General features: G+C 58.2%; 3 protein-coding genes and 5 long non-coding RNA genes across 39 annotated transcripts; 4 read left to right on the top strand and 4 right to left on the bottom strand.

Annotated features, from left to right (window-relative positions):
- Positions 1–33,646: 33,646 nt before the first annotated feature.
- On the bottom strand, positions 33,647–39,749 carry LOC147348868 (uncharacterized). Of its 2 annotated transcripts, none has more exons than XR_015150240.1 (3): positions 39,627–39,749; positions 36,524–36,649; positions 33,647–36,186 (listed from the first exon to the last, which is right to left on the bottom strand). It is a non-coding gene; the product is annotated as an uncharacterized LOC147348868 (long non-coding RNA). The 2 variants fall into 2 exon arrangements; XR_015150239.1 differs by lacking the exon at positions 39,627–39,749 and adding an exon at positions 37,212–37,539.
- Positions 37,242–40,148, top strand: LOC147348867 (uncharacterized). The gene is made up of 3 exons (XR_015150241.1): positions 37,242–37,373; positions 37,508–38,145; positions 39,642–40,148. It is a non-coding gene; the product is annotated as an uncharacterized LOC147348867 (long non-coding RNA).
- An 8,134-nt stretch (positions 40,149–48,282) lies between these two features.
- On the bottom strand, positions 48,283–58,363 carry LOC147348866 (uncharacterized). Of its 3 annotated transcripts, none has more exons than XR_015150237.1 (3): positions 57,582–58,363; positions 55,722–55,948; positions 48,283–52,990 (listed from the first exon to the last, which is right to left on the bottom strand). It is a non-coding gene; the product is annotated as an uncharacterized LOC147348866 (long non-coding RNA). The 3 variants fall into 3 exon arrangements; XR_015150238.1 differs by having other exon boundaries at positions 55,722–55,945; positions 57,582–58,352; XR_015150236.1 differs by lacking the exons at positions 55,722–55,948; positions 57,582–58,363 and adding an exon at positions 54,008–54,917.
- An 8,581-nt stretch (positions 58,364–66,944) lies between these two features.
- Positions 66,945–96,066, top strand: INF2 (inverted formin 2). Of its 24 annotated transcripts, none has more exons than XR_015150225.1 (24): positions 76,944–77,200; positions 79,945–80,344; positions 81,499–81,614; positions 81,690–81,849; positions 82,296–82,329; positions 83,108–83,249; positions 84,041–84,182; positions 84,344–85,060; positions 85,482–85,627; positions 85,704–85,765; positions 86,365–86,467; positions 86,563–86,648; positions 87,117–87,267; positions 88,328–88,360; positions 88,457–88,564; positions 88,884–88,954; positions 89,610–89,730; positions 90,226–90,390; positions 90,498–90,600; positions 90,728–90,885; positions 91,535–92,170; positions 92,612–92,668; positions 93,897–93,981; positions 95,174–96,066. XR_015150225.1 is itself a non-coding variant. In XM_086365067.1 (23 exons), the coding sequence occupies exons 2-23, from the start codon at positions 79,954–79,956 to the stop codon at positions 95,502–95,504; spliced, it is 4,065 nt and encodes a 1,354-aa protein (XP_086221193.1). In that variant the 5' UTR covers positions 66,945–67,072; positions 79,945–79,953; the 3' UTR covers positions 95,505–96,066. The 24 variants fall into 24 exon arrangements, 13 of the variants coding, with proteins under 13 accessions (XP_086221193.1, XP_086221194.1, XP_086221195.1 ...); XR_015150222.1 differs by having other exon boundaries at positions 76,946–77,200; positions 90,724–90,885; XM_086365067.1 differs by lacking the exons at positions 76,944–77,200; positions 92,612–92,668 and adding an exon at positions 66,945–67,072 and having other exon boundaries at positions 90,724–90,885.
- LOC147348865 (uncharacterized) lies at positions 75,756–79,914 on the bottom strand. The gene is made up of 2 exons (XR_015150235.1): positions 79,677–79,914; positions 75,756–76,381 (listed from the first exon to the last, which is right to left on the bottom strand). It is a non-coding gene; the product is annotated as an uncharacterized LOC147348865 (long non-coding RNA).
- Positions 96,067–96,474: 408 nt separating the features above from the next.
- Positions 96,475–100,963, bottom strand: LOC147348863 (uncharacterized). 2 transcript variants are annotated; one of them, XR_015150233.1, is made up of 3 exons: positions 100,745–100,963; positions 97,700–97,833; positions 96,475–96,934 (listed from the first exon to the last, which is right to left on the bottom strand). It is a non-coding gene; the product is annotated as an uncharacterized LOC147348863 (long non-coding RNA). The 2 variants fall into 2 exon arrangements; XR_015150234.1 differs by lacking the exon at positions 100,745–100,963 and adding an exon at positions 100,430–100,585.
- ADSS1 (adenylosuccinate synthase 1) lies at positions 99,078–117,407 on the top strand. 2 transcript variants are annotated; one of them, XM_086365074.1, is made up of 13 exons: positions 99,078–99,311; positions 105,158–105,260; positions 108,232–108,294; positions 109,003–109,053; positions 109,259–109,325; positions 110,492–110,599; positions 110,701–110,782; positions 111,406–111,532; positions 112,015–112,169; positions 112,966–113,090; positions 113,612–113,709; positions 114,736–114,885; positions 116,892–117,407. In XM_086365074.1, the coding sequence occupies exons 1-13, from the start codon at positions 99,120–99,122 to the stop codon at positions 116,903–116,905; spliced, it is 1,335 nt and encodes a 444-aa protein (XP_086221200.1). In that variant the 5' UTR covers positions 99,078–99,119; the 3' UTR covers positions 116,906–117,407. The 2 variants fall into 2 exon arrangements, with proteins under 2 accessions (XP_086221200.1, XP_086221199.1); XM_086365073.1 differs by lacking the exon at positions 116,892–117,407 and adding an exon at positions 114,957–115,322.
- Positions 117,408–123,003: 5,596 nt separating this feature from the next.
- On the top strand, positions 123,004–127,368 carry SIVA1 (SIVA1 apoptosis inducing factor). Of its 4 annotated transcripts, none has more exons than XM_086365056.1 (4): positions 123,004–123,190; positions 125,304–125,463; positions 126,113–126,269; positions 127,178–127,368. In XM_086365056.1, exons 2-4 carry the CDS (start codon positions 125,310–125,312, stop codon positions 127,236–127,238), a joined length of 372 nt encoding a protein of 123 aa, XP_086221182.1. In that variant the 5' UTR covers positions 123,004–123,190; positions 125,304–125,309; the 3' UTR covers positions 127,239–127,368. The 4 variants fall into 4 exon arrangements, with proteins under 4 accessions (XP_086221182.1, XP_086221183.1, XP_086221180.1 ...); XM_086365057.1 differs by having other exon boundaries at positions 126,113–126,308; XM_086365054.1 differs by having other exon boundaries at positions 125,269–125,463.
- The last annotated feature ends 1,427 nt before the right edge of the window (positions 127,369–128,795 follow it).

The following is a 128,795-nucleotide window of genomic DNA, read 5'->3' as shown; positions in this document are numbered from 1 at the left end:
TAAAGTAGAGGTATTGCAATAAAAAATCAGCTCATAATATGAAACTGGAATTTAACAACAACGTGAGGGGGGGAAAGGCCCTTCCTCTGGGACATTTTCTCTTTGGAACCAAACAATTCTTAAATGAAAGTAGAAACACACATTGAGATTGTGTACTTTATTTTAAAAATAACAATAGGGAAAATGCCACATATAGGGTTCCCAGGGGTATATTTAAAGTGGTGATCAAGGGGAAAATTCATAGCTCTAAACACTTTTATCAATAAACATGAAAGAAAGAAGGAACAAAATTCCCAGCTCAAATATCTAGAAAAAAGAGCCACAGACTAAACCAAAAAAAGCTCAAGGAATGAAATAATGAAGATAAAAGTTCAAATTAATGAGTTAGAGAACAGAAAAACACTGGCAGATTAATAAATCAAAATCCTGATTTTTTAAAATTAACAAAATAGGCAACTACTAACTAATTTGAACATGAAAAAGGGAAAAGATCAAATACAAAATAAAAAATGACAAGAAGAAATTAACCATTGGAGCAAAAGAAACTAACCACTGGAGCATAAGAAATGTTTAAAATCATGGGACCACTTTGTAGACATCCATGCAAATAAAATTTAAAACCCCGATGTTTCAGGTTAAATTGTGTCCCCATCTAAAAAAGCACACAGCACGCATGCATTCACCTAAAGAATTGCCTGTTACCAAAATTGACCTAACCAGAGATAGAAAAATAAACAGGATAATTTCCAGAGAAGAAACTGAGAAAGTTGTCAAGGAACTTCCCCATTAAAAAAACCATCAGGGCCAGACTGCTGGGGTCCAGCCCCTGCTGATCCAGGGTATTTGAAGCGGGGACGGCGTCGGCGAGGATCAGGATACAATAGCTTCAATTAGATATTAATTAAAGATGTAAAGAGTAATAGAATGAGGATAGCTCAGTAGGAAAATTCAGTGGAGAAAAGAGGCTGAGTAGCTTGGTTTACGCGGGAGACCAATAAAACTTCAAGACAAGAAGCTTGCACCACTTACGTAGGCCGCAGGCGTCCTTCCGTTCTCCCGAAGGAGAGGAGACACTGAGGCCTCCCCGGTCGGATCTTAGAAGCCCAGGCATAATTAGTAAGCATGGCGGGCTCCGAGCTCCAGATGGAGACTCAGCCAGAATTTGAGAGAGAGAGAGACATGGGGAGACCAGTCTTTCGAGGAACTGATCCCAATTCTTTATTTTCCATGGTCTACTTTTATACACTGAGATGTTATGCAAAAGTCACACGGAGTCAGCAGTCCTGACTTTTATCAAAGTCAGGTGCTTCATACAAATGTATACAGAGGTCTTAGGGGTATTACATCATCTTCTGGCCAGGGGGCCTGCTGACAATTTATGACCCTCTCCTTGTGACAGCGGTCAGTCAACCAGGACACTTATTTCTCCAGGGGTGATTACTCTTAAAACAGACGCCACCCAAATAAAGTTACATTCCTATAGGGTGAGGGTGTAGTGGGTTTTAATTAAGGAAAGAATTTACTTAGCCTAAGGTCTAATGTGATTTATATCAAAGGTTAATGCTTATTTCTTCTATATATTCATTAATGTGTGTAAGGGCAGGGGATGTGGAGACTTAGCAACAAACATTGGCTCAACAAATGAAAAACCCTTCACCAATACAATTTCTAATCAGCCCACTATACTTATACTAATAGTTTTCTAACTTTTCTAAGGAACCTGTTTTTAGAAGGTTTAAAGCATCTCGTGCCTCTCACGGTTGGGAGGCTGTGAGCAATCACATGTGGCCGGACAAGCCTGTCAGGCAGGCCAGAGAACCTTCAGAGGAGTTTGTAGGTTAAAACACTCTTGTCGTGCCCAGGAGTTTTTATTAACTGGAGCTCTAAGTTAACTCCTTCTCCGAAAGAGGTGGTGGGGGACAGCCCCCCGTAAAGTCAGAGGTGTAGGTGAGAGCACAAAGTAGTAAAGCAGGCAGGCTCTGGTTATGGGGGTAGATGCTCGAGGATTTCCAGGGGGACTCCTGAGGCTCGATCCCACCTTTGCGTATGTCGAGCCTCCTTCCTCATGACCTTTGCCATGGGCGGAGTGCCTCCCGCCGGCTCCCCGCACTCAGACGGTTTCACAGGGAATTTGTACCAAATTTCCAAAGACCAAATAGTTCTAATGTTTCATAAATTTTTCACATCATTGAAAAAGAAGGCAGACGTATAAATCCCTTTAGTGATGCACTGAAATCTTACAAATACAGTATAAAAAAGAAAATGACAAACCAGTATCACCTATAATAGTGATGCAAAAGCACTAGGTGAAGCTGCAGCAAACAGAATCCAACATACAGAAAACAACGCTCCACAACTGAGTGAGATTTATTTCAGGAATACAGACTTGGTTCAATATTAAGAAGACTTTCCTCTAAGATTAGGAATAAAGCAAGGATGTCTAGTGTCTCTGCCACTATTAAATGTTGTTCTAGCGGTATTAGCCAATGCAATTAAACAAGAGAAATTAAACAGAAGCATGTGAAAGTGAAAGTGTCAGTCACTCAGTCGTGTCCGACTCTTTGCAGCCCCAGGGACTGCAGCTTGCCAGGCTCCCCTATCCATGGGATTCTCCAGGCAAGAATACTGGAGTCAGTAGCATTCTCTTCTCTATGGGAATCTTCCTAATCCAAGGATTGAATCCAGGTCTCCTGCATTGCAGGCAGATTCTTTAACATCTAAGAGAAAAGAATTTAAACTATATTTATAAATGATAGGCTCATATTTCTAGAACACTCATAAGGAACCAGTGATAAAACTAACTCAAATAATTAAATATTTCAGCAAGGTAGCAGAATGTAGAATTAACATATGGAAACCAATAGCCTTCATAGCCTTTGATTGTGTGGATCACAACCAACTGCAGAAAATTCTTAAAGAGATGGGAATACCAGATCACCTTACCTGCCTCCTGAGAAATCTATATGCAGGTCAAGAAGCAACAGTTAGAACAAAACATGGAACAACAGACTGGTTCCAAATTGGGAAAGGAGTACATCAAGACTGTGTATTGGCACCCTGCTTATTTAACTTCTATGCAGAGTACATCTTGCAAAATGCCAGTCTGGATGAAGCACAAGCTGGAATCAAGATTGCTTGGAAAAATATCAATGACCTCAGACATGCAGATGACATCACCCTTATGGCAGAAAGCAAAAAGGAACTAAAGAGCCTCTTGATGAAGCAAAAGAGGAGAGTGAAAAAGCTGGCTTAAAACTCAACATTCAAAAACTAAGATAATGGCATCCAGTCCCATCACTTCATGGCAAATAGATGGGGAAACAATGGAAACAGTGACAGACTTTATTTTCTTGGGCTCCAAAATCACTGCAGATGGTGACTGCAGACATGAAATTAAAAGATGCTTGCTCTTTGAAAGAAAAGCTATGACAAACCTAGACAGCATATTAAAAAGCAGAGACATTACTTTGCCAGCAAAGGTCTGTGTAGTCAAAGCTATAGTTTTCCAGTAGTCATGTATAGATGTGAGAGTTTGACCATAAAGAAAGCTGAGCGCCAAAGAACTGGTGTTTTTGAGCTGTGGTGTTGGAGAAGACTCTTAAGAGTTCCTTGGACTGCAAAGAGATCAAACTAGTCAATCCTAGAAGAAATCAGTCCTGAATATTCATTGGAAGAACTGATGCTGAAGCTGAGACTCCAATACTTTGGCCACCTGATGCTAAAACTGACTCATTGGAAAAGACCCTGATGCTGGGAAAGATTGAAGGCAGAAGAAGGGGATGACAGAGGATGAGATGGTTGGATGGCATCACCAACTCGCTGGACGCGAGTTTGAGCAAGCTCCAGGAATTGGTGGTGGACAAGGAAGCCTGGCATGCTGCAGTCCATTAGGTCACAAAGAGTCGGACACGACTGAGCGACTGAACTGAACTGAAACCTGAAACACTAACAGATGAAACCCACGTCTCCCACGTTGCAGGCAGATTCTTCATCCTCTGAGCCACCAGGGGAGCCTAGTTAGAGGATGTAATGGTACAGAAAACACCAGTTACAGTAGCAACAAAGATTAAGTATTAATTCTTGGGGAAAAAACCAACAAAAAGTGCAAAACCTTTATGAAGAAAACTTTAAAATGTTTTCTTTAAAGCTGAAGGACTTAAGCTAGTAGAAAGGCTTCCCTGTTTTTTGTTTTCTGTTTTAGTTTTTGGCCACACTGTACAGCTTGCATGATCTGAGTTCCCCAACCAGGGATCTGATCCGCACTCCCCATTAGAAGGACCACAGTCACAGCCACTGCTCCACCGGAAGTCCCAGACATCCCCTGTTCTTGAATAAAATGAGTCAACATAAAGATTTAAGTTCCCTCTCAGTGAATTTATAATGTAAATTTAATGGTATCTCAATAAAATGCCAACAAGGCTTTTTACGGAGCTAGACAAGTTGAAGTTTGTATGGGAAAAAAGGGACATATACAAATAGATCCAGGAAAACATTTGAGAGGGATAAAGAAAGCGATAAGGCAGCACTCTCTACCAGATCTTAAAACATACCGTAAAGCTGCTATAACCGGGCACTGGAGCAACAGCAGATGAACAGACTTGGGGAATGGAGTAGAAGTCCAGAAACAAGCATATGCATACAGGAGAACTTAGTATATGGTAAAGACAGCATCTCAAATCATAGGAGCAAAGATGGGCTCTGACTATATGTTATGTGTGTTTTTAAATATGTTATTTTAAAATAATTATAGACACAAGAATTTGCAAAGAAATGCCCAGGGAGGCCCCAAGTAGCCACACCCCATCTCTGCCAAGGTTGGCATCTTACATGACTGCAGTGTGTCCACACTATGAAACTGGCATTGGTACAATCCGCGAGGCCCATCTAGATTGCTCCAGTTACACGTGTGATGTGTGTGTGAGAGAGGGAGGTCTATGCACCTCCTAACATGTTCCACGCACTTCCTAATGCATCCCATGCCCTTGTCCACCCACCACCACAATCACACTGCAGAGGGCTCCACAGGGCGGCCTCGACTACCTTTCTACAGCCCCCCAGCCTCCCCGCCCCAAACCCGAACTCCTGACGACCACTCATCTGCCCTCCACCTCTGACGGCATCACTCTGTGAGAGCGCTATGTAAGTGGAGCCGCACCGCAGGCAGCCTCAGACACTGGCACTTTGGCAGGGCCCCGCCCAGCTGCCGCGGGCCCCGCCCAGCGCGTCGGTAGTCTGCCCCTTTCTCTTGCCGCTGTGTGCTTGCCAGGTTATTTCAACACTTGCCCACTGAAGGAGCCTGGAGCTATTCCTAATTTGGGGACATTATCAATAGCGTTGTTGTGAGTATTCACAGGCAGGTTTTTGCATGAACTTAAGTGTATATTTCTCTGATATAAATGCCAAAGAGTAGCAATTGTTGGGTCATGAGTACATTTCTAGTTTGAAAAGAAACTGTCCCCAAAGTGGATAAAATGGACCTCATTTTATCCACTTTAGACCTCATTAAAATTTAAATCTTTATCTCTGCAAAACCCTGTTAAGAGAATAAGAAAAATTACAGACCAGAAGTAAATATTGGCAATCCACATATTTGACTAAGGGCTTGTATCTAGAATATATAAAGAACTCTCCAACTAAACAGGAAGAAAATAATAATCCAATTAGAAAACAGGCAGGACATCCCTGGTGGTCCAGTGGCTAGGACTCTGACTTCCAATACAGGGGACACGGGTTCCATCCCTGGTCCAGGGAAATCCCACATGCTGCAGATTCCACATGCCTTGGGTCACCTAAGCCCCCAGGCCACAGCTACTGAGCCAAGCGCCTAGAGCCTGTGCTCTGCAACAAGCAAAGCCACCTCGATGAGAAGCCTGCACACCACAGCCTAGAGAGCGGCGCCTGCTCGCCGCAACTAGAGAAAGCCTGCATGCAGTAACGAAGACCCAGTGCAGCCAAATAAATACGTTTGAGAAAAAAGGAAAAGAGAAAAAGACGTAAGTGGACATCTCACCAAAGAAGATACACAGATGGCAAACAAGCACACAAAAAGATGTTTAATATAATGAATAATTAGGAAAATAAAAATTAAAACCACACGTATCAAAATGGCCAAAAATAAATTCATAACACCAAATGCTGCTGATGCCACAGCAGCACTGGGTCGCTCATCCAGATATTGCTGGTGGGAATGCAAAACAGCACAGCCACGCCGGAAGCTTAGTGGCTTCTTTTAAAAGACGCACCTTTTACAAATGGTGCTGGGACAAGTCAGAAGCCATTTGGAAAAACGTGAGTTAGATCCACGCCTCACACCATACCAACAGTAAACTCCAACCAGACGAGTGCCGAAGGAAGTAGGAGTGAATGCCATTCACTTTGACACAGGGAAAGAATTTCTAACTATGATTCAATATCCAGAGGCAATAAGAGAAAAGGATTATAGACCTGACTAAACAAAACTAAAATTTTGCCGAGAAAAAGGCACTGTAAGCAAAGTCAAAAGATAACTAACTGGGAAACTAAGAAAAAGTATGTATAGCACGTATCATCTCATGGACTGTACAGTCCATGGATTTCTCCAGGCCAGAACACTGGAGTGGGTAGCCTTTCCCTTCTCCAGGGGCTTTTCCCAACCCAGGGATCGAACCCAGGTCTCCCGCATTGCAGGCGGATTCTTTACCAGCTGAGCCACCAAGGAAGTCGAGATAAAAGGGAAATAGTCCTAATTCAGGCTTCCCTGGTGGCTCAGTGTTAGAGAATCCACCTGCCGATGCAGGAGACGTGGGTTTGACCCCTGGGTTGGGAAGGTCCACTGGGCGAGGAACGGCAACCCACTCCGGTGTTCTGGCCTGGAGAATCCCGTGGATGGAGGAGACTGATGGGCTACAGTCCACAGGGTCGCAAAAGAGTCAGACACGACTTAGTGACTAAACAACAACATCAAAAGTTCTTAAATATTGAAGACGGGAGAACAAAAACCCACTGGGAACAAATGGAGGAAAAACATGAACAGAAAATCCCCCCGAAGATGCAAAAGTGGCCCTTAAACACACGGAATAGTGTTCAACCTCACACACGACGGAAGAATGCAAGTTAAAACCACAGTAAGGTATTCAGCCTCAAAAATGAATAAAATCCTGACACAGGCTTCGACTCGCACAAACCCTGAGGGTATCATACTCGCTGAACTAAGCCAGTCACCAGAGGAGAGAGCTGTCTCACAGGAGGCCCTAGAGCGTCAGATTCAGGGGCCGAGAGCAGATGGCGGGGCCGGGCTGGGGAGGAGGGCTGAGAGGCCAGTGTTTGGCGGGGACAGGGCGCCTATTCAGGGAGATGGAGAGTCCAGGAGGCGAGGGCAGGGCTGGCTCCACAACGATGCCAGCGTGCTCAGCACCACAGAGCTAAAGGGGGCAAGGTGCTTCCCCGGTGGCCCAGTGGAGAAGAGTCCGCCTGCCAACGCAGGGGACACAGGTTCGATCCCTGGTCCGGGAAGACCCCACGTGCTGAGGGGCAACTAAGCCCGTGTGCCACAAGTACTGAACGGGCACGCCCTAGAGCCTGTGCCCCCAGACGAGAAGCCGCTGCAACTAGAAGCCCGGAGTGCAACTAGGGGAGAGCCCACGCAGCAACCAAGATCCAGCGCAGCCAAAACACAGAAACAAAAACTCACGAGCTTTCTTGTTAATGGTACAAGTGCAGGTGTTATTCTACCACATGCCCCAAAAAACAAAACCCTACACTCAGATGCAACTTCGTATTGATGAGACCAGGAGCGACAACTCATGCTGCCCCTGAGGCTGTGGGGGAAGAGGCGCCCGACACAGCCGGGAGAAGGCAAACGAACAAACGCTTGGGACAGGAGCTGCGCCGTGTCTTACGACGCTACACACGTTCTTCCCTTACGACCCAGGCGGTCTAGGACGCACCCTGGAAATACCACGGCACGAGGCTGCTCGCCGCAGCCTCTATCGTAGTTGCAAAATGTCAGAACTAACCCAGATACCACATCCTTTCCTCTCTCCCCCACCCTCGGAATCCCAGCTTAGCATTTGCATGCTTAGTTCCACTCTGTGCTCCACTGCTGGGGGACGGGGATGCTCGAAGGGTGCAGGGCAGGGCTCAGAGTGTGTGGGACGCAGATTCGCCTAGCGCAGAATCACAGTAGTGAGTTCCAGCATTTTAAAATCAGACCCGATATTCTGGAGTGTTAAAATGACTTTCTGCCTCAAAGTATGGTTCCTCTTTGGTTGTTAGCGGGGAGAGAACTCGATCAGAAGCACAGAGTAAAAGCAGCCTTTTTAGTTGCTGTGGTTCAGCACCCGGACCCCAGGGCCCAGGGATTTTATCAGGAGCAGCTCATGCCAGCAGGCTCTATCTATCAGAGGTTCAATAAACCACGCTGTCTGCACAAGCACTTTAGCCACAGCAACTTCCAGAGGTGGCGGGAACTCCAGAAGCCCACGTCCCCAGAGGTCAGCCACAGGTCACCCTTGCAAGCGGAACTTGCTAAGGACAGCAGTCTCAGCCCCTCTCTGCGAGCTCTCTTCTGCAAGACAGGGGCTGAGAAGTTTCCAGAATTGATGAAAGGTAGATTCTCAGATCCATGACTCATAAGTTCCAGGCAGAATTTTAAAATCAATCACATACCTAATTATACCACAGTGTAACTGCAGAACTTCATGATAAAGAAAATATATTAAAAGCAAAGAGAGAAAAGCATATGTCTTAGTTTGCTAGGGCTGCCATAAAGAAATATCTCAAAGTAGGAGGCTCAAAAAATTGTTTTTAAGAAATTTATTTTTCTCATAGTCCTGGAGGCTGGAAGTCCCAGACCAAAGTGTCTCAGGTATGCGGGCTTCCCTGGCAGTCCGGCGGCTGGCTGCGTTTCCACTGCACGGGCTGTGGGTTCTATCCTTGGTCAGGAAACCAAGATCCCAAAATACTGGATTTACACAAAAATGCATAAAACAGACGGGCTCCTCCCCGCTTCGCCCACTAGTTTTGGTAAGCAGTTACTGTCCAGATCTATCTTCTCATTTCCGTACGAGCACCTCTTTGAAGCCGGACTATTTAGAAGCATTTTTTTTCATTCTGAAACTGTGGGGTTTGCTAATATCATTTACTACTGATTTCTAAGTTGACTCCTCTTTCAGCAGAGAATGCATCTTGCAGGCCCCACAGGTTGGTATTTCTGAAACGTGGCCAGTTTTTGTAAATCTTCCATCCTTCAGAAGGATGACCCTAATTAGCGCTGATGTCCACGTGCGTTCACGCAGTCACGGAATCGTGTTTCTACACCTTTCCTACCTGTACTCATTTTTATAATTATCCACTCGTGTGACCACTGAGCATTTGAAACACCACCAACGGGGTCTGAGAAACCGAGTTTTAAATTTTGTTTCATGTCGGTTTGCTTACGTGTGAATGGCACGTGTGGCTCTGGGCTGCCACACCGAACAGCGTAGGTGTGAAAACAGCTTGTCTCACAAGTGGCGCAAGGACACCGCCTTTCCACGGGAGGAGGGTTCGGTTCCGTGCCGGCCTCCGCCACAGGTGCACGGAGCTGCAGGGCGATGAAAATCGCCTTATAGACTGTTACGTTTTGTGAAACGTGAAAAACCAAACCATTGGGTTGGCCCAAAAGTTCATTCAGGCTTTTCTGTGAGCCTTTTACAGGAAACAGAGCCTGCGTGTGATGCTGGTGACGCGAAGGGCTTCTCACATGAGGCACAGGACAGACAGTAAGGAGCGCACTGATAAGCCGTCCGGCTTGAACGTGAAGCTCCGAGCGCCAGAGGCTTCCCACAAACAGAGTGAAAAGCAAACAGAGACTCAGATAAAAGCATTGCCGTGCGCGTGACTAGTGAATTGTTAGAATCCAGAACATAAAAACAACTCTGACAAAAAATCGACCTGGAAAGGAAAAAGACACGTAGCTGAAGAGCGGGCTGAGGATGCGGTCCAGGGGCCACGAGGGTCTTGGGCGCCTTCTATCGCTGCACACGGCCTCCTGCTGGGTGCTGACACCGGCTTCACCAGGGCCCGGCCTTGGCCGTCACCGCATCGGCGTGGCCGGCCTGCACCTGCTGCCACTCACCAGACTCTGAAGTCCTCCGCCTGGTTTTGGACACTTTCAAGCCAATCCATTCTCGCTCCCAGCAGCATTGATTAAATGCTTGTATCAGAACATCCGTGTGCCATGGAAAATCACCAACGTGGGTTGACCCTCGGGCTCTGTGGGCAGTAGAGTGGCTGAAGACCCGGCTGCCCACCTGCTGTCCGAGACCCCAAACCCTAGGTCGCCCCTGGCCCCAGCCCGGGTTTCTGCAGCCCCACTGTGGGCCTCACCCGAGCTGCGGGCCTCAGCCCTGCAGAGAGTGGACCAAAGCAGCCTTCTCCTGACCTCACTTAATCTTAGTTACCTTCTCTCTCCAAACACAGCCACGTTGGAGGCTAAGCTTCAAACAGGAACTTGGCAGGGGAGGAAACGGGGTTCAGTCCAGCAGCCTGTCCCCCAGCACCTCTGGGTGGTGCCATCTGGCCCCGGAGGTGGCACATGGCGGGGAAGCAGGACAGGGCACACCCTGTCGAGTGAGGGGCAGCTCGCAACCCCAAGTGAGCCCAACGCACAGTCCGCAGCTGCCCGGACCCTCCCCGAGACCAGCCAGGAGGGCAGGCAGGAGCAGCACGGGACGGGGGGTGCCATGCAGGGGGCACGGGCGGCCGCAACAGTGGGCTCCTGTCCATGTGGGCTGGGGGGAGGACAGCTGCAGCCACACGCGAGTTTCGTGCCCTGGCTGGGCCCACCCACCCCACCCCCCTACCCCACCCCATCCCCCCACCCCCCCAGCCCTGAGCCCTGCCCACGCCCTCCCCACCCAAGCTGTAGACGCAGACATTTCACTCGGTGCTTTGAACTGCATGGCACTCTGAACCTGGGGGACACAGACAGTGTGTGTCCCTGAGCACCAGGCTGAGGCATCACCACTGCCTTCCCGTGAGAGCTGGCTCCACACGGCAGACACAGGTCCCGTCGCCCCTGCAGAGACACCCGCTCTGGAAAGGACAAGGGGGAGGCACAGGCTCTGCTGAAGCCCCTCAGACCTCCCACCACACCCCGTGCAGCATCCCTGGGTGCCCAACCTCGTGGGCGCAGCCTGACAGCCCAGCCACGCCGACCTGCACCCCCACCTCCCACCCGACTTCTCCGCCCTGCACGGGGCCACGTGTGTGAACCCACAGGCAGGCAGTGGGGCGACCCGGCCGAGGGGCAGGAAGCACTAACCAGGGCAGCGTCCTGCAGGGCAGCCTTCCCTGGGGGCCCTGGGCAGCACTCCTCTCCCCCGGGGCACCTCATCCTCACGGCTGCCCCAGGATCATGCCCCCAGTAACCAGTACCCAGTACCCAGTACCCCTGGAGACCAGGCTCTCCACACTCCCTGTGAGAGGCTGGGACAAGCCTGTCCGCAATCAAAGAACAGGAAAGACCACCGTTCACTCATGTGACTCTGAACAGAATAGGGGATGACGAACAGAAGTCTTCGGGATCCAGTGCCTCCTGCACCTTCCCTCCCCTCCTCCCTCCGCCCAAGCTGCAGGCTGTCACATGCCTCCCTGGGGCCAGGCTAGGGGGACGGGGAATCAAAGAGCTCCTTCCTGGAGCCCTGGGGGTGGTGGTCTGTACTGCTCAGACCCCAGACCCAGAGCCGCACCTGAGCTCATGCTGATGAGTGGCTTTGGAGGGGGTGGGGGGCTCGACACCAGACAGATCAAGCGTGGAGGGGAGGGAGGGGGCTGGAGCCTAATTCAGCTGCGTGGCCCAGATCTGGCCGTCAGGCCACGTGATAATCGCTCCGGTGGGCTTCCGGGCAGGATGCAGGGCTGGGCCAGGAGGGGGCCGTCCTGAGCCACGAGGGGCCAGCCTAGCAGCTCGGGGCTCACCCAGGCGTCTCCTCGTTCGGCTGGTCCTGGTCTGCGTCCTTTATGATAAAACCGTCACTGAGCAGAGAGCATTCCGGGCTCTGTGAGTCAGGCAAGTGACTCAGGGACCCTGAGGAGCCCCAGGAACGCGGGTGTGGCTGGAGGGTCAGAGGCCGCTCACAGGGCGGTGTTGGTGGGGACACCCCTTCACCACGAGGCTGTGCCACCTGCAGGGGTCCACGCAGAACCACCTCAGTGTGTGTCCAAGGAAGGGGGGCAGGGCGGGACACGGGACAGCTGGGGTCCCCGGGGAGTGTCCCATTCCATCAGGGAGGCAGCGTGGCGAAGCCTGGCCGTCGCGGGACTAAGCTCAGGACGGCCATCTGAGGAAGGAGCCCAAGTCCGGGCCGCCATCTGACCGCTGTCCCAGATGGTTTCTGGAAAGCGTCTGCCACCTTTCCAGAAGCACCAGCGTCAAGCTGGGCACAGCAGGGGTGAATCTTCTCCAGAGCGCGGCGTTGCCCACCCTCCCGGGGACCCGGGACCATTCCGTGCAGAAAACAGGGGCCTGAAGGCTCAGGGTGGGAAGTGGTCGGGAGCGCCCTTCCTGGCACGAGGACCCCAGGGCCTCCTGAGCCCGTCCGTCCGTCTCCTCTCTTTTTCCGCTTGCACAAGCACGCGCTGTGCAGACCCGCGTCAGAGAGGTCCGGAGAGCGCCTGGCGAATGTAAACTGGGGCTGTACCCGCAGGCACCGGCTGTGCCCGCAGGCACCGGCTCCTGGGTTCACAGGCAGCCCTTTTTCTTTCCGAGAGGTTCAAAAAGCAATGACATTCCTCGTGATCCATGCCAGTCCACAAGCCCTGCTTCAAAATAACACCACTCCCCGGTCCAGAGGGTCCGGACAGCTCGCCCTTAGAGGAGCGGAGTCTCCTGAAAAGAGCAAAGGAGGAAAAAAGCCACATGAGTGATCTCGGCAGACACAGCAAAGGTCTGCACAAAGTTCAACACCTATTAATCTCTAAGAACTCCTGGAAGGCTTCGAATGCGAGAGAACATTTTTACTTGATAAACTCAATCTTCAAACACCCCTCAGGAGACAGCAGACTTAAAGGACAAATCTAAGACTCCCCAAGATCAGAGGTAAATCAAGACTGTCCCCCGCCACCACTCTGCTGAACATAATGTTGAAAGACCCAGGAAATGTGTGGGACAGAAAAAATGAAGTCAGAGGAGGGAGAGATGGAGAAGACCCTCATGATGCATGGATAATGCGACCGTCTTCGTAGAAAATGTAAGCAATTCAACACGAGAGCCTCTGGCACTGACGGGCCACAAGATAAACCTCCAGAAATCATGGTAAGACTCCACACTGCTGGTAACACGCAGGAGGTAAGCCACAGCTTGCAGCCCAAACAGCAGCCAAGCCGGGAGTTAAGCCCTGCCGAGTGGACTGCGCGTGCGTGTCTTAGGACTCCAAGGAAGGATGCTGACGTTGACCGATGCGATAAAGAGACACAGTCAGCACGGCTGGGCCGACGGTGCCCAGGTGAGTGTCCAGACCAGTGTCCTGCAAATCCGAGCCTCAGCAGGCTTTTTTAGGAAACTCCTCCTAAATCTGCCCGCAGAGACTGAAGGCCCAGGAATGGGGACACAGACCGGAAAATAGCAGGAAGACAGCGCTGGCTCCCTGAAAACATAGATGACCCCACGGGGGTCCCCCCTGGGGACACGTGGGCTTCAGAGGGTACCAGTGACCCATGCCCGGCCAGGGAGATACGGCACTGGGAACGCAGCTCATCACTGGGGAGAGAAGGCTGGTCTTTATACAAAGCTGGCTTCAGGTGGACCGCAGGCGGGACCGTGAAGGCGAGTGTGAGAGAACTGTGGGCACGGGCCGCCGGGGGACAACTGCCCACGGGCACCCCAGGGGAGCCCCAGGGTGTGCCGGGCAACTGCACCACACGATTGGAGACCGCAGGGCTGTGGCTCCCGCCCACCAGGCTGGCACTCAGAAAGCTGGCGCTGCCCGGGGTGGGCCAGGACGCGGGGAGGCAGTCGTATGCATCACAACTGCAGAAAGCCTGCCACGCAGGGCAGACAGGAGGGTCCTCGCCTCGAGATTCCTCAAAGGCGGGCGCTGCAGGATGCCACCCTGGTAAGTGGTGTCTGGGGTCGGAGCCGCAGCCGAGGGCCACAGAGACGGCCCCCGACCGCCCCGGCATAGTGCAAGTGTCCCGACCTAGTCAGAGCCCACCCTGCTCTGTCACACACGCTCAGAGCGGGAGCTCTGGGCAGGGGCTGAGGACCACCGGTTACCAGCCCTCCACGTCAACACCCGCGGCCCACGGGGCAGGAGACCCCGCCACTGTGGCCTGGAGCCTGCAGGGGACGCCGGGGCCTCGCCAGCCTGTCTGAGGGGTAGCCCTTCCCCTCTGCCAGACCTTCACCACAGCCTTGCCCCCTAAACCTCACTGCCCTGTGCAGTTGACCTCACTGGTAACTCACTCGAGACCAGCTGAGCAGCGACACAGGAGCCCGGACCGCTGCAGGTGTGCTGACCGGCCAGCAGTGGAACCTCTGCGGGACTCGGCATGAGGTGTGAGGGGGGCGGGAGGAGCTGGTCAGGGCCCAGGCACAGAGGGGATCGCCCCACTGCCAGCCCCAGCCCCTGTGCCCCTCCCTGGAGACCCCATGTCCCCTGCGGCCACCAGCAGCCCCAGCTTCAAACAGGTTCTTCGAGGGGGAGGAGAAACAATCTCTTTCATATAAATGTTTAATTGGGAATTAATATTTATGAGGCTCTTGAATGACGGGCCGCGGGTTTAATAAATATTAATAAGGATGCGTCTCCCCCGCCCCAGGAGCCGCGTTAATACCTGTTTGTGCAGCGTCCATTATTCACCCAGAACCTCAGTTCCAGCCCCAGCAAGCGGGGTGGATCTGCCCCCCCAGCTCCGGGGCTCGTGGGGAGGGGAACTTCCTCGTGGAGGGGAAAGGGGCCGTGGCGCGACCTCCAGGGCTGCTGAGTCCATGAGATGGACACCGCTCCTCGGGCGGGACGCGCTCCGACAGCCCGAGCCCCTCTCTCCTCCCCACCGGGGCTGCGGCCAAAGGTGCCACCTCCGCCAGGAAGCCCCCGCCCCTGGGGCAGAGTCCGCCTCCTCCCTCTTCCCCGCCCTCTTCCGCGGGCTTGGGGCGCCAAGCCCAACGACCGCCTCGGCCGGGAGGGCTGCTCCCAGCCCCCGGTCGGGAGAGGGCCGCGTTTTCCTATTGGAAGCCGGGTGGTCCCGGAGGCCGCGCCCACCGCCCCCCTGTCTCGGGAGCCAGGGCCGTGGGTGGAGCTCGGGCCCCCTCGCGTGGCCAGTGCCGGCAAGACTCCAGCGGGGACGAGACGGGAACGGGGCCCTGTGCTGGGAGGCAACCGGACACCCACAAGCGGCCCGGCCGCCCACTCCCGCGACCCAGCGCTGACCGCCTGACCTGCGGCAGCCGCCCGGGCTGCGTCCCACACCCTGGTCCGGGGGCCCGGGGACTGTCCCCAGGGACCCGGGGAGGAGCCCAGAACCTCTGTCCCCCACCCCGCCCCACCTTGGGGGCCTGGCATTCGGGCCTTCCTCCTCCCCCCTCCCCCGGAAACACTCTGGGGTCACCTCTGTGCTGGGGGACCGGCTTCCATCCTTGGGGTGCCAGCCTCTCCTAAGTGGCTCTCACCAAGGCTGGGTCCCTGTGGCCTGGTCCTCGTGCCCCGCCCTCTCCACACCCTCAGGGCAGGTGGCCGGTGGATTTCAGCGGAAGGCAGGGCGAGCCCCAGCACCCCCTTGTCCATCTGCCCCACCTGCGAGGAGGAGGAGGGAAACGTCCTTCCTGAGGTTTGGGGGGTGGGGGCAGCAGACCCCGCAAGCCCCCTCTCCCTGCTCTCCCCAGGGTCAGCACCATCCCTGGGCCTCGCTCACCCTCCCCCCAGCCTGGCATCCACCATCCTGTCTCCCCTGGATGCCCGCCCCATGCCTGCCCCTCCTGCTCTCCTTAGATACCAGTGTGTCCCAGCACCACCCTGCTTAGAGACCATCTCTGGCTCTCTGGAAAGAGACCAGGGCCCACCATGCTATGCCCCGCCAGCCCCTGCCCACCCCCGCAGCTCCTCCAGGCAAGTGCTTCTCTCGCCTCAGAGCACCCCGTCTGGAACAGCTTCCCTCCCCCTGGCTTGTGTCTCAGCTGCTTGGGTTTAGGTCTGACTTGCTTCCTCCCCTGAGGTGCCAGGTGGGACTGGAGCCCCCTTTCCTCCCAACGTTTTCACTGGCTGAGCCCAGTGAGACCTGGAGACTTGGCTGAAGGAGGCTACGGGGAGGCAAGAGCCGCCCAGGTGAACAAGGTCATACCCCAGGCCCGCAGGCCCCCAGGCTGTACAAACGGGGATCCAGCGGCCAACATGGCAGGTGTCCACCAAGGTCACGGCTCTGGGGAGACAGAGAAGACCCCCTTAAAAACAGCCAGACTCCTGACGTGTCAGCTGTACCATTCACAACACATTGTAATCAGCCTGGTCTTTTATTCACAAATGCAAACAGAACTAAGAAAGCCCAGAGAACTGAGGGAAAGCAAGAAAGTGCAGGCCTCACTGGTGACTCAGTGATAAAGAACCCACCGGCCAGTGTAGGAGATGCAGGAGACATGGGTTCCATCCCTGGGTGGGAAGATCCCCTGGAATAGGAGACGGCACCCCTCTCCAGTATTCTTGCCTGGAGAATCCCGTGGACAGAGGAGCCTGGCGGGCTCCATGGCGTCGCAAAGGGTCAGACACGACTGAGCGACTGAGTGCAAACAAAGTGCAAGGGAAGCCCTAAAATCACAAACATCAACTCATGAGGAGATAGAGTTCTCACAGGAAACGGGAAAGTTCAGAGAGATCACGAGATTCCAGAGGACAAGACGGACCGCCAGGGAAGAGCATCAGAGCTCCTGCCATGAAGTCCGTGGGTGAAGTTCACGGAAAGGCCAGCAGCTCAGACTGGGCTGAGCACTGAGGGAGGAACCCAGGAAATGTAGTCACAAAAGTCTATCCGGACCTGAGACAGAAACAAGAACGGGCGTTAGCTGTTTGTTACAGCCACCAGCTTTTTCCCCCTTGCCCAACTCCTACCCTGTGGTCTGAAAAAAGTCAGCATTTCATTCTCCCAGTGTCCCTTGGAGCAAGTGTTGTCACACAACGTGCAGCTGGGAGTCTGCTGAGGGGTTTCTGGGCAAGAACCTTCTGTCGTACAAAAGAAGAAAGGCTCGTGGAAAGACATGCCAACCTGGCCTCCCCTCCTTCCTGCCTTTAAACACTTGTGAACCTGATGGCTGGAGCTCTGGCAGCCACATTGTCACAAAGAGGCAGCAAATCTACACGCTGAAGATGGCCGAACAGGAGAATGCAAAAGCCTCGGGCCTTGCAGACTTTAGAGCCACTGAACCCACCCTGGACCCCCATCCTTCAGCTTCTTGATGAATGAGTGGTAAATGTTCACAAGGCACTATAGCGTACGTCCCCGTGGTTTAAACCACTTACCCTCGGGGCTTGTCACTTGCAGCTGAGTAAACCTTTCTAGGAAAGGACGAGAGATGTGAGAGAAGATCTAGACGCATTGGATGGGATCCGGAAGATCCTAGGGTATAACAGATGCCCCAGGCGGATACAGTGGGGAAGACGAAAAGAAGAAGAAGCAGGGAGAAGTATTTTTAGAGAAAATATTCCTTGTAGGCTGACTAGCGTATACAGCCTGGTGATCCAGTTGGCTGTGCTGAGCCCTGGTCATGTGAGATTTCACGCACTGTCATCGTAACTAAGTGAGGAGATGGTGTCAGTCAGCTTGACCACAGTGACCATTTCACTGTGTGTATGTATATCAAACCATCATGCCTTACACCTTAAATGTTCAGGATATGAAATTCCTATTTTAAAAATAAAATAAAATTTTAAATAAAACATTTTTTAGACTTTTTTAAGTAAAGAAACTTTTCCTGATCTTGACAAAGACTTGGTCCATGACTGTCTGGTAGCAATGGTCAGCTACCTATCAGGCAGGAATAACTTATTTTAATTTAAAAGGTTTCTATTTTATATTGGAGTACAGTTGTTTAACAATGTTGTGTTTGCTGTTTGACGTGTACAGCAAAGTGATTCACTTATATACACACATATATTCACGCTTTTTCAAATTCATTTCCTGTTTAGGTTATTACAGAGTCTGAGCAGAGCTCCCTGTGCTATACAGCAGGTCCTCGTTGGATTTCTGTTTTAAATACAGCAGTGTGCATCGTCCCAACCCCCTGGTCTATCCTCCCCGCCCACTCTTCCTCCCGGTGACCTTACATTCATTCTCTGAGTCTGTGCCTCTGTTTCTATTGTGTAGATAAGTTCATTTGTATCTTATTTTTTTTAGATTCCACGTATAAGTGATATCATATGATAATTCTCTTTGTCTGACTTATGGAATAATTTTTTCTTTAAAGGACACACACCTAGTACACGCAGATGAATATTCTGAACATCAGGAATGAAAAAGAAAAGCTGTCTCTGTAAATAAACAGATTCCCCGTTGAGTGGTGAGCAGACGGCTCCTTCGCAACCTAAGAAGACCAGGAGACGATGCAGAACCGTCCTCCGAAGGAAAACATCTATGGAAGGAAAACATTTGTTTCCTCAATGCCCAGGCCAATTGTGATGCAAGTGTAGGGAAACCATATTGTCAGATATGGAAAGACTAATAAACGGCTCAGAGCCTCGATGGAGGAGCGAAAGCACTCATACACCGACAGTGGCAAAATGAAAAAGTAAATTCAAGAAACAGGGAAAAACTGAAACGAAGGAATGATGAGGAACAAAGAAACCGTAAAACACAGAATTATTCTTGATAATTATCAGCAATGCACTCATAACGTTTAACGTGATTATTAAGAAAAGATTCCTAAAATAGTAGATAATTAAAGTAAAAGGCATTAATAACAGCTGGAAACTAAAATTCTGGAAGACAGTCAGCCAAACGAAAGAGATGAGGATGAAAAAAGAAAGGACTAAGTGGGTGCCAAGTGTCATGTCCTGTTCAAGGGAGGAAATAGACGTGATTAAAATGCAGTGTGAGTGGAAAAACCACTTTGATGCTTTTGTTTTAAAACCTTAACGGACATCTCTGACCCAGTGGCCATGACTGTGCGTCCACTGCGGGGCCCAGGGTCAGTCGCTGGTGGAGGAACTAAGACTCCACATGCCACACAGGGTGGTCAAAAAATAAAAATTAAGGTTGCCCACTAATGAAATACAAATGAAATGTAAAACTTCTGAGAGGTCTGGTGTCTATTCCAACCCTACTGCTCACTGCTCTGTGACCTTGCGGAGTGACCTCATTCCTCTGAGCCTGGGAGTAACAAACTCCACCTAAAAGACAGCATTACCTCAAACAAAGCTAGTGGAGGTGATGGAATTCCAGTTGAGCTATTTAAAATCCTAAAAGATAATGCTGCGAAAGTGCTGCATTCAATATGCCAGCATATTTGGAAAACTCAGCAGTGGCCATGGGACTGGAAAAGATCAGTTTTCATTCCAGTCCCAACGAGAGGAAATGCCAAAGAATGACAAACTACCATACAATCGCACTCATCTCACGTGCTAGTAAGGCTGTGCTCAAAGTCCTTCAAGCTGGGCTTCCACAGCACATGAACCGAGAACTTCCAGGTATGCAAACTAGGTCTGGAAAAGGCAGAGGAACCACAAACCAAATTGCCAACATTCGTTGGATCATAGAGAAAAGCAAGGGAATTTCAGAAAAACATCTACTTACGCTTCATTGACTACGCTAAAGCCTTTGACTGTGTGGATCACAACAAACTGGAAATTCTTAAAGAGATGAGAATACCAGACCACCCACCTGTCTCCTGAGAAACCTATCTGGGGATCAAGAAGCAGTAGTTAGAACCAGACATGGAGAAACCAGCTGGTTCAAAATTTGGAAAGGAGTAAGGCAAGGCTGTGTTTGTCAACCTGCTTATTTAACTTATATGCAGAGTACATCATGTGAAATGCCAGGCTGGATGAACCATAAGCTGGCATCAAGATCGCCGAGAGAAATATCAACAACCTCAGATATGCAGACGGTGACTGCAGCCATGAAATTAAAAGACGCTTGCTCCTTGGAAGAAAAGCTATGACCAACCTAGTCAGCTTATTAAAAAGCAGAGACATTAATTTGCTGACAGAGGTCCACGTAGTCAAAGCTATGGTTTTTCCAGTAGTCAGGCATGGATGCGAGAATTCGACCATAAAGAAGAATTGATGCTTTTGAACGGTGATGTTGGAGAAGACTCTTGAGAGTCTCTTGGGTTGCAAGGAGATCAAACCAGTCAATCCTAAAGGAAAGCAAGCCTGAATGTTCATTGGAAGGACTAATGCTGAAGCTGAGGCTCCAGTACTCTGGCCACCTGATGTGAAGAGCCAACTCATTGGAAAAGATCCTGGTGCTGGGAAATACTGAAGGCAGGAGGAGAAGGAGGCGACAGAGGATGAGATGGTTGGATGGCATCACCGACTCAATGAACATGTGTTTGAGCAAACTCCAGGAGATGGTGAAGGACAGGAAGGGCTGGGCTGCTGCAGTCCATGGGGTCGCAAAGAGTCAGACACAACTGAGCAACTGAACGACAACAATCACTCTAATGTCAGAAAGCAAAGAGGAACTGAAGAGCCTCTTGATGAAGGTGAAAGAGGAGAGTGAAAAAGCTGACTTGAAACTCAACATTCAAAAAACTAAGATCACGGCATCCAGCCCCATCATGTCATGGCAAATCGAAGGGGGGAAAGTGGAAGCAGTGACCGATTTTATTTTCTCCGGCTCCAAAATCACTGCAGATGGTGACTACAGCCATGAAACTAAAAGATGCTTGATCCTTGGAAAATAACCCATTACAAATCTAGACAGTATATTGAAAAGCAGAGACATCACTTTGCAAGCAAAAGTCCATCTAGTCAAAGCTAATGGTTTTTCCAGTAGTCATGTATGGATGTGAGAGTTGGACCATAAAGAAGGCTGAGTGCTGAAGAATTGATGCTTTTGAACTGTGGTGTTGGAGAAGACGCTTTAGAGTCCCTTGGACTGCAAGGAGATCAAACCAGTTAATCCTAAAGGAAATCAGCCCCGAATATTCATTGGAAGGACTGATGCTGAAGCTGAAGCTCCAATACTTTGGGCACATGATACAAAGAGCCGACTCCTTAGAAAAGACCCTGATGCTGGGAAAGATTGAGGGCAGGAGGAGAAGTGGGTGACAGGCTGAGATGGTTGGATGGAATCACTGACTCAATGGACATGAATTTGAGCAAATTCTGGGAGATAGTGGAGGACAGAGGAGTCTGGCATGCTGAAGTGCATGGGGTCACAAGTGAACAACAACACCTGTATCCGTATATCTATATGGAGAGAGGGAGAGAGAGATTTATTATAAGGAGCTGGCTTGTGCAATTATGACATCTGACAAGGCCCCCGCTCTGCTGCCAGCAATCTGGAGACTCAGGAAAGCCAGTGGTGTATGCTTCAGCCGAGTCAGAAGGCAGGAGACCAATGTCCCAGCTGGGAGACAGTCAGGCTGGAGAAGTTCCCTCTTGACCATTTTCACTAATCAGGCTTCAACCAACTGCGTGAGGCCCACCCCCACTGGGGAGCTCAATCTGCTTTACTCAGTTCAGTGATTCTAATGTTAATCGCCTCCAGAAATGCCCTCAGAGACACACTCAGAGTGCTGTTAGACCCGATGGCTGTGCCCTCTGTGGCCCAGTCAAGCTACACTAAAGTGAACCATCCATCCCCAGACACAATTGGGGTCAGCACTTCACTTCTGAGTTCCTGGCATCTCGAGCCTGTGCTCATGGCCCCTGAATGATGGGGAGATGAGGCTGTCCACCATGGCCACAGCTGATTTCTTTCCCCGGTGTGATGTCAGAGCCACCAGTGGCAAACACGGCCCCGTCCGTGAGGCTCCCAAGCCCAGCCCACAGCAGGCCCTCCCAGGGACTCCCCAGGGCCACCCTGCCCTGGGGGACACACCGCCTGAGCTTGGCAGCAGCAAGCACCGAAGTCATCAAATCAGAAGCCCCAGCTCCCATGAGAGGAGTCCCAGCCAGTTCTTCATGAGCCCTCTGTCCACCAGCCGAGTAGCTCCTGAGAGGGCTGGAGGACAGTGGGTCTGGGAGCAAGAAAACCTGCCCCCAAACCCAGCGCAGGCAGCGCTCAGCGCCTCACTGCCTCCCTGTCCTCAGAGCTATTTTACTGGGAAAAGAAGCGGGGATGCTTGTTTTGTTTTCTAAAATCCTTAAGGAGCAAGAATCACACACAGTCTTGTAGGAAATTAAATTTAGAAATGAGATGCCAGGCTTGGCAGAGACCACAGCAGAGCCTCCAACTGGGCCAGACTGACACATCCAGGAGACCACATCACAGTTATTAACCTTTTGCTCCAAAATGTGTGGAGAAAAGCTGCTGGAAACCCAGGGAGAATTTGCCTAAATGACAGTCACAGTTGGAGACCAACACACCTCGAGCGGCAACTGGGAGATGGAAAACATGAGTAGAGGGAAGGAGCGTTAATAGAGCGGCTAACCACCATAAATTAACAGAGGCACGGGACTTCGCATTCCCGTGAAAGAAAGTGCATTCCTTTCGAATGCCAAACAGAGCATGTGTGAGAGCTCCCGGAAAATCTCCATCGGTTCCTAAGGTCAGAAATCACACATATGCAGTAAACACAGAATTAACAGCAGGTGATACTTTTAAAGTTCTGACTTCTTGACAGAGCAGCGTCCACTCCACCCGTCCTGCCACATGCAGGCCGGGCAAGCCCACGTCCTCACCTGCAGAAGGACGGCCATGTCGCCAGCTGCACACCTCTGTGTCCTGAAGACGGAGTGCAGTGCAGCGCTGAGTATGGTGCCCAGAGAGCACTCAGGTAACGTCAACCAGCGTCGCTGGTGTCAGGCGGGATGCACACAGAGTTAAAGAGAAAATGAAACTTCCCATTACCGACTCTTGATACATCTGATAACGAGGGCACTGCTGCTGCTAAGTCGCTTCAGTCGTGTCCGACTCTGCTCGACCTCATGGACTGCAGCCCACCAGGCTCCCCCGTCCCTGGGATTCTCCAAGCAAGAACACTGGAGTGGGTAACGAGGGCATTACCTACCAGAAAACATGAACGCAGCCAAAGCAGCTCCCTGAGGACAGTGGATAGCCCTCAGGAATTCTGACAGAAGACAAAAGAGAATGAGAGTGCGCTTTCCTGTGAGAAGCGCTCATGGGTAAAGCTTCGTTTATTCAGCGTGTTTCTGAAGTTTGTTCATGATGTTACACATATCAGTGCGTTGACATTTCAGAAATGTGCTGGCTCAGTCTTTTCGAAACTGAAAAGATTCCACAAAACCTTGTGACTTGAAACCCTCCATAATCAATGATAAAAGATGAATCTTTAATAGGCACAATTTCTTTCTGATTTACCTGTATTTTCATTCCTCTTTGCTCTTAGAATTTTATCTTAATGTAATGTATTTTGTGCACATCTTTGTGAAAAATAAGGAAGGGATGGACCCGACCCCAGCAAGTCCCACAGGGGCCACCCACTAAAATATATACATAAACTGAAATGTCATTTTCTATACTTCATAAGACTCTTAATTACCTTTATGTTTGAATTAGGCTATTTTTACAGTTATCAGCTCACAATCAAAAGCACAAATTTGGGTGTAAATAATTTACATTATACATTTCAATAGAAAGCTGACAGAGAAAGTAAATTTTTGTTGGAACTGCATCTTTTGATCCAATCGATGGGGCTTTTTCCCACTTAATTCTTGTTTCCACGACTGGTTATTACTTATTGTTAAAAAGGTACAGTGCGCAGCATCAAATTTACTCCCATTTTTTAGGTTTTTAGCATGTTCAGTTCAGTCGCTCAGTCATGTCCGACTCTTTGCGACCCCATGAATTGCAGCACGCCAGGCCTCCCTGTCCATCACCAACTCCCGGAGTTCACTCAGACTCACATCCATTGAGTCAGTGATGCCATCCAGCCATCTCATTCTCTGTCGTCCCCTTCTCCTCCTGCCCCCAATCCCTCCCAGCATCAGGGTCTTTTCCAACGAGTCAACTCTTCTCATGAGGTAGCCAAAGTATTGGAGTTTCAGCTTTAGCATCATTCCTTCCAAAGAACACCCAGGACTGATCTCCTTTAGAATGGATTGGTTGGATCTCCTTGCAGTCCAAGGGACTCTCAAGAGTCTTCTCCAACACCACAGTTCAAAAGCATCAATTCTTTTACACTCAGCTTTCTTCACAGTCCAACTCTCACATCCATACATGACCACTGGAAAAACCATAGCCTTGACTAGACGGACCTTTCTTGGCAAAGTAATGTCTCTGCTTTTGAATATGCTATCTAGGTTGGTCATAACTTTCCTTCCAAGGAGTAAGCGTCTTTTAATTTCATGGCTGCAATCACCATCTGCAGTGATTTTGGAGCCCAAAAAATAAAGTCTGACACTGTTTCCCCGTCTATTTTCTATGAAGTGATGGGCCCAAATGCCATGATCTTAGTTTTCTGAATGTTGAGCTTTAAGCCAGTTTTTTCACTCTCCTCTTTCACTTTAATCAAGAGGCTTTTTCGTTCCTCTTCACTTTCTGCCGTAAGGGTGATGTCATCTGCATATCTGAGGTTGTTGATATTTCTCCCAGCAATCTTGATTCCAGCTTGTGCTTCTTCCAGCCCAGCGTTTCTCATGATGTATTCTGCTGTATATTGTTACCCTGCTTATTTAACTTATATTTAGCATGTTAGCAATAAGCAACTTTTTTCCCCATATGTAGATATAAAGAATCTACCTGCAATGCAGGAGACCTGGGTTCAATCCCTGGGTTGGGAACATCCCCTGGAGAAGGGAAAGGCTACCCACTCCAGTATTCTGGCCTGGAGAATTCCATGGACTGTATAGTCCATGGGTTCTCAAAGAGTTGGACACGACTAAGCAACTTTCACTTTCATATATATATATATGTACGAGTTTTGTTACAGCAATTCCAAAAATCACATAAGATACAATATCAAAAATTCCTGGGAATTCCCTGGTGGTCCAGCGGTTAGGACTCTGAGGTCTCACTGCAGGGTGTATGGGTTCAATCCTTGGTCAGAGAACTAAGATCCTACAAGCGTCATGGCACGGCCAAAAAGAAAAAAATTACTGTTGTGGTCAGCTGATTAGCAGAGCCATGTGCCACCCAGGGCTGGTGTCGCTCATATAGACAAACTCAGATTCGGGGACCCCTGCCTCCCAGTCTGGAACCACCTGCCAAAGAAGACAGGGGAGGTGATGCCCCATCTCGCCACCAGAGGGCGCGCCGGGCCCCAAATGGACAGGAGGGCAGCCGCGCCCCTGCCTGGGGAGGGGCTTGCGGCAGGTTTGGCGGGTCCTTGCACCCGCCCGGGGTTGGGGAGGGCAGGGGCCAGCATCAGAGAGCTCAGTGCTCCTTCCTCCCGTGTATCTGCTCGGGGCTGCGGTGGTCCTGCCTCAGCCCGTGGTCTCCCCACCTCCTGGCTGGAGGCCTGGCCAGCACCCTGCTTTCAGTGGCCCTACTTCTGAAGCTCTGGCCGGGTGTAGGGGGTCCCCAGAGCTGGGTGGACCGCACCTCCACAAAGGCCCCGAGATCCCCTTCTGGAGCAGGGTCTATATAAGGTCCTGAACTGGGTCTTCTCTCTGCAGAGCTCCTGCCCCCGAGCTCCAGGGAGGGCTCCCGTGCCCTTTCAGGGAAGAGCAGGCTTCCCAGAGTGACGGACGGAGCCCTGGCATGGCCAGCTAGGCGCCCTGAGTGATCCCGCCGTGGTCCTGCCGAGCCTCTGACCTGTGGCCTCACGTCTGCCTGTGGTAACAGCAGCTCAGTGTGGGGCTAAGCATGGCCCCCAGGCCCTCCAGCCAGCATCACGCCATCCCAGTCTCCCCCAGGGTATGTTCTGAGTCCCTTCTGCCCACCCTCCAACCCTAGGCTGGCAGATGAACCTCAGCCACGATGCCCAGGAAGAGAGGGCCTGGTGGGGGTCTGGAGCCCCACGGACCCTCAGTTCAGGGCGCGGTGCCCCCGACCCAGAGGACCCGAGGACCGGCCTCCCCAAGGTGCAGCCAGTCCGGCCCAGAGCCCTGGCCCGCCACCACCTCCATCACAGCCCAGCCCCGCCTGGGCCCTCGTCGCCTCCTGGGCCACAGTCTCCCTTCTGCAGAGCGGGCTGTTTACGGCTTCTGCTCGGGAGGCTCACACGTCGGGGGCTGAAGTGACCTCTGCTGCCTGCAGGCGGCAGGAGTTCAGGACGCGGTGTTTCTCCTGCCCTCGGCTCCCCCAGCCTGGGCCCAGCCAGGAAGGCGCCCAGCGCTTGGGGCACCTCCCTCATCGACCCCGCCCCCAGGGGCTGTGGGCCACCCCGACCAAAGAGGCCCCACACCCGGCCCCTGCCTGAAGCTCCCGGCAGCATGAGCCCCAGCTCCGGGAGCAAGGGGCTGGGGGCTCATCCTAGGCCCCCCCGGGGCCCTGAGCTGGTTCTGTGCACAATGGGCCTGTGCCACGCTGCCCTGTGCCACGCTGTGCTGCCCGGCCCTGTGCTGACGTGTTGTGTTGCCCTGTGCTGAGTTGCCCTGTGTTGTATTGTGTTGTGCTGTGTTGTATTGTGTTGTGCTGTGTTGTGTTGTGTTGTGCTGTGTTGTGTTGCCCGGCCCTGTGCTGACGTGTTGTGTTTCCCTGTGCCGTGGTGCCCTGGGCTGTGCAGTGCACACAGCCGCCTGCACCACATCTGATCCGCCTGCACAGCCCAGCAGCCTTGGGGGCGCCATCTGCCCACACAGCCCGCGGCTCCATCGCCTGGATGGGCATCTTCCAGGATTTCCTTAGATATTTTAAGGCCTTGGAGCCCCAGATCCTCCACAGGGAAAGTACCACGTGGGCGGTTTGCAGACGCTTGGATCCTACAGACGGGAAACACTGACAGCTTAGGGGTGGGGGGCCTGTGACCTCAGACTGGGGCAACCCTGGCAGGACATTCCAGCCTTTGCCTGGGGGAGGGTGACCTGGAGGTGGACAGACAGTCGGACGGCCCAGTGCCTGGCCAGCTGAGACCACAGAGCTGTCGGAACAGCAGCTTGTGGACCAGAGAGCGGGGGATCCAGGACAAAGGATGCACCCCCAGAGGCTCATGGTGCCCCCACCATGGGCCCTGCTGACTGAGCCCAGTTACCTGGAAATAACTAAAAGCCACAGGAAAGCAGTGAACTGGGCACAGGGGCCCCTCCTGCTCGAGTGGCAGAAGCAGGGCGGTGACCACATGGCTCCTTGCAGCCTCTGATTCCCTCATTTTCAGAGCTGGAGTCCACCCCTCCTCCCGCTGAGAGGCCCTGGCTGCTCCAGAAGGAGGCGGTTTAAGGACCACAGGCTGGGCACAGGGAATGCCGACGGCCCCCGGTCCGCACCTCCCACCTGCGGGCGATCCACTCCCCGCCATGAGCAGAGGAGTCCCATCCCAGGGGCCGCCTGGCCGCCTCCGTGTCCCTGACCCGCTCACAGGCGCCTCTGTTCTGGGTCAGCCTCCTCTGGCGGCTCTGCCAGCTCCTTCACTAGCAGATGCCGGGTTGTTTGTGTCTGAAGCTTGTGGAAGTGCCCTCAACACCTGCACACGTGTGATGGAAACGACTGGGTGAGTTTGGAACGTTTCTCCGTCTTTGGGAAGTATCCCTGAACAGATTTAACACAGTCCCTACTCCAGGCTCCGCCCCCCCAGGAAACGTCTGTGTCTCCTGGCTGTTCCATCGTCTGACACGTCCCTCCGTGGGTTCTAACGAGGAGGCCTGGGGACAATATCTAAACGCTTGCATGTTGAAGGCGGTCTGTCAACAGCCACTGTGTGTGCAAGTTACTTGGACAGATGTGACAGCCCAGCTGTGCCCCTTTACTGTCCTAAACAGATCGCTGCAGTTTCTTCCTCCGCATACCATTGCTTTTGAAAAGTCTCAGACAATCTGATTTTTCTTCCCCTGATAGACCTCAGGCATTTTGCCTCACGGTCTGCAGGATTTTTTTCTTGATACACGATAATGTTACAAAAATACATCTCATGCTGGGTCAGTCTCCCTGCGGATGGAAATCCTTTCAATACTTAAGTTTCAGACCTTTTCATGCTAGCTGAGTCGTGTTGGATTTTAATTTTTAACACCTGCTCTCTTCCGATGTTTTGATTTTTTGTTTTTCCAGGAATTCCTTTATATGTATGTTAGCTCCTGTTCTTTCTTTCCTAAATACTTTGATTGAGATATAATTTACATACCATAAAATTCAGTCAATCAAAATGTACAATTCGGGGGAGAGGGGGGTGGTTAGTGCATTTGCCAAGTTGTGCGACCAAACCATCAACATAATCTAATCTTAGGACATTTTCATCAGCCCGGAAGAAACTGCACGCCTGTCCGCAGGTCCAGCCTCTGGACATACGCCCTCTGTCTCTACCGGTCTGCCTGTCCTGACCTTCCGCACAAGCGGAGCCCTACAGTCTGTGCCTCCTATGAGGGACCTCCTCCGCTCAGGGTGCTTTGCAAGGTTCGTCATGTTGTAGCACGTGTCAGGAGGTCACCCTTTTCTGTAGCTCAGTAATATTTCTGTTACTCCGTTCCATCGATACAGCGTATTTTATCAGGGTAAGATCAGGCAGACTCCTGTGATCAGAAACGTGGGGGGCCGTGAAGCGTTGACTCCGGGTCACAAGTCACAAAGCGACTGCAGCAGGCTGGGCTGCGCGTCTGCTCCGTCTGCCAAGAAAACCCCTTGGTTTCTCGGTGTGTTTACCCCGGGGAGGACAGCCGTCTTGCTGCCAGGACAATCGACCGAGCCGTGGCGAGGTCCCCACTGTGGACCCGACTTGCTTCCGAGGGAGTCGGCCACCTGGAAGGAGTTCCTGAGCCCCAGTCCGGCCTTTGAAAGTCAGTGACCCAAACAAGCATGGACCACGCGGGGTCCCGGAGCCCAAGCTTCCCCCCCAAGCGCCAGCCCACAGAGCGCGCGGCAGACGTGGCCGGGTGCTGTCGCGTCCACCGTCTGGGGGGCGGCAGGCTGCCCGTCCGTGTCCGCGGGGCTGCAACGCTCCAGCTGGCCCGCTGTTCCGCGGGGTCAGGATCTGACCACAAGCCCTTCCTTTCGCTCACTTCGGCATAAAACGGGTGCCGGGTGCTCGGAACCCGCAGCGGCGCAGACGCACCGCTTACGACCCCCGAGCTGCCCGGGCGCTGATGCCGGGACTGCTCCTCCGACGGACGGCCCTTCCTGCCCTCCTCCTCCGGACTTAACTTCCGGCTCCGGCTCCCCGCTTCCCAGTCTGGGGCGGTCCCAGCCCTCGCTCCGCGGAGAGCTCGCGCGCCGGCGGACTCCACTGTCTGCGCCCTAGCCCCGCGCACCGCCGGCTCAGGGCCTCTGGGCGGCGATCGCGGCTGGGCGTTTGCTGAGCGCGCTGCTCCTGAGCGTCTGCGGAAGTCCTCCCGGCGCTCGGTGTTCTCAGGCCCGCCGGACACCCCCTGCTTCCCGCCTTCCTCCCGCTCCGAGGGCGCCGGTCCCCGAGCTGCCGGCGCGGCCTCCCTGCCACCAGCAGAGGGCCGCCCTGACGCCTGGCTCCCTGCGGACGGTGTCCGTGCGCTCTGGTTCCGCTGCCCTGGTGGACGTGGCGGGTTACGACATTTGGGGAGAGCCCAGTCCTGTGCCACTTCTAACACATCCTTCCGCCAGACAGGGCATTAGAGAGTTTCAGGACCTTAGAACAAGGAGCATGGCATTGTACCCAGGACCTGGGAGCCAGGAGTCCAGGCTGCGGTGGTGATGGGACTGTTATTTGGGGAGGGGGGAATATTAAGGAGATAAAATGCTTATAAACCATGTCGACCTCTTATACTATGTGTATGGATAAAATTGGTAGAAGCTAAAACCTAAGAAAAACAGCTGTGTAGAACCCCACTGATTCTTGGATCTGTGTGTGCATGTTAAGTCGCTTCAGTCTCATGTCCGACTCTTTGCAGCCCCATGGATGCAGCCTATGGGGCTGCAAACCAGGCTCCCCCGTCCCTGGGATTCTCCAGGCAAGAGTGCTGGAGTGGGTTGCCATTGCTTTCTCCTCAAGGTACATGAGACTACCAAAAATTTTCAGACAGATTTTTAAATATATATATATATATATATATATATATATGGCCCGGAGAAGGCAATGGCACCCCACTCCAGTACTCTTGCCTGGAGAATCCCATGGACGGAGGAGCCTGGTGGGCTGCAGTCCATGGGGTTGCTGAGTTGCACATGACTGAGCGACTTCACTTTCACTTTTCACTTTCATGCATTGGAGAAGGAAATGGCAACCCACTCCAGTGTTCTTGCCTGGAGAATCCCAGGGACGGGGGAGCCTGGTGGGCTGCCGTCTATGGGGTCGCACAGAGTTGGACACGACTGAAGCGACTTAGCAGCAGCATACATATAGCCATTGAAATCTGAAACTTGGTTGATTGGCTTCACAACAAATCTAATGCAAATGAAGAGGGAACAGTGACCCGGAGGGTGGTCTGAGAAAGTCCCCCAGGATCCATCAGACAGGCCAGACAGCAACGTATGATTTCTGCCCCCGAAGGCACACACGCCCATGCTGGGGAGAGGTAACAGGCTGGGAATTTTCCAGAGCTGATAGACTGTTGAAACCTCGGTTTCAGCAAAAATCTCGAGTAACAGAAAGAAACCCTCTCGGTGAACCTGCAGGAGCCCAACTAGAGGGAGCACGCTGGACCACGGAGTGGGGTGGGGGGTGGGGGGCGGCAGGAAAGAGTCTGGGTGTAAGAGAGATTCAGGGAGCGGACAGGCCCCTCTGAGTGTGGGGGGCAACGGAGGGGCAGAGTCCAGAGTGCGGCCGAGGCTGGGGCTGCAGCAGAGTGTTGGGGTGATTTACTGGGATGGGAAAGCCGGCAGAGGTGGGGGACTGGGTGGAGAGGAGGGTGGCGGGCTCTCTTCTGGCCTCTGACTTGCATGGGGAGAGCAGATGGGAGGTTGGAGGCCTGGCTGAGCTCAGGAGAGGGATCCAAGACGGGGGGGTCAGCAGCAGGCAGTCTTCACGGACAGGCGGGATGGGGCCACCCAGGGAGGGTGTGTAGACGGACAGAGAAAAGAGAAGCCGCCAGGGACCATGCCCTGGGCCCTCGGAAGCTTAGGAGCCAGCAGAGGGACTGAAGTGAGGGAAGAAGGGGGCGTCCTGGATGGAACTGCGTCCCCAGAATCCACACATGGGAGCCCTCACCCCATGGGGACCTGACCTGGAGACGAGGTCTTCAGGAGGTCATCAAGGTTAAATGCAGTCATGGGGTTGGGCCCTAACCCAACAGGACAGGGACCTCACAGGAAGGGGAGGACAACAGGGGCACGTGCTCGGAGGGGAGGCCGTGTGAGGACTCGGAGGGGAGGCCACGTGAGGACGTGGAGGGACGGGTGGAGGAGAAACCCCCCTTGCCGGCACTTTGACCGTGGGCTTCCAGCCTCCGGGACTGTGAGAAGTTCGCTTCTGCTGTTTACACCCCGGTCTCAGGTATCTGTGGCAGGCCCAGCAGGCTGAGACCGAAGGGAACCACGACCACACAGGGCCAGCACCCAAAGTGGGGAGAGGGCCCCAGTGGACACCCCGCAGAAACCCCCGAATGGTTCCTCAAGGAACGGCCTCACAGGAGGCAGCCTCAAGCCCATCTTTAGGGAGGAAGCGTCTTCCCAGCTCTTGTGGACACAGCGGAGAGGCAGCCGCCCCGCAGGGACCCAGTGACTTCTGTGAGGCGCTGGGCCAGCCCCCACCATTCTGGGTGACTGCGTCTTTCAAAAGTGGCTGCACAGGGTGCCCCCTCCCCGCCCCGTCCTCCCAGCACCTTGTCCGGAGGGAGAGTATCTGTGCCCTCCCCTGACCTGGGCAGGCCTGGTGATGGCAGAAGTGATGCTCCAGGACTGGAAGCCCCTCCCCGCATCCCCCAGGCTCACCCACTCCTGGACCAGCCACCCTGCTGCCCGGAAGCCCAAGTGGAAGGCAGAAGAGAGGCCCTGGCTCACCAGCGAGTGAACCACCGGAAGCAGATCCTATAGCCGCCTGCCGAGCAGCCTAGGCCGAAGCCACGTGGACCGACGTGGAGTGACCCTCCCTGCCCAGCCCTGCCCACGAGGCAGACCTTGAGCCAGATACCCGATCACTGCCATGGAAGCTTCGGCCACACTCCGCCCGTGGCCAGTCAGCCCAGAGCTGTGCTAAGTCACTTCAGTTGTGTCCGACTCTTTGCAACCCCATGGACAGTAGATTCTCCAGGCAAGAACACCGGAGTGAGTTGTCATCTCCTCCTCCAGGGGATTTTCCCGACCCAGGACTCGAACCCCAGTCACTTGAGTCTCCTGCATTGGCAAGCGGGTTCTTTACCACTAGCCCAGAGCAGAACCCAGTTACTCTGCAGAGGGCAACCAGAGATCCCAGGTCATCGCTGTGTCCTGAGTCATCACTGGGGTACCCTGTTTCTCTCTCAAAAGTGTCCTGGCTTGGAGGGTGAGCTGTGAGGTCATCATGTCCATGCAAAATCAGAGAGCCCACCGAGGTGGCTCCTTCCTGAGAGGGGATCAGGACCTTGCGATCGGGCACGGCTGGGCAAGCTCCCATCCTGTTCTTTGAAGGGTGTATGAAGAACCAAATGTGAAAAATGTCCCATTACATCATAATTTGGTTTCTGGAATCTTCTTTTCTGGTTTGTGCTTAATCGAAGGTCCTTCAGGGAGGGGTGAGCTGAGTCCAGGAAAGGAGGGGGCTTCTTGGAGGGCTGGATGGGGGGCTCCATCCTCCCTGCATGTGGAGCAGTGTTGGGGCTCCCCCGAAGGGTCTCAGCAATGTGGCAAGGCAGCCCAGCACCTCCGGAACCCAGCACATGTGGGTCCCGGGTTCTGGTGGGAGCCCTGGGTGGTCCAGTCCTGGGTAGCACCCATGTCTCAACCAGATCACAGGCTGCAAAGTGAGACAGGCTGTCCAGGCCTGTGCAGGCATGGTCCTTCCCCTGCCCCGAGCCCCACCCCCTGCCCCGAGCCCGCCCTCTGCAGCTCCCGACTGGGGCCCCACCCACCCATAGGGCACCCAGAGGCCCACAGCTGCAGGGCACCCAGACCATCAGGCCTCCTCCTGGAGGCAGGGGCTTCCTCCCCAGGTACGCCACAGTAAGTCAGAAAACTGGGACCTCGTGAGCTGCCCTGAGGTTATAGATCCCCCTTCAAGGGACCCCAGCGAGCCTGTTGACACACACCCCACCCCACCGCTGCCACCCCAGGGAATTCTGCAGCCCCACCTGCCTCCCCACCCAAGACAGCACTTCAGGGGGCTCCGGGCTCCTCTCCAGGTGTCCCTCTCTTGACGACACTTTCCTCTCGGGTTCCAGAATCCTCTGTCCCCACCATGCTGGCCGACCTGTAGGAGCACTTGCCCTTGGGAGTCCCCACCCTGCCACACCTTTATAGACTGCCCCTCAACTATGCTCTCCTGCAGTGTACTTAATCTGAATGCAAACCTCTTTCCTCTGGGACCCTGAGAGATCTAAGGTCTCTGGGGATTTTGAGGAAGGTCCAATATCAGAAACAGATTAATGCAAATCCCGTAAGATTAGATTACAGGACAAAAAGCATATAATTCTCTCAGGTTATGCAGAGAGAGCACTGACTTAACACCTATTTATGACATTTAAGATTTAAATAAAGATTTAATACTTAGTTGTGACTTTTTTCAAAAATCTCTCAGCAAATTAGGAATAAAGCCAAAGGAAATATTCCTGACTTGATAAATTCACTGAAAGCCCACCACAAAGGTATATTTAGGTAAACAGAGTGGTGGCTTAGCAAGAGGGAGGTTGATCAGGCAAAGCACAGAGCATGTTTCACGGTCTATTCTGAGGGTGGGGACAGACAAAAGATAAAGATAGAAACTTTAAATTCACTGTGGACGGTGACTGCAGCCATGAAATTAAAAGACTCTTGCTCCTTGGAAGAAAAACTACAACAAACCTAGATAGCATATTAAAAAATAGAGACATTATTTTGTCAACAAAGGTCCATATAGCCAAAGCTACGGTTTTTCCAGTAGTCAGGCATGGATGTGAAAGCTGGAACATAAAGCAGGCAAGAACTGATGCTTTCAAATTGTGGTGTCAGAGAAAACTCTTGAGACTTCCTTGGACTGCAAGGAGATCAAACCAATTCTAAAGGAAATCAAGCCAGAATTGAAAGGACTGATGCTGAAGCTGAAGTTCCAATACTCTGGTCACCTGATGTGAAGAACTGACTCCTTGGAAAAGACCCTGACACTGGGAGAGATGGAAGGCAGGAGGAGAAGGGGACGACAGAGGATGAGACGGTTGGATGGCATCACTGACTCGATGGACATGAGTTGAGCAAGCTCCGGGAGTTGGTGATGGACAGGGAGGCCTGGTGTGCTGCAGTCCATGGGGTCACAAAAGGGTTGGACACGACTGCGCGACTGAACGACAACAAAAACTAAGACAAAGTAAAGACAAGACCGTGCCTGAGCACAGTTGTTTCCACAGGGTTCAGTCCTGAAGCCACTCTCCGCGTGCCGGCGTGTGATGAAGCGGTGAGTGTCCGCGTGCCGGCGTGTGATGAGGCGGTGAGTCTCCGAGTGTGCTGGAGTGAGTCTCTGTATGCTGGAGTGTGATGAGGAGGTGAGTCCCTGTGTGCTGGCGTGTGAGATGGAAGTGAGTCTCCGTGTGCTGGAGTGTGATGAGGCGGTGAGTCTCCGTGTGCTGGCGTGTGAGATGGAAGTGAGTCTCCATGTGCTGGAGTGTGATGAGGCGGTGAGTCTCCGTGTGTGCTGGAGTGAGTCTCCGTGTGCTGGAGTCTGATGAGGAAGTGAGTCTCCGTGTGCTGGAGTCTGATGAGGACATGAGTGGGAGGTGGGTGGGGGCCAGCGTCCACTGCTGGGTGGGGATTTTCAGATGAGCAGGAAGAGGAGTTCAGAACAACCGTGTGTTGATGGATCTGAGGTGGAGACGCCAGCAGGAGCAGGAACTTGAGTGTAGTCATCAGAGATGCAGGTGGGCATGTGTGGACACATGCACATATGTGTGCGTGTACACCGGTTAGCACACACGTGTTTTCCCTGCTGTGTCAGCCGAGAGGGCTGAGAAGCAGCAACATCCCAGCAGCAAGCAGCCCCTCACCAGGGCCCAGATCTCAGTTTCTAACAGGATTCTCCAGCAGGAGGAACCAGGGCTCCCTAGAGAAATGGCTGATTCTAGGGCTGGGGCAAAGAACATCCCAGAGAACCTGCAGCTCCCTGTCATGCCAGGAAAGTGTCAGCAAGCTCCAAGCATGTCCCAGACACAAGAGACAGCCAAAGGGCTCCCAGCGACCAAGACTGGAACAATTTGAGCAATAGAATAAATAGTGCAGGGTTCTGATCCGAAGCATAAAATAAACACCCAAAGTACACAGCCATATGAACCCATGATCAAATAAACAATAGAAGACAAGATACAGATCGCCCTGTGCAAGCAAGCGGCCTTCCCGGGACAGAAATTGCATCTCCCCCACATCCTCTGCGTGCTTCCTGTTGCCTCCTAGGCCTTCCCCGAGTTCCAAAGGCTAAATTTAATCAGAGACGTGAGAACATACAAAAAGAAAGGAAAACAAACAAGACAAAATAATAGTAATAGTTTAGTCGCTAAAGAAAGTCTAGGGCCTTGGTTCTTCAAGGACGATGCATGACTGCCTTAGCCGTGTCTTTTGAGCTGTTTGGCAGACGCTGAAACCCCCACCAGGTGGGAGCAGTTAACTGCATGCCGCCCACAAGCACGTGGACCTCAGGCCGGTGGGAACCAGAAGGACCAGCTGACCGGAGATGTAAGGCTCAGCCAACATCCCAGTCACAAGGCCAAGTGCCAGCTGTGTACAGCTGGGTGAGAGAGACGAGTATCTCCTCCCTCTTTTCCCCAGGTGATCTCCGAGCAAAGCTGGGAAAGGGGTCGCTGGTTCACTGGGCCGTGAGTCCACCTTCTCACCGGGTCAGCCGGCTTCCCCAGCACGGCTGTCTTTCCTCTTCCCCAGTTTGGAATTTGAGAGACAAGAATCCCTTGTCTCTCAGTTTGGAATTCTTGAGTGACAAGCAGCTGAACCTGAGCTGGGTCACACCTGCAGAAGAATTCCACATGGTTTATGTAGAAGCTCAAGGAGGCAGAAGGCGACCCCCCAGCCCTCGGGTGGCTGCAGCGTGGCCTCCTTCCAGAGGACAGTGTGCAAAGTGGGGAGAGAGGCACTCAACCAAGGAGACCTCTGAGAAGCACACCTCAGCCTGATAATCGGGACCAATGTCCCAGGTCACACGTCACAGTGACACTGAGTCCCCATGAAGAGAAGTGGTGGAAATGGCTCATTCCCTCTGTACGCTTGCTCCCCAAGCCGGTGACCACAGGGTAACCATGAGGAAGACATCAGACTAACCCCACTTGAGGGCCATTCTACAAAATACCTTCCAAGTCTTCCTCAAGGGCGTCCGGGTCAGGGCAAGTGTGAGAACGGTCTCCCCACAGAGTGGCCAGGGCAGTGTGGGGTCCGCATGGACGGCAGAGTGCTCTGCCGTATAAACCTCGGAAGCCTGAACAAAGCAGAGACTTCAGTTAACAGTGAGGTATCGATACTGGTTCCCTGGTCATGACAAACGTCTCTTTAAGGTGAGATGTTAACGTTAGGGGAACATTCGGCACAGGGTAGACAGGAATTCTGTGCTATTTTTGCACCTTTTCTGTAACTCTTAAAACTATTCTAAAATAAACAGGCCATTTTTTTTTTAATCGCATTTACTACGGCATCATTGAGACCCATCCCCTACAAGATCCGGAACAAGAAAGGAGTGGGGAGCCAGCCCCCTCCCTCCTGTTCCCCACCCCCAGCTCCAACCAGGGCCCACCCACCCCAGCTCAGCTCATGAGAAGTTGCAGAGCCTGAAGTCCACCGAGGGGCTTTCCGGCCAGGCTCCCAGGCCAAGACCAAGGCCAGAGGCTGCAGCGGGCAGGACGAGGCAGCCAGGAGCCCAGCCCTAATAGTGAGCCACTAGCAAGAGTCGGATACGACTGAAATGACTTAGCAGCAGCAGCAGTACCGGGGCTTTCAGCCTACGCTCACAGGGAGCTGCGCGGGGCATCGCTTCATACGTATACCTGGTTTTAGAGTCAGGGTTCATCCTGGCCTCGTGACGGGAGCTGGGCAACCTTGCTTGTGCTTCTTTCATCTTTCTCTTTTCTGAGACAATTTATCCAGAAAAGGAATCAACTGATCCTGTAAAGTTTGGTTGAGTCCCCTGTAGAGCCGGCTGGGCCTGGGTAGGTCTTGGGCGGGCTGGCAGTCTGCCCGCCATTTCCGCTTCCTTAGCGCTGATTTGTGCTCGAGCTCCCTCTTTCCTCTCGGGCTGGTCTTAGTCCTTCACGTGTCTCACGTATGCCCGCTCCCCCCTCAGGTCTTCAGATTCATCGTCTGCAATGGCAGCGCTGCGCACAGGCCTCCTCTAATCTGGAGCCTATTGTGTTTCATCAGCTTCTCTCTAAGGACCGCGCAGCTGGATCCTGCGGATCTTGGCACGTGCTGTGAACACCATTTACTCCTAAGAGCATCTGATTTCCTCTCCACCCGGCAGTCCCGAAGCGGCCAGGAGTGCTGTCGCGTGGGGAACTTGAGAAGTGCCGACTCACCTGCCCTCCGTTCCCCCCATTTTACAGATGGGGAAACTGAGGCACGGAGCCTCCCCACGACTTGCAGAGGCCCTGCAGGGCAGTTGACCAACCCCTGGGGTGTGGGGGGCGGGGTGAGCCTTCTCCTCCGCCCCTTTGGGGAAGCCTGCGGGGTCCCTTCCCAGCACACGATTTGTAAATGTGTAAAATAAAAGGCTTCGTGCCGCAGAGCAAACCACTTACACTGAAATGCAGCTGCCGAAACAGCAGCAGGTGTAGCTGCTTATGCAGTGATGGATGAGGCTTCTGGCTGGTGTATTAATGGAGACCCAAAGACGGGTCTCATGACCACCAGTATTGAAACCCCAACCAGTGCTTCTGAGACCCTGGACCCCAGGTGGGGAGGGGGCTCTTCCTGCCGGCACAGGTGAGCACTCAGCTTCGGCAAGGGAGGGGCTTCCCAGGTGGCGCTGCTGGGGAAGAACCCGCCTGCCCGCGTGGGAGACGTGAGAGACCCAGATGTGATCCCTGGGTCGGGAAGATCCCCGGAGAAGAAAATGGCAACCCACTCCAGTGTTCTTGCCTGGAGAATCCCTCGGACAGAGGAGCCTGGAGGGCTAAAGCCCATGGGGCCGCAAAGAGTCAGACATGGCTGAGCGACTGAGCACACACTGCGAAAATAAAAGGTGGGACGTTTCCCATCCAAGTTCACGGACGCCCTGAATTCCATCCTCAACGCGGCCCAGCTCAGCGAGTCGGTAACAGTTTGCACCTGAGGGCTGAGACCAGCCGGCTCCTCTTCCTCCAGCCCGAAGTGTTCTCAGACGATGGTCATCTGAGCCCGGGGCGGGGTCCCTCCTTCCCGGCGCCTTGAGGGGTGGGGGGGGACACCGTCCCTGATTCCTTTCCGTCCCCACTGACCGCTCCCTGCAAACAGGTTTCCCGGGGCAGGGGCGGGGGGTGGGGGGCGTGTCGTGGAGCAAGCTTCCTTCCGTTTTGTGGCTGAGTTCGCTGTCCTCCCCTCACGCGGCTCCTGGGTCCACAGCGCTTTCCTTCTGCAGACTCGGCTCCACTCCGCGCATCATAGTTGCTGTCAGGACGCCGGATATCAACCTGACTTGTGCTCTTTGGTTAGAAGCCTTCTTCTCTTTGGGGGAAACTGCTAGAATTTTCTTTTTGTCTCCAATATTTGGAAACAGAAGCATGCCTGGACTCCCTTACCTCCCCCATCAGCATCCAAGCCCTTGAATCCTTCCAGCTCGGATCCCGAAAACGTCTCCTGTGTTTTCAGATGCTCCCCACCCCACCTGGACTCCTGGGTCCCGGGGCCGGCATCTCCCCTCTGCCCTCCGTGTGTATTTCCCGATCTTGGCTCCCCACAGTTTCTGCCTCTCTGATGCTTTCCCAGCCCTGCAACCTGCCCGTGGGCTCGGCCGCATCCATCCTGCTCTCTGTCCTCTCTGTGGTCTGATTCACGTTGACAGTCATAGCCGTCACACCTAACATCTCCACTCCGGTCTTTCTCTCATGATTTTGTGCTCGCTTCTTATTGACACTCTCCTCCTAACCCCACTACTGCTGCTGCTGCTGCTAAGTCGCTTCAGTCGTGTCCGACTCTGTGCGACCCCATAGACGGCAGCCCACCAGGCTCCCCTGTCCCTGGGATTCTCCAGGCAAGAACACTGGAGTGGGTTGCCATTTCCTTCTCCAATGCATGCAAGTGAAAAGTGAAAGTGAAGTTGCTCAGTCGTGTCCGACTCTTAGTGACCCCGTGGACTGCAGCCTACCAGGCTCCTCCGTCCATGGGATTTTCCAGGCAAGAGTACTGGAGTCGGGTGCCATTGCCTTCTCCGCCTAACCCCACTAGATCCAGTTTAATCTTAGGCGCATTTCACACTCTTGGCCCACCTGTTCCAACCGTAGTGCCTGACTCCGGGGGCATTGTGGGAAGCTGGCACCGCTTCCTGAAGTCGTGTCCTGGCTCCGTAGGACTGCCCCCGCTGCTCGCCGGCCCCAGAGCCCAGGGAGGGCAGTGACGCGCCCACCTGCGATGTTGTGACTTCTGATAATCAGAGAAACACATACACGTTCAGGCTTTGTCCCATTTCTGGCGCAGAGCTTCCAAAACCCTCCACGTTTCCTAAGAGACTGATCAAGTCTGTCGTCTGAATGAGTTGACTTCGGAAGCGTGGTGTCAGGAGAACCAACCATGTGATAACAGCTCCCCGCCCCCGCAGCCTGGCCACGCGTGCCCTTGAAGGGCATGCCCGCAAAGGCCTTGCTCCCACTGCCCGCTGCCCCCGCCCCCATGGAGCTGACCTCTTTCTCAGGGGCTTCCCTGGGGTCTTGCTTGGTGTTTACTTTCCCCTACGTCCATCCTTCCTGCTTTCTGTGGTTTCCTGGAGTTGACGGAGGAGGAGCCCGCCTAAACCATGAATCCAGACAGGATGGGGAAGACAGGCTCTGGGGGTACCTGCATGGTCAAGGCTGTGGCCCCTCTTGTGCCGTCTGAAGCTTCGCCAGCTAACGATGTCTGTGCCTCCGCACAGCAGGCCCCTGCAGCTAGTTCCAGGCACTTGCCCAGACAGGACCGCAAGGGTGAAGTGCCCCCATCCTGCAGCAGGACCTGGGCATAGATAAGGGGGCCTGCTGAGGGGGCCTGATGCACCGGGAGCGTGGCTGAGACCACCCCCTCCCAACACACACACATGCACACACACGTTAACTTCACGCCCTCCTCCCACGCCTGCTGTGGGGCATTTTCCACAACCAGATTAACTGGGAGATCGGGAAGGGAATCCAGGGCAGGGCCCTCAATAAACAAATCAGAGCCCAGAGCTTAGCAGGTGCCATTCTCCTTCTCACTGTGACTGGAGTCCTGAGCTGCAATCCTGCTGCGGGTGTACGCAATCAGGGTCTCCAGCGGCAGGTGGAAACCCCCCTCCTGTCCCCCCTTCCTCCCCGAGGACCAGGCACCTCCAAGGCCAGCGCCGCTGCAACTGGGGGGCTGGGCTGGGCAGAGAGCAGCCCCGGGTGTGGGAGGACTGGGCTGGCAGAACCGGGGATGGCACCTGGCCAGGGAGGGGAGAAGGAGCCCAGGACCCCCCCACCAGGACTCCCCTCCAGGACAGAAGAGCATGGCTGCACACCCCGTAGGCCCCGGCCCAGTGCCCGAGTGTCGTGGGCTGAACCATGTCCCCCAGCTTCATCAGTGGAGTTCCAGCCCCCATGAGACTGTATTTGGAGATGGAGCTGTGAAGTCGGGAGGGCAGCCCCGACTCGGCAGGGCTGGTGTCCTTACAAGAAGAGGAACAGACACCAAGCTCAAGGTCCCTCCCCTGTGTGCACACTGAGAAGACGGGGGCCTGTCCCCTGAGGGGAGAGGTCTTCCTAGAGAAAAGCAGCTGGGATTTAAGCCACGCAGTTGTGGGATCTTGGCCGCAACATCCCTGAGGCCACTGCAGCCCCCAGGGCGGCTCCACACTTTGCCCCCAGACCGAACTCCTCTCCTAAGTCAGCCCGCCCTCGCCTGCCCTGAGGCCCCTGCAGCCCCAGCTGGGTCCTGGCAGGGCTGACTCTGGCTGACTCAGAGGATGTGCCGCCCCACCCCAGGAACGCAGCCTCCCGCCCCCTCCCACCCCCTCTACAGGGCAGAGGACGCCCGTGGTACAATAGGCCTTCTGTCCCTCGGCCAGGTGACCCCAGGCTGACATGGGAGCTGGAGGGAGGGCAGCCTCGGGCAGGCGGGGCAGGGGGTGCAGGGCGGGTCCCTCCTGCTGCAGGGCCCAGGCCGCAAGGTCCAGGAGACAAGGATAACGTGGACACGCCTCCCTGAGCTGCAAACACGGCTTCTCCAATCACTGTTCACCCACAGTCACGCGACGCCAGAAGGAGGCACAGGGGACTCTGGGGGTGGAAACTCGCCTTGATCTGGGTGAGGGTTATACAGGGCCATGTATTTGTCAAAAGTCATCAAACTGCACAATTGGGTCAACACATTTTACTGTATGTAAAGCATACTTCAGAAGCACAGAATCAAAAAAGAGTTGTTTAAAAAACCAGAAAATACAGGCGACCAGAAGACAGTGAATGTCTGTGCCTTGTGGAGGTAGTGAATGTCTGAGCCCATGGCTGGGAGAGCAGGCACACTGGCCTAGCCAGACTCCTCTCTCCAGCGGGGACGCGTACATGACGACCTCAGACCACACACGGGCCTTGAAGCCTGCAAACTTCTATCAAGAGTAAAGCCTGAGTGTGTTTCTACTATGTCTGCCACCATTTTTTTTTTTTAACAACTACACACTTCATACTGTGCATAAACCAAAATCTTTTTCAACAAGTTACTTACCGTTCTGGGGCTTTTCTTTCAACACTCTCAGTTGTTGCTGTTCAGTATCTCAGTCCTGTCCAACTCTTTGCAATTCCCTGGACTGCAGCACACCAGGCTTCCCTTCCTTCACCATCTCCCAGAGTTTGCTCAAACTCATGTCCATTGAGTCAGCGATGCCATCCAACCGTCTCATCCTCTGTTACCTCTTTTCCTCCTGCCTTCAATCTTTCCCAGCATCAGGGTCTTTTCCAGTGAGTTGGCTCTTCACATCAGGTTGCCAAAGAATTGGAGCTTCAGCTTTAGCATCAGTCCTTCCAATGAATATTCAGGACTGATTTCCTTTAGGATTGACTGGTTTGATCTCCTTGCAGTCCAAGGGACTCTAAAGCGTCTTCTCAAGCACCACAGTTCAAAAGCATCAATTCTTTGGTGTTCAGCCTTCTTTATGGCCCAACTCTCACATCCATACATGACCACTGGGAAAACCACAGCTTTGACTAGACGGACTTTTGTCGGCAAAGTGATCTCTCTCCTTTTCAATACACTGTCTGGGTTTGTCATAACATTTCTTTCAAGGAGCAAGTGTCTTTTAATTTCATGGCTGTAGTCATGGTCCACAGTGATACTGGAGCCCAAGAAAATAAAATCTGCCGCTGTTCCACTCTTTCTCTTCTATTTGCCATGAAGTGATGGGGTCAGATGCCATTTAATTTTTTCAGTGTTGAGGTTCAAGTCAGCTTTTTCATTCTCCTCTTTCACCTTCACCAAGAGGCTCTTTAGGTCCTCTTCACTTTCTGCCATAAGGGTGGTGCCATCTGCATATCTGAGGTTATTGATATTTCTCCCAGCAATCTTGATACCATCTTGTGCTTCATCCAGCCTGGCATTTCTCATGATGTACTCTGCATAGAAGTTAAATAAGCAGGGTGACAATATACAGCCTTGACATACTCCTTTCCCAATTTTGAACCAGTCAGTTGTCCCATGTAAACTTTTAACTGATGCTTCTTGACCTCCATATAAGTGTCTCAGGACATAGGTGAGGTGGTCTGGTATTCCTATCTCTTGAAGAATTTTCTACAACTTGTTGTGATCCACACAGTCAAAGGCTTTAGTGTAGTCAATGAAGCAGAAGTAAATGTTTTTCTAGTAACTCCATTGCTTTCTCCATGATCCAATGAATGTTGGCAACTTGATCCCTGGTTCCCCTGACTTTTCTAAATCCAGCTTATACACCTGGAAGTTCCAAGTTCACATACTGCTGAAGTCTGGCTTGAAGGATTTTGAGCATAACCCTCCTAGCGTGTGAGATGGGTGCAACTGTGCTGTAGTTTGAGCATTTTCTGGCATTGCCATTCTTTGGATTTGGAATGAAAACTGACCTTTTGCAGTCCTGTGGCCACTGTTGAGTTTTCCAAATTTGCTGGCATATTGAATGCAGCACTTTAATAGTCTTTTAGGATTTTCAAATCCTATTAGGATCCTAAAATCCTAAATCCTAAAATCTTTTAGGATTTGAAATAGCTCAGCTGCAATTCCATCACCTGCACCAGCTTTATTTGTAGTGATGCTTGCTAAGGCCCACTTGACTTCACACTCCAGAATGTCTGGCTGTGGGTGAGTGATCACACCATTGTGATTACCTGGGTCACTAAGACCGTTTTTGTATAGTCCTTCTGTGTATTTTTGCCACCTCTCCTTACTCTCTTCTGCCTCTATTAGGTCCTTACATAGTCTGTTCTTTATTGTGTCCATCTTTGCATGAAATATTCCCTTGGTATCTCTAATTTTCTTGAAGAGATCTCTGGTCTTTCCCATTCTGTTGTTTTCCTCTGCTTCTTTACAGTGTTCATTTAAGAAGACTTTCTTATCTCTCTTTGCTATTCTCTGGAACTCTGCATTCAGTTGGCTTTATCTTTCCCTTTTTCCCTCGCCTTTTCTTCTTTTCTCAGCTATTTGTAAGGCCTCCTCAGACACCACTTTGCCTTCTCGCATTTCTTTTTCTTTGGGGTGGTTTTGGTCACAACCTTCAGTGTTATGAATCTCCATCCATAGTTCTTCAGGCACTTCAACTACCAAATCTAATCCCTTGGATCTATTTGTCACTTCTACTGTTCCCCGGTGGCTCAGATGGTAAAGCATCTGCCTGCAATGCAGGAGACCTGAGTTCGATCCCTGGGTTGGGAAGATCCCCTGGAGAAGGAAATGGCAACCCACTCCAGTATTCTGGCCTGGAGAATTCCATGGACAGAGGAGCCTGGTGAGCTACAGACCATGGGGTCACAGCGAGTCAGACACAAGTGAGCAGCTAACACACACACACTTTCCCATTCGCATGTTGGGCCTCTTTCGACCTGGGCGGCGCTCATCTTCCAGGGTCATCTTCTTGCTTTTCGTACTATTCATGGGGTCCTTAGCTAAAAGTACTGGAGGGGTTTGCGATCAGTCTTGCAGAAGACCGCATTCTGTCAGAAGTCTTCACTCGGTCCCATCCGCCTCGGGTGGCCCTGCATGGACCACATGGTTCATGGCTCATGTTACGCAAGCCCCTTTGCCAGGACAAGGCTGTGACCCGTGAAAGGGAGCATTCTAAGTAGTACTGCCATAAACACCAGGGCAGCTTGATCTCTGAGCACATTCTAAACTCCTGCCTTGAGATATAGTCCCAGGATTGGGATTGCTAGGGCAAAAGTCACTCGCATTTTAAAACTTTCTTGCGCTTGTTCAAAGACCAGCTGGAAAGCAGAGATTTTGACAGGTTTTGCTTTATTTTTTTTTTTGTCTAATCTCTCATTTTATCTTTACAACCCAAAGGAGGCCGAGCCTAGAGGCAGCATCAGGAACATCATCCCACTTTGGATTTGAAGCTAAATGATCAGCTGCAGACCAGAAAGCAAATAACAAAAAGTAAAGATAATTACTGGATGTCTGCTTCTGAGGGGGAAAGGGTGGGTCCCATGCAGAAGGCCATCAGTCCTGAAGCCAGCCGCTGAGAGAGGCACACTCGTTACAGAAATCCTACAGCAGAGCCAGGGAGCTGTGGGCACCCTTAGGACTAAATGGGCTGCAATTCTGAAGACAGGAGAATGGTCCATGTGGGCAGATAGTTCACAACCGTCTCGTTCCCAGGGGACACCTGTCAGTCTGGGCGCCCAGCCAAGGCCTGGGTTTGCCCCAGCAGCTGAGGAGAAGAGGAATCAGCCACACTCTGCACAGTCGGGGAGCATAAGGGCCAAACGAGAGACTTCAGGGGCCTCAAACCCATCACCGGCCTCCCACCAGCCCCACTCCAAAGCATTTGCAGAATCGAGTCGCTGTATTTGGGAGGAGGCTGACCTGCAAGCTCTCAGAAGAATCTCTGAAGAGGCCAGTCCCCACCCAGGAAGGCCCCTTCTGCCCCAGGTCACGGCCACTCCAGCCGCAGGATCCGCCTTCCTCCAGCCCTATAACTGCCGGACGGTTTGCTCCCAGGCGGCTCTGATCGGACCAACTCTCACACAGGTAACAGCTGCAACTTCTGGACACAGAGACAACTGTCCAGCAGCACCAGAGAGCAGCCAGAACCAGGCGGACGCCGTAGGGGACCGACCCGGGGGAGAGGGAACAGCTGGGGGTCCGGGTTCAGAGGGCAGCCCCATCCGGGCGCAGCAAGGTGGCTGGAGCCACGCTGCACATGGGGGCTTACTGCCGGGAAGACCCAGAGGACAGAGTGCCCACAGCAGCTAGAAAGTGAGGACACGTCCCAGAAAAGAGACGGAGCCACAGACAGGGAGCCCGGGCCACTCCCTAATAAACTTGTCTCAAGCCTCCGGCTGGTCTGTGAGCTGAGCTGACCCGCTCCAAGGAGCTCAGCGACAGGACAGAGCTTCCCACCAACCCCCACAGAGGAGGCAGTGGGCCGTCTGAGTGCTCAACCCCAGGAGAAAACAAACCAAAAGTTAATAATCTTAAAGAGAACACAACAGAATCCAGAGTCCCTGCAATGCATCATTCACACCCTTCGCGGTGGGGAGGGGACATAAAACCAATACATGCACACAAGCACCAAAGTGCCTCTGAGACTCCAGAAGAAACACTGGTGGAAGCCAGATGACAAAGGAATATATCACTAAGGTACTGAAATCCAAGAAAATAGCCAATCTAAAATCCCGTACCCTGGGACTTCCCTGGCAGTCACCAGGTTGAGCCTCCATGCTGCCAATGCAGGGGGCATGGGTTCAATTGATCCCTGGTCGGGGAACTAAGATCTCACATGCCTCCCAGCCACAAAATAAATAAAATAAAATTATGTATCCTTCAAAAACATCCTTCCAAGATGAAGATGAAATCAGGACTTCAGAGAAACACAGACTAAAACAATCCATCTTTGTCAGATCTGCACTGAAATGAATATTAAAGGAAATTTATTTAGGCAAAAGGAAAATGATCTCAGATGCCAACACAAAAATGCAGAAAGAATGATACCAAAAAGGATGACATGTGTAGGCAGATTGAAATGAATATGGACTGCAAAACAACACTCACTTACGGAGTTTAAAAATAAAGTCGAGGACTCCCGGGTGGTCCAGTGGTTAAGACTCCATGCTTCCGCTACAGAGGGTGTGGGTTTGATCCCTGGTCAGGGAACTAGATCACATGTGCTGCACAGCATGGCCAGAAAAATAAGATAAAAATATAAATAAAGCTATATGCATAATGACCATACCTATAAAGGTGGGGGATATTTGCAGCAAATCACCAAAGACTTATGTCCAGAATATATAAATATATAAAGAACGTCTACAAATCAACAAGCGAAGAACAGACGACTCCATAGAAAAATGAGCAAAAAGACGAGAAGAGACACTTCACAGAAGAGAACAGGCAAGAGATCAGTAAACGCATCAGAAGTGACCCAATCGCATGAATCATCATGGAAATGCAATTTAAAATCACAGTGGAACATCCCAATCCCAAGGAACGGTCAACATGATAAAGATGAAAACATCCAGTTACGAGCAAGGATGTACAGTAAGGGGCTTCCCATGCGGCTCAGTGGTAGAGAATCTGCCTGCTAAGGCAGGAAGAGATGCGAGAGGTGCAGGTTTGATCCCTGGATGGGTGAGGTCCCCTGCAGGAGGGAATGGCAGCCCACGCCAGTATTCTTGCCTGGAGAATTCCATGGACAGAGGAGCCTGACAGGTTACAGTCCACGGGGTCTCGAAAGAGTCAGACACGACCGAGCACCTGTGCAGACTCTGTGCAGTAAGCGGCTCGGTCACCGGCGGGGTAAAAGCTGGGGCGGGGCGTGGGGGTGGGGGTGCCCTTAGGGAACGAGCACCTGCACAGAGCACGGCTGAGCTTTACCCGACAGAAGGGTGCGGCCAGAAACCACGCACTGGACTGTGGAGAGCAGGCAGCATCTGAGGCAAAAGCTGGAGCCCCGGGAGTGCCGAGCAGCAGGAAAACGGTGGGGGCGGGTGGTCAAGCCGGGGCGAATGACTGTCACACCTGGTGCTGGGTCCAGCGCAGCGTAAACAACCCAAGCCAGTAACGCCTGTTTCCCACAACCCAAGCCAGTAACGCCTGTTTCCCACAACCCAAGCCAGTAACGCCTGTTTCCCACAACCCAAGCCAGTAACGCCTGTTTCCCGAGCGGGGCGCTGACGGGAGGAGTGCGCGGGCGCCGCGAGCGGGACTGGGATGGTCCCCTCCTGTGCATGCAGTTATGGGGTGAGTCCGGGGTGTATGGAAAGTCGTGGAGCTCCGCTGACCTCGGGCACTTTTCTGTGTGTGCATCAGGCATCACTGAGAGCGCGGGGAAAGGGGTGGGCGCCTGGGGGCGCCTCCCATTGTGTTCCCAGGGGCTCCATACGCCTGAATCGCTGTCAGTCACGCGGGTACATGAACACAGGGAGGCCCCTTCAGGTCTTTTTGCCCGTTTTCCTGTGGAGTCGTCTACCCTTCTCTTGTTGACGTGCAGACGTTCTTGATTTCTTTATATATTCTGGACGTAAGTCTTCTGTGGTTTGCTGCACACACATTGCAAATACCCCCTACCTTTATTGTTACCATGGAGCTTAAGTGATCTCTTTAAATAATTACCCCCCCCCCCATTTAAAAAATGACATGGAAAACGCAGCGCTTCTAGGAACTGAAAGGTTGTTGTTGAATCACGCGAATACACCGGGATTCTTGGCCCCCGGAGGAGAAGAATTCAATCCGGGGCCAGAGACGAGGCTTGATCGCTCAGAGCTTTTGTGTAGTAAAGTTTTATTAAAGTATAAAGGAGATAGAGAAAGCTTCTGACATAGGCATCAGAAGGGGGCAGAAAGAATACCCGCTTGCTAGTGTTAACAATGAAGTTATATACTCTCCAGTGAATCCAAAGAATGTCTGGAGGTTGTAAAGACCTCATCAGACCTACTCCCATAATTTACATTTTAAGATAACACTGTCCTCAGGCAAGATACATCCTTGTAAAGACCAGGTCTACTTCCATAATTAACATTTTAAAATAACAGAAGGTTGAATCCAAAGACTGTCCTTAGGCAGGATACATTATTGGTATATAATCCTAAGGAATGTGGAGAAAGAAAAAAAGTTTGTCCTTTCTTCCTCCTTGAGAATTCCAGACCCCTCTCTCCTTGGGGACCCCTAGACTTCCTATCAACCTGCCTAGGAAATGACTCTCTCATTCCCCCCTTTTCTTTTAGGAGAATTATGTTGCCTAGGGAAAAGGGGCGTCGTTTTCGTTCCATAACTGCTTCCGAGCTGACAAGGGGCATTGTCCCTAAATTGGTGAGGCAACATATTCTCCTAATCCTCACATTGAGGATATCTGATCCAGGGGCCCCAAATAGTAGCTGGAGGAAGCTACAGCAGTAGCAAGAGTTTGAGCAACCATTTGTAACTTAAAAGCTTTCATGCTGCTAGAAACAAATCCAGTTATACAATTACAGATGTAGGGAGCAAACAGTAAAAACAAAACATTTAGAATCAAAATTAAAAGTCACATTATGTCATCAGGTACATCTGGGAGTAAAAATTAAAAAAAAAAAAAAAGTCACATTATGTCCATAGTTAAAGTGCAAAGTGTTGCACCAGTCCATTTTAGGGTTGGTAGATGTCATCAGATGAAGAAGAGGCATCGCGTGTGATTGTTGTCGAAGGTATTCACAGACTTGGAGAAAGTCTTTTCCTTGAAGTGGGGATGTCCACCACAGGAAGCCTTCCACTGATGAAGAGGGGAGTGCTCCGCAGACCCAGCAGTTAGACCCATTGTGGAATGCAGCATAGGAGTGAGCCCAGGACAGGAAGACATTGTCTTGAGGATCCAACGGCAGACTCAGGATTTTTGGAGTCAGCGGAAGTAGACTCACATAGATTATCAGGCCTATCCACTGCCCTTTGTTTAACTCTAGAGCTCGGGTCAGAGCCACAAGCTCCGCTAACTGAGCACTGGTTCCCTGGGGGAGAGATTTTGCTTCCAAAACCTGTTCAGCAGTCACCACGGCATAACCTGCTTTACGCTTTCCATCCTGAACAAAAGAACTGCCATCTGTAAATATTTCCATGTCAGGATTGTCTAATGGGGTATCCTTTAGATCCTCCCGAGCTGCATAGTTTAAAGTTAGGAATTGAGAACAATCGTGATCAGGTGTTTCATTTTCCTTCTCAGGAAGGAAAGTGGCAGGATTTAAATTTCCACAAACTTTAAGCTTAGTTACTGGTCCTTCTAACAATGACTGATACTTAAGAAGCCTACTGTCTGTCATCCAAATATTAACCTTAGAATTTAATATTCCACTCACATCATGAGAAGTCAGTACAGTAAGGTTTCGTCCATTAATTATTTTTAAAGCTTCAGGTGCTAATAAAGCCACTGCCCCAATTACTCTTAGGCAGTGGGGCCACCCACATGAAACTACATCTAATTTTCTGCTTAGATAAGCAATAGGTTGCTGGTGAGGCCCTCGGGGTTGTGTCAAAACTCCCAATGCCACACCTTTTCTTTCAGTGACAAACAAATTAAATTCTGACCCTGTGGGCAAGCTCAGAGCTGGAGCTTGCAGTCTGAAGAACCTTAAAAGCCTTTTGAGATTCTGGAGACCAAAGCAGTTTGTCGGTTTGGGCCTGCTGAGTTTCAGCTATAAGTTTATATAAAGGCCGGGCAAGTTCTCCGTAACCCGGAATCCAAATGCGACAGGAACCTGTGATTCCCAAAAATCTTCTCAATTGTCTTAAAGTCATAGGTAGGGGGTGATTTAGTATAGGTTTAATTTTCTCAGGGCCTATGGCCCTAGTCCCTTCTGATATGATTAGGCCCAGATATCTAACCGATTGTTGACAAAGCTGAGCCTTTTCTCTTGATGCCTTGTAACCATAGTCTGCCAGAAAGTTTAAGAAATCTTCTGAGGCTCGCGAACAAGCTTCCTCTGTCTCAGCACAGAGCAAAATATCATCTACATATTGTAACACCACCGCTTCAGAGCTATTAAAGTTTTGTAAATCCCGTGACAAACTTTGTCCGAATCAGTGAGGACTGTCACGAAATCCCTGGGGCAAAACTGTCCAGGTTAACTGAGAAGCTGGCTGCGTAGGGTCTTCAAAGGCAAATAGGAATTGACTTTCTTCCGCCAAAGGCACTGAATAGAAGGCATCCTTTAAATCAATTACTGAGAAATATTTGTCCCGTTCAGGAATTTCAGACAATAGAGTATAAGGATTAGGCACCACGGGGTATAAAGGAACTACAGCCTCATTTATTATTCGTAAATCTTGAACTAGTCTCCATTTACCATTTGATTTCTTTATACCCAAAATAGGAGTGTTGCAAGGACTGTTACAGGGAATTAATAGTCCCTGCTCCTTTAAACTTTCGATGATGGGTTTTAACCCTTCTTTAACTTCAGGTTTCAGTGGATACTGCTTCTTATGTGGAAATACGTGTGGGTCTTTGAGCTTAACAACTACAGGAATAGCATTTTGTGTTCGACCCACAGATTTTTCATCAGCCCATACTCTAGGATTTACATTTTGTTTAACTAAAGGGAGAGAAAGGGAGGGCTCCATATTTATGAAAACAGAGGCATGGACCTTGCTCAGTATATCCCTTCCCAAAAGGGGTGAGGGAGATTCTGGCACAATCAGAAACTCGTGTGAAAACAGCACAGAATCCCAGTTGCAAGATAAAGAATAACTGAAATAATACCTTTTGGCTCGTCCAGACAGTCCCATTACGGAAGCGGATCGAGAAGAAAGTGGGCCAGGGGCTTCAGTAAGCACAGAATAAGTTGCCCCAGTATCTAAAAGGAAATCGACGGATTGGCCCCCCCACAACTATTAATACCCGAGGTTCCTCAGGTGTAATTAGGATGGGAGCTTGTGTGGGGACCCCCGGGCACCTTCAGTCCTGATTGTCTTGAGAGTCCGACCCTGGAGACCTACGCCTCTGGGGGCAGTCTCTCTTCCAGTGTGGTCCTTTGCAGACCAGACATGGAGCTGGGGGCGGCTTAGATGCCTGAGGGCAATCACGCTTGAGGTGCCCCTCCTTTCCACAGCAGTAGCAAGCCCATCCCTTTTCACCTGGGCCCCTCAGGCTGTTTAAGAACGTTTTTTCATAGCCACGGCGAAGGCTTCCGCCTTTTCCTTTGTCTTTTTTTGCCTTTCTTTCTTTTCCTCATATTCCCTACCATAATAGACTGTCTGAGCCAGTTGTAACAGAGTATCTAAAGACTGATTTGGTCCATATGCCTGTTTTAATAGCTTACTGCGGATATCTGGAGCCGACTGAGTGAGAAATCTATCATTTAAGATCACTTTTCCCTCTTCACTTTCGGGATCAATCTCAGTGAATCTGCGAAGGCCTTCTCTCAGTCTATCTAGGAATTTACCAGGAGCTTCCTTCTCCTCCTGTTCTATGTCTGCCAATTTGCCATAGTTTAAAGGCTTAGAATGCGCCTGCCTAAGTCCCTCAAGAATACATCTAACAAAATGACTCTGATCCCATCTTCCTTTAGCTGTGTTGTAGTCCCAGTCTGGTTCTATAGTTGGGACCGCCTGATTCCCAGTGGGGAGGGCCGCTATCTCATTCTCCCTCTTCCCTACTGATTCATTACCAAGCCATTCATCTCCACAAGCAACCGCTTTTCCCAAAACTCGAGTCTTTGACTCAGGAGTCAGTGTTTGTCCCAAGATATACATCACATCCTTCCAAGTGAGGTCATAAAGCAGAGTAACACCTTTAAAAGCTCTGATATATTTTTCTGGGTCCTCTAAATAGTCTCCCAGATCCTCCTTGATTCTTTGTATTTCTTGATAAGAAAAAGGCTTATTAACTCTCACAGACTGATTATTTCTCCCGGTGGGTGTTTTCATAAAGAGGCAACAGCTTGTGTGGCCGTTCCTCATTCTCTCTGCCTGCTCTGCGCATATGATCCCAGGGATAGATTGGAGAAACCTGTTTCTCCTCTTCTCTTTGTCTCCTGTCCTCCATCTCATCTCTCACTTCGATGGTCTGAGTTTCTACTGAAACCAGAGTAGTCTGAAGTCATACTGAGACAGGAGTTGTTTGGACCTCCATGTGGGCAGTTTGAATCTCAGTTTGGATTCCCAGGTATGGGGGCAAAGTAAGAGGACAGGAGGGAGCTGAAGGTTTCACGCCCAAATCTATACCCTTAGGACATAAGTCTGGCATATTTCGCAGAGAGAAACAGGGCAACACGTATGCTACTTCTACCCATTTCCCTTGTTCCTTACAGAACCGGTCTAATTGTAGAACAGTATTATACTTAAGAGACCCTCCAACTGGCCACCGTTCGTCGTCCTCCAATGGATACCGTGGCCATGCAGTATCACATAGGAAGACCAGGTGTGTCTTCTTTAAGCCCTGGGGATCAAATCTATCCCAGTTTTTCAGGATACAGTTCAAAGGAGTGAGGCTGGAATTGTTAGCTCCCATCTGTAAGAGAGAAGAAAAGCGACCAGCGCCATTTTTCTACCGGAGGCGTCCCTCCCTGCTCTAGATGGGGGTGTAGACAGACGTTACACCAAAAGCTTTTCCTTCCTGGTCAGACTTAGTCTGTCCCTTACCGACGCAGGCGCCGTACTCGTCCCTCCCGGTTCTACCACCGAGATGGGGTGGGGATGTACCAGGGGTAGACTTGATAGCATCCCTACTTGACGTCCAGCTCTTCACCCTTCACCTTGCTTGCCTCTGATGTCACCCGGGGTGAATCAGAGTAACCTTCCGGAATGCCTCCCAAGCTAAGACCATTGTGGGAAACATTCGTCACCTGAGTGCCTGTGCACGACCCTGAGTATTTCCTGACCACAATAAGACCAACGCGAACATAAAACTGAGATGTTCTTTCCAAGCATGACCACACCAGTATAACAGCCTCCTCTGATCCACTAAGAGCCGGCATTACCAAAGAAAAAAACCCATCGCAGTCCCAATCTGAGTAACCTTTAACCTCAGAGATGTTCTGGGAGCTAGAGCTCCATCTAGCTTACGAACTTTCGATTCCTAGCGAGGCTAGACACTTTCTTGACTACCAATTCAAGTTTGGGACCTAAGCCACAGTACACAGTAACAGTATAGATCACAAGTCCCTTGAAAGTCTATGATCCGATAGATTAGGTTAGTACTTCTAATTCCCAAGGAGTTATGAAATGGTCAAAGAGACCGAAAAGTTTGACCGAGAAAGGAGAGTTCGGTCCACACGCTTTGCCCATTTCTGGTCGGTTCCCGAAGGAGACATTGGGTGCCTCTTGGCATTGGCAGGTCGGTATAACACCCCGACAGGTTTCTGCCATAAGCAGTATGAGATCACCGTGGAACCGCAGAGCAGGGCTCCTTACTTGTTTCACGCAGGGCATGCCATTCATTCACACAAGCACACGGTAGAGTTAGTAAAGCACGGCAGAAAACGTGTTCGCTAAGAGAACAAAGAACTAAAGCTCCAAGCATCCTTACCTTGTCCTGAAGGATCCCGGATGAGCCCCTAAGATGAAAGGTTGTTGTTGAATCACGCGAATACACCGGGATTCTTGGCCCCCGGAGGAGAAGAATTCAATCCGGGGCCAGAGACGAGGCTTGATCGCTCAGAGCTTTTGTGTAGTAAAGTTTTATTAAAGTATAAAGGAGATAGAGAAAGCTTCTGACATAGGCATCAGAAGGGGGCAGAAAGAATACCCGCTTGCTAGTGTTAACAATGAAGTTATATACTCTCTAGTGAATCCAAAGAATGTCTGGAGGTTGTAAAGACCTCATCAGACCTACTCCCGTAATTTACATTTTAAGATAACACTGTCCTCAGGCAAGATACATCCTTGTAAAGACCAGGTCTACTTCCATAATTAACATTTTAAAATAACAGAAGGTTGAATCCAAAGACTGTCCTTAGGCAGGATACATTATTGGTATATAATCCTAAGGAATGTGGAGAAAGAAAAAAAGTTTGTCCTTTCTTCCTCCTTGAGAATTCCAGACCCCTCTCTCCTTGGGGACCCCTAGACTTCCTATCAACCTGCCTAGGAAATGACTCTCTCAGAACCAGTCTCTTTTGTTAAAATATTTATCTGAAAGTCAGCAAGTCCTTCCACTTAAATCCAAATGAAGTTCAGCATTCTATTTTAGAGCGCTAAAGCTTTAGCCCAAGCTGGTTTTCAGTTATCTCCAACCTTCCGCTGGACAAATTTGTGAAGCAAGGTGTCTGGGATAGGACTGAGCAATGGAATGATGGCTACCTCTAACTGACACGGTTTCGAGTGACTTTCACAAACTTTCTTTTCTGTGGTTTTTGCATTAGTTTATATTTTAATAACAAGCATTTTTCAAAATGATGGATTTGTTGTGCTTTTGTGCTCCTGGTCTGAAGTCCCCAGCTGAGTCACCCTGAGGAAGTTTCTTATTCTCCCTGAGCCTTGGTATTTACAACTTTAAAATGTAGATCATGATATTACCACATTCATAGATTTGTTTAAGGATTTCATTAGACCATTTTTCAAAGTGCCCATAAAGGAGGAGGGCTTCCCCGGTGACTCAGTGGTAAAGAATCTACATGCCAGTGCAGGACCTGAGTTCCACCCCTGGGTCAAGAAGATTCCCCGGAGAAGGAAATGGCAACCTACTCCAGTACTCTTGCCTGGGAAATCCCACAGACAGGGCAGCCTGGCAGGCTACAGTCCACCGGGTCGCAAAGAGTCAGACTGGACTGAGTGTAACAATTTTCAGAGAGGAGAGGCCTGTCCTGCACAGTAGCTGTAGCTCTTGGCTGCCGGGCATGAATAGGTCATAAAGTAACAAAAAGACTGAGCCCCTCCCAAAAGGAGATTATAATCCAGTAGCAAGAGGTGAGGGCAAACACCCAAGCCCAGCCCAATAAACACCTGCTACCTGGGCTGGCCAGCAGTATGAAGGGCAGAGAAAGCAGCGCCAGGAAGGAATGGGGCGGCGGGGTCGGTGGGGGGCGCAGCACGGGCCTCCTGGAGCACGGAGCACTCAGTGCAGGAAGTCAGGAATTCCTGGACCCAAATTCTCCCTGCCTGAGAGAGAGGTAGGGGGATCAGGCCCACTGGAGGGCCCATCCGAGGAAGTCACTGACACCCCCAGAGACTCCCATGTGGAAATGGGTGCCCTGGACCCGTGCTGTGGCGCATGGATGGCATAATGCGAGACCCGAGCTTACCTCAGAGCTGCCGACAGAGACGCTGTTGGGAGGAGGCACCGAGGTGCAGCCAAGGGGCGGCGGGACTGATGGCTGACGGCTTCTGTGCAGAGGGAAGCTTTCGTCCCCTCAAGGAGCTTTGCCCCAACTCTCAGGGACAGGAGGAGTCGCCCTCCCACCAGGAACGCTGATGCATCTGTCATCCTGCCTCATCTCACCAGCTCAAAGAGCTCCTCAGGCTGGAACTGCTAGATCACACACAGACCACCCGGTTAAGTCTGAATTTCAGATAGGCAACAAATAAGTATCAGTATAAGTATATCCCACGCAGTATTGGGGACATACTTACATCAGACATTGCATGTTTACATCAAATATTCATGTATGCGCATAGACATTGCATATGTACTTACAGTAAAGTATTCGTTGTTTATCTGAAATTCAAATTGAACTGAGCCTCCTGTGTTTCTCTTTACTTCAGCTGGCAACCCTACCCGAGAGTGATGCTATGCCTCTGTTCTCCTGGTATAACCAATATTAACCTCATGCCCAGCACATGGCGAGCTTTCAGTAAATGTCAAGCAGGTGGATGGATGGTAGATCCACAAGTAGATGATGAATGGTAGGTGGATGAATGGATGGATTGACAGACAGGTGATGGATGGGTGGATGAATAGGTGGGGGGATGGGTGGGCAGAAGGAAAGATGAATGGATAGATACATGCATGGGTGATGAATGGACGGATAGATGATGATATACGCATGGATAGATGGATGGATGGATGGATGGATACATGGATGGGTGTTGGATTCTATAAAGGGTTTAACACCAATCAGACTTAAGCACCTCATGACAGAGCCAGAGAGCAAAGGACGTGTCTGCTGATGGGACAGCTCTAATGCACCTCCCTGTCTCTGAGACCTCCTAGTCAGATTCTGTATGTATACATGGGAAGCCTCTGTCATGCCCCAGAACCCTGGTGTGCCAGGGCACAGACTGGATGTTCCTGACAAGGGGAGGGGCAACAGGACTTGCCAGCAGGCTTCACAGCCCTGCTGGGGTCCCTGACTTCCCAGCCTCGACCATCACACAAGGTGACCTCTCAACTCCCAAGACCACTGAGCTGCTCCCAGACTGCCGACCACCCTCATGGCCAAGCCCAAGCCCGCCAGTGTCACCCAGCAGCCCTTCTGAGGCCTCCTCCGTCCTGGTGTCCAGAGGGATACACCTCTCCCACCCAGGGGTCAGGAACCAGGGACACGGCACCTTCCCAGAGAGACCCACCTCCACCTGTCAGGAGGGGCCCCGTGGCAGGCGCACCTTGCCAGCTAGCTCTGCCTCCCCTCCTTTGCAGAGTGGGCCCTGCTGAACCCGGGCCTCGAAGAAAAGGTCTCCCATTCGCAGCACCCCATCTCCCACCCTCTTGGTGCCTCAACACAGACTGCCAAGGGCGGGTGTGGGACCCAGGCTGTCCAGAGAGTCCAACCCCAGGATTCTTCCTCTGAGGAATCCAGGCAAGGAGCTGCTGGGGTGGAGCTGAGCCTGGGGATGGAGAGGCCCTCCTGACCCCGCTCCCCCCCACCATGACTCCCGTCCATCAATTCCCATCAATTCCACCTTCTCTCTTCCACCAGGTTGGGGTTCTGACCCAGGCACCCAAAAGGCTCTTGACTATTTCTGCATCCCTGGACAAGAACCACACATGGTCCCTGGGGCCTTTGGGTCCCTGGGTCCCTCAGCTGCCTTAAGGGCCCAGAGCGCCATTTCTGCCTTCTAGCGGCTTTCCCAAGTCAGGCGCAGCAAGGATCACCCTGACCGTCCTCTGCCTGGCCAGTCCCCCAAAGCCCAGAGAGGTGAGTGTATTCAGGAAGGGGCCCTACCTGTGCTTGCTCAAGGAGGTGCATGGCCCAGGGTGGGGTGAAGCTCAGCCCCTAGTTGCCGGCACCATCGGACAGAGGGGTCACCGCTGCACCTGTGCCTCATTCCCACGCCTTAGAACCCACTAGCCCAGCCCAGCTCCCACTTTTGCAGCTGGGAGAGACCTGCAGAGAGACGGGGGATCTGGGAGCCCCTTCCCCTCCGGTGCCTCAGTTGCCCACCCTGCCCCACACATAACATGACAAAGGGAATTTGCCATAATTCCAGAAGGGTGGGAAAGCAGTGCAGCCTAATGGAGGGGGACGGGGGTGGCGGTGGGAAGCCATAAAGGGTGTCCCCTCCACCCCCGACCCGGGCCCAGGGAAGTGGCTGATGCAGAAGCCAGAGGAGGGCTTCAGGGTCTCCCCACTCTTAGGTTGATGGTCTCAGGGATGAGCTGCATGGGAGGTTGGGGGCTGCTCAAAGGCTCTGAGCGGAGGTTTCCCAGCCTGGGGACAGAAGCCATCGGTCACGGCTGGGGGCGGGGCATGCCTGTGCTGGGCTGGACTCAGGAGAGCACTGAAGGCTCTGGGGTCCCCGGACCGAGCTGAGGGTGTCCCTGAAAAGTCCCTGGGCTGGAGCCCCTGGTGTGGCCTGGGTTTGCTGGCTGAGTATCAGATGCCCCTCCGTGCTGGCTTGTGGGGCCCCTCGGGGGAGCTAAGGAAGAGCGGCGTTGGAAAGAACCCGCAGCGTCCCAGGGCCAGGCAGGGAAGAAGGGACCGAAGCCCTTCCGCCTTCTCTCCCCGAGGAGACAGATGGCGGTGGGAGTGGCCTCCCCCGTTTTCCGGAGCATGACTCAGACGCAGCTGCCTCCTCAGCCCCACACAGCGGCCTGCCCTCCCTCCCCCTCCCCCAGCAGGGGACCAGGGACCCCCAGCTCCACCTGGGGCACGCAGGGCAGAGGAGCTGGGAAACTCCCGCCAAGACCCCCACCCCAGGCCTGGGCAGAGGGAGAGGGAGGCTGCCTGTCCCCAGTCTGCACTGACCCTGCGGAGCCCTCTCCCACCCCCTGTTGGTACCACCTCCCCAAGCCCAGGTGGTAGGGAGACCGGCTTGTTCTGGGCCCCCCAGGGGTCCGCAGTGGGGGAGGGGTGGGGTGGAGGTGGGGCAGCGAAGAGACGGGACCTGGAGCCCGGCTAAGCGCGGTTCTCCCGGGGCGGGGCTGAGGGGAGGGCGGGGCTGAGGGGAAAGGGGCGGGGCTGAGACGAGAAGGGGCGGGGATTCGGGGGTGGGCGGGGCTGCGGGACCCCCCCGGGAAGGAGGACGAGAGGTGTCCAGAGGCAGCAGGTGTGATGGGCAGGGGTCCATGAAGAACCGCTCTGTAGCCCCTGTGGAAAGCGGACAGGCCGGCCTCCTCCCAGGAGAATGTGGGCCAGAGGCGCTCAGGTCACCCAGGAATTCCCCCGCGGACACTGAGTTCAGGATAGTGTCCTGCCGCCCACCACGCCCTGCCCCTGGAAGCCTCCAAGGGCACTCCTGGGGGGAGCCTGGAACCTCTGGACCACCGCTAGGAGCCCTGCCAGCCCACCCCTCCTCCCCCGCCTGGCCTGGACGCGGGCGCACACATGTACACACGCACGCACACACGCATGCTCACCCTGAAAACAGAATTCTGTAGTTGGAAGGCCTCTTTCTGGAGCTCCACCCTCACCCCACCCCTCCAGTCCTAGCTGCCAGTGGGCCATGAGGAGGGCAGCTCGCCCTGCCCAGAGCAGCAGACCTGGCCCCAAAGGGGACCACGCGGTTCCCTCCACTGAATGTCCCCGCTTGTCCCCCATCTGCGCTTGTGCCCAGGACCCAGGCCCGTCCAGCCAGGTAAGGCCTCCTCTGGGAGGGCTCGGCACCTGACCTGAGGGTCACCTCCCAACCAGGAACACCAACGCTCACGTGTCCTCCTGGGTCCCTGGGCCTTCCTGCACCCCAAGGGCCCCCAAGAGCTGCGCCAGAGGCCTGCCTCTGCCCACTGGGTATCTCCAGTGCGGTCCTGCAGTCCCTCCCAGGCCTCCCTGACTGGGCTGCTTCCGGCTCCAGCCTCAACGTCTACATCTGTAGGTTGAGGACAACCAGACCTCACCCCTAGGTCCCAACCCAGCCTCTGGGAGGAAGTGGGTGGGGTGAGAATGTGAAGGGGTGCAGGGGAGGGGAGAGGGGTGCACAGAGGGGCATGGTCCTCCCCAGGGTGGGAGATGCCCAATCCAAGGTAGAGCTGGTGCTGGCAGGAGGACCCTGGCTATGGGCTCCAAGTCCGGCCATGGCACCTGCTCTCCGTGGCCGTGAGCGCACCCTTAGCATCAAGGACCCCATCAGTCAACAGGTGACAGCTGCCAGCGGAGCCACACGAAGGTGAAGGAGGTGAGCCTCCGCAGGCGCCTGTGTCCAGCGCTCAGGGCCCTGCCAGCCAGGGCTGGCCTCCTGGTCTTCTCTGCCCACTTGGATGCCTGCTTCACTTTCTGGGGCCCTGGGCGCTGGCCCACATCCCTCAGTGAAGTGAACCACGAAGCCAGGCTACACTGAGCCATCCAGAAACAGCCAGAGAGACATGGAGTTCTTGGGGTCCCAGGCCTGGTGTGTCATCCAGAGACAGCCAGAGAGACATGGAGCTCTTGGGGTCCCAGGCCTGGTGTGTCTCTGTCACTCTGATGGGTTTAAGCCCAGGACCCGTGGAAGAGCTAGCCACCCCAAGGGGCCTTTCTCTAGGCAGTCAGGGGCTGAACGGGGCCTGAGGCCCCAAAGGAAGGCAGCACTATGATCGAAACAGGTTCTCGAGCGTCCCCAGCCTTTGTAAATTGCCAGCTGTTCCCACAGGCCAAGCTGACTTCATCGCCAGCGAATGCCAGGGGGCCTGGCCGCCTTCGCTGCTGGACACTTCAGTTTGCCCCCCTCACCCTCATCCCAGTCTTCCCAACACCAGGCGGTGCGCCTTCTCCCCCTGTAGAGTAAAAGCTGACCTCCCAACACTCTCCCACATGTGCACGCCTGTCTAACCCCCACCAGATCCCCCATTACAGCCTCGCCTGGCCCTGCCCCACTGGGATCTTTCATGCCAGAAGTCAGGGTCCCCCACCCCATCCCTGCTCAAACCTTGAGAAATGGAATATTTCCTGCCATATCTGTAAACAGAGGGTGACACAGTCCCTGGGGTCTGCAGCCCCCCACTGTGAGCTCACGCGCTCTGGGGAAACTCCGAAAAAGAAAACCTAGGAACCTGGCCCCAGACCGCTGCTGTGCTGATCAAAGGAATGGTTGCAGTGAGCCCAGACTCTTGCATGTTCCCATACACAGTAAAGCGCTAAATTCTTTAACTTGGATTATACGGGTTTCTTTAATTAACAATCATCTTTTGACATTCAGACTATCTACCCTCTGTTGCAAAACTTCTAGGTAACCTGGCTCCTCCCCTCATCCCCTCAGAGCAGTTCACTCAGGGTCACTTGAGATGCTGCCTCTCAGGCTTGAAGTCCTAAAGATTCCCACCAAATAAGACATAACTCTCGACTCTCAGGCTGTGAATAATCTTCCAGTCAACAGCCCCTTCGAATCCTTCCTGCTCCCACGTCTTCTTACCCTGCACGATCTCCGCCCTGACTCTGATCTCCACCAGCCAGCCTGGGCGGTGGTGTGAAACGAGATCTTAAGTACCTGCCCAGGAATTGAACCTGGGAATCCTGGGTGAACACCAGGAATCGCAGCCACCAGACCAGCAACGGCTAGAGGCTAGAAGCTATTTTTCCCTGGATCTTTGTTCCCAGTTTAAAAAAAAAAAAAAACAATGCATTTATCACGGAGGCAGAAACTGTAAACGCAGGCACAAAGTTTATTAGTAGAGACAAAGCACAACAATACGTGGAAGGGCCCACCGAGGAAACCGTGGAGATGAGCTGGCAGCAAGGCAGAGGCGCGCACCCGGACAGAAGGGTGTGGGCGCCCCGCCGTGGGGGGTGCGCCGCACAGACGCCGTTAGGCCATTTATTTAGGTCAGTTCTTCTGGGTCTTTGCTTACCCTGAGCAAACTCTCTGATTTCTTTTTCCATACCTGACCTACCCTGGGACCCTCCCTGGGTAGGACCCTCACCTCAACCAAGATGGATCTCGAAGTCTCGAAATGCAAAACTCATTATGACCTGGCGTTATTCCTTGACTTTTGACCCACAAGGAAACTTTCTGCACATGTGTGGTGTTTCCCTTGCCCCAAAAAGGGGGGAGCGGAGATCCCGTAATTCTTTACTCAAACAGGGTCTTGCCCTTCTTTGTCCCTGACCTGACTGTTCCCTTGACTCTTGCTGTGACTATTACCTCAGGGTGTTTACAAGAGACAAAGAATGCCTGCTGACCCAGTTTCTATTGTGACTTCTGTTTTGGAGGCCAAACCAGAGGTTGATTGTAAATTCCTCGACTGGAGCCCACCCATCTCTGGTCTCAGGAAATGCTTGCAGCTGTAAGTATCCAGCCTGAAGCGCACTTCTTTGTGCCCATGAAATGCAAACAGGAGCCAGCAGTAAACGTCTAGTCTGGAGCCCATCTACCCGTGCCTCAGGGCTCCCTCTTGCCCGCCTGGCCTGTCTGGAGGAACTGTCCCTGCCCCAGTGAAGCTGCCTGGCACCGCCTCCCCTGGACTTGAGCCAGGGTGCCCACTCACACTTCATGACACTGACAGAGGCACAGATGGGAAGGGGACCGCTCAGAGGACCCCCCCCACCACCACAGTGGGAAGGTCACTGCTTTCCCCCTCAACGGGGGCAGGGGGCCCAGCTCTGAGCAGCCAAGGCCAGGCAGCTTATCAGCAGCAGAAACCAGATCTGGGCCTGGGCCGTCCAGCTACACGGCTCCTGGACTGGATTGCTGGACACCACCACCCACCGTCTGCAGCGGTGTGCCTGGCTTCCAGCATGCCGGCACAGGCCCAGAGCTCTGGAATTCTGCCCACGGGCAGCACACCCTGGCTGCACAGGGCCCAGCCCGCAGGCCCTGCAGGCCCCTAGCCCACACCAAGCCTGCCCATCCGCCACTCCCCTCCCCTTCAGCTGCTCTTCCAGATGACGTGGGCCTGAGTCAGCGGCTGCAGGAGGACATGGCCACTTCTCTGCCAACACGAGCTGGGGGGGGTGAGTGGGGGGAACCAGAAAGGCCCAGGCTCTGTTAGCTGGGGTAAGCAGGGACCCTGGCCAGGGGCTGCCCATTCCCAGAGCCCTGTGTCCGTCTTCTGGGGAAAGCTTACACACACACACACACACACACACACACCCACCCCACCCTGGGGCGAGCTGCAGCCGGAGGGACCACAGCCCAGCCGTGGAGGAGGAACCAGAGGCAGTGAGGCGGGGTCTTTCTGGGCTCCCCACCCACATGCCAGCCAATCCACACCCAGCTACCTGCCCATCACCCAGCGCCTCATGCCGGGCCCAGGAGCAAATGAGCAAACAGAGCTGTGCCTTGCAGGTGCCAGCCTGGGGAGGGGGGCACGGGTGGTGGGGACCCACAGATGGGAAGAAATAGCAGGGGGTCAGAGCTCCCCAGATGCTGAAGCAGGGAGGGGGCGTCTTGCTGCTGCCTCCCCCTATACAGCCTGGTGAATCTGGTCTTAAGTAATGCGTTCAGGGTTCAGTAAATAAATTGATACAATTTAAAATGTGAAAAGTTAAAAAAAGAACATCCCTTGATAGCCATCAAGGGAAAGCGTGGTGCTGTGGCTGTCCCTCGCCTCTGCAGTGCCAGATGTGGTTCTGGCTGCCTCCCCTGGTGTGGCCTGGAGAGGGTTGGGGTAAGACTCGGGGCAGGACGAGAGTGCCGGGCTTAGGGCATGGCTTAGCACCCAGCACCCTGCGCACCGTGAGGTCCCGCCCCCACCCCCCACCCCCCGCGGATCCTCCCAGCCCAGGGCGCTCAAGCAGCAATCGGCTGTCCCTGAGCGCTGCGAGCCGCGGTGCTCGGTCCGGAGCCGCTTGTCAAGTTACAGCTTGATTTCTAGTTACCTTTCTAGTTACCTTGGCCAAAGTACCCAAGCATGCCATGTCCGAGGGCACTAAGGCTGTCACAAAGTATACCAGCTCCAAGTAAATATAATATGCCTAGCCACTGTTAACGGAGAAGGCAATGGCACCCCACTCCAGTACTCTTGCCTGGAAAACCCATGGAGGGAGGGCCTGGTGGGCTGTAGTCCATGGGGTCGCTAAGAGTCAGATGCGACTGAGCGACTTCACTTTCACTTGGCCAAAGTATGGCCAAGGTAATCAGGACCTGATGGACGAAAGGAAATGGTGTGCCACCCAGGCAGCCACAGAGAGGAGGGCTGGGTGCAGAGCTAAGGGGGATGGAGGGCGCGCAGGCACAGAGAGCCTGGCAGGTTCGGAGCTGCACACGCAGTGGGAGCCCCAGAGGCAGAGCCTGCAGGATTGGGGGTGGGGAGGCAGCTGGAGCTCACTCCTACCTCCCACCCCCACATCCTGGACACTCGGGGGCTGCTGGCACCCCGAGCCGCAGCCACTCCCCGACTGGAGCTCACAGTCCAGCCAGGGAGCCCGACGGCTGCCCCACAGGACGGGGCACGGAGGGCTGAGGTCCATGGTTCCTGGGAGAGGGGAGCACAGTGATCCTTCCAGGGTGGGGAGGACTGGAGTCGGAGAATCCCTGCAGAGGGGTCCTGGCGGGGGAGTTCTCTGGGAGGTGGGGGAGGGCAGTGCGCAGGAGTGGGAAAGACAGCGGAGTCTTAGACCAGGCACTGAGCAGGCAGGAGAGGTGGGTGCAGAGGATCATACTTGGGTTTGGGGTTATTTCTAACCCTTAAACCTCCCCACTGTTCTGGAGGGAAAAAAGGAGAGTTCTGCTGGGGTCAGGAAGAGGCTGAGCAAGGGGTGGGCCAGAAGGGGCGGAGACCCCCAAGGGGGTGGGCAAGGAGGGGCAGGGGCAGAGATGTGTCCCGGGGCCTTCGGGGAGCAGAGCACCTCTGGGTGGCGGAGGGGCCACAGGAGCCCCTTCCTCCGCCCACTCACCCCCATCCCCTGCATGAGATCTATAAACTCTTCCTGCACGGGAAAGCTCAGATGCCAGCGGATTCTTCTCCACGGAGGAGAGGCTCAGAGCCTAATTCAAGGATGGCTGGGAGCCAAATGGAGCCAGCTATTCTGGGCCGAGCAGGGGGCTGTGGCGGGGCGGGGCCTGGGGTCTGGAGGCGCGAGGGGTGGCTGCAGCGAGGCAGGCCAGCCGGGATCAGAGACCCGTGAGGCCCCGGCTTGGCCCTGAATCTCTGAAAAAGACAGCCCAGTGGCTAAAGCAGCAGCAAGGATTGCGGGTCTGGTCTGTCATGTTAGCCACTCAGTCGTGCCTGACTCTTTGCAACCCGGTGGACTGCATGCAGCCCACCAGGCTCCTCTGTCCATGGGATTTTCCAGGCAAGAATATTGGAGTGGGTTGCCATTTCCTTCTCGTCTGTAGAGTCACCACAAACACTGAACTATGGAGAACTGAGCCATCGCCCTGGGGGAGCCCAGAGTCAGGGTCCTCAGACCACGGCTGAAATAACAGCCAATCAATACATGACCTTGTTCTGTTTTCCTTACTGTTCAAAGACACTGCATTTGGTACATATTGTATTACTGGTTCAGGAGCCCTGAACCCAAGGCAGCTGCCCTGAAACTCACATGTACAGGAAACTCCTCAAACACACATGTTTTCTCTGTGAAACACACCCAGCCTTCCTGCACTTAGGGACACTGGACACATTTAGGGCTGGGCCAGGGCCACGTGAAACAGGACTGTCTCCCCCAAAAGCACAAAAATGTGGAAGACTGAGTGCTAAACTGGCCGTGTTTGCAGCGTGAGATTGAACAAAAAAGCCCAGAGTGGCTCCTTCTGACCTCAGCTGGGGACTCAGAAATTCTGTTGGTCTATGCATATCAGCAAATGATTGCGAGACAAGTACTGATTTTAGGGTTACAAATAGATTTTAGCGAGTAGGGAAGTTCCCAAATGCAGATCAGCAAATGATGAAAATCTCCTGAGTGTGTGAGTGACCCTCAAAGGAAGCGGCTAGATGTCACTGACCTACCAGAGCCTCTGACTGACAACCCAGCCCACCGTCCCACCAGGGTCCCCCCTCCCCTCCCCAGATCAGGGATGGGCCCTGGTCCATCCTCCTGCATGAGAGGATGTCCACTTCCTGCCCTGAAAGGGTGTTGAGGTTACAGCAGCTGGAGCTGCCGGGCTACAGAGGAAAGGGGCTGAGGCAGAGGAGCGGATCCAGGGCCAGATCCCCAGCCGCTGCCCCACCAGAGCTGACCTTTCTGGAGATGAGCAGAGTGGTCAGGCCCCGATCAGCAGGACCAGAGGCAGAGCAGCTGCCCGGGGTGCCACGGCCACTCTGTAGCAGGGCTGGGTCCCACCATTCTTGCTCACCAGGAAGACCTAGTCCTGGATGGATAAGTGGGTGGGTGAGTGGACAGATGGATGGATGGAAGGATGGATAAGTGGATGGGCGTAATGACTGGATGACTTGGTGGCCGATCCGCAGATTCCCAGCCGATGCCAGGCTTCCCTCTTCAGCCTCTGAGAGGGAGGTTCAGGACTCTGTCTGCTCCCCGCCCCCAGGTGGGTAAGAGTTGGGGATCTGGGGCACAGGACACACCCCTGCTCAGCACTGGTCTCACAGCTGGGTCACCCTCCCCAGCCCAGCCTGAAGGCTGGAAGGTCACTCCCCACCGTCTTCCCCTGCCCTCCTCCGTCCTCTGGATCCACAAACACACCCACTGACCACAACCGGCTATAGCCAGGCGCCAGGCTGGGAGACCCATGAGTCAGTGACTAGTGCCAACCCCTCCTCCACTCCCCCGGGGAGGGGCCAACTGCTGGATCCCAGGGACCATGGAGAGGCCTGAAACCCAGCTCAGGGGAGCTAGGAAAGCTTCAGGAGGTCGAGGAGAGGCCCAGGGCGCCGGGCAGGGGTGCCAGCCAGCCTTCCAGGCAGCAGCACGTCTGCAGAGCTAGGATTTGCGCATTCCAAGAACGGCTGTCCCGGCACAGGCGGCCGCCACACGCACAGGTCCCTGGCTTTACGGTGTCCAGGAGCCAGTGCACCCTCCTTGGTGGCTCACCTGGCACGCTCGGCACTCATTCCACACTGGCCTGTTGCCAGAAGCTGCTCCCACACCAGGGCGGAGCGAAGGAGACTCCGGGGGCTGAGGCCGCTGGACCGGCAGGGGCTGCATCCCCCAGTCTCAGCCCCGCCCCCGCAGGGGCGCGCTGGGCACCAAGGGGTGTGTGCTTGGCCCCAGGGAGAAGACGGAGCAAGGCTGTGAAGCCAGCTGGACCCCTATCTGAAGGATCTGCTCCCAGCTGCCCACCCGCTGTGAGCCCTCAGCCCCCAGCCCCACTCCCCCAGGGTCCAAAGGCCGCGGTCTCGGGGGAGATTTGATAAGCCCAAGCCTTCAGTGCAGATGTTTCACCCACTGCGCTCATCTCACCAGTAAGTAACCTTTAGGCCGAACTGTCCATCTCTTTAACAGATGGGGAAACTACAGCTCAGCAGTTCAGGTAAGGCCCTGCCAGTGCAGGACCCTGCGGGCAGGGTGGTGTCTCCCCCACCAGGCCTGAGGCTGAAGGCACCCCTGCCCTTCCCCCAAGGGCTGGCCTCCTGCTGTGCCATGCGGGCCTCCCCCCCACACCCTAGTCTGTGGGAGTGATGAGGCAGGACAGAAAGAGGGGGAGGCACTCAGGCCTGCTGCCTGCAGCCAGCAGCGTCCAGGCCCAGAGACCACTCAGACCGCATCTCTGCTGGGGACCAGGGACCAGGTCCTGGGCTGGCCCCCCGTGATGGGGACGCTCTGGAATCCAGAAGACCAAGCTACCATAAGGGGACCCCAGGCGTCAGTTCGCGGGGTCAACTGGCCCGAGGGGGCTCCCACGCGGGGTTCAGCGAGCACGGCCCGGGAGGCTGGTCAACCTGCCGCCAGGCTTTGACAGGAAGCCTCAGTGGATAAGCCGGTTACCTGGCGCGCTGCCAGGGGGGCCTGCAGGAGGTTTGTGGGAGTGGGCGGAGCAGCGGAGCCCAGGGAGGGGGGCGGGCAGAGAGGGCTGAGGCGGGGGGTCCACTTTCAGAGCTTTCCCGGGACCCCCACTCCCCGCTCCGTGTGTCCCACCCCCCAGAGCCACCCCCGCCCGGCAGGAGAGAAACTGGGAGGGCCGGGAACAGATCGAGCCCTGGCGTAGGTGGCGCGGGTATTTACGGGCTTGGGGAGAGTCCCTGGGCGCCCCGCCCGGGGGGCAGCGGTGTGCGGGGGCTCGGGCAGCGGTGTGCGGGGCCTCTCTAGGAGCCCCCCAGTAGACTCCGCCCCGGGCCCGCGCCCGCTCCCCACGTGGCCACCAGCGGGCGGGGCTGGGCGGCGCCTCCTCTTCCTCCCGCGCGCCCCTCTGAGCCTGAGCCCCAGCCCGAACCCGAGCCGTGCGGAGCCGCAAGGTGGGCCGGCAGCCCGCGGCCCCCTCATCCGACCCCGACCGAACGCTGGCCCCATCCCCGCCCTCGGCCGCCGTCCCTGTCCGGTAAGTCCGCGCCCTCTGGGCCGGCCGGGAGCCGCGGGGAAACTGAGTCGGGGACGTGGGGCGCTTGCGGCTCGGGAGCGGAGTTGGGGTAGCGGCGTGTGCAGCCCGGGGGACGGCCCGCAGCCCCGCGGCGCAGGGCAGCTGGGTCCCAGCTCCCGGGCGGGGATCCCGCGGCGCCCCGGCCCCGTCGGCTCGCGCCCCGCCCGAGACTGCCGGCCCCGGCGCGGAGACGCCGCCCGAGCGCGCGCTGCCCGCGAGTGGTGGGCCGAGGGCCGGCCGGGCCGCCGCCCTATCCAGTGCCGGCAGGTTTCCCCCGCCTTGCGGCCGCCACATCCTGACCATGAATCAGCCACAGTTGGGAAAATAAACTTCATTTTCGCGACCGCCGCCCCGGTGACACAGGGCACGCGGTGGCCTGCAGCCCCGGCTGAGCTGCTGGGTCTGTAGGTGCCGGGGAGCAGTGGGCGCAGGGGCCTGGGCACCCCTCAGGCAGGCCTTGGGGGATTGAGCCCCCGGCCCTGCCCTCCGTCCTCCGGAATAGGGCTGGCAGTCTGGCCCCTACTCCTCCAGACCCACCCTGGGACCCCTTTCCTGGGGAAGAACCTGGGGAGTGACCACAACCTCAGGAGGGAATCTGTACCGCCCCCCACCCCCAGCTTGCCCGCCTGACCCCTGAGGCCCCAGGCTGCCCCTCCCCAGCCAGACACACCAGGAGTCAGAGGCCCTGTGATGGCCAAGCCCTTGCCCCAGCCAGGAATCAGGAACAAGGCCAGAGGTCGGGCACACCCATGCAGGATCGGGGCTTGGGAAGTCCCCTCCCCACCAGCCCTTCCCCCTTCTCCCTCTGGCAATGGGAACCGCCAGGACTCTGGCCTTCTCGGGCCTCAGTTTCCCTGTCTTCACCCACAGAGTGGGGACAGTGGCTCAGGCCTGGACCTCCTGTGTCGCCCAGCAGTGGGGGAGTTGGGGACCCGGAGCAAAGCCCTAGACTCCCTGGCATGGCTGCCCAGGGCAGGGGAGGGGGCAGCGGGGTGGCGTGTATGCTGCGGCCCTCCTGCAGGGGCTGCCAGGGCCTTCGGTCCCAGTCTGGAGTCTGAGACCTCACACCGTTCCCACCCACCCCTGTCCAGCCCAGCACCAACTTTCTGCTCAAAGCCCAGTTGGTACCGTCAGCCCCTCTCAACCACTGCCTAGGTCCACCCTCCCAGGAGCTGCCAGTGCCCAGCTTGGAGCTGACAGGTCATAAGGGCAGGTGTGGGTGGAGGGGGCGCTGGCGTGAACCCTGGTGACTGGTGAGGCTGCCCTCCCGTGACCCACGCAGGTGGCCAGTTCCCCGAAGGCTCTGCTCCTTCGTGACAGAGACTTAACCACCAGGTGAGGCCTCCACTGCGTGGAGGTGCTGACGGGCTGTCGGAGCTAATTGCACACACCTCCCCCTTAAACCGGGCCCGGGAAGCTGTGCCCTGAATAGACTCCGTTTGCCTTTCGTCAAAGTGCAGTTGTCTCCCTGGTTGGAAAAGTGAGCTGGTTCGTGAAGGTGGCGGGAGGGAGGGATGGATCCTGGGCGGTGAGAGGGGCATGGCCCTGCGTGCAGGCATGACTAGCTGGCCTGGCCTGGACCCAGGCAGCAGTGTGCCCAGAGGTGGGCTCGAGCCCCTGGCTTGTGAGGGCGGCCAGAGGGGGATCCCAGAGGTGAAGTCCCCGCCACAGCCCGAGGGTCTGTGGGCCGAAGGAATGGAGGAAAGGAATCGGTGAACTGGCCTGAACGTCCCCACCTGCTCTCTGACTATCACGCCCCCCCGGGTGAGGGTTGGTTGTGTTTCACAGAAGAGGAGACCAAGACGGGGTGGTTGGTTGACAGGATCAGTGCCCGCCATCCTGGAAAGAGGTGCCAATGAAGCCCCTACTGTGTGCACCAGCCTCTACAGGGGCTGGAGCGCGGTGTTCACCATGCTGGGCATGGGGAAACTACTGTCCCGAGGGGGAGAGAAGTGGGCAGCCCGGGGATCCAGAACCCGGAGGCCCGGCTGTCCCCCTGCCCCTCGTCACCCCCGCAGTCCCCACAGGAACAGCAGGCATGTGGGTACAGCCGCCTCAGGGTCCCGCCAGCGACGCTCTGGGAGCTGGGGGAGCTTCGTCCTGGCCGAGCAGCGCCCCCTGCCCCTGGGCCTGCAGTGGGGGGCAGGTGCTGGCCCACCCTCGGGGTACCGCCCTGTGTGACTCCAGAGCACAGCAGCCCTTGCAGACTGATGGCGGCACTGGACGCCAGGAGCCACATGTTCTTCGAAGCAGCGGACCCTCCTAGGAGTGGGAGAGGGGGCAGACATGGGTGGAGGGCCCCCCTGAGCTGTCTGAGGACCGAGGGGCCAAGGGCGAGGGCGAGGCCACTTTCCTGCAGCCCCCGTCCCCCCACCTCTCCCTCACCCCGACTCTTTCCAGCTGCAGCTCCTGAGGGCCCCGCTCAGGCATCCCCCTGCTCATGGGCTAGTCCTGAACCCTCCAGCCCCCGACTTGGCGAGCTGAGTCCCCATCAGAGCACCCTGGGGCCTGATAGGGAAGGAGGCTGGACTAGGGGACCACCTGCTCCCACGAGGCTGTGCCTGGACCCCAACAGGGAAGGCAGACCCTCGGGAGAGGCTGTGCGGCCTGCACTGCTGGGAGGCCCGCTCGACTGGGGCCATCGAGTGGCGCCCTCCTTAGATGGGAAGCCAGCCTGAAAACACGCTTAGGGAGGTGTGGGAGAGCGTGTTTTGCACCCCTTCTGCAGATGGTGCCACTGAGACCTAGCATCAAAGGTGAGCGCTGTGCACTGTGGGTCGGGAAGGCGGAGAGGGCTGTTCCGCTCTGGCCGCATGAACAGCCCTGGGTGGTGCTTTCCCAGGCTCCTCGGAGTCCGCACTGGGCTGCTGTGGGCAGAGGCCCAGCCTCTCGCCCCGCAGGCAGTGGTGGCCCCCCCCCCCACACCCACGTACACACGCTCTCCCAGCAGACCCCGCTGCGGGGCAGGCACTGCTCTGTCCCTCAGCTTGGCCTTGATCCTTGCCCATGCTGGTGGATCCGGGCGTGGATACCAGCGTGGGCCCTGCCCAGCTGGGGGAGGGGGCCTCAGTCTCCCCGTCTGGCCTGGTGCCGGGTCCTCTGGGACCCTGGGACGCAGCCTCAGTGTGGAGCCTGCCTCCCTTCACCCATGCGCCTGGACCAGCGTCCCCGTTTCTGCTCACGCACAGCTCTGCAGGGCCGCCCGCGCAGCAGCCAGGAAGCAAACATCTGCTCTTTCCCAGGCCCCCGGAGCAGGGGGTGTGGGGGGCGCTGGCCATCCCCCTTTCCCGCCTGGCTCTGCCGCCCCACATGCACGAGCGTGAATGGCCTGAGAACACCAGCCCGGGGTGCCCAGATCAGCTGCTGCCCACTTTGGGGACACCCATGCCCACCACCCCGCCCCTGTGCTTCTGGGCTGTTCCCTGGGGGCAGGATCAGGCTGTCCAGATGGAGGCACGGCCAGGACCTGGGCGGTCACCTCTGAGAGGAGCGGGGGAGCTGGCCAGGTGGGCCCGGCCCTCTGCAGGCGGCAGTGACTCAGCCAACCCAGGTCCCTGGACAGCATCCTGGCCATTTTACAGATGCGAAAACCAAGTCCAGGGTGGGCCTGGCCCTTGGTGCCTGGCAAGGAACAGCATGCAGCATCTTGTGCCCAACACTCAGGATCCTGCTCGCCCGGTCCAGTCGGGCTGCTGGCACCGGCCACGTGGGTCGGGAGGCCCAGGAGTGCTGAGTGGGGCCCTGGAAGGCGGTGACCCTCCCGCTCAGCGTCACCCAGTGAGCCAGCCGAGGAGGTGGCAGTGGGCAGGGGCCCGCCCTTTCTGGCAGTGGCGGGCCTGCTTTGCAGCTGGCATCCACGGATCTGTTGGCAGATTAGAGGGTGGGGTGGCATCAACCTGCTTATCCCTGGGTGAAGATAGGAGTCAGGGCCCAGGGGTCCTGAGGTCCGTGCCCAAGGGACATGGCTGGTCCGCAGCAGAGCCTGGTCTCAGCTGGAACCTGAGCTGTCCCCTGCCCCCAGGCCCTGGCCACAGCCCCTGGTGGTGCCAGGCTCTGGAGGCTGGGCCCTCCCCCTCCCCACTCTGCAGCTTTGTTCTCCTTCCTCTGGGCAGGCAGCCTGGACCGGGGACACAGGACAGGCGGGGCTGTGGCTGGGGGGACCCCGGGGCAGGCAGTGGGTGGCCTTCATGTCTAACCCCAAGACCCCCAGACAGGCACAGGGTGGTCAGTGACTGAAGCTGGCCTGACCCCCTCCTTTACCCAACTCCGCGGATCCTCCCTGAGTGGCCTTCCCTGCAGGGTGCAGGGGCCAGGGGAGGGACCTACACTTCCTGCCCTGAGCTGTGTCTGCTCTTCGGGGAGAGAACCCGGGCAGAGGGGACGCTGGCAGTGAGCCCCGGGTCTGCGTGCGGCCCAGCAGAGCCTGCAGGTGGACGCTGTGGCCAGACACCTTGCCCCTTGGGGCGCCACCAAGTTCCTCACCCTCTAACCGCAGGCCTGCACACGTCACTTCCCTCAAGCGCCACCGCTGACTCTGTGATAGAGGGTGGCGGTGGTGACCACTGTCCCCGTCGGCCCCCGAGCCGCTCCCCATCTTTCCAGCCTCAGGCCCCCGGAAGCTTGACCAGAACCCGAGACTGGCAGAGGTGGCCAGGCCTCTGGACACTCCCTGTTAGCCCGGCTTGTTGTGCACCTGGAGTGCTGAGCCCAGAGAGGGGGTGACAGCGGAAGGCAAGGACGGACGCGGCCCCTGTGAGCCCGCAGGGCAGGTGGAAGCGAAAGCTGGGCTTCCTGGTGTCAGGTGCCTCCACCCTTCCTGTTCTCTCCCTGCACCCAAACCCGAGCTGGCTCATCCTGGGGGAGGGGGACTCCCAGATCCCCTCAAGCCCGTTCCCAAAACCCAACACCCGCAGTGCCTAGCTCAGGGTGGACCCTCCTCCCAGTGCGCCTAGCACAGGGGCGGCACCACCCACCGCCTCCAGTGGCAAGTGTTTCCTGTCGAGTCAGTCCCCTACGAGGGGCGCCCTGTGGGGCCCCCACCAACTCCTGCTCCTAACGAGGACGGTGGGGTCCAGAGAGGTCTGTCTGTCACCCCAACCTGACCCAGGTCCTGGGGCACCAGGGACCGAGCCCCAGCCTGGCTCCCTCGACTGCTGGTGCAGCCCACCCGGGCCCCGATCCTTCTCTGCTCACAGCGCAGGAGAGTCGGCTCCTGGCTCTGGTGACCGAGCTGGGGACAGAGCCGCTCGGAGCCCAGGTCTCCCTGTGAGATGCCACCGGTCGCCTTCTGCCACTGTGCTTGCAGACTCCCTTTCTCACTGTGAGACGACCGTACGCCCCCTGGATGCGGCCTCTCTTAGCATCTGGCGTGTGTCCTGTGTGACACACGCCATTTCACGTGGTTGGAATCCCACAGTGCAACCAGCCGCCTGGTGGTCGTCTCTGTTTCGTAGTTCGCCCCTGCCCTGAACGTCTTGGTGCCCACCTGCCTCCCCAGTTCCTCTCTCCTGCTGCTGGGTGCCACGGTGGCCAGCCAGCCTCCTCACACAGTGAGGCTCAGGAGGCAGAGGCCTCGCACTCCATCCTGGAGACGTAGGTGGCAGTGGGCAGGAGGGCTGTGTGGACAGGAGATGGGCCAGGGAACCGTGGGACCCTACATGCCTGAGGCCCTGGGGGATGCGCCCAAGCACGGGTGGACAGTGGGCGGACACTCAGTCTCCTCCCTGAGGCCCCCTGCTGCAGGACTCCCTACCTGGGACAAGCCCAAAGCAGGTGACCCACACAGGTCAGTCGAGATCCCCAGAGGGCTCGGGGCCTGGCGAAGATGACACAGAGAAGCAGAGATCCTGGAAAGGAGGGAGACAGGAAGTCACGGCAGGGCAGCCTCAGCTCCCCCTCCCACCGGGCAGGGCCTGGGCTGCCCCTGAGCTCCAGGGAGCTGCCAGGAATGTAATCCAAGAGTTGCCAGGCAGTGGAAAAATTTTGGTTTTGTAGGAGCTAAAAATATTGTGTGGCAGCCCCTGCCTCCCAGTTCCGGAACCCCGCTCCTGCGGGTTTACCGCCCACCCCCGGGGAGACGAGCTCACTCTGTGCGCCCCGCCCCCAGCCTCGCTGGCTCTGGGCCCAGAAGCACCCCAGCTCAGTGCTGATGCCAGCAGGGCTGCCCCAAGCTGTCTCCCCGGCTGCTAGCAACCATTGCCCGTCACAGCTGCCTTCCTTAGCCCTGGTCCCTGCCCCGGCCCCAGCCCCCTCACCCTGCACCCCTCACCAACAGGGACTGCGGAACAGAGAACCCCACCCACTTCCACAAGGCGGGAGGCTCAGTCCCATGGCTGGGCTGCCCACCCACCAGGCTGCCCAAAGCCCAGTGTGCCCTGGACCCCTCCAGGGCCTCCCAGCCGCAGCTCAGTGCATGTCCAGGACACAGCCCAGTGTGTGCCCGGCTCAGCTTCTCCATCTGCAAGGGCTGGTCTCTGGGGTCTGGGAGGCCAACTTTGACCCTGCCCTCTGCTACACACACACACACACACACAGAGTTTGATTATTGTAGGCAGAGGTAATGGCTTCCTGTTGGTCAGCACCACTGCCCAGGTATGAGGGCACCCAGGTGGAGGGGCCAGCATCACCATGCCAGGCTGGCCATGTGCAGGAGAGCCAGATGGGTGTCTGAGGAGGTGGCACCTGTGTGGGCTGGGTGATGCCAGTGAGCAGGACACCCAGATCAGTGAGTGGACCCTGGGAAAGCTCAGAGGGAGACCCTGTCTTCCAGAGCCCCAGTCGGATGGGGAAGGCATGACCCCTTCCCAGAGGACACCCCACGTTAGCGGAAGAAGGAAGATGAACGCTAAGAATCTGTGGGCAACGCCCCACTAATGTCAGAGGTTCGGGGGCTTTCCCTACAAACGGCCCTTCCCTTTGTCCGCTGTAGATTCGGTGGGGGGTGGGCTGGGCTGCTTGGAGGACAGAAGAGGTGCTGAAGAACCTGACCTTTCAGATGCCCAAGGCACAGGGTCTGGCCTGAGCCTCTTGAACTTGGACCCTGGGAGCTCCAGACTTTTTCAGCCTGCGGTGCTGATTCCAAATTCTGCGCAGGCCCTGCCCTTGGTGGGCTGGCCACGGCCCTCGCCTGAGGGAGCCCTGAACGCCGGGAACACATTCCTGAGCTCGGGGCCCGCCCGGAACAGAGCTGCGCCCCCGCCAGCTCTGGGCCTCGGCTCCGCCCAGAGCACAGCCGAGGCCCCGCCCCTCGGAGCCCTGGTCTTTGCGCCCGGCCTGGCTGCGGGGTGGGCGCTCAGCCGGTGGACAGGGCAGGCCGAGGCTGAGCACGGCCAGGGCTGAGAGCCGGGCACCCACGGACTGAATGACCACAGCCGTGAGAGCCCGCCAGGCCCAAGTTTCAGTATGAAAACCCGCTGCAGCCCGCCTTCCGGCTCGCTGCCTCCCACGCAGGGTCCCTGCGTTGTCCCCAGGGGCCGTCGCCCACAGCCTGTGCTCCTGAGAGCCGTAAACGTTGGTTCCCTCGAGTCCCTCCAGTGTTCTCTGCAGAGATGCTCAGTCACCACCCAGAAGGGAACAGGCAAAGCTGTTTGTTCGGAATTGCAGCAGCCAGGGAATCACCGCCGTGTGGTTACTGTATACATAGAACGCTACCTACACACCCTTGACTATATAACACGTATTACTATGTTAAACTATTTTCTGTGTACAGGAAGCTTCTTTACAGGACGGGCTTCCCGGGTCCTGATGGGGGCAGCAGGGCTGGGGGAGCTGGACGGCTGAGGGAGATGAGGGCCCCCACGCGGTGGCTGGGCGATGTCCTGTCCTGTCCAACTTTCTCTGCTTTGTCCTCGCTGGGAAGTGAGGACAAAGCCCAGGAAGCTGTGGGTTACTGATGAAGCCTGTGCCGTCGGGGGATGTCCCAGGGCCGTCGTAGGGCTTCCGGGGCTGTCGCTAGAGATAGGGGTCTGATGTCCTGCAGGTCTGGCCCACAGGGAGCGGGCCGCGTCCTGGGCCGCTTCCTGTGGGGGTGCTGGGTGTTCTGGTCTGGTGGCTGCAGCTGTGGGTCAGGGCTCTGTATGTGGTCTGCTGAGGTCCATTTATGTACTCACTCTTTATCCTGAAAAGTGGTTGGACTGTTTCTAGGAAGATGTCCTTGGCCTCGGGCCTGACCAGGTGGACCCTGGATGAGGCTGGCAACCTGGTAGGCATCAGAGGGAGAAAACTCACCCACCTCAGCCTCTGGGTCCCTAGCTGAGCTCACGCTCCCAGCTGGATGCCCCGTGCTCACTGGGCCGTGTGGGACGCGGCCAGTGGAGCCCTTTGCATCCTCTGACTGGCTCAGTGCCTGTGTGTGGAGGGGGTTGCGGACAGCCAGGGCAGCTCGGCTGCAGGACACAGGGCCTAGGGTCAGGCGGATGGTGGGCAGACCGGGCTGGTCACCAGCGGTGCTTCCCCTCCCCTCAGACCCAGGGGCTCCCCTATGGGGGTCTTTCGGGGCAGTGAACTGGTGGCCCTGGGAATTAGGGGTGTGTGGGGAAACCTGGGCGGCACCGGAGGGGCAGCTCTGGAGGCCGGGTGGCCTCTGGGAGCTTGTTTCTCCACGTCAGGGGACTCCTGGGGCTCTTGGCTGGAGACACACTTGGACGCCAGAGTGCTGGCCTGGGAGAGTTCCGCTGTGTCCGCCCAGCCTGTGCCAGGCAGCCGGGGCCTCGGGCCAGGGGAGGCGGGGGCAGGAAGGGAGGGTCAGCTCTGGGTGCTCCTTAAGCAGCGGCACCCACGGCCGGTGGCAGTGTGTGCGGAGATCTGTCTGTCTGTCCGCTGGGCTCTTCACGGTGCTGGTGGGAGTGCCCCTCGCCCACACCACGAGGCTGCCCCAGAGGGGCAGCTGGGCGCGTCGAGGGGCAACTGGGCGAGTCGGTGGGCAGCAGTGATGAGAAGCCAGGGGAGTGCGGGGGGCGGCCCCAGGCAGGGCCCAGCCTGGGTGGGCAGAGGCAGCCGGAAGGTCCTGCGTGTCTGGGTGAGTGCCTGGGGGCCTGGAGGGTGGGTTAAACCTTGCAGCCGTGGGGCGGGCCAGGTCCAGCACAGGGCCGGGGCCGCAGGGGCCCCTGGGGGAGGGCTGAAGGACACCCCGCATGCCCCCACCCCCACCCCCCCAGCTGCTGCAGCAGCCTGACCTGAGGCTTGGCCAGGGTCTGCTGAGAGGGCTGGAGCTGGGAGCACAGTGGTCAATGTCCCCCGCACCCCCGCCGCCCCAGCCAGTCTGCCTCCTGGGAGGACCCAGGGATCCTGCAGGGCAGGGGGAAGGATAAGGGATGGGGGTCCCCCTGCAGACAGAGGAGGGGCTGCTCAACTGCCAGGAGGCCCCCAGGGGTAGGGGGAGGCTCTGGAAACTCAGGTGTTGCCAAAATCTTGACTCCCTGTCCACCAATGCCAAACAGAAGAAATGCAGAAACAGAGTTCGGTGGAGAGAAAGGGGCAGGCTCACTATTTGCCAGGCAAGAGGGAAACACTAGGCCAGTGCTTCAGAAGCGCTGCCCCCTCTCTCGGGACAGGGAGAGGCTTCATGACCTCGTAAAGGCCTTGCCTTTTTTTTTTTTTTCTTTTCCTTTTCTTTTGCAAAGTTTCAAAATGGTCACAGCTGACATCAGGCAACTCAGCTGACATCACCAAGTCTGGTGTCCCTGAAGTTATCAACTCCTGATCGTCTTTTTGAAATGTAGAATGCTACACGTGTGGGGCTTCCCTGGTGGCTCAGTGATAAAGAATCCACCTGCCAAGGCAGGAGACCAGGGTTCAGTCCCTGGGTTGGGAAGATCCCTTGGAGAAAGAAATGGCAACCCACTCTAGTATTCTTGCCTGGAGAATTCCATGGACAGAGGAGCATGGCGGGCTACAGTCCATGGGATCGCAAAGAGTCAGACACGCCGGAGCGACTAAAGCAACAACAGCAAGAGAGGGTGGGGGAGGATAAGGCCCGATACAGAGTACAGTTCGCCTGAAGTCAGAGAGTAATTAGCTCTGCTGAGGACAGGTCTACCTACGGGTGTTTGTTAGTGGCAACAGTTAAAGAATAACTAAGATTTTTAAACTCTTTTCGGCCTGTTTACGCTTTTTCCCCAGCCTGTTCACTGATTTCTTATTCTCCTTGTCTATCAGGAAAGTCTTATTTCTATCTAAGAAAAGCCTCACGTCTATTTTGCTGCTGCAGATTCCCCACTGCTAGCTCATCCCTCCGTATCAATGGAGGAAGGGAAACAGGCATCGTTCCCGTCGAACTGAGGGCAAAGCTTCAGTTCTGCTCCCGTTTGACAAACATCAGCTGCCTGGCCCAGCGGCCGGGCCGTCTCCTAATTCACAGGGGAGGACACCCAAGACCCTCACCCAGGGTGGGAGGGGCCTCCAGGAGTGACCAGCAAGTGCTGGGGACCCCGGGCCCTGCCGGGCAGCCGCACCTGGGCCCTTAGCCCCTTCAGCCTGTCTCCCGCATGACCCCAGCTGGCCTCCGGGGTCTCCCCCGTAACTGGCCAGAGCCAGCAGCCTTTAGGGTGATGCCACAGTGGGTGCCAGCCTCTCAAGGGCCCCAGGCCACCTTCTGGGGGCCAGCCTTGCTCTACCATTTCCATCTCTGGGACTCTGGGCACGTGCGTGACCCTACTTCCCTGGATGCCGCTTCCAGTTCCCTCCTGTGAAGTGGGGGGTGTACCGTGCCCCCCTCCGGGTGGTGGGAGGTCAGAAGTCACAGTGGGCAGTGCCAGCCTGAGGCCCCCGGGTGAGGTGCGGTGGTGTCGCCGTGCCCTGCCCCTCGGGCCTCCAGCCCAGGAGCTCCACGCTGCCCCGCTCACACGCTAAATACAAGACCATACATGGTCACAGAAGAGCCTGGGCTACCTCTGACCCTCTGGGCCAGTCCCAGGGCTCGGGTGGGGGCCCACATCACAGCCCTGGGCCCCAGGAGAGGGGCTCAACCAGTCACAGTGATGACATAGAGAGACTCCCCGCCTGTCCCACTCTTCTGTTCTGAGAAGGGAATGTTTGGGAATGTCCTGACCTGGGCCACCCCCCACCCTCTGGGGGATGTTCTCTGGGCCGCGATCAGACTTCCTGTAGCTGAATCCAGGTCAGTGTCCGAGAGCCCCGGGCCTGGGGGACGCTGGTCCCTGCCCCCTGCACGCTGACTGACAAAGTGAGGCCCGCAGAAGCTGGGGCCTGGCAAGGCTGCTCCCCAAAGGTCCCTGGTTGCGCCTGGAATCGAGTGGGCCTTGCACGTGACCCTGGAGCCAGCCACATTCCTGGTGCCGTGGGCAGTCTGGAAATGCCCCGGGTGTGGAATTGTCCCCGCCCACCCTATTATCCCCATCTGAGCCTGTCCACTGGGCAGGGGAGCACCCTGGGGCCCAGGTGAAGGAGCCCCAGAGACACCATTTCTGCTGCCTGAGCACCACGAGGTCAGTGGCCTTCCTGCCAGTGAGGCCTCCTGGGGTCTTGGTGCCTACCGTGAGGGCAGGGGTGCGGCCTCCTTGGTTGCTATGACGACCGAGACGGGATGGGTGTAAGAGGTGCTTGGCACAGGGGACGCCCGTGGGGAGCAGGAGACCTGGCGGGATGAGGGATCGCCAGCACGGCGGGTCCCCCGGGCGTCAGCAGGCGAGTCCTCGGTCGGCAGGTGGAGACACCGGGCAGGGGACACTGCCTGCCCCCGCCTCGCGGGGCCGCGGATGCCCTGTAGGCCCCGGGCTCACAGCCGTCTCCTCCCGCCCGCAGTTGAGCAAGATGTCGGTGAAGGAGGGCGCGCAGCGCAAGTGGGCGGCGCTGAAGGAGAAGCTGGGGCCGCAGGACTCGGACCCCACGGAGGCCAACCTGGAGAGCGCCGAGCCCGAGCTCTGCATCCGGCTGCTGCAGGTGCCCTCCGTGGTCAACTACTCGGGGCTGCGCAAGCGGCTGGAGGGCAGCGACGGTGGCTGGATGGTGCAGTTCCTGGAGCAGAGTGGCCTGGATCTGCTGCTGGAGGCCCTGGCGCGCCTGTCGGGCCGCGGCGTCGCTCGTATCGCCGACGCGCTGCTGCAGCTCACGTGCGTCAGCTGCGTGCGCGCCGTCATGAACTCCCAGGAGGGCATCCAGTACATTCTCAGCAACCAGGCCTACGTGCGCCAGCTCTCCCTGGGTGAGGCCCGCGCGCGCGTGCGCGTGCAGGGTGGGCCTGGGCAGGGGGTAGGGCTTCCTGGAGGAGGGGCCAGTTTCCCCGCCCGCCCACTCTGAAGCCGGGACACTGCAGCGTCATCCTTTGCCCGCTCCGCTCTGTGACTTCCCCTGCGTTTCCGCCCGGTGCTAGTCCAGGCTTTGCCGCAGCCTGAGGTTTCTCTGGCCTTGAGGGCCCCGTCCACACCGTGGCAATCGGAGTCACCTGGATCAGAAACACATGTCCATCTGAGGGGGCCCCCCTCCACTCTGCCTGGTTCCAAGCTCCTCGGCCTCAGCCGGGGCTCAGCTCCTCAGGTCTGGTCCCCCGCTGGCATCATTCTCCACCCCCACCCCCACCTCTGCACTGGCCTCCTGGGGGCGCCTCCTCCCCCACTCAGGCTGCGGTGCCCACGTCAGTCCTGCTCACTCTCTGAGCTCAGGCTCACTGTCAACCTCTTTTAGGGAGTCTCCCCAGGTTGTGGCCAGACTTAGTCCCCAACCTGGGGGAGACCCCAGGTGGCCTTTGGTGGGCAGTGGTCACTGCATGCTCCACCTGCAAGACTGTGCTGCCCCCACTGATGCATGGGGCTCCAGGGCAGGCAGGGCGCATGTGGGCGAGTGAACCAGAGAACACCCGGCCCAGGCCCGGCCGTTGGCGTCTGCAGAGTCCTTTGTGCCTTAGTCTCAGCAGGGTCAGCCAGGAGACACCCCCAGAGCTTCCCCAGCTCCAGGAATGTGGTGGGAGGCAGGGGCCCCCGGGGACAAGGAGGCTTCGTGGGCTGTCGGTCATAAACACGGTTGCTCTAAGTTTGGAGAAAACATGGGCTCAGTGCTGCGAGGGGTACCGGTGTGGGCCTTGGGCCAAGAGCCCCCAGTTTAGACCTGAGGGCCGTCGGGACTAGAACCCCAGTGACTGGGGTTGCGCCTGCCTCCACACCCCTTCCGGGGGCCCTGGGGGCAGCCAGCATGTCCAGAGACCAGTGCCTGATGTGGGCAGTGGGCCCTGGTCTCTGCCAGCCCAGCAGGTTGGCAGCTGTAGGGTGGGAGCCTGGGCCGGGAAGCGGGTGCAGGCAGGGGGAGGGCAGGACCAGGAGGAGGGGGCCCCAAGCCCCTCTGAGAGGCCCCTTCCCCCGGCAGCTCTGGACACGTCCAACATGATGGTCAAGAAGCAGGTGTTTGAGCTGCTGGCCGCCCTGTGCATCTACTCGCCAGAGGGCCACGTGCTGACCCTGGACGCCCTGGACCATTACAAGGTGAGCCACGTGTGGCGGGGGCTGGGCCAGAGCCCGGGGGCACGCTGACCCCTGCCCGCCCCCCCTACCCTGCAGACAGTGTGCGGCCAGCAGTACCGCTTCAGCGTCATCATGAGTGAGCTCTCGGACAGCGACAACGTGCCCTACGTGGCCACCCTGCTCAGCGTGGTCAACGCCATCATCCTCGGCCCCGAGGACGTCCGCGCCCGCGCCCAGCTGCGCAGCGAGTTCATCGGTAACCTTGACCTCCGCGCCAGGCCCTGGCTACCCGGCCTGTGCTGCCCGCTTCTGGGGCGATGCCCCTCGCCCCTCTCCAGGGCCCCGGGGCAGGCTCTGCTTGGGCCTGGGAAGCCTCCTGCCCTCCTGCACCCTTCAGAGGACACAGGGCCTCAGGACCTCTGGATGGTAGTGCTGGAGGGATCCCGGTGCAAGGCTGCCGCGTGGAGGGAGGCGGGCACGCTGGCTGACGTCCAGGCCTGGCCCTGCTGCTGTGGCGTGCCTGTTCCCCGGGCACCATGCGTGTCCAGTGCGGTCTTCCCAGAGCCCCATGCCTCCAGCAACCCGGGGAGTGGGCTCCCCTCCTGATCCACAAGCTGGCACTGTGGGTGGTGGGGCTGAGCCCAGGGAAAGGGTGGAGGGAAAAGTGTTCCACGTGCCCGTGATCTGCTTGTCCCTTCCCAGGGCTGCAGCTGCTGGACGTCCTGACGCGGCTGCGGTGAGTCCCCACGCACCTCCCCCCGGCTCCCAGTTAGCACCTCCAGGTGGGCGGGGAGGGGGGCTTCCCGGAGTAGCCCCGACAGGCCCACCCATCCTGGGGCCAGGCCCAGGGAGGACCCAGCCTGCCATCCCTAACTGCACAGGCCATTCTGCGGAATTTCCCCCAGCGGCCAGCAGCTGCCCCAGAACCAGGGTCCCCGGGTTTAATACAGGATGCCCGGTTAAACTGGAGTGTACCCAGACTGTCAGTGTGTGTCCCAGATGTCACGTGGGACACTCTCTGTTTATCAGTCGACCTTTAAAGAAGCCCGTGAGGCTAAGAACCCCATCCTGGTCCTAACCAGGACCACACTCCTCCCAGGGGAGAGGGCGTGGGGCCACCCCCTGAGGAGGCTCCCAGCTGACATGACTGGTGCTGAACTGGCCTTAGTGGAGAGAGGCCTGCTGGGTGTGAGGACCGGTCAGGGCTGGCTTCGGTGGGCACAGCACCCCAGCTCAGGCCAGCGCCTTGGTGCTCCCCTGCCTTCCGCCCCACGCCCCATGCAGCGTGGCTGTGCTGTCTCTACATGCAGGTGTGAGAACTCACGCTTCCTGTCCCAAGGGGCGTGGAGCTGACCGGAGAAGCCCACCCGACAGACCACAGCGTCCCCCGCCCCTGCTGTGGGAACCACAGGCCCTGCTCAGGGTGGTCTGCATGTCTGTCCAGGGAGGGGCAGCTGGCGTGGGGCGGCAGCCAACTGAACTCTGGCCCCCGCCCTCCCCCACCCCCACCCCAGAGACCTGGAGGATGGGGACCTGCTGATCCAGCTCGAGGCCTTCAGGGAGGCCAGGGCGGAGGACGAGGAGGAGCTGCTGCGGGCCTTCGGCGGCATCGACGTCAACAGCCACCAGGAGGTCTTCTCCGCACTCTTCCACAAGGTGCACGCGGCGGGCAGCGCCTCCCAGGGCGCGGGGGTGGGGGGCCAGGGCTCAGAGGAGCCACATGTCCTGCCCCGCTCACACCCCACCCTGCTGGGCCCCAGGCAGCTCCAGAGCCACACCCCGAGCCGACCCGGGTAGGGGACTGGAGAGGCGGAGCCTGGGGCGGGGACCCAGCAGGACAGGGTGGCTGCGTGGTCCTGGGCCTAGCAGCCCGGCCGCTGTGGGGTGGTCCGAGGGGACGCTGGGACGAGTGAGAGGCTGAGACGGAGCTGAGTTCCAGTCCAGCCCAGGCCCCGTCTTCCTTGAACCCGGCAGCTCTCAGCCAGGGGCCGGGGTCTGCAGAGGCCGTCCAAAAGCAGCTGGAGACGTTGGGCTGTCACCCTGGGCAGGGGCGCTTCCAGGGGGCGGGGACCAGGGCACTGCTAACACCCCACACACTGTTCCCCGGCCCTGATGTCACCAGCGTGCCCATCGGGGAGCCCTAGCTCAGGCTCGTTACCGGGGCTCCCCTTGTAGCTCAGTAGGTAAAGACTCCACCTGCAATGCAGAAGACTTGGGTTCAGTTCCTGGGTGAGGAAGATACCCTGGAGAAGGGCATGGCAACCCGCTCCAGTATTCTTGCCTGGGAAATGCCCGTGGACGGAGGAGCCTGGCAGGGCCTACAGTCCATGGGGTTGCAGAGTTGGGCACGGCCGAGCGACTCCACCACCACCACCTGGGGCGCAGGGACCCTGGCGGGGAGGCCTGCGGGTGAGGCCCACCGACCCGCACTTCTCGCCCACCCCCAGGTGAGCTGCTCCCCCGCGTCTGCCCACCTGCTGTCTGTGCTGCAGGGCCTCCTGCACCTGGAGCCCAGCCTGCGCTCCAGCCAGCTGCTCTGGGAGGCCCTGGAGAGCCTGGTGAACCGGGCGGTGCTCCTGGCCACGGACGGTGAGCCGGCGGGCTGGGGGAGGAGCACCGAGCCCGCAGCCCCAGCCTGCGTCCCCCTCCCCGAGCCCAGCCTGGTGGGCAGACAGGGTTCTCGGCCTGCGGGTGGAGGAGGCCATACTTGGCCCCTGACCCCATCCTAAGCCCGGATGTCCCCACCCCAGGCCAGGAGTGCACCCTGGAGGAGATGGTTGAACGCCTCCTGTCCATCAAGGGCCGGCCCCACCCCCGCTCCCTGGACAAGGCCCACAAGAGCACCCAGGCCGACTTCGGCCAAAGCCAAAGGGGCAGCTCCCCGCAAAACTCTGGCACCCCGACGGCAGACCTGGGGGGCCAGCAGCCAGCCGCGGCCCTCGGCAGCCCTCCCGTCGCCAGCGTCCAGGGCGAGCGTGGGCCGGCACCGCAGCCAACAGCCCCGGAGCCGCTGGAGCGCCCCCCGCCCCCACCGGCGCCCCCGCTCCCTGGCCCCACAACCGCGCCCCCGCCGCCGCCCCCTCCCCCACCTCCCCCGCCCCCGCCGCCGCCCCCGCCCCCGCCCCTGCCGGGTATGAGGGCTGCATTCCCCTCGCCCCCGCCGCCCCCGCCACCCCCACTGCCTAACTCTGCTAGGACCATACCGCCCCCACCGCCCCTCCCGGGCCTGGGGGGCCCGCCCCCACCTCCCCCACCTCCCCTCCCGGGCCTGGGGGGCCCGCCCCCGCCGCCACCCCTGCCCGGGGTCTCTGGGCCCCCTACCGCGGGCAGCGTGGAGGAGATCATCGTGGCCCAGGTGGACGGCGGCCTGGGCTCGGCCTGGGTCCCCCGCCACCGGCGCGTGAACCCTCCCACCCTGCGCATGAAGAAGCTGAACTGGCAGAAGTTGCCATCCAGTGTGGCCCGCGGTGAGGCCCGGCCCCCACGGCTTTCCTCCTGGAGCAGGGGGCGGGGACAGGTCACGGGTCTCCCCTCAGGCCCCTGTGCTCCCACACGCCCCCTGGAGGCTGGCAGGTCTCTGCTGCTGGGGCCCTGCACTGCGTGGGCCCAGGGGCTGGGCGTGCTGATGCCGAGAGAAGGTCAAGGCCATGGGTGGCTAGAGGCCAGGTCACCGGCCAGCCTGGACACGGGGCCCTGGGCACCCGCACGCACGCACACGACATGGCATCAGCTGGAGAGCTTCTTTGGGCGTTTATCAAGTGCCTGCTGTATGCTTGCCCTGGGCCGGGCCCTAGGCAGGGCACTCCTGCCAGCCCGCTAGGCCTGCACCAGCTGCCTCTGGACTTGGGGGGTCAGGTGTGAGCCTGATTGGAGCCCCCTCACCCACAGAGGGCAGCTCCATGTGGGCAACGTTGAGCAGCCCCGACACCGAGGTGGTGGAGCCCGACTTCTCCAGCATCGAGCGGCTCTTCTCCTTTCCCACGGCCAAACCCAAGGAGCAGGCCGTGGCCCCGGCCAGGAAGGAGCCCAAGGAGGTAGGGATGGGGCCCGGGCTCAGACAGGGCTCCGTGGCCGCCCTCCAGGTACTGACGGGCTGGGGCTGTTTTACAGATCACTTTTCTGGACTCCAAGAAGAGCCTGAACCTCAACATCTTCCTGAAGCAGTTTAAATGGTGAGCATCCAGGATCTCGATGCCTGGATAAGAAGCCCAGCCTCTGCCTTGGCCCATCTTGGGCTCAGCAGTGCCCTCTGCAGGCCGCCCTGGGAAGTGCACACCCCATCCCTGGGACTGCAGTCAGTCAGATAATAGCAGCAAAGGATTTCTGCTGGGGGCCCTGAAGACCATCAGTCCAGCCTCCCTGGGGAATATGAGACCCAAAGAGTGGCAGGGATCCTCTAAAGCCACAGACGGGTGGTGGCAGCGGCAGGCCAAGGACCTGGCCCTGCCTCCCTGCCCTGAGTGCTTCCTAGCGGCAGGTGCCCTGCCTGGGAGCTCACTGGGTACCGCTGAGCCTTTACCCTGTGTCCTGAGCAGCCCCCTGGAAGGAGGCAGGGGGCGCTCGGGCAGCTGGGGAGTGCGTCATTCAGCCGTGACCTGGGCAGGTGGCCTGCCTTCTCTGTGCCCTGAGACTCCCTAGGTGGAGGGAGAAAGCCTGCTGTGACCGGCGTGGGGCTGTGGGCCCAGGGCCATCCCAGGCAGGCAGGGTCCCAGGAGGCTGAGGGCCATGGCTCGTGCCGTCCTCAGCCACCCCCACCCTCTTGCCCCTCCAGCTCCAACGAGGAGGTCACCGCCATGATCCGGGCTGGGGACAGCACCAAGTTTGACGTGGAGGTCCTCAAGCAGCTCCTCAAGCTTCTTCCGGAGAAGCACGAGGTGAGTAAGCGGGGCGACAGGTGAGCCCGGGCCCCTCCATGCAGAGCTGCTCCTGTGAGCGGGCTGCAGCGAGCACACGTGGGTGCCTCCCGCAGATCGAGAACCTGCGCTCCTTCACGGAGGATCAGGCCAGGCTCGCCAGCGCCGACCAGTTCTACCTCCTCCTGCTGAACATCCCCTGGTCAGCTGGTAGCCCCCGGGATGGGCAGGGGTCGAGGGCGGCAGCTGGGCCTGGGCCCGGAGCAGACGGCAGGGCTGTGCAGACCCCTGCCTGGGGTTCCATGAAGGGTGGGGGCCGACATCTCTGATGCAGCCCCCAGCCTCGGGGCCCTCTAAGGGGCCCTGTGGGGTCCAGCCCTTCCTCCAGGCCAGGGACGTCGTGGGGGTGGGTGGTGGGCAGAGCTCCGTGGCCTCCTGCAGGCCGGCCCAGGCCCTCCTGTGTGATCCCTCTGCTCTAGGAGGGGACTGTCCCACAGAGGGCGACTGCCCTTGTCCTCGGCACCTGGGGGCTTGTCCAAAGTGCTCTTGCTGAGCCCTCCCAGTCCTGCCAGATCCCATCTGGGGCCTGGCCCGGGAATGTGCATGTTAAACCAGGCCAGGCCATGAGACCCCCGGCAGCTCCAAGCTGAGAGGACCCTGCGGGTCCCAGGCAGGTGGATGGGGGCCACTGGAGCCTGAACTCCTGCTCTGCCGCCCCAGCTACCAGCTTCGGATCGAGTGCATGCTGCTGTGTGAGGGCACGGCCGTCGTGCTGGACATGGTGCGGCCTAAGGCCCAGCTGCTGCTCGCCGCCTGTGAGAGTGAGTGCAGATGTGGGGCTGGGCAGGCTGGCCCTGGACAGCGCCTGTGGGTGCTGAGCTTCCCCTCCCCACAGACCACCGCCCAGTACTGAGGGCCCATGCCATGCATGCACAGTCACGTGTGCACACGCCATGTGGGCACGCACACACACACCCATACATGTGCCCACACACATGTTCCCACACATATATATGTGCACGTACGCACACGTGCATGTGCTCAGAAACACCCACACGCGCTCACATATGTGCACATGCACATGCTCTTGCACACATGCAGACACGTGCATGTGCTCAGAAACACCCACACGCGCTCACATATGTGCACATGCACATGCTCTTGCACACATGCAGACACGTGCATGCACACTCACAGGTGCACACATGCACACATACATGCAGACATGTGTATACATGTTCTATCACACACAGGTGCCCACATGCATGTACACGTGTGCATATGCTCTCACGCGTGCACGTGCTCTTGGACACATGCAGACATCTGTGCGTGCACATGCTCTTGGTACACATGTGCACACACTCTCGCACGCATGCACACATGCATGCACACACATACATGCAGGTATGTACATGCATGTGCTCTCACACATCCACAGGTGCACACATGCATGCACATGCTTTCACACACATGCACACACATATCACTTTCCCTGAGCGAGGAGCCGGGGAGTCACCACAGCCACGTGGCAGGGACATGGACGGGATGGACCGCTGAGGCATAACCTGGTTCTGCTGGGCCTGCATTCAGGGATGATGTCCCTGTTACCTCGACCACAGAGCCGAGAGCCAAGGTGGCCGCAGGTTCCAGAAGGTCCCCTCAGCGTCCTCACCCACAGAACGGGCACTGGGGTTCAGGGAGCACTGCTGGCTGCACGCCCCAAGCTTCCTGGGGTCAGGGCTCCACTGCCCCGCCCCTCCCTCACGCCCCATGCCCCTGTCCCACCCTGGGCGGAGCCTGGGGGCCAGGCCAGGGGGAGGCATGAAGGGACCTTGCCCCGCAGGCCTGCTCACCAGTCACCGGCTGCCCGTCTTCTGCCAGCTGATCCTGAAAATCGGGAACTTCCTCAACTACGTGAGTGGACGGCACCCAGCCCACCCCTGCTCCCAGACCCCCGACCCCCACCCCTCCACCAGCCCAAGGGACTCCCTCCCTGCCCTCCCCTCACAGGGCAGCCACACTGGGGATGCTGATGGCTTCAAGATAAGCACGCTGCTGAAGCTCACGGAGACCAAGTCCCAGCAGAGCCGGGTCACACTGCTGCACCACGTGCTGGAGGTACCAGTGGCGGGGGCGGGGTGCCTCCTGAGTGCAGCACACAGGTCCAGAGGCCCCGGGGGCCCCACCCAGCCCCCCAGGTCTCCCCTTTGCAGCACTGTCCCGCCAGCCCGCACCCACTCTGACCAGCCCCCGTCCCGCCCCAACCCTGGGACAGCAAAACCGTGAGAATTGCAGTCAGGCCCAAGGGAAGCCCTGGAGGCTCAAGGTGCCAGGGGTTTCCCCGAGGGACGTGGACCAGAGCTGCCGAGGGTGGGGCCTGCATGGCGGCCTTGGGTGTGTCGCCTCAGTGGGCCTCACTGGACACGTCGTGCTGCAGGAAGTGGAGGAGAGCCACCCCGACCTCCTGCAGCTACCCCAGGACCTGGAGCTGCCCGCCCGAGCTGCAGGGTAGGTGCCTCCCCTCCCCTGCCCACTCCCTGGCCGGTGCAGCTGGGCTCAACTGGGCTGCTCCCGTGCTGGGGCCCCACCCTGGACCCCAGATCTGCTGCCTGACAGTCTCCCCTTCGGCACAGGGCCTTGTGTCCACTGTGGCCTGTCCCTGCACAGCCTAGAGGGACCGGGAGTGACCCAGCCACGGTCACACCAGGGGCTGGTCCAGCACGGCCCCCTCACGAGGCTGACTTTCATGACATGTCCATGCTGCCCCCACTGTACAGTCAGGGGAGCTGAGGCCCCAGGAAGTAGGATCAGGTCTGTGGGATCACATAGCCCAGGGGCGGCTCTGAGGGCAGGGTCCACACTCAGCACTGGCTGGCCCGGCTCCATGCCACCATGGAAGGTTCTCCGGTCCTGGGGAGGCTGAGCCTTGCAGAGAGTCAGGCAAGGAGGGCAGGCTGAGCCGTCGGGGTCACTGTCCTGACACCACCAGCCCAGCACCTTCTCAGGTGGGCGTTTGACCCCACACTGCTCAGCCCACCCTAGAGCTCTGACATGCCTCTGGCAGCCAGTGTGCTGTCGGGGGCTACTGTCCCTGAGGGTGTGCTGTTCGGGGGCCCCGCTGTCCTAGCAAGGCTGGACAGCAGCTTTTGACTGGCGCCTTCAGGATCAACCTGGATGCCATCCACTCGGAGTCCAGCACTAACCTGAAGAAGCTCCTGGAGATGGAGCGGAAAGTGTCCTCCTCCGTCCCGGAGGTGCAGGAGCAGTACTCGCACCGCCTCCAGGCAAGTGCTGGGCGGGCACAGCCCTTTCCAGGACTGGAGTGTCTGCCGGGCCTGGGGTCTACTGTAAAGTGGGAGCGCGAGCAGGGCGGGTGAGCCTGGGGAGGAGAGAGCTAGAGCGAGGGCCCCTGCAGGAGAACAGCCCCTGCTCCTGGCCCCCAGGCGGTTTCCGCAGCTGAGGGGTCTCGCCTGACGTTGGGCTGAAGGGCTCAGCCCCCTGGCCCTCAGAGCCCTGGCAACCGCTGCCTGCAGAGCCTATGTTAGTGGCCGTCCTGCTGTGGCCGCATCTAGCGCTCCAGAGGCTCCAGAGCAGGCATCTCCTGTGACAGTGGGTGGGACCCTGGCCCCGCCCTAGCCCCGCCCCCGGCCCACCCCTGACCCTTCGCATGCCCTGACCCCTCCCACCGCAGGCCCCTGCCCCTCCCACCACAGCCCCGGCCCCGCCCCCTTGCCCCCCAGGCCGTGACCCCCCCCTCCCCACGTCTCCCCTCTACACAGGCCAGCATCACAGACTCGCAGGCTCTGGAGGAGGTGTTCCAGGCCATCGAGCAGAAGCAGCTGGAGCTGGCTAGTTACCTGTGTGAGGACACCCAGCAGCTATCCCTGGAGGACACGCTCAGCACCATGAAGACCTTCCGGGATCTCTTCCTCCGTGCCCTGAAGGTGGGTGGGAGGATGTGTGGTGGGCTTGCAGTCCCTGCTGTCCCCGAGCAGGGCAGGTGGAATGGGGTGCCGGAGGCCTGGGGTCACGGGCTGCGTCCGTCCCGCAGGAGAACAAGGATCGGAAGGAGCAGGCAGCCAAGGCTGAGAGGAGGAAGCAGCAGCTGGCAGAGGAGGAGGCCCGCAGGCCGCGGGGCGAGGGTGGCAAGGCCGGTGAGCTGGGCAGCGGGCGGCTGGGGACCACCCAGTCTGGGCTGTGGCCTTTCCTCCCTCCTCGAGAGTTGAGGGGCTCTGGGGACGCTGGGCAGTGTCCCTGATGGTCTCTGGGCTCCTCAGCCAGGAGGGGAGGCGGGAAGCAAGAAGAGGTGTGTGTCATCGACGCCCTGCTGGCTGACATCAGGAAGGGCTTCCAGCTGCGTAAGACGGCCCGCGGCCGAGGGGACGCAGAGGCGGCCAGCAGGGCAGCCGCCACCGACCCCCCGAGGAACAAGGCACCTGGTGAGACCCTCCACCCCCTCCCTCACCCTTCCCTTCCCACCATCCCTGCAGCCTAGTGCCTCCCTTCCTCCAGGAAGCCCTCCTTGCAGCCTAGTGCCTCCCTTCCTCCAGGAAGCCCTCCTTGATTGCACAGGAGAGCCTGCCCCTCTTCCCTGTTGCCCTAAGATAAGGGACACCTCAGTCCCATGATCCTTGCACACATCTCTGCTGCAGCAGAGGGTTCCCTGGTTGCTGTGACAGCCATTCATCCGGCCCCCAGGCAGGCAGGAGAGCTGGGCCAATGGGCTCGTTGACATATGCCCTGGGGCTCAGAGGGGCTCTGAGGTGGCTGGGGGAGGTGGGACGAGGCCTTGGGGTGGGACCCTCCACTCCTGGGCAGGTTGCCTTGGGGGTTCAGGGGGAAGGGGTGACATATGTGATCGCCATGGGCCCAGTGTGCCTTGATCCCCCACGCTGGGTACAGACTGTGGAATCCAGGGCCCAGGCCTGCCCCGTGGGAACCCACTCAACCACCAGGGAAGGCTGCCCAGGGAGGGGGCTTCACAGGACAGGCGGTATTGACTTGGGACATCCTGAGCAGGGCCCTGGGGGTTGGGTTCACTCAGGGGGTGGGGCCTGTGCCCTCCACTGACCAGTAGTTCATCCACAGCCGCCACCAGGGACCCCGTGGGAGGTGCCAGCCCCCCCACCTCTGAGCCTGGTCTGGATGCTGCAGCCGCCAGGGAGCCCCAGGGCTGGGACCTCGCGGATGCCGTTCCCACCAGCCGCCAGCCCACTGGAGACTCATCAGAGACGGGTGGCCCTGGGGCCCTGGAGAGGCGTTCTTCCTGGTACACAGATGCCAGCGATTTCCTGCCCACGGAGGACCCCCAGGGCTCCCAACCCCCTGCAGGGGGTTGGCCAGTGGTACTGGGAGACGCTCAAGCCCTGAAGCCCCTCGACTTCAGTGACCAGCCCCCCAAAGCCATGGATCTGAGCCCAGACGCTGAGGAGCCCCTGGCCACACTGGGTGCCCGCCAGGCTGAGGCCAGCAGTGCAGATGAGGGCCTGGAGGACGCAGCTGCCCACTGCCACCGCGCCGGCCTCCCCGCTGCAGGCCCTGATGAGGATGGGGACGGGGAGCTCACAGCCCCAGACTCTGCGCTGGACACCTCCCTGGACAGGTCCTTCTCCGAGGATGCCGTGACTGACTCGTCGGGGTCCAGCACCCTCCCCAGGGCTCAGGGCCGGACGTCAAAGGGCACAGGCAAACGGAGGAAGAAGCGCTCCTCCAGGAACCAGGAAGGTAACTCAGGTCCTGTCCCTCCCCACCCTGCGGAGCAGGGATGCCGGGCGGGCGAGTCAACGGGGCTGTGTCCCTCCCCACCCTTCGGAGCAGGGGGGCTGGGGGCATCGACACATGGTCCGAGCTCATCCATCCCACGCCGGGGCCTGGACCTCCCCTGAGGCCAGCCGCTGCCCCCGAGAGCGGGCGATTCCCCGCCCCTCCGGACCTGCCGCAGAGGAGACAGCAGTGTCTCTGCACTGGGAGGGCCCCGCCCGGCGGCTGCGCCCCTAACCCACACTATCTCTGCCTGGTGATGCCAGCCCCAGCCGGGCACGGCGGGGGGCCTGGGGCGTGGCTGCACTTCGACTCGGCATCCATGTGGCCCCAGCCCCGACTCTTAAGTCCAGGGTCGCTCGTGAGGGACGAGCTGTTGAGCGTGTCTCTTTTATTTGGAAGCAGAGGTTGCCCCCGACCCTGACGATAATAAAACAAAAAGGCTCTGTGTGATCCAGTGAGGTAGGTACCCGCCTGGCGCTCAGCACTAACTGGCGGCAGGGCCAGGCCTGCGCCAGCTCTCCTCAACACTAATCACTTCCCCCAGCCCTCCCCGGGACCCTCCTGGCATCCGGCTTCCCCTCCTGCCCTCTCGGAGCCTTGCTTAGCTGCCTTTTCGTCTCTTCCTGGGGCAGATGGGGCCTCCGCTGCCTGCAGACGGGTGAACGGGGCTCCAGGGCCCTGAGGGTGGGAGAGAGGCCCTCCTGCCTGAGCGGCTGGCTCACTCCCGCCCCCAGGGCCTCCCCTTTCTCCGGGTCTCTCCTCAGGGCACCCTCCTCTGGCCCTGGTGCGAGCCACACGCATCCCCATGGAGCCAGAGAGGGATAGGCAGGCTGCCCGCCCCTGCAGAGGTGCTCAGGTCTCTTTTCTAGGGGGGAGGAGACCTAGGGACGGGTCTGTAGGTGACTCCCTGGTGATGGGCTCCGGGCCTCCCAGGACCCCTGAAAGTGGGCGGGCCAGTTGGGGTCTTTGACAAGGCTCACAGGTGTGACCAGAGCAACAGGCCTGGGTCCTCGCCGCACACCGGCCTGGGCTGTGGACCATGATCGGATGTGGGGACTGGGAGCCCTGCTGGGTCCGGAGCTGCATGAGGGCAGCCCTGGTTCTCCACGCACCTCCTGCCCGCTGGACTTGAGGCGAGGTCCAGCAGGTGCTGGAGGCTGGGGCAGGGGTGTGGTCCGGGGCAGCTCTGGCCGCCAGGCACAGCCTTTCCCTCTGCTCCAGGGGTCACCCCTGGGGGGTTGCCAGCTGGGCTCTCTGCTCTGACACACCTGCCTTCACTTTACAGGAGCCCTGCACAGCCCTCGGGGCCAGGATCTGGCCTTGCAGCCCCAGCTGCTGGCCCTGGGTGTGGGGGACCTTGGGGGGTGCCTCTGTGGGTTTGGGGACAGCAGCCACATGTGACCGCTGTCTGGTGAAGATCACTGAGCCTAGTGTGGGGTCTGAGCTCCCTCGAGCTCCCCCCGCCAGCCCCTCGTCCCCGGGTTAGGAGGGAGGGAGGGCCGCTCCTCTTTGTCTCCCTGCTTTTTGTTTGGAAAAAAAACTTCAAGTTGAAGGAAATTTTGTAAGGAGGTCCCAGTGAACACCATCTACTCTTCACCTTGAAATTTCAAAAACATGCAAAATATAGGAAAACTACTAACATCTGCTTCCTTCTCCACCCACACCCCCTCCCCACGCACCTTCACAGACCAGTTTGAGTCGTCAGGACACGCCACCCCTGGGCTCGTCCCTGGTCCCCAGGTCAGGGCCGTTCCCCGCCACATACCTGGATGGTGAGCCAGCCTCCCCTGCAACCTCAGGGCGGCCCCGCGTCTCCGTCTGCCCGTTGTGGCCGTTGCTTTGCTTTTCTGGACCGAGGTCCTACTGGGACCGCACACCCAGTCACCCCCGTCTTGTGTCACGCTGAAGACACAAGTCACTTTGGGGGGATCCTGTTCTTCCCCCGCCGGGTCCAGATTGCGTTGGGGGCAGGACCCACACCCAGTGACAGAAGTCCTCCCCAGAGCACCGCAGGAGAGGCTCACGGGCCCGTCTGCCCCGTGCTCAGCGGCACGGACACCAGTTGAGAGGTCAGCTGGTGGTTTCGGTGGACCCTCTGCTGCCCAAGTGTGGCTTTCACTCTGGGATGAGTGAGCAGCCAGTGGGCGAGGCCAGGGGTGGCTCTCAGTCTGCACTTTGGTTTCTGTCCTGTCCTTCCTCCCACGAGCTTCCCTGCTGCCCTCGCCCTGGTGGGCAGTGTTGGGGGCGGGTGGTCTGTGCCCACGGTGCAGTGCTCCCATGCCCACGGGATGAGTGGCCTTAGGCCGCCTCCTCGGGTCCTTTCTTAAGGACAGCCGCACCCCCTCCATCTGTCCACCCCCGCGGGCCGGGCCCTGCCTGCCGGCTCCTGTGGGGCAGGGCCCCAGCGGGAGTGACCGACCATCTGCTTCTGCCCCGGTTGTTCTCGTCTGTCTCTTCTGAGCACTGATGCCCACCCCCCACGAGCTGCCTGGGTCCGTGGGGGCCAGGAGAGCAGGGCCTTTGGGGGAAACAGCCAGGCAAGGGTCCCTGGACTCGAGAGCGTGGAGGGCGCTGGGTGCACACAGGAGCAGGAATTGGGGGCCGGGGGTGCTGGTGCCCTGAGGATGGAGCAGAAAGAGTGCAGGAGGCCCCCACTGAGGGGCTGGTGGGGAAGTGGCCAAGTGAGCCCCAGGGAGAGCTGGTGATAGTGGGCCGGAGAGTGTGGCCGGGGTGGGACTCGGAAACAGGACACCACGGAGACCACGCCGGCCCGTCCGTCTCAGGCGAGAAGCATGCCTGGCGACCCCGGGCCCGATGGGTGGACGGGAGCCAGCCTGCTGGGGGTCAGCTGGCACCTGCCACCTGAGGGCGCCTCGCTGCTCCAGAGAAAGGGCGTCTGGGGTGGGCACCGTGCCGCGGCCTCCAGCCAGGCCGCTCTGACCACGTTCTCTCCTCTCCCCACAGGCCTCAGGCCCAGGTCCAGAGCCAAGTGAGGAGCCACGGCAGGGCTGCCGGGCAAGCTGCTGGGCGGGGCCCCAGGCCAGGCTGGGCCAGCCCCCGGGAAGCCCAGAGTCCGTGCCTTACCTGGCCTCACCGCGGCCTCTCGGAGCCTCGGGCTGTTGAGGCCAGGACCCCCTGGCGCCCCCCTGGCCTGCCTGCACGCTCCTGCCCTCGTGGTCTGCTTTCTAAATGCCGCAGCCTAGCCCTGACCCACACCGCATGCACCACGGCCCCCACCCGGCCACCTGGAGGGGGCGGGTCCAGTGGCTGCGTCCGGGGCACCCTGAGCTTGTGACCTGGCTCCCAGATTCCCCTGGGGACAGGCCCTCACAGACCTCCCCACCGAAGCGGCGGAGCCAGGGAGGACCGGAGCCCCCGTTCCACAGCTCTGCCCCCAACTCACTCAGTTGGGCTGAAGCAGTCGTTTTTAACTGAATGGGATGATTTGTGGGTTTCTACTGTTTTGTGTGGCCGAGCTGGGGACAAGCAGGTGGGTGAGGGGACCCAGGGCCTTCGGGTAGAGGCAGGCTGTCTGGCTGTGCACAGGAGAGCCAAGGCCCCTCTACTCAGAAGAGGGAAACCCCCATGGAGTTGGCACCCCCGCCATACGCCTCCAGCCCTGAGGTGGGGAGGGGGCTGCCCTTGGGGTCCCTTCATCAACAAGACACCCGGCCTACACCTGCTGCCCCTTCCTCCAGGCCCCACTGGGCTGAGGGGAGGCCAGGATCCAGGCCGAGGGGCCAGAGGGGCTGCCATCTCCTCACTGACCCTGTGGGCCCCTTGCACTGCCCCCACCCTGTGTGTGTGTGCTACCAAGACTGGAGAAACTTTGGCCAATAAAGAACAAGGCTAGCCCAGCAGGGACTATGATGTGTTTACAACTCATGGGTGAATGTGGTGTGACCACAATGGCTGTGATGATGTGGGTGGATGGACGGATGATGGACAGATGGGTGGATGGATGGACAGATGGATGGATGATGGATGGGTGGATGGATGACGGACAGATGGGTGGGTGGATGGATGATGGACAGATGGGTGGGTGGATGAATGGATGTGTGGACAGGTGGGTAGAGGAAGGGAGGAATAAGGTGGATGGATGGGTGGGGGGCTGCATTGGCAGGAAGGTGGATGGAGGGATGGAGGGGCCTCGCTGCCCCCACAGAGCACCTGGGAGAGCGGCAGGGTGAACGGCGAGCAGACGCCAGCGCCGTGGTGAGACGAGCATAGCCCCATGGGGCCGTAACTTACACGCGTAAACGTTGCCTGTTGTAAGTGTGTGTAATGCAGCTGCCTTTCCAGCAGATTCACAAGGCTGTGCAGTCGTCACGGTCTAGTTTTGGAACACTTCTGTCCTCCCCCTGAAGCTCCTGCGTTCCCCCTTCCCACGGCCCCGGCAGCCGCTGCACTGCCTTCTGTTGCTATGGGTTGACCTTCCATGGACATTTCACTTGAGCGGAATCGGACAGCACGTGGCCTCCTGTGACGGGCTCACCTCCCCTGGCGTGACTTGGAGACAGCTGTGCTGTGTGCGCTGTGGAGTGTGTCAGGACGCCATTCCTTCGTGTGGCTGAGTGGCGTTCTGGTGGATGGACACACCACATTCTGTCCGTCCATTCTCCTGTCCGTGGACACTCGGGCAGTCTCCGTGCAAGGCTCTGTGAGCCACGCCGCTGTGAAAGTCTGTGTTCTGCATGTCCATCTTCATTGCTCAGGGACAGATTCCTAGGACAAGAATGGCTGGGTCACATGCCAAGTTTTATATTCAACTTCCTAAGAACCCGCCAAACTCTGTTCCAAAGCGTCTGCACCGGCGCTCATTCCCGCCCTGTCTCAGGTTCAGAGGCGTGTGTCCTGGGGCGTCGTGTGCGCTGTGCAGTGAGGTCACAGGGAGCCCTGTGCTGCCCCGCTTTGGGGACAGGCCTGCCGCCTGCAGGGCTTCTGCTGGGGAGCGTTCTAATTCGGGCTGGGCCGTGTGACTGGCCGGGCCCCAGCTGCCCGGCCTGGACAGGGCTGTTTATAGAAAAGCCCAACTTCCCCCACCCGCAGGCATGCTGGCTATTCATAGACCAGGGCCTGGGGGAGAGGGTGCCTCAGCCAGCACCTGGCTCTGGAGCCTGTCTGAACCCCCATGGCACTCCCCTGGTCCCCCCAGGCCTCCATCTCACACCTGCTGGCCTGGAGCCCCGGGGTCTCCCCAGGGCAGGGCTCGGGGTGGCAGCCCCCGCACGGGCCCTTCAGCACCAGTGACGGACGGGGAAGCACCCCACTGCCTCCCCGCTAAAGGTGACGTCAGCGAAGCCCTCTCCAGGCTCCCGGTGGGCATCCTGAGACAAAGAGGAGACCCCCACCCCTCCTGCCCCGCCCACCCTCGGTCCCGCCCCCCACAGTCCCGCCCCTCAGCAGGGACACAGCCCGCCTCCCACTCCCTCATTCCCGAAACCCTGCGCCCCCTGCCGTGCCCCCGGCAGGACCCCGCGGCTCACCCACCTTCAGCCTCTGCAGCCTTGCACGCAGCCCGCCTGCAGCTGCTCCAGAGGATTCCCAGAGCGGGTGGCCCGGGGTGGGGGGGTAGGAGCATTGCCCGTCCTGTCACCGTCACCGAGGGAGGCCTGGCGCCCGACCTGTAACCCGTGGTGTCCCCGTGTGAGAGAAGAGGGACTCGGACACAGGGGCCAAGCGACCTGCCCAGGGTCGGAGCCTGGCTCTGCCCAGGAGCCCAGGGGATGAGGCTGGGGGGTGTGGGGAGGAGGGAGGGGGAGGATGGGGCACTGGCGCAGCCCCCCTCCTCCGGGCTTGAATCCCTAATCCCCACGAGGGTGTGACAAGAGCAGGCAGGGAATGTCTGGTCTCCCCCTGCCTCGGGCCTGGGAACCCAGGGAGCTCGGTGGCTCTCTGAGCCCTGGGCAGAGGCCAGGGGGCAGACTCCAGACTCCTCCGTACCAAGAATGCCCCAGGAAAGGAACTAGAGGTACTGACTCCCAGCCCTGGGGCAGGGGCCGCATAGACCACCCCTACCCCCTGGGGCCTACCCTGGCGTTTCTATGACTTGTAGGGCCAGTCATGTCCAAGCCCGAGTCCACCTAGGGTGTGCTGGGCTACAGTGCACTCAGCCCGAACACGGGAGCCCAGCAGACCACGTGCACCGTCTCTGGGCGCCCAGTCTCTGCACAGGAGGAGCAGGAAGGAAGTTTCGGAGTCGGGTCTCCAAGAGACCCACTGTGGCCAGTGAGCACTGTGGCCACCCTCTCCTGTGTCGGCCAGGTGACCTGAGAACACCGTCGCTACTCCCTGGACCCGCAGCCTGAGAACCGAGGGCAGCTGGAGGGCAGCCTCACTCCTGGATGGATGGAGCCCGCCTGCTGATGCCGGGGTGCCCTGTGACAGCAAGTGGGGGGGCGGTCCCTGCCCGAGCGGGTGGATGAGGGGACGGGCTGTCCTCTCTGTGGCCACCAGAGGGCGCCCACGCCAGGCCGAGGTCCCGAGTTCACCGCGGGGCAGGTGAGTGCCCAGAGCGCCCCGCGTGGAAAGCAGAGACGCAGCTCCCTTTGGGCAAATTGCACGCCCGCCCTGGAGTGGATCTGGACCCCCAAATGTGGCTTCGCCGGGTCCAGGCCCCGCCACGGGGAGGACGAGCGCGATCGCCCCCAGGAGCATGCCCGGGTCGCTCCAGCCTGGCAGCGCGGGAGGGACCCCGGAGCGCGCCTCTGGCCCGCGAGCCTCAGCCCCACCGGGCCCCGGGTGGCGGCGGGGGCGGTACCAGCGGCCCCGAGGTCCAGGCGGCGCGTCACGGCGCCCGAGAGCCCGCCCCGGCCCCGCCCCCCGCCCCGGGCCGGCTCCTTTTAATGGCGCGGCGCGCGGGTGCGGCGGGCTCTCGCGCGGCCCAGCGCAGAGGACGAACCGAGCCAGCATGTCCGGGACCCGAGCCTCTAACGATCGGCCCCCCAGCGCGGGCGGCGTCAAGCGGGGGCGGCTACAGCACGAGGCGGCGACCACCGGCTCCCGGGTGACCGTGGTGCTGGGCGCGCAGTGGGGGGACGAGGGCAAAGGCAAGGTGGTGGACCTGCTGGCCACGGACGCCGACATCATCAGCCGCTGCCAGGTGCGGGCCGGGCGCCGGGCCCCTCCCCCACCCCGATCCAGACGGACCCTGCCCTCCCTGCCCTCCCGCCCTCCCCAACACGCCCCTTGGACGCCTTCCCTCCGGGGACACCCTCCCCAGCCGCCACCCCCACCCACTCGGGGCAGACCGTCTTCCCTCCCCCACGGTCTCCCCCAGGGACCCCGCCTTCCCCGCCGGCCCCACCCCAAGGCCCGTGGGCCAGGGGCCGAGCTATAAATACAAGTCGCTGAGTTGGGGACACTCGATCCTCAGGGGGTTGGGTGTACCATGGGTGTGACACTGGGGCGGGCACTGTGGGGGGCGAGGCGGGGACCCCAGATCCCCAGTGGCTTGGAGGCCACCCAGACTCCACACTTCCTCCTTCTGTCTAGGGCTGGGACAGGGCTGGCTGACCACAAGGGGTCAGTGTGCGGGAGGAGGCTGCCGGCTGGAGCCCAGAGTGGGAGCGGGCATGGCCTCTCGGAGCCGTGGAGGGTCAGCCAAGTGGGGGCAGAGACCCAGGCAGGACTGCAGGCCAGGGCCCGAAGAAGGAGAGGGAGGAGCCTGGGTCTTCTGGCCAGGGTGACCCCGAGGCTGGGGGTGCCACCCAGGATGCCAGACACAAGCTCTGTCCCCCAAGGGCCCCTGCCCGCTGCGGGCTGCTCTCTGCACCCCGTCTGTTGTCTCCTGCACCCCTCGGGGCCGTGCCGCGCTCGGGGTGCAAGGGGATGGCCTGGAGGGGTACACTGCTCCTGAGGCTCACAGCCCCATGCGGGGAGGCTGCCAGAAGTGAGGAAGGGACACCCCCTGGGCACCTCACACCTGAGCTCCTGCCAGGAGGGGCCCAGGACTCAGCGCCACCGTGGGGTGGGGGGCAGCATGCCCACTGGGGCAGACGCTTCCCGCAGGCCGACTGTGGCCTCCTGGAAGGTGCCTCCTGGAGAAGCGGGAGCCTCCCACCGTCTCAGCCCCTCAGCCGCAGCGAGCAAGTCCACACCCCTTCCCCGGCCCCTGGGGTGCAGCCTTCTGCTGCATGTCCCCTCGGGGGGCCTGCCTGCTCCAGCCGTGATGCCCAGGGCCCTCCGTGTGACCTGCCCGCTCTGGGCAGCCTCACCCACCCTCCTCGAAGTGACCTCGGGGCTTGGTAGGTGTCCGTGAGGGCCCTCGCCTCGGAACCGCCGGGCTCCCCGCTGTTGACGCGGTTCTGGAGGAAGGCCCTCCCTGCTCTGCCACCTGGGTTGGCAGGCCGAGCCCTGCCCTCTCCTGTTGCTTGTGAGAGCCGTGGGCGGGACCAAGCAAGGGCAGAGCCGCCTGGAGCCCCCCGCCCAAGCGGGAGCCCACACGGCACCCTCTCCCTGACCCAGCTTCTCCCTGAGATCCAGTCTCCCCCTGCAGGCCTCCAGCTGTCCTGGGAGCCCACCGTGATTTCTCACCTCCAGCCTCCGAACAAGCTGGTGAGGCAGGGAAACGGGACCAGAGCCACTGAGCCGTTAGAATAAGACGCACATATGGGTCCTCCCGCGTGCCACACCAGCCTGGCACCAGCGCGGGGCTCCGGTTGGCACAGGGAGAGTCCAGCCCCCACCCTGGGAGGACTGCTTTTGCCTGGAGCCCAGAGTTGTGGCCTTCACACAGCACTTGGCCCCAGAACTGGGTCGATCTCGGAGCTATGGGCCAGGGCAGCTGGCCACAGAGTCACGGGTGGGGGGCAGGGTGGGCTGGGGCCCCAGCCCTGCCTGGGTGGCTGTCTAGAAGGGCTGAAGCCAGCCAGCCCGTGACCAGAAGGGTCGCCTGGCCTGTCACCTGGGCCTGGGGTCATCCCGAGCGGCAGCCGCGACCCCCGTGGCCGCCCGGGGACCCTACTTTGGTCCTGCCGCTGCACCGCCTTCCGCCACCCCCTCCCGGCGCCCGCAGGCCCGTCTTCCGTCTGGGCTTCGGTCCACCTGGGAAGCCCTTCAGCGGCCTGGCTCAGGGGAACTCATTTTCCACCTGCCCAGAGGCGCCCCCAGTGGCCACCCTCGGTGCTCCCCATCTCGGGGGTTTGGGGCCCGCGGTCAGCATGCACCGCAAGACCCCCAAGACCTTCCTTAGGGTCCAGAGTCCTGGGCCTTAGCCCCCTGCTGTTCTGTTTGCCTCCGTCTCCCCGTGTGGATGGGGCCCGACCCTCCCCCGGCGTCGGGAGGCCCCCTGCAGCCTGGGCGCAGGTCCGGAGGCTGCTCCGGGCCCCCATGGCTCAAGGGCTCCCTTCTCCCCTCACTCTCCACCCAACGCCCCCTCCCTCTTCCTGGCCCAGGTCCCGCAGCAGCCGCACGACAGCGACCCCGAGCCGCCTCCGGCTCCCTCCGCCCTTTGCAGGTCGCGCGCTCCGCCCACTCCCTGGGAGACCCCGCCCCTGCGCCGGGCTTTCTCTTGCGGTGCCCACGGGCATCCTTCCTGCTGTTTGACTTGCCCCACCTCCTAACCCGTCCAGATGGGAACCGGAGAGCCCACGCGCCTGGCCTGCCTGTCAGGGCCCCGGTCACGCCTCCTCCCACGCCGTGTCCTGTCCCCAGGACACGGTGCCAGCCCTCCCTCCGTTTCCAGAGTTGCCTTCAGCAGGCTTTGGGCCCCACAACGGCCCCGAGGCCTCAGGGCGACCCGGGCAGGATTTATATACAATTTCCCCCTCCAAGGGCAGTGAGGCGGCTCGGTGCAGGAGTCCAGCGCGGGATGCCCCTGTGGGCGCCATCAGCTCCCGGGAGCTGTGACCAAGGGCACAGTGGTCTCACTCCTGCGGGGTGAGGGGCCGCGTCCTGTGTCTTGTCGGTGCTCTGGAATCTGTCTCCCAGGGAGGGAGGCCGGGAATGCCCGCCCCCCCTCCCCGAACCCCAGGCTGGTCCAGGGGCCTCCCGGGTCGGGGGCTCTGGGGGAGACGCCCGGTAGTGCCTCCACGTGTGCAGCCTCTGATGACACCTGTCCTCCTCCAGGGGGAGCCTCTCCAGGGGGAGAGCCTCCGCAGGGTCACCTGGGCAGTCGTGGCCCTGAGCAGGGGAGACCTGTGCACCCACCTGGGGCTCCTGCCCTCCCCTCTCCCTCACTCCGGTGCCTCACTCGCAGAGCAGTTCTGTTTGGGGTGAATGGACGGATGGGTGAACCGATGGTAGAGTCCCTGAGAGCAGACACCCAAAAAGAGGCGCGCGAGGACTGCCTGGGCTCGCGACCTCCACGCTTTCACCCAGACCACGGTGGGGGTGGGGGCCAGTTCACAAGGCTCTCCACCAGGAGGGCAGACCCCTGGCTGGGCGGGATTCTGAAAAAACCCGCTTCTCTGTGGCCGCCCAGAGGCTCCGCCTCCGCCCGCGGCCACGCCCAGAGGCTCCGCCCGCGGCCACGCCCAGGGCCGCGAGCAGAGTCACAGCCTCGGAGGCCTGCCGCCCACACCCACCCTCTGTGCCTTGTGCGTCCACTCTGCGCTGGCCCCAGAGAGGGTGGGCTGGAGGACACCTGCAGAGACAGGAAGCGTCGGGGCTGGTCAGATCTCGGAGCGGGCCGGCCTTGGTCCTGTTGCTGTGTCCTTGAGCGAGAAAGCTCCACTTGCGGCACCTGGTGGGGGCATCCACTGGGGACTTTGAGTGCCGGGCCAGGCCGTGGGGGCGGTGTCAGCGTCCCTGGGGACTCTGAGCTGGCTGTTCCTGCCCTGAGGCTCCATCACGGAGGGGAGGACCTGGAGGGAGGCAGAGGCCCCCCCAGGCATGAGAGAGGGGTGAGGCCGGCTCCCGGTCACTACGGATGGGAGCCTCCAGAGCCTGTCCACCTGGGGGGACAGGGAGACAGTGCAGCCCGGGGGCGAAGGCCCTGAGGGGGCCGCCAGGCTGGGCCTGGGACTCTGAACCAGCCGTCCCTTTAGGTTGCTTTTCCCAGCCATGCCCCCAGCTCTCCCGGCCTGTGGACGACAGACGGGTGGTATATCCCTGCCCCGACCTCACCCACGCCCTGGGAGAGGGCAGACGGGGGTCTCTGGGACGGTCGCCTGGACCTCTGCAGAGCTGCCGGGAAGGGCGCCCTCAGGTCAGCCGGCCCCGAGCTCAGTGTCCAGGGCTGGCTTACACTCCGGGAGTGGACCGTGGCCTGGTGCCTGGGCCCTGTAGCCAGTGGGGGTCATTTGCCGCCCAGGGACCCACGGCGGTCTGCGCCTGTTCCTAGGCACTGGTGTTTACCCCAAACGAAGGTGGAGTGTGCTCGGCCCAGCTGACGCTGGCACTGGGCACTTGAGAACCAGGGAGAGGGCAGAGTGTCTAGGCCCCCGCCACGGCAGGCAGGACGCAGCTGGGGGCGGGCCTGGCTCACAGGGAGAGTGTCTGCAGGGAGGCCGTTGGCCTGCCACCCAGTCTCGCTGCAAACTCCTTTCCTGGGATCTCGGGTCCCCCCACCCTCCGCCAGGTTGCCCCACCTACGTGGCAAAGGTTACCAGGGGCATGAACTACACAGAGAACCTCGTGTGCGGGGAGGCGCTGCACGTGTCCCAAGGTGAGGGCAGAGTAAGGATGGGGCCTCTGGGGGTCACTGGCCCCAGGACACACACCGGGACCCCATTGACCCCAGAGGTCAGTTAGAGGCAAACCTGCCCCAGCCCCCCAATCCCAGGGTCATTCCAGACAGGCCTCTGCACATCCACATGACACATGGAACCCTTGGTGTCTGCAGGGCCATCAGGGGCGGCTGGGACGGAGGCTGGGAAAGGGGCGTTGAGGGGCGGTCGGGCTCCGGCTGCTCTCCTTAAATTGCCCGAGTGTGAAGTGAGGGAGGTCCAGGAGAAAGTGCCCCGGCCTGGGTCCCCCCCACCCCCGCCTGGGCCCTTTCCGTAGGGGAGACGGAAGGTGTGTGAACCTCCCCAGCCCTGCTGCAAGGAGCAGGTGCCCCTGGGGGAGGACACGGCCCTCGTTTGGCCAGGCCTGGCCAGGCAGGGAGCGACCATGCGCACGTGTGGGGCTTGTCTCTCTGCTGGGCCCTGAGGGGCGCAGGTGCTGGAACCCTCACAGCCAGTGGCCATCGCCTCCTCTGCCAGCCAGGAGGACAGCGGGGTGTGGGGGGCGGGGGCCCAGCCGTGGAGGGGCCCCAGGGACATGTGAGTGCCTTGCAGGAGGTGAGCTGGTGGGGCTCCGAGGCCTCGGGCAGCAGCCAGGACGTGTCTCCTCCCCGGCCCCTGCTCACTGGCTCCGGGGCCCCGCGTTGGGGCCCGCACTGGCCTCTAGAGCCCAGACCTGGGACTGGAGTCTTGCTTCCCTCCTACGTGGGGCCTCCTCCTGGCTACCCCCACACCCCAGTTGGCCTCAGGATGGTTTTTCCCGCTTTATTCCTAGGTGGGAGGCGCAGCCCCAAGGGAAGGCCTGCTGTTGCACGCCGACTCCTGGTCCCGGAAAGGCTGTGCTGCCTGCCCGCCCTCTGCCCCCTCGGAGCTCAGGCTGTGTGGCAGCGGGGCCTGAATCTGTGCTCCCTGCATCATCCCTGCATCAGAGGAGGAACCCCAGAGGGAGTTGTGGGCGGGCAGGCAGGGTTCTGAACCTATGGAGGCTTCAGGGGCTTCACTGAGCTGGCCTTCCCGGAGCGTCAGCCCAAGAGGGTCCTGGGTGTGGGGGCCGGCCTGTCTCTTGGACCCAGTGCCCCAGCCAGGCCCTGGCACCCCAGACATGCATCAGAGCCAGCCACTGGACCAGGCTCCCCACGCCCAAGCAGAGATGGCGTCTCACACTCCTGCCACCCGGGCAGCGCAGAGGGGGCTCCTGAGCGCCTGCGTTTAGAGCTGCCCGAGTGAGCCAGGCGCCAGGCAGTCTTCCCCGGGTGGATGCCGATCAGGTTTCTGTCCCCAGGGAGGCAACAATGCTGGCCACACCGTGGTGGTGGACGGCAAGGAGTACGACTTCCACCTGCTGCCCAGCGGCATCATCAACCCCAAGGCCGTGTCCTTCATCGGTGAGTGCCCACCTGCCCGCCCGCCTGCACCGCAGCCCGGGAACCCATGGATGTGAGTGGAAGAGGCCTGGAGGTCATCGAGCCTGGGGGTCCATACACAGGCTGGACGCAGCAGGGCGCAGGGCTGGGCCCAGAAGGTCAAGGTTCCAGCCCCACCGAGACCCCTTGCAGAGGCCTCTGATCTGGGGACCCCGCCTCGGGGCCCCACTCGGAGCCCAGGACCCCCTCCTCCCCACTCCTGGGATGGAGGGACGGATGGAGGGTGCAGGAGGCTCCCCAAGCGCTCAGACTCCCCGGGGTGTGTGTGTGTGTGCAAGCCTGTAGGCGTGTGTGTGAGTGAGTGAGGGTGCGGGTGTGCATGCGTGTGTATGGCAAGTGTGGGTGTCACGTGTGTGAGTCTGTGTACATGTGTGCGTGCCTGTGAGTGTGTGTGCGTGTTATGCCCATGGGTGAGTGTGCAAACGTTGTGGGTCTGGCTCCCTGTGGGTCTGCGTGGGGCTCTCCATGGGCAGCTGTCCCCCGCCCTCCTCTAGCCCCTGGGCAGCCCCCTCCCCCACCCCTTCCCATCGCCCTCTCCTGCCCACCCCTCCAGGACACTCTCCGGGAGCTTCGGGGACTTTTCCTTCTGGCTTTTTCCACCGCTGAGCAGGGCCACACGTGTGACTCACTGCCCGGCCCCCCCCCACCCCAGGAAGCAGGGCTGGCACAGCGAGTGTGTGCCCGCTGGTGGCACGGGTCCAGCCCTGGGTGTGAGCCCAGGGACGCTATGGCAGCAGTGGATCTGGGGGGTGGTGGGCAGTCAGGCTGAGCAGGAAAGGGCGTGGCCCATGGGCTTCTCCATGGGTGTGGACTGGGCCCAGTGGAGGCTGAGGACCCCAGCTCACCAGGGACCCCGCGCCCAGGGGCCAAGTCTCTGCCCCAGGAGGCTGCTGGGCACCACTGGGTGGGAACCAGGCCAAGGAAGCACCGCTCGCTGCGAGGAGGGGAGAGGAGTCTGCCCGGTGTCCCGGGAGCCGGGGGTGGATGGGGGCCAGCGGCCCCCAGGAGCATGGGCAGGGCCAGCCCGGCCAGACACTGATGGGAGCCCTTCAGCAAGGGCGGGATGTGCCAGCGCTCACGCGGCACCCCCGCCAGGCCCCGCCCCGTGGCCATCTCGAGGCTCCTGGCATTTAGATGACCTTTCGAGCTTGGTGTGGCTTGCCGCCTCTGAGCCACTCCCGTCTGGACCTGTGTCCTGTCTCCCTCCGCCAATCCTGGCCCCCCGGGGGACGCACCACCCAGGAAGGCCACGGGGGCCCCACCCAGCAGGCTTTGGTTTCAAAGGAAAGGGCAGCCTTGGCTTCAGCCTGGGCCCCCAGTGAGCTCGTGGCCGTGGTGAGCCCCCTCCTTGGCTGGGCTTGGTGCCTGCCCTCTGCAGAACCTCCTTCACTTTTACGGGGATGGGGAGGCCTGGCTCCCGAGACCAAACAGCTGGAGGCTGTGTTTGTCCCCACCTCCTGCTTTCCCGTTTCTGTGTAAATCAAGCACGACAGCTCTGTTGAGGTATAACTTAGGCACCATGAAATGCGCCCCGGGAGGGTAGGATGGTGCATCCGTCCCAGCTCAGACACTTTCTCCCTCCTGAACACCTCCCCCAGCAGCCCTCATCTGCTGTCTCTGTAAATGAAGGCTTTTGTTTGGACCATTTTTTATTGTGATAGAGTACACATAATATAAACTTTCCATCTTTCATAATACAGAATTTATTTTATGTAAATTCATGTATTTTCTTCTAAATTTTATGCCCTACTTCCTTTCTGGTATTCAGATTCCCTCTATTTGATGAAACAGTGGCCACACACTTTTTTTGTAAATGCCCTTTTGTGGCAAAACAGTTGGCAACCCCAGATCTGTGCACTGATTTTTTTTGAAGTGCGGAATCTTCTTAGAAGCCTGGGCAGCTCAGTTGCCTGACAGCCAAGTCTCAGGAGGGGACAGGCAGGTCTGAGTTGACCAGATGTGAGCTGACCACATCTGAGCTGACCCCGACCCACCACACAGCTGACAGCGAGCTATGTGACAATCGGGGAATGTTGGCCCAGCGTGCAATTTAACCACTCATTTCTTCCGAACTGCATCTTGGGAATTTAGCATCTTAATGAGAATTATTAAGCTCCTTCTCATGGCAAAAAAAAAAAAAGTTTCCATCTTAACCACTTTTAACCGTCCAGTTCAGTAGCGTCAAGTACATTAGTATTGTCATGCAGCATCAGCATGTTCATCTGCAGAGCCCTGTCCCCCCTGAGCTCTCCATCCCCTTTCCCTCCCCTCGCCCCCGGCCCCCAGCACCCTGCCCTCTGTCCCTGCGAGTCTGACTCCGCCAGGGACCTCGTACAAGGGGGGACCTTGTACAAGGGGGGACTTCATACAAGGGGGTCATACAGAGAGTGGCCTTTAGTGTCTGACTTACTTCACTTTATTCATTTATTATTTATTTCACAGGGGGCTTCTCTGGTGGCTCAGATGGTAAAGCATCTGCCCTGCCGTGCAGGAGACCCAGGTTCCGTCCCTGGGTGGGGAAGATCCCCTGGAGAAGGGAATAGTTACCCACTCCGGTATTCTTGCCTGGAGAATTCCATAGACAGAGGAGCCCGGCTGGCTACCATCCACAGGGTCACAAAGAGTCAGACACGGCTGAGCGACGAGCACTTCCACAGTTACTTCACTTTATGTAGTGTGCTACATCCATCCGTGTGGCAGCCTGTGGCAGCACGCTCTTCCTTTTCACGGCTGTATAATAATCCCGTTGTGTGGCTGTACCACATTTTCTTTATCCATCATTGATGTCCACTAACGGACAGCTGGGCTGTTTCCCCATCTTAGCCATCATGAACGAGGCAGCTGTCAGTGCAAGGGCGTGAGTTTCACGGCGTTTTAAGTGTGGAGTCCCTCTGTCTGTGACCCAATCCAATCTCGTGTCCATGTGTCTCAGGCAATGGAGTGGTCGTCCACTTGCCGGGCTTGTTTGAAGAGGCAGAGAAGAACGAGAAGAAAGGTAGGTCATGTCCCCGCGGAGCCGCGCCGCCTGGGGGCCATGCATGCTCCCGCGGCCGAGTCGGCGGTGCTCCCCGTGTGGTTTCTGCCGACGGCAGTGGCAGGCGGGCGGGTGGCGCGGCTTCCACGCTCGGCCCCGGCCCGGGCCTGCTGGCCCTGCTCACACCGGAAGCCTGAGCAGGCAGTCAGTCCAGGGGCCCAGCCTTTGGCTTCAGGCCACAGCCTCCCTGTCGCAGGTGAGCTTTCATGACACTGGGGGCTGGTGACGCCAGGAGCTGCAGACGCGGGCTCTCCAGGACAGAGCCCTGAGGCTGGGCTACGACCCTGATGTCCCGAGACTGGGGACGGTTGGGCCGACATCCCTGCAGGGAAGGGTGTGGTCCCTGGGGGCTGCTCAGGGGCAGGAGGCGGGCAGGCAGTGACCAAGGCCGCTGGCCAGGCGTGCGGGCAGGTGGGCCCCCGGTGGTTGTCTAGAAGCAGGTGGGTGACACTGCAGCCCTGAGGTGCCCTGGACGGAGCAGAGCCTCCGCCTTGGGCCCAGGCTCAGCGCAGGCGCGAAAGGAGCCAGCAGGCCCTGGCCCCGGGATGTGGGCTCTGGGAGGCGCCGGTACGGAGCCCGTGAGGAGACACAGCCGCCCATGGGGACACGGGTGGATGTCTCCAGGTCCCCGGGGGAGGGCCCGTCACCAACCGCATGCTGTGTCTGCAGGCCTGAAGGACTGGGAGAAGAGGCTTGTCATCTCTGACCGGGCCCACCTTGGTGAGTCCCGGGGCCTCCCTGCCCGCCTGTGAACAAGTGACCCCGGGCCCCCCAGGCCTTCTCCAAGGCCGTGCTGGGTCAGGATGACTGCCAGCACAGGCAGATGGGGAAGCTGAGGCCTGGGGGAGGGGCCTGTGGTGTCCCCAGAGGCCCCGTAACCCTCTGTCTCTCTCGCCCGCGATGCTCCCGCCTGCCCGGCCGGCAGTGTTTGACTTTCACCAGGCGGTGGACGGGCTCCAGGAGGTGCAGCGGCAGGCCCAGGAGGGCAAGAAGTGAGTGGCGTCTGCGCTCCCCCCCGCCCCAAGTCCGCGGCCGCAGAGCTGGGGGCGTGTTGGGTGCAGGGGTGCGTGCGTCCACCAGGAGCCCTGAGGACAGCGTCCGTCAGTTCACCCCACGCCTCCCCAACCCTGAAGCTCAGGCGAGCCACCTCTCCCAGGGCCATGCGGTCCTCCCCAGGGCAACCCCCAGGAGCGCCCGTGCCATCCATCACCTGCTGCGCCCCCTGCCCCTGCTGGAATCCCAGGCCAGCCTTGACCGAAGCTCCAGCGGGCGCCAAAGCCTGCCTAGCCGCCTTGATGGCCAGTCACTGGTTCCCCAGAGATGTTCACTGCAGTGGGCCAGGGACAGTGTCAAAGCCGGGATGGGAGCGAAGCAGGCCAGAATCCTGCCTCTCACACACGTGTGCACACACGCACAACCAGTGCATGCACGTGCATAGATTACACACACACGGCCATGTACACTCGTACAGAGGGACACACGCACATACATGATGTGCATAGATTACACACACGGCCGCGTACACTCGTACAGAGGGACACACACGCACACACATGTAGGCACAGCACACGCTCACACGCAAGTGCACACATGCACACATACGCTCACACGCAGTGCACACATGCTCACATCGGAACATGCACGCACACACATGCACACACATGCTCATGCACAAGTGCACACACAGGGCTTGGCCACACACAGGTGGCAATGCTGAGCATCCACGCTCGCTGACCTGGGCTGGGCTGTGGTCGGCAGTGGGTACAGGGTGGCACTGACAGGTTCCAGCTCTGAGGAGATGGCAGGTGCCCAGAGCACCAGCCTCGGTGCTGGGCAGAAGGCAGCCGGGCCAGGGAGGGCACCGCCGGGCACTGGGCCTCGGGGGCCACGGCAGGGCCAGGGCCGCGACTTGGACCCACGTGCCGCCCCCGTAGCTCCCAGTCCTGGAGCGTGCTGTCAGAGGCATCCAGGGGTTCCCACGGCAGCCCGGCCCTTGGGGCTGCAGCTCGGAAGGGCCCTCGGGCATCGCCCGGCTCGACCTTGGTTTAGGGGAGTGGACGCTGAGAGCTGGCTGGGGGCCCCAGTTTCCAGGCTCCCCCCCAGTTCCAGCAGGCCTGCCTGGGCCCCCCAAGCTCACGGCCCTCGGCCTGTCTTACAGCATCGGCACGACCCGGAAGGGGATCGGGCCGGCCTACTCGTCCAAGGCCGCCCGCACCGGCCTCCGCATCTGCGACCTCCTGTCTGACTTCGACGAGTTCTCCTCCCGGTACCTGACCCGTCCCCGGCCCTGGGCTGGGGGAAGCCGGGCCAGGGAGGCGGGCGCGGGGCTCTGGGCAGACGGGGTGGCAGTCACTGTTGCTTCCGCAGATTCAAGAACCTGGCACGCCAGCACCAGTCCATGTTCCCCAGTTTGGAAGTGGACGTTGAAGGTCAACTCAAAAGGCTCAAGGTAGAGCTGAGCACCCCGGCATCGGGCAGGCCCAGCCCCACTGAGGGTCCCTCCACAGCTGTGCACGCTGCCGCGGCACGCCTAGAACGGGGCCTTATTTCCCGGTGGCTGGGCTTGGGGACCACAGGCCTCCTGTGGGGGACCCCGGTTGGCGGTCTTCTCAGGAGGCCAGGGGCTCACCCGCTGGCCTGGCCCCTTGAGTCCTCTCTGAGGAAACGACCCTGGACATGCCAGGGGCCATAGGCAGACCCTGTCGGTCTGGGGCAGGAGGCAAAGGCATCCCAGCTCACTGCTATAGGGACGGAGCGGGTGGGATGGACATGCTGGGGGACAGAGGCCAGCCCCATCCATCGCGGGCAGGAGCTTGAGGTGTCCCAGCTCAGGGCTAGAGGGACGGAGCAGGCGGGAGACAGGAGGATGTCCACATGGAGCCCTTCTGGAAATCTCCAGGGCCCAGCTCCTCCAGCCTCGTCTGGGGCTCTAGAGGTAGACAGGGATGGACCCACAGGGATGCGTGCAGACCAAGGGCCTCGCTGGGCAGGAATTTGCTGGAAGCCAGAGGCTGTGAGGAGGAGGCCAGAGCCAGGTGGACCCCCTTCTTGCATCCTGGCCCCTCCTTCCAGGGCTTCGCCGAGCGGATCCGCCCCATGGTCCGAGATGGCGTTTATTTCATGTATGAGGCGCTCCATGGCCCCCCTAAGAAGATCCTCGTGGAGGGTGCCAACGCAGCCCTCCTTGACATTGACTTCGGTACGTCCCAGCCAGAGCCCCATGGGCCCTGCCTGTTTTGTCTGCCGAGGAGACAGCTGTGGTGGGTTCGCCTTCCGTACCAGGCTGCCCTCTGTGCCCGGGAAACAGTGCTACTGCCCTCTTCCTGCAACCTCAGCCAGGAGGGGGGAAGGGAGGCTAGGCTGGGGATGAGGGACGGGGATGGGGATGAGGGGTGAGGGACGGGGATGAGGGAGAGACTGGCTGGGCCCGGGAGCCCTGACTGCCCCACCTGGGCCTCTATCCCCACAGTCCCCGCTGTCCCCACTGTCGCAGGCCCAGGGACACACCAGCCCCGAGGCCACCTAAACTGTCCAAACCCGAGGGGCCCTCCCCCTCCCCACCCCCACCAGCTCATACACACCCTGTGTTGGCCACGCCCCATGGGTGGTCCCTGGGGCCACTGGGGCGACCCCTCGCCAGGGCTCCTGTGGGGTGGCAGCCCAGCTGGTTCTGTCTCGCAGGGACCTACCCCTTCGTGACGTCCTCCAACTGCACGGTGGGCGGCGTGTGCACCGGCCTGGGCATCCCGCCCCAGAACATAGGCGAGGTCTACGGTGTGGTCAAGGCCTACACCACACGCGTGGGCATCGGCGCCTTCCCCACCGAGCAGATCAACGTGAGTCCCCATCCCCGGGGGACCGCGGGCGCCTGGTGGAGGGACCAGGGAGGCCGCAGAGAAGATGCTGAGGCTGCAGCTCCAGCCGCCCCCCAACTGCCGTGTGGCTGTCCCGCAGATCCCCCAGCTCAGGAAGGACGCTGAGAGCCTTCTCTCTGGCCCCGCCTGGGTGCCCAGGCTGCCTTCCTCCTGGGGCTGAGCGAGCCTGGGTTTGGTCTCAGCTGGATAAGAGCAGGGTGGAGCAGCGCCCACCAAACTCCCCAGCAAACTGCCCTCCAGCCTCTTGGGTGTCTCTGGAAGCTCAGGACGGCCCCCGCCTTCCTCTCCCTGGTCTTGTGCCCACAAGGCTGGAGGGACACGAGGCTCCTGTCCTGAGCAGGCAAGCGAGGGCCAGAGCAGGAAGGGGATGTGCTGGGCAGGGTTATGAACCCCGGAGAAAGAAGCACAAAATAAGCACACAGCCTGCTCGAGGGCAGCTTCGGGGTCTGCAGATCCACTCTCACCTGCCCAGGAGGCCAGGGCAGGCCTGGTCACGAGGCTCAGCTGGGGCAGGCGTGCCCAGGGCCTGGGGCAGCGAGCGGGCGTGAGGAGGGGTGGTCATCAGGGGGCCTCAGGAGGGTGGGGTGGGCGTGAGGAGGGGCAAGTGGCGGGCGTGAGGAGGGGTGGTCGTCAGGGGGCCTGGGGCAGCGAGCGGGCGTGAGGAGGGGTGGTTGTCAGGAGGCCGCAGGAGGGCGGGGTGGGCAGCTGGCTCAGGCTCCATCCCCACAGCCCCCGGGCCCTCCCTGTCGCCCCGCAGGAGATCGGGGACCTGCTGCAGAGCCGCGGCCACGAGTGGGGCGTGACCACGGGCAGGAAGCGGCGCTGCGGCTGGCTGGATCTGATGATCCTGAGATATGCCCACATGGTCAACGGATTCACCGCGTGGGTAGTGCTGAGGCGCCCTCCGCCCCCGGGGTGCCCATCCCCTGGGGGCCCAGACCAACTCCCCAGACGCCGCAGGAGCAGGGCAGCCGGGCCTCAGGGCTCAGGGCCACAGTCCTCCCCACACAGGGTGACCTCACCCTGGGGAAACCCTTCCACACAGCGAGGCCACCGGGGGGTGATGGGGAGGGCCGTCCAGGGTGCCTTGGGGCTGGCCCTGCCTTGGCTCTTGAGTGTAGACAGGGAAGGAGGCATCGAGAGGCCAGAGGGTGGCCCGCCCCCGGAAGCAGTGCAGAGGTTCTCCTGGAGCCGGGGAGCAAGCCCAGAGCAGAGGGCCTGCACTCATCCAGACCCCTGTTCTGCTGGGCCATGGGGACGGGGCAGTGCTGGGCTCCCGGCCTAACCGTCGGGGCTCTGCCATCCTCTGTCCTAGTCCTGCAAACAGAGGAGCGAGGGGTGGGGCTGGGCGGGAGCAGTGACGGCGGCTGACCGCCCTCGGCTTCTCCCTGTGCTCTGGACAGGCTGGCCTTGACGAAACTGGACATCCTGGACGCCCTGGACGAGATCAAGGTCGGCGTGGCGTACAAGCTTGGCGGGAAGCGGATCCCCTACTTCCCAGGTGCGGGCGCCGCCGCCCCTCTGCCCTTGGCCGCTGGTCTCGGGCGGAAGGGACGATGCGTGTGCGTCGGGCACGCAGGGCAGCCCGTGTCGGAGGCTCTTCCCACTTCTGTCCGTGGCAGATTCTCACCCCGAGCGGAGGCCTGTGCGTCCCCACTCTGGGGAGAGCTCAGAGGGACTCAGGGGCCAGCCTGAACCCAAGATCCTGGGGAACCCCCAGGGTCAAGGCCCACCTCCCGGGAGCTGGGGACTCACCTGAAATAGCAGACACGGGCTGTGGACGCTCAAAACTTGGGACAAATAGGATGATGATGTTGACCTAAGAAAACACGTTTTTGGTTAGATTTTTTAAGGTCTCCCTGAAGTTTCTGTAACCAAGCAAGTGTCCCTTCTAAAAAGCGTAAAGGCAGTGATGTTTTCCTGTGTGCCTGGCCTGGGGTCACGGATGACCCCACCCGCACCGGCGGCTGTGGGCGAGCTGCCCCCGTAGCCCCCCAGCATGTGTGTGCAGACTCTCGGCTGTGGGAGCCCCACGCGTCCTCTCGGCCAGTGTCCCGCAGACCAACTGACTCTGAACTCCAAGAGGACACAGCAGGGCAGCGCTGGGACTCAGGGCATGTACTTGCAGTGGACAGCTCCTTCCAGCAATTTTTGACCACAGGGGTGGTTGGCGTCTGCTGTGAGGCCAGGAGTCCAGACCCAGTGGGATCCTTGCCCTGAGGAGGGGAACATAGATCCTTCAGGAACCCTAACACTGCAGGACCTCAAATCCCCTTAGAAGTGGGGGCCTCAGAATTCCTTAGCTGAGGTGTCCCCTGGAATCCGTGTCCAGGGTGGTGTGTCCCTTGGGCTGGAAGGGGAGCAGGAAGCATCCCAGAACCACCCCCCCAGCCCTGAGAAAACCAGGCAGGGCTGCTTGCCTTCTCTGCCCCCGAACGCTGGGGCAAGCAGACCCTGGGCTGGGGGTCCCAGGCCCGTGGCCGTGTGGACATCGGCGGCACGCAGCTCACCCAGCCCATATCCGCAGCCAACCAGGAGATCCTGCAGAAGGTGGAGGTGGAATACGAGACGCTGCCAGGGTGGAAGGCGGACACCACGGGCGCCCGGAAGTGGGAGGACCTCCCCCCGCAGGCCCAGAGCTACATCCGGTTTGTGGAGAACCACGTCGGCGTGGCAGGTGGGTGCCCTGTGTCCAGCCACCCCCTCCACCGGCCTCGCCCTAGGCTGAGCCTCCCCTTCCCCTTTCAGTGAAATGGGTTGGTGTCGGCAAGTCCAGAGATTCGATGATCCAGCTGTTTTAGACAAAGCCGGAGCTGACCGCAGCGGCGTGGCCCGCGTCGTGTCCTTTCCTCGGCCGGCAGAACCAACGCCATGAACAAAGAGATTTGAAAGCTATTTTCTGTACTTTTGTGTTTTTCTTTAAGCCTTCAGCCCAACCCTCTGATTTCTACAACTTGAAACATCTGAAGGCCAGTGTCATGTACGTTTTTAAAAATCCTGCTATTTCACGTGAGCTCAAACCAGAGCCCTTTTCTGGCTCATGAACTGTCACGTGGCTGCCTGTGCAGCTGGAGCCGCTGAGCAATAAACAAATCCCGCAGCCGCTGAGCAGCAGTGAGCCGTGCAGGTCTTTTTCTGACTTCGTCACCGTTGCTTCGACTTTTAGCTGCTGAAAGGCCCCACTCGGCAGCATCAGTGGCCGGGGTGACTCACGTTTTCAGTGTCAGGAAGCCAAGCTGTTTGTTTGCTCAGACAACAGAATGGGAGCAGCCCAGGGAAGGAGGACCATGGGCGTGAAGCACGTTTTCCAAAATGGAACGTCTCCCCACAGACTCGCTCTAGACCCCAGAGCCCTTCCCCACACGGCAGCCCCTGCCTTTCAGTGGGACAGCCTCTGCCCCGCCCTGTGTCCCCTGGGCAAAGAAGACGCTTCTCAGCTGGCAGAACCTGCAGAGACCCTACTGAGGTCTGTGCTCAACTGGAAGCCGTACTCGGCTCATTCAACGCTTCAGAGTTTGTGGTCAGTTTAGAAAAATAATTGGCCTTTTGGTATCATTTCAGAGAGAGAAGGGTTTGTACACATGGAGAGACTAGGAGTCTGCCAGGCTTAAATCCTCACTTTCTAGAGCTGAGGATGCCATCTGGGCTCACTGACACTGGGCAGGTGCCAACCCGGCTTGCTTCCCATGAACCCCGCCAGCCCCAGGAAGTTCTGCAGGGCCCAGTGTCACCGGCTTGCACCCTGGAGCCCCAGACTCTTGTGACAGCATATTAGGTGAACAGGCCACATATTGGGAGTATGGCTTCACACGTGCTAGTGAGCTTTTCCAAGTGGCCAAGAATGGCCTTCGGTGATTTGAAAGAGGAGCACACGTGTGGACCAGCTTCCTCGGGCAGCAAGGCTAGAAGTGAGAAGCACCGGAAGAAACGGACCTTGGCGTTTCCCGAGAATTGTTTCCCTTCACGACGGAGCAAGGGTGGGGGAGGAGAGAGCCCCGCGGCAGGGTGAGCTCTTAGGGAAGGGGGAGGTGGACCCCAGCTCTCCTCCCTGCCCCCAGGGACTGTGCTTCTCGTGACCAGATGACCGTCTCATCCCGTCCTGCTGCAACAGAGGGGTGCATGCTCTGGGCAATCAACCAGAGTGGGCATTTTTCCGAAGAAAGAGAAATCACTTTGTTCTGTGTAAAAAGCTGCACTCCCGGCTCAGCAAGCTCCGCCTGCAACTTAGATTAGAAAGCTGCCGCTGAATCCTTCACTCCAGTACAAGTTGTTTTTCCCTTCCAGCTCTGGGTCACATCCTGCGGAGGCAGCCGCAGGCGGTATGTCTGAGTATCTGCAGAAGTTTTACAGAAAAGACACCAAACTCGAGGGGTGCCATTCTCGGCTGCACCGGCATCCTTGCCCTTGTGTGGCCCAGAGATAGGAGGCTGGGGGCTGAGGTTAGCCGCCTTCGCTCAGTATCAGGTGCTGTGAGGGTCTGAGCAATTATAACCTGGTGCCCTCTCTCCTTGGCACCAACAGCAGACCCCCAGGGAAGAGGAGCTTACACTGGTCTCAATTGAATGTGTGGGGAAAAGATAAGTAAGTGATTCAAGGATGTTGCTCGATAAATTGTGTTTTTCAAGCCATTTTGCTCAGAAGGTTAATGTTCATTACCCTACCACTGAGCCATTCCACTCCTAGGCACTGACCCATGAATGTCCAGAAGAAGCCTTGGAAGAGAATGTTCAGAGCAGCTGCCTTCATCAGCGCGAAACCCGGCACAGCCCATGTGCCCGTCCACAGGGCAACAAAAACTGTGGTCCACCTGCACACGGGCACACTCAGCAACAGGAGGAGGAGACCACGGAGGGATGCGGGACCCTGGATGGTCTCGGAACCAGCCAGCTGAGGGGGAAAGCCAGACACAAAGGGCTGTGCGCACAGCGAGCCTGCCCTGCAGGGAGGGATGCAGAGCGACGATCACTTCTGCCGGGGGCGGGGAAGGGCGACGGGTCACCATGGCAACGGGTGGGACTGGACACACTGACCATCCGTGCATTCCAGTGGACGTAAGGACACACAGCGGCACTATACGTAAGCTGTTTCCCAATCTAACAGTCACTCAAAGTAGTACAACCATGCTGTGCAACTGAGATGATTAGCACTCAAAACTGTAGGACCCTGGGGGAACTGTGATTAAACATTTTAGCGAAAACACTTCCAGCCGGCCCTGCCCCTCTGCATTTGTCGGAAGGGGAACTTTGCTGCACTTCTGGGAAAACACAAAGCATGTTCCTTCCTCATCTGATGTGTATTCAATTCCAGAACGTCCAACTTTCTAAGATCAAACTATGCCATTCCACAGATGCTTTGCATGAGTTTAGTTCCCGGCCAGCCAGTTTTCCTGGGGTGTCCCCCCACCCTGGGCAAGGTAGGTCTCCTTACTCTACTTCCACAGCCCCTTGTACTTCCCCTTTGGTAACATTTGTCCCACCAGAGGGCAGGGACCCAGTTGGCTCTGCCCAACACCACCCCGAGGGCCTATCACAGAGGGTGGGACCAGTCATGGGCTAGACTGTGTCCCCCTGGAATTCACATGTGGACACCTCAACTCCTAGCACCTCAGACTGTGACTGTGACTGTATTTGGAGGCAAGGACTTAAAAAGAATTAACAATCATGTGATTGCTGTTCTTATTCATTCTCTAAGTTGTGTCTGACTCTTTGCAACCCCGTGGACTTCAGCACACCAGGCTTCCCTGTCCTTCACCATCTCCTGGGGTTTGAGCAAACTCATGTCCATTGAGTCAGTGATGCCATCCAACCATCTCATCCTCTGCCACCCCCTTCTCCTCCTCTCAATCTTCCCAGCATCAGGGTCTTTTCCAATGACTCGGCTCTTCGCATCAGGTGGCCAAAGTATTGGAGCTTCAGCATCAGTCCTTCCAATGAATATTCAGGGTTGATTTCCTTTAGGACTGACTGATTTGATGGCCAAGGGACTCTCAAGAGTCTTCTCCAGCATCACAGTTCAAAAGCATCAGTTCTTTATTTATGGTCCAAATCTTGCATCCATACATGACTACTGGAAAAACCATAGCTTTGACTAGACAGACCTTTGTTGGCAAAGTAATGTCTTTGCTTTTTAAGATGCTGTCTAGGTTGGTCATAACTTTTCTTCCAAGGAGAAAGCATCTTTTATTTCATGGCTGCAGTCACCGTCCACTGTGATTTTGGAGCCCAAGTAAATAAAATCTGCTACTGTTTCCATTTTTTCCCATCTGTTTGCCATGAAGTGATGGAACCAGATGCCATGATCTTAGTTTTTTGAATGTTGAGTGTTAAGCCTTTTTCACTCTCTTCTTTAGCCTTCATCAAGAGGCTCTTTAGTTCCCCTTCAATCTCTGCCATAAGGGTGGTATCATCTGCATATCTGAGGTTGTTGATATTTCTCCTGGCAATCTTAATTCCAGTTTGTGCTTCATCCAGTCCAGCGTTTCTCATGATGTACTCTACTAAAGAGCCTCTTGATGACAGTGAAACAGGAGAGTGAAAAAATTGGCTTAAAACTCAACATTCAGAAAACTAAGATCATGGCATCTGGTCCCATTACTTCATGGAAAATAGATGGGGAGTGGAAACAGTGACAGACTTTATTTTGGGGGGCTCCAAAATCACTGCAGATGGTGACTGCACCCATGAAATTAAAAGGTGCTTGCTCCTTGGAAGAAAAGTTATGACCAAGCTAGACAGCATCTTAAAAAGCAAACACATTACTTTGCCAACATAGGTCCATCTTGTCAAAGCTATGGTTTTTCCTGTGGTTATGTATGGATGTGAGAGTTGGACTGTGAAGAAGGCTGAGCTCTGAAGAATTGATGCTTTTGAACTGTGGTGTTGGAGAAGACTCTTGAGAGTCCCTTGGACTTCAAGGAGATCCAACCAGTCCATCCTAAAGGAGATCAGTCCTGAATATTCATTGGAAAGATTGGTGCTGAAGCTGAAACTACAATACTCTGGCCACCTGATGCGAAGAACTGACTCATTTGAAAAGACTCTGATCCTGGGAAAGATTGACGAAAGAAAAGGGGACAACAGAGGATGAGATGGTTGGATGGCATCACCGACTCAATGGACAGGAGTTTGAGGAAACTCCGGGAGTTGGTGATGGACAGCGAGGCCTGGTGTGCTGCAGTCCATGGGGTCACAAAGAGTTGGACACGACTGAACGACTGAACTGAACTGAACTGAACTCTACATATAAGTTAAATAAGCAGGGTGACAATATACAGCCTTGACGTACTCCTTTTCCTATTTGGAAGCAGTCTGTTGTTCCATTTCCAGTTCTAACTGTTGCTTCTTGACCTGCATACAGGTTTCTCAGGAGGTAAGATGGTCTGGTATTCCCATCTCTTGAAGAATTTTCCAGTTTGTTGTGCTCCACAGAGTCAAAGGCTTTAGTGTAGTCAATGAAGCAGAAGTAGGTTTTTTCTGGAATTCTCTTGCTTTTCTTATGATCCAACATATATCAAGATATAGTCGACACAGAACAAGTGATTGGCACATATAATGCACACCTTAATTATACACTGTTGACCTACAACAATAAAAGAGACCAGCAAAATGGGTTTATTCAGAAACAGCCAAGAGTTGCAATTTGGAACATGCAATCTATGGCAAACCACAGGCAAGTCTGGAGAACAAAGAAGAGGCAATTCTTTAATAGAGGAGAAGGGAGAATTAGGAAGGGCCCGTCTAAGCAGAGTCCATCGGTGGAAACTGAGAATTTGGCATGTAAGCGGTCTTTCACCGGCTGGCTTGTTGCCAGGAGTGGAGATATCCTTCCTTTCTCCTCCTATTAGTAAAGTAACGCAAGGTACACTCTTCCTTGCAGGAAGATGCCAGAGATATGGGTTTAATTCCTGGGTCGGGAAGATCCCCTGGAGGAGGGCATGGCAACCCGCTCCAGTATTCTTGCCTGGAGAATCCCATGGACAGAGGAGCCTGGTGGGCTACAGTCCATAGGTTGCAGAGTCTGAAGCGACTGAGCACACGGCACACACACAGGGTGTGCTTGCTCCCTCTTCTGGCCTCCTGGCTCCAATTTATTTTTTTAAATTTTTGACCATGCCGCCTGTGGGATCCTAGTTCCCTGACCCAACCCTCAACCTCGACAGTGAAAGTGCAGAGTCCTGACCCCTGGACCGCCGGGGATTTTCTCTGACTCCATTGTATTTTATTTAAATGTCGATTTGTCTGTCTGGCGGTGCTGGGCCTCAGCTGCAGCACACGAGGTCTTAGCTGCAGCATGCTTGAACTCTTGGTTGCATGTGGGATCTAGTTCTCCAGCCAGGGTTCACACCCAGGCCCCCTCCATTGAGAGCCTGGAATCCTAACCACTGGACCACCAGGCAAGTCCCTCTGACTCTTTTTTAAATGAGGTTTCTGTTTCTTAAGTTTTATAACATTGAGGTGTACAATGTCATGATTTCATACACATACATATTGCAAACTATGATAAGGAGATAATACATCCTTCACCTCATATAATTGCCATTTTGCTGTTTTTGTTACTGTGAGTACATTTAGGATCTACTTTTAGCAACTTTCAAGTACATAATACTTGTCAACTAGAGTCACCGTGCTGTACATTATTAGAACCCTGGAACTTCATCTTATAACTGGAAGTCTGTACCCTCAGACCATCAGCTCCCCATTTCCCCCAATGCCAGCGCCCAGCAACCACCATTCTACTCTGCTTCTATGATGATTTTGAATTCCACATGTAAGTGCAATTATACAGTACTTACTATATTTGTCTTTCTCTAACTTAATTAGCAAAATGTCCTCCAGGTTCATTCATGCTGTTCCAGTTGGCAGGGTGGCCTTTTTTATGGCTGAATAATATTTCATTATATGTAATTCCAAATAGCACTCATTTCTTCATTCATTCACCCACACTTGGGACGAACACTTCGGTTGTCTCCATGTCCTGCAAACATGCTGTGGTGAGCACGGGGCACAGCCCCTCAGGACACTGGTTTCAGTCCTTTGTATACATCAAAGTGGTATTGCTGGATCACAGGGCAGTCCTATTTTCAACTTTTTGAGAAACCAGGATGTAATTAAGTTTTCAAGAGGTCTTATGGCTTCGCCTTAATCCAGTCTGACTGATATCCTTGCAAGAGAAGGCGATGAGGAAGACGCCTCAGAAGTCAGCTCTGCCTGCCTCGATCTGGGACTTCCAACTCCCAGAACTAAAGAGAAGAAATGTGTATTGTCTAAGCCCCTAGTCTGAGAGCTTTGTTACTAGCACCTCTAGAAAAGGAATCCAACATCGACCAGGCCCTCCACAAATATTTCTTAAAATTAAGTTGAAATAGAAGAGCTATTAAGATTCTCTTTTAATCACAATGTTTTGCACCTATTGAATATTTACTGTGACTGAAAAGAGTCTAAGGCAGTTTCAAATCTGAACCCAAAGAAATTTTTTTTAATTCCCAAGATCTGTAAGATTAAAAACAATATTCCTGGGAATTTCGTCCATTTCTAGGATAAAACCAATTAAGCGTCTCTTCAGTCACAGTTACTGCAGATGGTTAACAGGAATAGTGCCACACGACAGGGGAAACGTTGCCAAAGCCCCCTCCGGACCTGGTCTTCCAGACCCACCGGGCCAGGCGGGAAGGGGCACCTGGACCAGAGGCTGGCCCCGCCCATATTCCTTCCAGGCGGGGTCAGTGTCCAGGGCTGTGAGGGGCGTGTCCTGTAAGATTGAGGCCCTCGGCTTTGTCACCAGAAATCCAGGCTACAGAGGGACATGCTGGATGGCCCCTGGGCCAGCAGGCAGGACGAGGGTCAGGCAGGCAGGCAGCCGGCAGAGGCCTGGGTGGGACGGAGCCTCACTGTCCGGTCAGAGCCCAACATGACCTCAGCCCTGCTCCAAATGACGTAGCAGGGCCCAGAACGGCCCAGTGTAAGGCACTCCCCACTTGTGAAGGCGAGACGTTCCTCCTAATTAAGAAATAAAGAAAAGTTTGCACATGGAATTCTGCTCCACACTGCGCGCCAGCCTGGACGGGAGCGGGCACCGGGGGAGAGCGGACACACGTGTACGTATGGCTGAGTCCCTCTGCTGCTGCTGCTGCTGAGCCGCGTCAGTCGTGTCCGGCTCTGTGCGACCCCATACTCGGCAGCCCCCCAGGCTCCCCCGTCCCTGGATTCTCCAGGCAAGAGCCCCTTTGCTAGTCACCTGAAACCGCCGCAACACTGTTAATCAGCCATACCCCAGTACAACATGTTTCACCAAAAAAGTGAATCCTCCTCAGACCACTGGTGATTTAAAGGAGGAAATAAATGAGTGTCCAGAGTTATACCTATGGCTGATTCATGTTGATGTTTGACAGAAAACAACAAAATTCTGTAAAGCAATTATCCTTCAGTTAAAAAAATAGAAAAGAGTTGTTTGGGGACCAAAAAGACAGCCGAAACACTCGCCTTTCTCGCGCCGCCTCATACGAGTCCCGCCCCCTCAGACGAGTCCCGCCCCCATGTCGCCTCTGGCCTATCACGGGCCGCGTGTCTCACGAGTCCCGCCCCCACGTAGTCCCCAGCCTATCCCGCGGCGCTTTCGCACCACACCGCCTTCCTATTTCCCTGCCCGTGGCGCGCCCGCTCTGACCCTTGACCTCTCTCCGGACTTTCCCGCGCCTCTGAGTCCCGCCTCCCAGAGCAAGAGCCCCGCCCCCGCCCTCGCCCTGGGCCTATCCCGCGTCGCGCCGCGTACTAGTCCCGCCCCCGCTCCGCGCCGGGTTGGCGCGCGGCTGTGACGTCACGGGCAAGAGAGGCGCGGCGGCCGAGCTGGGCCGCTCCGGGCCGCGGTCATGCCCAAGCGGGGCTACCCCTTCGCGGATGCGGCCCCGCTGCAGCTCAAAGTGCGTGTCGGCCAGAGAGAGCTGAGTCGCGGCGTGTGCGCCGAGCGCCTCACACGAGAGATTTTCGGTGAGTGCGGCTAAGCGGGGCTGGTCGGGGGGTCCCCACCGGCCGCACCCCCTGGAGCCGGGGCCCGTGTTCCGCGCCGCCTGACCGGGCTTAGGAGCCGCGAGAAGGACGGCGTGAATGCTCCCGCGTCCACGACCTGCCCCTTCCGCACCTCCCGAAACGGACGGCTTCTGCGTGGGGCTGAGTCGGGGCTCCGTCCTGCGGGAATACTGGACTCACCGGAGCCCGCTCTGATCTGACCAGCCCAGCGATAGGCCTCCGGGTCCCGCCTCCCGGGACTCGTCCCGGTGGGAAAGCCGGCAGAGGCACCCTTTCAAACCCGAGAGGCCCTCCTTGTCAGGCGGTGCCGCTGCTGAGGGGGCCAGTCGAAGGAGGACTCTCCAGAGGGGCAGGCACGGGTCACCGAAGGACCACCTGCAGACTGTCAGGTCTCCTGTAGGAACAGAGTCAAAGCCAGATCCTGCGGGGTTAGACAGGCAGAGAGGGAAAAGAAGGAAATTCCTGGCAGAGGGAACAGCCTGTGCAAAAAACGGGGAGCTGAAGTGTGCTGTCCGGCTCAGCGCGGCTGGACTGTCCAGTTGGAGAAATGTGAGGGCCCTGGCCTACGCCTTCTCCTCTGACTCCCTCATGCACATTTGTGAGTGCATGGATAATACTGATCATCACTCTGGAGAGATGAGCAGGTGATGTAAATGAGTGAAGCCTAGGGTACTTGGGCCAAACTGCGGTTGTTACTCTCTGAGGACATTCCAGAAATGAAAACACTGCAAACAGAAGAAAGGCGGTCCCTGGTGGCTCAGACAGTAAAGAATCCTCCTGCAATGAGGGAGACCTGGGTTTGATCCCTGGATTGGGAAGATCCCCAGGAGGGAGGGTATGGGAACCCACTCCAGTATTCTTGCCTGGAGAATCCCATGGACAGAGGAGCCTGGTGGGCTAGAGTCCATGGGGTCGCAAAGAGTCAGACACGACTGAGTGACTAACAAACACACACAAGTCAGTCTAGCTCTCGACCACGATGTCCTGTAGCGTTTGCAGAGCTTGTCCCATGCAGGGCCCATCAGGGAGGGAGTGCCAGGCTCCCTGGACATTCTCTGAGAAGGGCAGGACTTCGTGAGGCCGGTGTGCACTCATGCGTAATGATTTCCAAGTGTTTAACTCTGGCCTCTTTATGTTGAACTGGCCACAGGCCCTTGAAGACAAGTGTTAGTCTTGCCACATGACCTGCCCCCCGCCCCAGTCCCATCCTGTTATGAATGGGGAGACTAGAGGAGGAGGAGCTGGGTGTGGCAGGCTGTCTTCACTGCAGTTGAGTTATCAGCTGTGTGTTTCTGTCGATATCACCCAGCGCCAGCAGCTTCTAAGGTCTCCACCCTGGCTCTGTTGAGACAGGGCAGACAACCACAGAGCATTGCTGGGCTGGCACCTAGCATTTGACCTTCGGAAAGTTGCTGCTCAGGGGTGGGAAGCTGTCCGGGTCCCACAGAGGTCTGGAAACTTCTGGGGTACCTTGTCAGGAGCCAGCTATGGCTGTGCCTTTTGTCAGCAGCTCTGCAGCAGCCGAAAGGCTGCAGGCCTGGGCTTGCAGGCTCAGCTCTGAGTCTCTTGCTGTGCTTTAGTTGGCAATCCACAGTGCAGAAGGAAATGGAGAAGGAAATGGCAACCCACTCCAGTATTCTTGCCTGGAGAATCCCAGGGATGGAGGAGCCTGATGGGCTGCGGTCTGTGGGGTCGCACAGAGTCAGACACAACTGAAGCGACTTAGCAGCAGAAGCACAGAGCTTCCTCTGTCAAAGGAGGCCTACTTGTGGGTTCTGGGGAGGAGGTGAGGCCACACGTGAAAAATGAGCAGAGTGATGGGACAGGGAGCCCAGGTGGGGCTGCAGGGTGCAGAACCAGGCTGGAGGAGGTGCCCGCTGAGCCCGGGCAGGAGGGCAGCCTCGCCAGGGGCAGCTTGGTCCCGGGTGGCTGGAAGACTGCTCAGCAGAGGGCTCAGCACAAACGGCTCCGGAGACAGGCGGCCCCGCAGGGGCTTCCACACCACAGGGGTGTAAGCGGGCGATGCTTGTCCTCCCCAGAGAAGACCATGCAGCTTCTCTTCCGTGGGGCCCAGGCCTGCATGGACCCTGCATGGGAGGAAGGCTGCGCCATCGTCCACACGCCAGAGTCCCCGAGGCCCGGCCCCACAGAAGCCCCTCGGGCCGCGCGAGGGCAGATGCTGATCGGGCCCGACGGCCGGCTGACCCGGAGTCAAGCGCAGGCCTCCGAGGCTGGTGAGTAAGGCCGCCGGCAGGTGCTTCCCAGGTCTCTGCTGCAGACAGGATGCGGGGGAGCGGGGCCAGAGTCTGACGCCGCAAGCGGGGTGAACGCCTGGAGGCTCCCACTGCAGGAGGCTGTCCCCGCTCTGATGTGTGGGAGCTGTGAACTGCTCTAACTGTTCCATCAGAAAGGAGAGACGCGCCTCCGGGTGGCCCTCGTGGGTGTCCTGCCTGCTTCCCACCCGTAGCTCTCACCCGCAGCCCTCTGCGGTGTGCTGTAGCCTCAGGCTGTCACGCGTGTCACAGCTAAAACTCCCACCCCGGGGGCCCAGGAACCCCCGTGTTAAGCCAGGACACGGGGACCACACTTTGAGACCCAGCTGTGAGACACACCAGGGGTTGAAGGCCTGGCGAGTCCTGCTGCAGGTGGTCAGGGGAAGAGCTAGCCCGGGCTCCCGACCTCTGGGTGGTGACAGTTCCAGGTGGGCGTCAGCTGGCCGGGAGCCCTGGTGAACGGGTCCAAACGCAGTGCTTCCGTACAGACTGACTGGCGGTGGGTCAGGCGCTGGAGGAGGGCGGCCCGCTGTCCTCCGGGGGGCGAGGGGCGGCCCCCGCGCCAGAGCTCCCGGTCACCGTTGGACTGACCGGTGTTTCTTCCGCACAGACCCGGCTGGGGTGGCGTCGAGAGCCTGCTCGTCGTGCGTGCGCGCCGTGGACGGGAAGGCGGCGTGCGGCCAGTGCGAGCGGGCCCTGTGTGCGCGCTGCGTGCGCACCTGCTGCAGCTGCGGAGCCGTGGCCTGCGCCCTGTGCGCCCTCGTGGAGTGAGTGCGGGCCCTGGGGCGGGGCCTCCCGCTCGTGGAGTGAGTGCGGGCCCTGGGGCGGGGCCTCCCCCTCGTGGAGTGAGTGCGGGCCCTGGGGCCGGGCCTCCCCCTGGCGGAGTGAGTGCGGGCCCTCCTCGTCCTGCCGCCCGTTCCCCAAACACCCGCAGAGCCCACTGCTCACCTGCCTGGTCTAGTGGCCATGATGGGCCGGGCACCCTGCCCTGTGTGATGAACACATGACTTGCTCCAGGTCCCCCTGGAGGCCGGGCTTTGGCCTCCGAGCTGCACCGTGGCCCTGCCACGGGCGTCCTGCCTGCACCTGGTGGACCCCCTCGGCCCCCAGCTCTGGCGGGACTGTGGGCGGGGCTGCTGCTGAGAGCCAGGCCTGGGCTCCTGAGTGCTGACGCTGTGGTGCCCGCCTTGGGCAGCTGCTGCCTCCTGGCCCGTCAGCTCCTTCCCCAGGGCGGTCTCCTGCCCTTGGCTGCGTTGCCTCTTCCCTGCCCGGCTGGAGCCCTTGGGGGTCAGTCAGTCCTGCCACACAGCTGGGGGCTGCCCGGGGCGGCAGGCCAGCTTGAGGCCTGAGCTGCGCTCTGGCTGGCAGGGCCACTCCAGTGAATGCCCCAGACGTTCACCATTACCCCCCGCAGGTGGACTTCCACTGAGGCCTGGTGTCTGGGGGCTGAGGGGGTCTCCTTGGGGCGCCCCTTGTCAGCAGGCTCCGCACTCTGGCCTCACCCTGGGCCCCCGAGCCGCCTCCCTCGAGAGTGTCCATCTCCGAGGGCCTGGCTGTGGGGGCTCGGCCACCCGGGTGCAGGACCCCCTCGTGACTGCCTCTGTCTGGGCTGGGCGGGTACGCAGCTCACGGGGACTCAGCCCTAACGCAGCCCCTCTCCCCGCCTGTCTCTCAGCTATGGGGGCGACCTTCACGAGAAAGTGCTGTGCTCCAGCTGTGCCGCGTTCGAGGCCTGAGCCCATGAGTCGACCACCGCCCCGCCTCCACCGCCCCGCCACGGTGACTGAGGAACTGAGGGAGGGTGCCTTTTCTCTTTTGTATTTTGTGCTCCTGACGACTGAAGACAATAAATCCTCTATATTTGGACGAGAGGGCTCACTTGGCGGCGCTCCTGGGGCCTGTGACCTGCCGGCTCCACGAGGCAGCACCTTAAGCCCTCTGGGGCGGGGAGTGGGGCGCCAGCAGCTGGAGGGTCAGTGACAGCAATCTGTAGGGTGCTGGACAGTTTCCTCCCATGGGCAGAGCTTGGGACCCCGGAGCAGGGAGACAGAGGGCTGCAAGGAGGCCTTAGGTCTAAGAAAGGGGGTCACAAGTGAGTCCCGGGTCTTCTGAGCTGCGAACACTCAGAGGCTGCCTGGCTCAGCCCTGGGATTGCAGCTCAAGCCCCTGGTCAGCGGTCGGCCGTCCTCCTCGGGGGTCACCTCCAGCCCCGCGTCCACCTGCAGACCGTGACCCTGGCAAGCACGGGAAGAGAGGCTCAGTGTTGCTCATCACTGGGGACACAGGTCGCTGTCAGGAGGAGCGGCCTTGCCCCCGTCAGGGCGCCCGCGGGGACATGCAGCCCCGGGAGCCCGTGTGCGGCTGTGGACAGCAGGCAGGGCAGCATCGGGGCAGCGCCGCAGTGACCCGGCGCGCCCACCTCTGGCAAACACCCTGCAGGAAAGCGAGCCTGTGCGCCTGTGCTCACAGCAATGCCGTTCACAAGAGGCCAGAGAGCCGTGTCCATCTGGGGGGACAAGCTAAGCCAACACGGCGCATCCCTACAGTGGAATCGGGCCTGGCCTTGAAGGAAGGAAACCCTGACAGACTGCAGGACAGACGGACCCAGAGGATGTCGTGCTGAGGGAAGTAGGCCAGCTGCAACAGGGCGGGCAGCGGAGGGGTGGGGCCAGGGGCGGGGCGGAGGTGGGCCGTGCGTGGAAGGAGAACAGGTTCAGTCTGTGAAGGTGAAGGTTTCTGGAGGTGGTGGTGGTGCGACCACGTGGATGCACTGAATGCCACCGGACCGGCCGAAGCGGTAAACTTGACGTGTTTTACCAATTGAGGGTATTTAAAATGTTAAAAAGACAGTTGTTGAAAGCAAAAGTAATGTGTGTTGGGGATTTTGAACGTGATGGGAACAAGCTGTGAGCGCAGCACGGAGCCGGGACGTGGAGGTGTGTGATCGGAGGACTGTGTGCATTGCCGGGTCTCAGAGGCAGGCTGGTGAGTCAGTTACAGACAGGTCCGAGCGCAGCCAGGCCACAGCTACGTCCTCCCTGCAGAGAGCACTTGTTCTGAATTCCTCATGGGATCCCGCGTCCTGGAACTGAAAAGTAACAGCAGCGGGAAAGCTGATGAAATAGGAATAAGCCATAAAAGAAAATGGGGTGTTAAAGAACAGTCATTAATCCACAGTGAGGCAGAGAAAGGAAAGACGGCATAAAGAAGCAGCGAGGCGTGCAGGAGAGCAGCACAGGGTGTTCAGACTCAGCCACGACTAGACCTGCTGCTGGAGGTGGGCCAGGCACCCC

Source organism: Bos grunniens, chromosome 21 (genome assembly GCF_055505025.1).
Source record: "Bos grunniens cultivar Pamir isolate PY7600 chromosome 21, Bosgru_T2T1.0, whole genome shotgun sequence".
Lineage (NCBI taxonomy): Eukaryota > Metazoa > Chordata > Mammalia > Artiodactyla > Bovidae > Bos > Bos grunniens.
Note: the sequence above shows the minus strand (reverse complement) of the source record. Positions and strands in the feature narration are given on the sequence as shown.

Excerpts from the sequence above, each read along its gene's own strand:
- INF2 (XM_086365058.1), top strand. The coding sequence starts at position 77,114 with ATGAGAAGCCAGGGGAGTGCGGGGGGCGGCCCCAGGCAGGGCCCAGCC. Across the intron at positions 88,565-88,883 it reads TGCTGCACCACGTGCTGGAG|GAAGTGGAGGAGAGCCACCC; the intron begins GTACCAGTGGCG and ends GTCGTGCTGCAG. Across the intron at positions 88,955-89,609 it reads CTGCCCGCCCGAGCTGCAGG|GATCAACCTGGATGCCATCC; the intron begins GTAGGTGCCTCC and ends TGGCGCCTTCAG.
- ADSS1 (XM_086365073.1), top strand. The coding sequence starts at position 99,120 with ATGTCCGGGACCCGAGCCTCTAACGATCGGCCCCCCAGCGCGGGCGGC. Across the intron at positions 105,261-108,231 it reads CAAGGCCGTGTCCTTCATCG|GCAATGGAGTGGTCGTCCAC; the intron begins GTGAGTGCCCAC and ends CATGTGTCTCAG. Across the intron at positions 111,533-112,014 it reads CCTCCTTGACATTGACTTCG|GGACCTACCCCTTCGTGACG; the intron begins GTACGTCCCAGC and ends TCTGTCTCGCAG.
- SIVA1 (XM_086365054.1), top strand. The coding sequence starts at position 123,073 with ATGCCCAAGCGGGGCTACCCCTTCGCGGATGCGGCCCCGCTGCAGCTC. Across the intron at positions 123,191-125,268 it reads CCTCACACGAGAGATTTTCG|AGAAGACCATGCAGCTTCTC; the intron begins GTGAGTGCGGCT and ends TGTCCTCCCCAG. Across the intron at positions 125,464-126,112 it reads AGCGCAGGCCTCCGAGGCTG|ACCCGGCTGGGGTGGCGTCG; the intron begins GTGAGTAAGGCC and ends TCTTCCGCACAG.